Source organism: Anomaloglossus baeobatrachus, chromosome 4 (assembly GCF_048569485.1).
Source record: "Anomaloglossus baeobatrachus isolate aAnoBae1 chromosome 4, aAnoBae1.hap1, whole genome shotgun sequence".
Lineage (NCBI taxonomy): Eukaryota > Metazoa > Chordata > Amphibia > Anura > Aromobatidae > Anomaloglossus > Anomaloglossus baeobatrachus.
This window is the reverse complement of record NC_134356.1, coordinates 442,686,928-442,831,106: the sequence shown is the minus strand read 5'-3', so window position 1 is coordinate 442,831,106 and position 144,179 is coordinate 442,686,928. Positions and strand designations below refer to the sequence as shown.

At 48.6% G+C, this 144,179-nt stretch overlaps 2 protein-coding genes across 4 annotated transcripts; one reads left to right on the top strand and one right to left on the bottom strand.

The window, feature by feature from the left end:
* The first annotated feature begins 43,347 nt into the window (after positions 1 to 43,347).
* PKM (pyruvate kinase M1/2) lies at positions 43,348 to 84,070 on the top strand. Of its 3 annotated transcripts, none has more exons than XM_075345535.1 (11): positions 43,348 to 43,435; positions 56,505 to 56,667; positions 56,870 to 56,961; positions 57,988 to 58,119; positions 62,784 to 62,970; positions 70,918 to 71,188; positions 71,574 to 71,724; positions 71,814 to 71,966; positions 77,947 to 78,113; positions 80,675 to 80,856; positions 83,554 to 84,070. In XM_075345535.1, the coding sequence occupies exons 2-11, from the start codon at positions 56,511 to 56,513 to the stop codon at positions 83,658 to 83,660; spliced, it is 1,599 nt and encodes a 532-aa protein (XP_075201650.1). In that variant the 5' UTR covers positions 43,348 to 43,435; positions 56,505 to 56,510; the 3' UTR covers positions 83,661 to 84,070. The 3 variants fall into 3 exon arrangements, with proteins under 3 accessions (XP_075201650.1, XP_075201651.1, XP_075201652.1); XM_075345536.1 differs by lacking the exon at positions 77,947 to 78,113 and adding an exon at positions 77,514 to 77,680; XM_075345537.1 differs by lacking the exon at positions 43,348 to 43,435 and adding an exon at positions 52,954 to 53,040.
* Positions 84,071 to 97,974: 13,904 nt separating this feature from the next.
* On the bottom strand, positions 97,975 to 111,576 carry SENP8 (SUMO peptidase family member, NEDD8 specific). Its single transcript, XM_075342665.1, has 2 exons — positions 111,478 to 111,576; positions 97,975 to 100,200 (listed from the first exon to the last, which is right to left on the bottom strand). Exon 2 carries the CDS (start codon positions 100,197 to 100,199, stop codon positions 99,555 to 99,557), a length of 645 nt encoding a protein of 214 aa, XP_075198780.1. The 5' UTR covers position 100,200; positions 111,478 to 111,576; the 3' UTR covers positions 97,975 to 99,554.
* Between the last annotated feature and the right edge of the window lie 32,603 nt (positions 111,577 to 144,179).

The following is a 144,179-nucleotide window of genomic DNA, read 5'->3' as shown; positions in this document are numbered from 1 at the left end:
AAGGCCTTGATGGCCCGCTCCTTTAGTACTGTAAAGTCTACTTCGGCGTGCTCCAAAGTCCATAATCGCAGCTGTTTGCAATCTTTGGCAGTCCCCAGTCCCTGCAGGAACTGCTCCAGTAGCATCTTGTTGCTGTCGGACACACTAATGGTGTCCACCCGCCTCAGCGTCCGGAAGGCCGTCTGCAAGCGCAAGGCATAGCCTCTTATACTGTCCGCGGGTCTCTGCCGACATTAGTAGAACTGCATCCGCAACTCAGCCTCGGTGCGGGTTTCGAAGGCGGACTGGAGTTTCTCGAAGATAGTGGTCACCGAGGTCCGGTCCATGTCTGCTCAGGTCTCCGTCTCGGCCGCGCCGGTCAGCTGCCCTAGCACTACTGTCGCATGCTGTCTGCCAGTCATGGCATACAAGTCAAGGATAGTGTTTATCTTTTTACGGAACACCTGCAAGGCATCAGGCTTCCCGTCGTACTGGGATAGCCAGGTAGCACCGGGCACGTAGGGCAAGGAGATCGGCATTACCTGAGAGACCGCTGGACCCGCGGCCTCCCCTGCTCTTGCGACCGGAGCGAGGGCCGCCACGTTGCCGTCTTCGGGCGCCGCTGCTCCTGCAGCTGACACCCCTTCACCGTCTCCGATAGGTACTGTTACGAACTGGCGCCGCCATAGCCGCAAGCAGCCTGCTGCGGTTCCTGTTGCGCCCAGGCGCCGGCTGCCGTTCTTGGCCGTGCCTCGGGTCGTCCAGTTGGCTGTTCCTTCCACCACGTCTAAGTGTGGAGAGGCGGCTAGTGCGCATGCGTGCGTCGATTTACCCCAGCCAGAGTCTAAGCCCGGTGTTTTGCCTAGTGAGCATGCTCAGCCTGTTTGTGTTATGTCTGAGACTAAGTCCTCAGTTCAGGCTACTGAGCATGCTCCCACAATTAACCCTAACAGCCTCTTTGCACAGGTACTTGGACTTCGTGCTGTGTCTAAGTTCTGGGATGTGCCTACTGAGCATGCTCAAACTGATAGTCTGCTTTCTAAGCCTGTGGCTCAGGCTACTGAGCATGCTCAGGCACTTAGTGCATCAGAGGCTAGGTCCGGTAAGGACCTCACTGAGCATGTCCGTGAGGTGGCAGGCCCTGATAGGGCAGAGGGTGTCAGGTGTCCTGATGACGTGGCAACCCCGGACTGGCTCGCAGAGGCCCGCCCCTATGATCTGGCACCTCAGTATTGGTAGTCAGACGATGACTGGTGAAGTGTTTGGGACGTGGCTGCCATGAGGTCATCAATGACGTGGCGGTTCCGGATAGGTCGCATGTGACGTCACTGATGACATGGCACTCTGCTATTGGACCTTGGTTCCACCCTGGGTTTGGGGCGGACCCAGGTTATAAAAGGGGCTGGAGACAACATGGAGGTGCGCAGTCTTCACTTTTGCTCAGTCAGAGCACACCTCCATGTTAGAGCCTCATTGCGGCATAAGCCTATGTTGGGAAGCGGTAGGTAGGGTTAGGCGAACGGTGCCTGTCACGCCAAGATTCGTGGCTCGGCACATCAGGGTCAGGCGCCGTGCTTCCCTCCTGCCGTTCCAGTCTTGCTATAGCAGCCCAGTGGCGTTAACTGGGCTGCGGCTGCTGTGCTTCCTGTCCAATTGTGCCCCCTACGCACACGGACAACGCACCTGCTGCGCCACCTGTCCGATTGTGCCCCCTACGCACACGGACAACGCACCTGCTGCGCCACCTGTCCGATTGTGCCCCCTACGCACACGGACAACGCACCTGCTGCGCCACCTGTCCGGTTGTGCCCCCTACGCGCACGGACGGCGTACTCCAGGACCCCTGTGGAGTTAACAGGGTGTTCCTTATTTTCCTCGGCTTCCCGGTCAACGCTACTGGTGTACCTATCTGGCCTGACGTGTCCTACACACACGTGGCCAGTCGAGAGGTGGCCAGAAACGCTAATCGGAGGACCGCTCGGCCTGACGTGTCCTACACACGTGGCCGACAGGGCGCTTTCGTGGCGGTCTTCCGGTCAACGCTACCTGGTTACCACCCGGCCTGACGTGTTTCCTGCACACGTGGTTGGTGTAGTGCTAGGTGCACCAAAACGCTAATCGGGTTGTCGTCCGGTCTGACGTGTCCCAACACACGTGACCGGTTCCCAGAGTTCCTGGGTTATCTCAGAGCCATCCAGCTCTATAGTCTCCGCCTAACCCTCAGGTGCCAGCAGCTCCTTTGTCATCTGGAGCACGGTGGGCCCCGACTGGCGATTAGGATATATACCCCCTGGTCCTAATCTGCCGGTCCCCCCATCACAGGTACGGACATCTTCCCTCCGTCCCCCCTTGGTCTTTTCAGGGCACTTCAGTTGCTTTCTGCACCTCTCTGCTCTCAGGGGGCGGGGCTTCACTTTCACGCCCTTTCGCTTGGAAAAGACGGCTTGGGCGGGAAACTTCGCGCCACAGGAAGGCGACAAGATGGCGGATTCTGCAATTTTTCAACGGGGACTCCGCTGACGATAACTTCAAGGCGCACTTCCACAGGTAAGTGGATGGTTCAATCCTGTTCGTGACACCAGAAGAGTCGATGTGTACCGCCCCGCGGGCACGGCCGGCTGCCGAGCCGCTCGGATCCGTGCTCGTCGGTGGGTGGCTCGGGCTCTCCACGGACCCGGGGGTCATGTTGCTCTGAAAAGGGGGTTTTGGCGCTACACACAGAGACTTTGGTGGGGAGATCCACGGCCGGAGCCGCGGTGGTTTGTAGGAGATTTAAGTTCATGACGCCACCTACGGGTTGTGATGAATAGATGGACATCACCGCTGCCGTTGACTAGGCCTCCCGGGGATGGTGTTGCGCAGCCTGGTGTTGACCCCCTCCGTGGGTAGGGGAGTGATGGTCCCGGGAGCCCGAGGGAGGTGCTGAGGCGGGGAGAATGGATGGTGCTGGCGTGTCGGTGTGGTGCGTTGCGGTGCGCGGCCCGAAGGCACTAGTGTACTCACTATGATACAACACACTGGAGTCTCTGGTAAACCAAACGGGATGATGGACAGTGCCCGCAGCCGGCTGCAGCTTCCCCTTAACAGGTTGGTGTTTTCCGCCTTTCTCCTGCACCTCCTTAGTATAGATGTTATGACTCCTATGCCTAAGCAACGGTAGCCCGCTCCCTGGCTTGCTGGGTGTCGGGAGAGCCCTGTTTGCCCGCAGACGCTGGCCCCTTGGGTCTCTATGCCTTGGCGGTGGCTTTACCCTAATGGTTGGGCTGTTGTCTTCAGTCGGGTCTTGTGTGGGAAAGGTAATAAAGTCCAGTCCTCAGTCCTCAATCAGTTGATTCGACTTAGCCTAGTTGTTTCGCCGAACTCGTTTTTTTTTTCCTGTGCTGGTTCAGCGAACCCCAAAATCCATGGGTTTTTTCATCACTAATTGTTACAAAAAACCTGAAACACCTGCCTGACATGTTCCTGGTGTTGCTCCTGTTAACGTGAGTAAATTGAAATGTCATCCAGATAGAGCACCACAAATCTACCCACCATGGCATTTATGAAACTCTAAAAATCGCTATTGAGTTAGTCAACCTGAACAGTATTACCAGATTTTCAAAATGAACTTCAGGTGTATTAAAAGAAGTTCTGTCGAACACGTATGAGGTTATCTGCCTACCCCAAATCAAATGTAGAAAACCATTTAGCGCAGCTAACTGATTAAACATGTAACGATGCAATAGCGGTTGGTATAACATGCTTGGCCAATAGGGTATGATGCAGTGGCCGGTTTAGCAGACTTGGCCAATAGTGTACGATGCAGCAGCGGTCAGTATAGCAAACTTGGTGATGGGACCCGATGCCACAGCAGCAGCCGGGACTTTGAAAAAAACAAGTATAATTAACACAACAGCACATAAGTGAGGAACCTGCACAACGCGCCTCTAGGAATAGACCATATTGCCCAAGGACCTCCCTTAAGGGGAATGTGCCAAAGCTGATGCTTCTCAGCCTATGGCTGAAAGGCACTTTCGGGTTAGGGCGTACTGGTCCTTTAAGAAAAGGTGTGTGCACATGCCCTAAGAGCACTCCCAGGAGGCTTGTGTGGCATGCACTGACCCCAGGAGACAGTGGTAGAGACCAGGAACCGCTGAGCTGCTATGAGGGTGAGTGCGCTGGCATTCCCACCATGAGAGGGGGTAGGACAGTGCGGGCAGCCGGTAAGGCTTTTATAGTACCCCCCCCCCCTTACACCCCTCCCTTTTCAGGAATCTCTTAAGGAGAAAAGGGCATCAATATTCTCATTGGGCTCCCATGCCCTCTCCTCAGGACCAAAACCCTTCCAGTCTACTACCAAGAGGGTTTTTACCTCGAACCTTTTTTACAGCAAGGATGGATTTTACTTCAAAGACACGTTCGTTACTGATTGGTGGAGGCAAGGTACCTGGATGCCTGATGTAGCAACAGGTTTGAAGAGAGACACATGGAATGAGGTTGGAATATGTAAGGAGGCTGGGAGCTTCAACTTGTAGGACACATCATTAATCTGCCCCTCGAAGGGACCAATAAAATGAGGACCCAACTTGTAAGATGGTAGCTTGAAGTGGATGTATCTAGAAGAGAGACATAGCTTGTCTCCAGGCTGAAATGAAGGGGTCTCAAGGCATTTCTTGTCAGCATGCCTCTTCACATGGATGGAGAACTGCTCCAGCTAAAGGCCCTGTCACATATAGAGATAAATCTACGGCAGATCTGTGGTTGCAGTGAAATTGTGGACAATCAGTGCCAGGTTTGTGACTGTGTACAAATGGAACAATATGTCCATGATTTCACTGCAACCACAGATCTGCCAAAGATTTATCTCTGTGTGTGACGGGGCCTTAAGGGGTACCTTGCACGTTGCGACATCGCTACTGCGATATCGTCGGGGTCAAATCGAAAGTGACGCACATCCGGCGCCGGTAACGACGTCGCAACGTGTAAAGCCTAGATGCGCAGATAAACGATCGCAAAAGTGTCAAAAATCGGTGATCTGCGCAGCGTCAGTCATTTTCATAATGTCGCACCAATAGGAGATACGATGTTGTTCCTCGTTCCTGCGGCAGCACACATCGCTGTATGTGAAGCCGCAGGAACGAGGAACATCTCCTTACCTGCCTCCACCGGCTATGCGTAAGGAAGGAGGTGGGCGGGATGTTTACGTCCCGCTCATCTACGCCCCTCCGCTTCTATTGGCCGCCTGCCGTCGCTGTGACGCCGCACGACCCGCCCCCTTAGGAAGGAGGCGGGTTGCTGGCCAGAGCGACGTCGCAGGGCAGGTAAGTGCGTGTGAATCTGCCGTAGCGATAATGTTCGCTACGGCAGCTATCACAAGATATCGCATGTGCGACGGGGGCGGGTACTATCGCGCTCGGCATCGCTAGCCGATGCTAGCAATGTCGCAACGTGCAAAGTACCCCTAAGACTTGGTTTCTGCCCAGATCTCAGAAAAACCCTTTACGAGAACATTGGCCAACGGGGTTGCAGGAGGAGATCCCCACTATGTTAAATGGAGTTTTAGCAGAAGATACACTTACGTGGTTTTTGTAAGACAGTTACGCCCATGGAAGAAGCTTAACCCAATCGCTGTGATGCTCGTTGATTATGTGCCACAAGAAGTTTGACAGGATCTGATTAACCCTCTCCTTGGCCATTAGACTGTAGATGATAGGCCGACTAGAAGTCCAAGGTGACATCCAGCAGCTTACAGGTAGCCTCCAGAACTGAGATGTGAACTGGATGCCACTGTCGGCACAATATGGAGAGGAAGGTTGTGCAGGCATAAGAAGTGCTGGATGAAGTGCTCGCCGAGCTCAGGCGGAGAAGGCAGAATAAACAAGGGAGTGAAATGGGCCAATTTAGAAAATCTGTCCACTACAACGCAGACAACAGTGCAGCCAGAGGACTTCGGCAGGTCAGCGATAGAGTCCATCGATATATGCTGCCAAGGAGCAGATGGCACCGGTAGGGGCAATATTTGTCCAGCAGGAAACTTCTTAGGGGTCTTGTGAGTGACAGGCCAAAACAAACTGCACCACATCTTGACACAGAGTAGACCACCAGTAATACTGATAGATCTGCTGGATAGACTTCTTCTGTCCAGCGTGATCAGCCAACTTGGAGGAATGACCCCACTGAAGAATGTGTTTCCTGTCTGCTTCAGCAACGAACGTCTTTACGGGAGGACACATCTACTGGAGCCACAGGGAGCATCTTGGAAGGCTTGATAATGTGTTGAGGTTCTTCCTCTTGATTGGCTGACAGAAAATACCTTGACAGTGCATCTGCCTTTAAGTTCCTCTCAGCTGGACGGAGGTGCAGAACGAAAATCAAAGTGGGCGAAGAAGAGCGACCAACGGGCGTGGCGCAGATTTAGCCTTTGAGCAATCTGCAGGTAGGCCAAGTTTTTGTGGTCAGTGTAAATGATGACTGGATGCATCGCTCCCTTCAATAGGTATCTTATAATTAATAGAGCTGTAGGGGGAAAAAACGCAATAGGGTCTTACCCGGTATGAGGGCAGAGAGACAGAAAGAGGTACACTCACCTGGTAGGGTTGTGCAAGTCACAACTCCTTATGATCGCATGTGAGTGCCTTTTTGTGGTTTAGCAGCGGCCCCGGAATGCAGTATATAATATATAGGTCAGGTAAAGAGAAAACCGGTTTAAATGCCACGCTAAAAACCACTGATGCTGTAGATGAAAAAATTTCCTTTATTTCCTAATTCTACGCGTTTCAGAGACATCTCCGTCTCCTTCCTCAGGAAAAGAAATCATCTGATGATTTCTTTTCCTGAGGAAGGAGACGGAGATGTCTCTGAAACGCGTAGAATTATGAAATAAAGGAAATCTTTTTCATCTACAGCATCAGTGGTTTTTAGCGCGGCATTTAAACCGGTTTTCTCTTTACCTGACCTATATTCAATAGGTATTGTCACTCCTCCAGGGCCATCTTAATTGCCAAGTGTTCTCGGTTGTCAATCGAGTAGTTGTGCTCAGAAAGAGAGCAGGCCCTGGAAAAGAAACTGCAGGTTACCAACTTACAGGTAGCAAATTTCTGCATGAGATCCACATCAGCCCCGGAGGACGAAGCATCTACGTCCAGGAAAAACTGACTATTAATCTCTGGTCTATGTGTGACACCCCTGACCTTATCAGGGTGTCACAGGGAACTTTCTCTTATGGTGCAGAACTCATCCTCCATGGTTCTGGGATCCTAACTCTGGTATTGTTCCCATCAGCACTCAAATCCTAACCACACCTCACACCACACCCTGTGAGGCACACCAGTGGGTGGTCTAGCTGGAAAAGGGCCACCCGCCTAGGGGTCAGGCAGACTGGTGGGAGGGACATAGTTAGTTCAGAAGTAGCCCTCAGAGAGTGAGGAGCTGAGGGAGTTGGAGCTCCCTGAGAGACTTTGGTTAGGTCGCAGACGGTGGTTTGGGACCGGAGGACTATGAGACCCGGTCACAGGGTATTGGAGAAGGGTGCCCAGACTTAGTTTTGGAGAACGGTCGGCACCGTAAAGTCTAGTAACAGGACTGGTACCGAGCACGGCAGGGTACAGAACCCTAGATCAAGGAGTAGCTTCACACAATCTGGTAATTCACCTGTGGAGGATAGTCTCTTTATGAACTTTCCCCAAGAGCTCAGAGATTGAAGGCACCAACACATCGAGGGGGATAGGGCTTTCCAGCTTATAAGGCCTACAGAAATCCCAAGTGTCAGCCATCGAGAGCATAGCTCCACTATTTTAATATAGGGAGCGGGACCCTGACAGCTTCAGACCGAAGGATCATTTCCGAACTTCTACAATTGTGCATGGAGGCAGGCTCCAGACCACTAACAATACCAGTAGGGATGGATTCCCGGACAAGCTCCCCAGAGTGGCAGCGGCACCCAGAGACTTGATTTACTTCTGTGTCAGAGTCTGCTTAATGGTTGCACCAATATCTGCACAGTCTGAGTGAGTACACTGCTCTCCCTGCATCCTGCCTGCCCACACAGCCCTCACCATGCTACCCTCCACCCATTCTCTAGAGTCCAGGGGTCTCCCCTACCTGTGGACGGAACACCATCTCCCCCGGGTACTCCCATTGGCAGCGGCGGTACTCCCCTTACCGCAAACCACGGGTGGCGTCACGAACTCTCCCTTGTAAATATCCCCCCCCCCTTATTATTTCAAAGTGGCTGCAAGTCCCCAGGTCTGGAGACACTCAAGCCACAGTAATCCCGGATACGAGCAGTTTGACTGCTGCAGGGGCGGCATATATGCAGAGCTGGAGCCAAAGAAAAGGCGTGCTCGAGCACAACAAATGCATTCTCCGCTTCTGGAGTCCACATCTTAGGATTCGCCCCCTTGCGGATCAGTGCTGTGATGGGAAGAATCCAAGAGGAAAATTGCAGGATGAAATGGTGGTAGTAGTTGGCAAATCCTTGGAACCGCTGGAACGTCTTTACTCGGTTTGGACAGGGCCACTTCAATACCGTCAATACCTTGTCTGGGTCCATCTTCAGGCTTGTGTCCAGGATTATGTATTCTAGGAAAAAACAGGGAAGAGCATTCAAAGTGGCACTTTTCAAATTTAGCATACAGATGGTTCTCTCTTAGTCTCTACAGTCCCTGGTATACATTCCTCCTGTGTGTAGGTAGATCAGGAAAGAACAGCTGGATGTCATCTAGATACACCACCATGCACAAATAAATAGAGCAGGTCTCGAAATAGATCGTCAACAAATGCCTGGAAGACCGTCGTTGCATTGCTTAGACCAAATGGCATTACCCGAAACTCATAGTGGCTGTTGTGGGTATTAAAGTCCGTCTTCCATTTGTCACCCGACTATATACAGATGAGGTTGCTCTGTCTGAACTGTGGGCTCTGCTCTTTGGTGGGGCACCGCGGGCTCTGCTCCGTCCTTGGACACCGGGCTCTCTGCGCTGCTCTGCACTTGGGCTTCAAAGAAATGAAGGCCGGAGTCGGTGCCTGAGCTAATGAGAGCTTGAGCTGAGATCTCTATCTGCCCATGCTCCAACTCTGGGCCCCATTATTTGAAGTACACACCGCCATCGGCCACACAGATGCTTGCCGTCGCCCGCACAAATGCCCGCTGCCACTGCTGCCAGCACAGATGCCCGCCATCGGCCACACAGATGCCCGCCGCCAGCCGCATAGATGTCCACCGCCACTGGCTGCACACATGCCCGCAGCCGCAGTCCGTACAGATCTCAGCCACCAGCTGCCCATATCCCCACCCCACAGTGACCCGCAGCCCCGGCACAGAGCTGTGCCCACAGCACAGCACACAACATTGCCCCTACTTCCTGTAACTCCTCTCCACCAGCCTCTGGTAAGCTATATTCATATTTTAAGACGCACCCTTGATTTTCCTCCCAAAGTTTTGGAGGAAAAGTGCGTCATATAACCTGAAAAATACGAGAAGTAATTTTATTATACTGGTTAATATGAAATACAAAATAAAAGCAATAGTATAATATTGCGTATACTTTTGTATATTCAACATACAAAGGTTAAGTATTTACATCAGCAAGGAGCTTTTGAACATCATCTGTCTGGAACATCAGTCAGAGAAGCATGACAATGACAGGGAACTCCTGGAAGTAACCGGGCATGCCACGGATACCAAAAAGCTTCTTGGTGATGTAAGTACTTAACCTTTGTATGTTGAATATACAAAAGTGTACGCAATATTATACTATTCCTTTTATTTTATATTTCATATAAACCTTTATAATAAAATTACTTAATTGCCTTCTTTAAAGTAGTATCTGAACCTTAGTACTAAAAATTTGTCAAAACATTTGGCGTAGTCGGCAGGATACACAGAAGGATCAGAAGTTCTATTCGGTACAGTGTGATATTGCGTAAAACATGCCTCTTGTTAAGAAAAAAAAAGTGGTTGTGTGTGAATGCATTGAGATTCCAGGTTGGGAACAGACTCCCTATGATATTTTGGCAACCAAGTGGTCGCGCAGTGTTGGTTTGAGTAAACCATGGTAAAAATGTTTGAAAAATGCTATACCTGTTGATGTGGTTGAATGCTTGCAAAAAGTGGAAAAAGGTAAAGAATTGGGTGCTGTTTAGGCATGGATGGATCCTGTTGTCAGCATATAGAAAACAGCATGAGGAAAAGATATGTATGTTAACAAAAGTTCAGGAATTGGAGAGACAGTTGTGCGAGGCACAGAATGCATTAGTTACAGCACAGTGACAGAATAAGTTATCAGTGGATAAATGTGATGGATATCAGCATGATGCAGAAAAGGCTGCTGTGCATGAATCATATATATAAAGCTCAGCGTATATGTGTATGTGTGAGTGTATGTGTGTATGTGTGTATGTCCGCTAAAGGAATTCGCACCGTTGCATGTACAATCACGAAATTTTGCACAGACACTCCATGTGACTCAGGGAACGTCATAGACTATGTTTGGGCGGGAAAATTTAACCCCGTCCTTTCCAGTTACTCTACAAAAATCCTGCAGCTATTAAACTGAATGGAACTGGGAGCTCCAGGCTATAAATAGCAACTGTCAGTGATTGCTATAGGAACAAAATAAACTGTTAGTATACGAAGCTAATGTGTGAGGTAAAAAGATGTCGGTGGTGAGATGGATAGAGAAAGACAGAGACACACGGGGAAAGAGACAGACAGGGAAAGAGACAGACGGGGAAAGAGACAGACGGGCAAAGAGACAGACGCCCAAAGAGACAGAGCGGGAAAGAGACAGAGCGGGAAAGAGACAGAGCGGGAAAGAGACAGAGCGGGAAAGAGACAGAGCGGGAAAGAGACAGCGCGGGAAAGAGACAGCGCGGGAAAGAGACAGCGTGGGAAAGAGACAGCCCTGGAAAGAGACAGTCGGGCAAAGAGACAGCCGGGCAAAGAGACAGCCGAGCAAAGAGACAGCCGAGCAAAGAGACAGACGCCCAAAGAGACAGAGCGGGAAAGAGACAGAGCGGGAAAGAGACAGAGCGGGAAAGAGACAGAGCGGGAAAGAGACAGCGCGGGAAAGAGACAGCCCTGGAAAGAGACAGCCCTGGAAAGAGACAGCCCTGGAAAGAGACAGTCGGGCAAAGAGACAGCCGGGCAAAGAGACAGACGCCCAAAGAGACAGAGCGGGAAAGAGACAGAGCGGGAAAGAGACAGAGCGGGAAAGAGACAGCCCTGGAAAGAGACAGCCCTGGAAAGAGACAGTCGGGCAAAGAGACAGCTGGGCAAAGAGACAGCCGGGCAAAGAGACAGACCTGGAAAGAGACAGCCCTGGAAAGAGACAGTCCTAGAAAGAGACAGACCTGGAAAGAGACAGACCTGGAAAGAGACAGACCTGGAAAGAGACAGATGGGCAAAGAGACAGACTGGCAAAGAGACAGACTGGCAAAGAGACAGACAGGCAAAGAGACAGATGGGCAAAGAGACAGTCCAGGAAAGAGACAGATCGGGAAAGAGACAGACCAGGAAAGAGACAGACCGGGAAAGAGACAGACCGGGAAATAGAAAGACCAACCGAAAGAGACAGATCTGGAAAGAGACAGATCTGGAAAGAGACAGAGCGGGAAAGAGACAGAGCGGGAAAGAGACAGCGGGAAAGAGACAGAGCGGGAAAGAGACAGAGCGGGATAGAGACAGAGCGGGAAAGAGACAGAGCGGGAAAGAGACAGAGCGGGAAAGAGACAGAGCGGGAAAGAGACAGAGCGGGAAAGAGACAGAGCGGGAAAGAAACAGAGCGGGAAAGAGACAGCCGGGCAAAAAGACAGCCCGGCAAAGAGACAGCCCGGCAAAGAGATAGACCGGGAAAGAGACAAGCCGGGAAAGAGACAGAACGGGAAAGAGACAGCCAGACAAAGAGACAGACGGGCAAAGAGACAGACGGGCAAAGAGACAGAGAGAGAGACAGACAGATACAGAGATTGAGACAGATAGGCTGATGCAAATACAGACAGAGAGATAGAAACAGACAGACAAGGAAAGAGACAGACAGCGAGACGGACAGACAGCGACACACAGACAGAGACTTGGAGAGAGACAGAGAGACAGTTACTATCCCGGGCAACGCCCGGGTACTACAGCTAGTAGCAGTATAAATACAGAAACAAGAGAGGGAAGGTTAATAAAAAGAAAGTAGCTTTGTCCATAGCCAAAGTACGGATAAAGAGGAACCCAGATCAGTGGAATGGTGACGTACATACAGAACTCAACTGGCTCTGAAACCGTCACCAACCCAAAAAAGGAGGATGAACATTTCAGTGGGGAGAAGGAAATTGATCCTCCTCTTAACCCAGTAAAAGTTCATCCTATATACCGGATACCGGAGACGGGTTGTAGAAACAGCTACAGGTAAACAGAACAAGAATATGGTAGAGGATTGCAGTCAACAGACGCTTTTCGGTATCCATGAGATGCCCGGTCACTTCCAGGAGTTTCTATGTCGTTGTCATGCTTCTCTGACTGATGTTCTAGACAGATGATGTTCAAAACTTCTTGGTGATGTAAGTACTTAACCTTTGTATGTTGGATATACAAAAGTGTACACAATATCATACTATTACTTTTATTGTATATTTCATATTAACCTTTATAATAAAATGACTTAATTGCCTTCTTTAAAGTTGAATCTGAATCTTAGTGTTAAAAACTTAACTGCACCCTCAACTATAAACCAAGGAAGCCCCCCCCAAAAAAAAAAAAAAAAAAACCCCATAAATGAAGTGCACACAGGTAGAGGGTGATACACAGGGCTAGGAACGTTTAAACACAGTCATCGGAGGAAAACGAAGGAAACCCAAAAGAATAATATGTAGAAACCCTCCAAATCCTAAATGAAACTTAGTAGGAGAAAACTGGGAAGGAAATCACAAACAAACTCCAGGGAAAAATAGCAATAACTCAGAAAGAACCCTTAACTGATGAACTGGGACTCCAGACATCCATTCATCCAGGAATATAGCCAGCACTAACAGCTTGGGCATAAAGAGCATAAATAGCCCCTCCCAAGATGTGACAAGGCAAACAAAACAAGAAAGGGCAGACACATGAACAGAAAAGAAACAGGAAGGCAAAACAAAGGCTAGAAAAGAGAAGAGACTCATCAGTAGTGGGACTGATACAAAACAGGCTGTGGTCCAACAGACAGAAAAACCGACAACACCAGCAGAGGTCACCAGATTGAGCTGTGGAGTCGAGCCATGGCAATTTTTCACTAGTTTTAGCTAATTTACTTAGTGCCATTAGATTTTTAATAAAAATTCCTAATCTAAAAAACTACTTTAGTGAGGTTTTAGCAAATTACAGATTCTCTGGTATGGTATACCAACAATTATTTTTATATATTCCTTATTTGTAAGTTTCCTCAATTGTAAGTAGTCAAAACGTTATTCTGCCACTTGGGATCAGTGCTATTAGACTATAGCGAAATAGTTACCCTGAGTATGCTTCAAATTTAATTGAAAAGCTGATTTTATGACTTTTCTTGAGTAGCTTTTTTCTTTGAATTTGTTTCTTATAATTTTAGACTGTTGCATATAGTCTTCTGTTTTTGTCCACTTTTTGCATATGCAACTAAAATGGATGAAGCACACATTGTTTATTAATTTTTTAAATAGGGACTATTATATTGTAGATAGCTTTTGATCTCTCCTAAGGGAATTACATATTTTGATAATTCTGCATTATATTCAAATATTACTCACAAACATGACTTAAAGGACTCTCACAACTTTGACCTTTTTAAATTGTTAATATGGACATACAGGCAATAGAATGCTGAAAAATTCCTACCTCTATATCTCATATGAGATGACTTGTTGTTGAGATATCATTTTTTATCCCTTTATGTAAATGAGCTATTCCAGGCTATGGGGCGAATGCTGCCTGGAAGATAACTCCGCCTGCAGAGCTTATTTTAAATAAAAGGGGTGTTACCAGTGTGATGTGTGATGGCCGCTCTCTGCTCTCACTGCAGAGCAGTATGTGATTATAACTGACGCTTCTGCAGGTTCCTCTCAGCTTCAGCCTCCATCTCACAGACAGATAGGGTTGCAATATTGTTGCAATAAAGTAAAGCTCAGTAAGCTGCAAAAGATATATTTGCAAAAAGTCAAATTTAATTTCTTCTTTTCTGTGTTAGTTACTTGTCTCAAACTGGTAACACCCTTTTATTTAAAATAGGCTCTGGAGAGGGAGTTATCTTCCAGGCAGAATGCGTCCCATAGCCTGGAAGAGCTCATTTATATAAAGTGATAAAAGATGATTTTTCCATCTGATATGAGATGGAAATTTATGGTATGACATGGTATGAAATTTTTCAGCATTTTATAACCTATATGCCCATATTGATAGGTTAGATAGGCCAAATGTGCTGATAGTGTCCCTTTAAATGCTACTGAATTCTTTTTTCTATCAAGTCAGACAAATACTCTGCCTGCTTCCTTGCAATTTATGCTGCAGTATGACAATTTTTTTATCCAACTATGACCTTTCTGTAGTTGTCTTAGGGTACCGTCTCACTAAACGACGTACCAGCGATTCCGACCACAACATGACCTGGTCAGGATCGCTGGTGCGTCGATACATGGTCGCTGGTGAGCTGTCAATCAGGCAGATCTCACCAGCGACCAGTGAGCAGCCACCAGCCAGCAGCAACTCATGGAAACGATGCTGCGCTTGGTTACTAAGGTAAATACCGGGTAACTAAGCAAAATGCTTTACCCGATATTTTCCCTAGTTACCAGCGCACACCGCTTAGCGCTGGCTCCCTGCACTCGTAGCCAGGGTACACATTGGGTTACTAAGCAAAGCTTTTCGCTTAGTTACCCGATGTGTACTCTGGCTACGTGTGCAGGGAGCAGGGAGCCAGCACTGGCAGCCTGAGAGTGGTGTACGCTGGTAACCAAGGTAAATATCGGGTAACCAAGCAAAGCGCTTCGCTTATTTACCCGATGTGTACCTTGGTTATCAGCGTCCGCAGCTTACAGAGAGCCGGCTCCCTGCTCCCTACACATTCAGATCGTTGCTCTCTCACTGTCAAACAGCGATGTGTGCTTCACAGAGGGAGAGCAACGAGCAAAAAATGAACCAGCACTGTGTGTAACGATCAGCGATTTCACAGCAGGGGCCAGATCGCTGCTTAGTGTCACATACAGCAAGATTGCTGATGTCACTGGTGCGTCACAAAACCTGTGACTCAGCAGCGATCTCGCTAGTGATCTCGTTATGTGAGAAGTAACCCTTACTATGCTGCTAGTCGTGTTTCCCACTTTTTGATAGTCATGAACTGGAACTGCTTTCTATGTAAATATCTTAGCGGCTTCTGTAGCTTCACCACAACATTATAATGGGCTATATGTTTCTATAAATTTATACCATTCACAATTAATTGTCAAGATTTATGGGGCATCGCCATATCTAAGGGGTACTTTGTATGCTGCGACATCGCTAGCCGATGGTAGCGATGCTGAGCGAGATAGTACCCGCCCCCGTCGCACATGCGATATCTTGTGATAGCTGCCGTAGCGAACATTATCGCTACAGCAGCTTCACATGCACTTACCTGTCCTGCGACGTCGCTCTGTAAGCTGCGGACGCTGGTAACCAATGTCCATATCGGGTAAATAAACGAAGCGCTTTGCTTGGTTACCCGATATTTACCTTGGTTACCAGCGTACACCTCCTTCCTTCCTCATTGCAGGCGGGACGCAGGTAAGGAGATGTTCCTCGCTCCTGCGTCTTTACACACAGCGATGTGTGCTGCTGCAGGAACGAGGAACAACATCGTACTTGTCGTTGCAGCGAAATTATGGAAATGACCGACACTAAACAGATCACCGATTTTCGACGCTTTTGCGATCGTTTATCGGTGCTTCTAGGCTTTACACGTTGCGACGTCATTACCGGCGCCGGATGTGCGTCACTTTCGATTTGACCCCGACGAGATCACAGTAGCGATGTCGCAACGTGCAAAGTACCTCTAAGAGTGGGGATCACAGATTACGTCTGCTGAGCAATAGTAGCTTGAAACTCTTTGATTTGAGAACACACCATTCAGGTGCAGCGACTATGGTGGAATTTTGCACAAACTACTAAAGAGGCTTTTTTTCTTTAGTTTATTTGATTACGTTCTTTTTATCCTACACAACACCATTTCTGCTGTGGCACTGTGCTTTCAGGCACACATCCATCTTACCCCAACAAGATTGTACTGTTGGTATTTCTAATGCTGTGACAGAAATCAATAGATAGTGGTTTTATTGATATTCACTGTCATGTGTAAATTTAAACAAACAGGCCCCAATTCATCAAACAAATGCGGCGTAAAACACTTTGTAAAGTCGCAAAAATTATGGAGTGTAACGACTACCTCTTGTTAATTGCAGTACCACAATTGGTACTTGATTTGGACCAAGTTATTCTAATTTGTCTATGGTCCTTTTTGAATTGCTATCCATTTATATCCATTTTATATTTAATTAAAATAATTTTAAATGTTATGGTCGCTATCTAGATAATCTGTTCTTTATCTGGAGCGGGACTGTGCACAAGGCACAAGAATTTATTGACAGCCTAAATGCTGATGAATGGGGTCTAAACTATATCATGAATGCATCCACACTAGGAATTACATTTCTAGATTTATTTGTCTCATTAGAATGGACAGATAAATACAAAAGCTAATTTTACATTTTTAAAGAATCAGGATCATTATGCACTAGAGCTACTCCTATGGATTTCTGTGCTGGTAAAGGGTGGCATCATAATGACATACAGAGGAACTAAGATAGCCATGAGTATGGGTATTTTAAATTATTGTGGGATTTCCTGCATGTTGGAGATCCTCGGCACAGAGGTTAAGAAACAGAGGCGTAACTAACTAACTATACATGTTAAGTGCAGAATTTAAAGAGTTGCACCCAGGCCCTCAAGCCTAGGAGGAGCCATAACGTCACTTTGGTCTTTTTGAGAAACCAATAGTTTTAAAAACCTGTTGGAGATTTTGTATGAGCCCCATGGCAAAGATTTGGTTATATTGTATTCCCTTTTTGATAGCCCAGGACATAAAGATACTTCTACAATTTTTCCTATCTATTTTTATGCTAATTTTTTCATTTTATGTATTTCTTGCTACTCCAAAGGGTTTCATTTTATTGGCTCATTTGGCTTTTCCATACATTTAAAAGGGTTGTCCAGTCTTGGGGTGCAAGTCTGCAGCCACTCTATGTGACAGTAAATATTCCAGATTTGCAATCAGAGTAGAATCTATTTTTCGCTCATAAAAATTACAAGATTTTCCTACCTAATTAATATAAAAATACACAGCACTTCGATGACACATGGATTGTATCCGTTTGGAGGTTTGGATTTTTTTTCGACCAACCAAATTACTTAAATGAGGGTGTGACAATGGGGGGAAAAAAGCCATGTGGACAACAATATACACTATAATGGGTACGTGTTCTATCAGTGAAAAAAACAGCATATATCAGAGAATCAAACATATGAAAAGCGCCTTAAGATTATTCATTGTATAGTGAAATCTTCTGGAGACAATCACTCAAAACTGCATTGAAAAGTGGTCTTCTGAGCAGTACTCATAATATATGGCAAAACTGAAAATCTGTCCCAGGGAATTGGACTTGGAAGGAGAGTGGTCTTTTGCAGAGGTTTCACTGTTCAGGACCGGACTGGGGCTAAAATTCAGCCCTGGCATTTGGAAGTGCATAGGCCCACTTGGTGAATGTGTAATATCTTTGTGCACTTGTAGATTGTGTAACACTAATGTGACACCCTGGCAAAACCAGGTAGTCACACAAATTAGGCCCCGCACAACACCTTCCCTCACAGGGTAAACCTTGCCAACGAAATCCTAGTCACCCCCCCAGGGTAGGCTAGGCACACCAGTGGGCGGGACCAGGCGGATGAAGAACACCCACCTAGGGGTCTAGAGAACTTGGGGCGGGAAAAGAGTAAGTTAAGTTAAGCCGAAGTCGAAGTCGAAGTCTAAGTTGGAGTGGAGAGGAGCAGGAGGACAGAGTGCAGTCTAGAGCAGAGGCGCCGGGGTTGTTGGAGCCCCGATGTATTGGCTAGGTGGCAGACGGTGGTCCGTGTCTGACTGGAGATGGGAAGACGGCAGCCGGAGATCCGAGGTGGACCGGGGCAGGGTTGGAGCCCGCCGGTAACGACACCGGAGACTCGACCCGGAAACCGTGCACAGAGGGGGTACTTGGACCCTGAAGCCAGGACCGGAACCAACGGCCTAGCTAATTAACCAATTGATGGCAGGATTACAGGTCCTGTCCCAACCAAAGTCCCAAAAGCAGAAAACCACCCACAGAGAGGGATAGGGCATCCGCCAGGGCCCAGTAGATCCCACGGGTCAGCGTCAGCGGGAGAGGCTCCCAACCGAGCTACCGGGAGCGGACTCCCGTGTTCCACGCCGAGAAGTCCACCATATCACAAAACAGTGCAGAGGAAAGTGACAGACCATCACACCGGGTGAGGGACCATAGTACACACGGCCGCGGCGGCCGGCCACCGGCACCTTGGTTAACCATTGGACTTGTCTCATTTATTTAATCATGAGTAAACTGAGACTCCCTGGTCTGACCAGGTGCGCCGGCCCCTGCCATCACCGTCCCTTGCACCGAGTCACCGGCCCCGGGGCAACCCACGGAGAGGTTAACAACCAGCTGCCATCCCATCACCCCCGGGTGCCCCACAGCAGCAGCGGTGGTGCCACACTTCACCACACACCATGGGTGGCGTCACAGACTGACTACGGCAAATCCCGTACAAATGTGTCCCCTTTCATTTGGAGTGTCCGTGTCACCCCCGGGTCCGGAGAGTCTCTCGAGCCACACTGCGGATCCGGATCCGAGCAGCCCGGCTGCTACTGACGTGGGGGCGGCACACCCCAAAACCTGGCGTCACAAACAGGATTGCAACCCGTCCACCTACCTGGTGGAAGTGCGCCTTGTACTGGACTGTCAGTGGTGCTCCGCTGCAAACATTCTGAAAAGCCGCCATTTTGTCGGGATTTTTTTGTGCAAAAAACGACAACCCAGCATCTTCTTCCCCGAGAAAGGGAGCACGGTCGGAAGGAAGTGATTCCTGAGGCCGAAAACGAAACTAAATGCCACGAAAAGAGACTGCTCGCAAAAGACCAAGGGGGGCTCACGGAGAAGCTGCGGCATGTGACCCAAGGAGATGGGAGGCAGGGACACCAGGACTCTGCCATCTTTTGTTCCTGGACACCATCGTGGAAGGATGTCTGACCGGTCCGGCAACCCAACTATGGAGGAACCTGCTCCCGGGACGTCTGACTGGGTGGAAGCCCAGACTGCGAGGATGTGCCGCAAGATTCAAGCCCAGGCCAATTATCTGCTGGCGAGATGGACGTCCAAGATGAGGGATCTGGCTGCAGCCGTTCGGGCGCGCAAAGAGGAGATGGCCTCGGAGGAGCGGGTAAGCGACCCACGCCCCTATGTTCCACCGGAACTGGCCCACTGGGCTGAGGAGCTCAGTCTGCCTTCGTCCGCCACGTCGCCTCCCTCGCTGCCCGCACTTGCAGTTAGTGCCCCAATCGGTCCGCTTCCCCCAGCTACGGCAGCGGAACCCGTCGCATCTACCCAAGAGGACCTGTCAACGGGGACCTCGGGCCAAGAGCATACCACCGCTCCGGCACCCGTACCGGTCACGAGCAAGCCCAAAGCTCGGAAGACATCTCCTCTGGCCCCAAGCCCGGCCACGCCAAAGATGACGTCACCCCTGGCCACGAGGATGGCCGCACGCATACCGATACCGGCCCCGGCAGTCCGCCCGGCCGCATCAGAGGCAGAGCCGACCCGGAAGTCAGTCACGGTCGTGATTCCCAGCATCAACCCATACCCAGTCCCGGTTGTGGAGCAGCTGGGGTGTACCTGTTGGGGAGCGCAGCAGGCTATGGAGCGGAGCCCTCAGCCGAGAATGGAGCCGCTTGTGGCCGGCAGTGAGAGCATCTGCATGAGCCGAGCTCCCGAGCAGGGGGAGGAGCCTGAAGACCGCACTCCGTACTGGGAGCGGCAGCAGAAACAACTCAAAAAGGAGATTGCTGCCCAAGAGAAGAGAAAAGCGGAGGTGCTGTCCCAGACATACCTAGAGAAAGATCACCTCCGGCAATCCACCTTCCGGGTGTGGGGTCCGACCTATCGTGGGCAGGTCCGCCACTTTAACCTCGAGCGGGGGTCGGGGTTCATCTATGAGCCGGGCATGGATGACGAGATTTTTGTGTCCCGGAGGGATGTAGCCCCTCACCTGCCCACAGGACACCCAGATCGACACCTAGAGCCTGAAGAGCTGGTCTCCTACACCCGACACTACGGAGAGAGGGGGTGGTTCACCCTAAATATAAAGAAATGGGTGAACATAGAAGGGCAGCTGTGCCTCTACCCTCCTTCACCATCTCCAGCAGCAGAGGATGAATAGGTAGCGGATTCCCGGCTACCCCAGTTATGTGTCCCCGTTGGGACAGTTCTACAGTTCTTCAGTTTTAAACATGGACCAAGGCTGAGAACTGGCAGGCCAACCTATTGGGCTTTGTAAATAAACCCTAAAAACCACCTTCCTTTTGCACCGACCTGGTCTCCGGAGAGGCTGATTGGAGGAAGGGCCTGCGGTGGAGTAGGCCGACGCCCAGTCATCATTGCAACCGGTAACTACCCTCCAGACCAGGGGTCCCCGGACCGTGAAACCCGTAACAAGGACTGTATAATCTGTATTATCCTGTCATTTATCATTTTGGTCCTGAGGAAGGGGTCTATGTACCCTGAAATGTGTAGACCTGTTTTTAACCCTTGAATAAAGGCATGGATTAAACTTCTGGCTTTCTGGTGATAAGCGCGGCATCAGATCCGTTGTCCTCCACCTACATTGTTCCTGATTCCGCGGGGCTGCGGCTATTCCCCTTTGACCACGTCTGCACAGGTGTTGTGACTCTCACAACCCTGACAGGTGAGTGTACCTATACAATCGTTATACCCTATTGCATCGGATAAGACCCTATTGCGCTATCTGTTCCAGAGTCTCTCCTTCTTTTATGCCTTCAAGACAGCCTTTTCTAAAGCTCCTGCTCTCTGTCAACCCAATATTGAGCTGCCTTTTATGGTCAAAGTTGACGCTTCTGCTGTAGGAATGGCGGCCATTCTTTCACAGAAAAAGAATGGTTACCTTCATCCCTGTGGTTTTTGTTCTCAAATGTTCTCTCAAGCCAAATGTATCTATGATATTGATACAAGTAAAATATATCTTTGTACCGTGTTAGCCAGTAGAGATAAAAAAAATTGTTTAAAAGAACAGAGAGTCCACACAAAATCTGAAGAGTCACATATTGATCAGTCCTGTTGTGTATAAATATGTGACTCTTCAGATTTTGTGTTATACCATGCCTGATGAAGAGACCTGAGTAGTCTCGAAAGCTTGCAATTATTACCATCTTTTCAGTTAGCCATTAAAAGGTATCAACCACTGAGGACTCTCTGTTCTTCTATGATATTGGTGACTGTGAGCTTTTGGCAGTTAAGAGAGCCTTTGAGAAATGGAGACACTGGTTGAGGGGGGCTAGGCACAAGTCTTTACCGATTATAAAAGAGTACTATATACTGATGCTGTTAAGTGTCTAAACACCAGGCAGGCTCGGTGGGATCTTTTCTTTGCTTGGTTTGATTTCTTGGTGACTTATCTCCCAGGATTTAAGAATATTAAAGTAGATGTTTTGTTTTGTAGTTTTGTTCCAGAGTTGAGAGACGAAAATCCTATTAAAAATCTTAGTGATGGGGTCGTGGTTGGTGCTCTGGGGATTAATATCAGACAGTGCATTCCAGATGCGCAGGACAGTGCGCCAGAGGGTTTTCTTGTAAATAAACTTTATGTTGCACCATCTTTGAATCTACTTGAGGAGGTGCATGATTCAGTTTTGGCTGGTCATCCTGGTTCTTCTGTCACTTGGAGATCTCTTTCTAGGTGGTAGAATGTTTGTAAGGATCTGGATGAGTATGTTCAGAATGCAGGGTCTGTGCCAGGGCTAAAGCCTCTCGTCAGGCACCAGTTGGTTATCTCCTTCCTAACAAGATTCCGTCACAGCCTTAATCTCACTTGTCCATGGATTTTGTCACTGATTTACCCAGTTCTTGCAGTAATATTGTTGTGGTGGTGGATCATTTCAGCAAGATGGTTCATTTGGTCCCATTTCCTAATTTGCCTACTATTAAGAGTTTTGCTACATTGTTCATTTGTCAAATTGTTAGACTACATAGTGTTCCCAAAAATATTAATTCCGATAGAGGGGTAAAGTTCTTGGCTAGCTTGTGGCGTAGTTTTTGCTCCAGACTAGGTACAAAGTTGTTATTTTCCTCAGGATACCATCACAAGACTAATTGATAGACAGAGGCTGAACTAAGAGATAGTGCCTTCTTTTTGTTGTGAGGATTTTCCTCCAATGTTTGGGAATATTTCTGGGTTGTAGTCCTCCATGCTAGAGGAGGAGAAAATGTCTTCCTGTGGGATAAAAGTCTGGAAGTAGGTTGAAAAGGGTCTTTTGGTTACTAGTGATCGGATCAAAAAGAGGTAAACCGCAGAGGCAAAATGGCTCCTGTCCTTAGGGTGTAGGAGTTTGTGTGGTTACCCTCGAAACTTTTACTGCTCAAAATGACTTCTAGGAAATTTGCAGGTCCTTACAGGATTACTGACGTTTTGAATCCAGTAAGAGTTAAGCTTCAACTTCCCGTAGCTTAGAAAATCAACAACTAATTCCATACTGAAGAGATTTGTGGGGACATCTGGTCCTTGTGACATTATCGAGGTACGAAGTGGAGTGAGTTCTGGGATCCAGCCAGATCAGTGGCTGTCTGAAGTATCTGGTTAATTGTGTTATTATCATGAGGATAATTCCTGGGTCAATTTGGAGGACTGTTCACTAGATAAGAGAGTTCCATCATTGTCGTCAGAGATTTCTGGGGGTCCAGTGGTCCCACGTAGAAGTCATTTAGGTTTGGGAGGGTTTCCACGTATTCTGATATTCTTTTTGGTTTATTTTATTCCATCATTTCTATATGACTGTGCTTGTACGTTCCTAGTCTTGTGTCTCACCCTCTGCTTGTGTGCACTTAATTTATGTTTGTTGTTTTTGTGTTACACTTGGTTTATAGCTTAGGGTGTCGTTAAGGACACTCGAGGTCAGCCGTCGACAAGTGGAGGCGGCATTACATGATCCAGGTCTAGGGCAAGTACCAGTCTGTTTTAGGACTTGTGGATTTCTGGTTTTACATCTCTCATGATTTGTTCATCCCCATGAGAGTGTTAGGGTTCAGTTGTAACAGCAGCTTCACATTGGAATTTGCCCGACAAATGAGCATCTCACTTCTTTTAATTTCTTCAGGGTTTACAAACCCTGAAGGAGTTAAAAGAAGTAACATAAGACAGAACAAGTGAACAGGAAGGATCCAACGTGGAGTATTTAGTCCCATGTAACTATGAGATAATACTTAACATTTAAGGCCATGCGCCCACGGGAGCTTTTTGCTGCGGAATTTGCCGCGGAAAACCTGCGGATTTTTCTGGATTTTCCAGATAAATCCGCAGGTTCTAGCATGTACAGGCACTCCCCATGTTACCCTATGGGACATGGGGAGTGTCTGTGTCCACGCTGCGGAAAGTGCAGCTGCGGAATCTCCTGCGGAGATCCCTCAGCCGCACCTAACTGCATGTCAATTATTCATGCGGATTTACTTGCGGAGATCCCGGCCCTCCGCTATGGAGATAGAGGCCGGGACGTCCGCAGGTAAATCGCGTGAAACTCCGCATGTTTCCCGCAGCTATTCCGCTGGAAACTCGCAGCTAAAAATAGCTGCGGCTGTCGGCGGGCGGCTGCGGGAAACAGGTGGCCATACCTGCGAATATATCCGCAGGTACGAGCGTCCCGTGGGCACATGGCCTAATACTCTATATTGAAAAATTCAAGAGCTAATACTAGCATTAAGACACATATGGGCACATAAATAGCGGATTGGACTTATAGACATTGTTTATTTCAGGCTTGTCCGTTGTGCTCATGGATTTCTCCAGAATTTCTGAATCTTTTGATGTTATGTGCTGTAGCTGGTAGGATTTATGTTGAATATTTTTCTAAAATTGTTTTGCAATTTTGATTTGTTTCTGAGAGACTGCCTCAATATCATGTTCTTTTTATACAGTCATGTGAGTCAATTGAAATCTCACCCTCTCACTGTTTAACATTAGTTCCACTTACTTTTCCAACTTTTTTGTAACCATTTCAACTTGTTCTGAGCTCTATAAACAAAAAACAAAAAAGTGAGCCGGAGTATGAGATGGTATACATGAAGCTTGTAAGCTCATGTTCACACTGGCCATAAGACAAAGAAAAGCCAAGGGAAAAATTCTGAACATATACCCTGCTGTAACTAAATAAAAGCATACTGCATATAAACATAGGGTACTTAGTAAACACTGTTTTTGATAAAAAAAACATAAAGGCTTTATGCTTTTTATGATCAAAAACAGTGTTTACTAAGTACCTTTTGTTTATATGCACTATGCTTTTCTTTAGTTACAGCAGGGTATATGTTTATAATTTTTCCCTTGGTTTTTCCTTGTTCTAAGCTGTATTGCGGATGAAATGGAAAAATTTGTAACTTTCACCTTCTGATAAGTGAGATATGTTCTATTGTGAATAAACTATGGCTATAAGAGATTTCCAAATCGTTGCACTCTTGTCTTTTTTACATTTTATACAGCGGCCAACTGGAGGTGGGAGATAGGACACCTCCTGCAGCTGTACCCTGCGCTCCCTAGCAAGCTCTATGCGGGTTCTTTCACCCCGTCGCCGAGCAGGATACCTCGAACTCTTGCTTCACCTGAACTCACCCTTACTAGTGAGTTGGGCGGCCATAGCACATGTCCCCTTGATGCACTAATCAACATGAAAGGAAGATAGACAGGGGAAAAAGGATACTAATACAAACTTCATGGCTGCAGCCAGACTGGGCGGTTGAACACCAGTCAGAACCCCAGCAGCTCCTTACACCCAGATGGCCTGAACAGAATGCAATTCTATCACCAGCCAAGGTTGATGGGAAATGAGACTATTTGAAGGTGGTCACAGTGCATCTGTACTGCTAGAAAGCTGCAGGCAACAAAACTGACATGAACCCTTAATACACCAAAGGAAAGGAAAATATGTTTAATATTAAGAGTTTCAGGGCACTGTGATACTCCAGACCAGAACCTATCACAAGACTCCAAATGCTGAGAGACCACAGTGACTAAAAAACAGCTGTTTCATCTAGTCTCACGCTGAAAACACAGGGTTGTTATCAGTAGCGTAGCTAGCGGGGATGCAGAGGGGGTGGTTGCCCCAGGCCCCGTGCTCAGAGGGGGCCCACTAGGAGCTTACGATCTATGAGTGCTGCAGGGGCAGAGCAAAAATCTCTTGTCCAGATGACGAAAATACATTCCAGTGGTACTGCCAGGACCTGCGAAGATGTCGTGCCCATGTGACCGAGTGGGAGGAGCCACAGTTGCCGGTCAGAAACCAAACATCGGGAGATACTGATTCTCCTGAAGGAGATGGGAGGTGTCAGTAGTAATGAGGTAAGAGGGATTGCAGGGTGAGCGGCATATGAGGGCTGCAGACTGTGACAGAATAGTGTGAAGGGGTGCAGGGTAATTGAGAGAGGGGTAAGTTGGGGTACAGGCTGGGTGACACATAGGGATGCAGGCAGGGTGGCTCCAGGTTTTTGTGGGCCCCGGGTGAAGGAGTCTCAGTGGGCCCCATCCACATGTAGACACACACATACAGATACGTACACATACAGGCATACGTACATATATATACACCGTATTTTTCGGATTATAAGACGCACTTTTCCTACCAAACATTTGGGAGAAAAATGAGGGGTGTGTCTTAACATCGGAATGTAGGTTACCAGGGGTAGTGGAGAGGGGTCACAGGAGGCAGGGGCAATGCTGTGTGGTGTTCTGCCAGCGCTGCTCTGTGTCAGGCAGCACAGCTCTGCTCTGTGCAGCTCGCTCTGTATTGTGCGTCTCGCTCTGCAGCGCGGCTCTGCTCTGTGCGTCAGGCAGCGTGGCTCTGCTCTGTGCGCTGCTGTTCTGCTCGCCGCGGCTCTGCTGTGTGCGGGGCTGCTCTGTTTGGCGCGGGGCTGTTCTGTGCGGCGGGCGGTAGGGCACCTGCCATTCTAAAGATGTTGGCGGTGAGGGCTTCTTCAAATAATGGCGCCTAGAGTCGGCTTATGCGCAGATGGAGCTCTCAGATCAAGCTCTCATCTGCACATGCGTGGACTCCGACTGCCATTATTTCAAGAAGCCCTCACCACCAACATCTTTAGAATGCCTTACTGCTCGCCGCACAGAGCAGCCCCCCACACAGAGCAGCCCAGCACAGAGCAGCCATGCAGTGATTATCTGGGCCCCCCTCTGTACCACTCACAGCATCACCGTACTCCACTACCATCCCTGCCTCCTGTAACCCCCACTCCTCTGCCAGCCTCCTTTCCTTGGTAAGGACCCAATATAAATGAAAAATATGGTATTTAAAGAGAAATTAAGAAAAATACATATAAAGACATAAATCCATACACAGTCATACACACGGACATACATAGATATACATCATACATGCACACACATCATATACACACACACACACACACAGACGCATTACAGATATTATTAATTTTGTGAAGTTGGCAACAGCCTCTCTCACCTCCCCCACTTGTCTCCATCCAGCTCCTCCTGGGCATGTGTCTGTGTTGCACTGCATGATGGTCGTCAATAACAGACAAGGCCGCACACAGTGCACATAGACTGCTGTATATACATCACACGAAGGGCTAAGGCTACAGAATATACATCACAGGAGGGGCTGGGGGCTACAGTATATAAATGACAGGAGGGACTGGGGGCATATATGTGAAGCCCCGCGAACGCTGTGTCGGTGCATTACCTTCAGGGACTCCACGCAGCTGGATCTGGTCACAGGTAGGAAATCTTCTATTTGTCGTGACGCCACTCTCAGATTTGCGGTCAGTGGGGACCGCCACTGCAGGTTAAGGGATGCCTGGGGCTGATGGTGGGTGCAGCCAGTTGTAGTAGCCTCCTGAGAGTGAGGCAAGCCCCAGGGCCCTGTGAAGATGTGTAGAACTACAAGGCGCAGAATGACTCCACACAAGCAGGATGTCTTTCAGGGTTTTTACTCACAGTTGATGGCAGGGTGAGTGACCCGGGCGTAGCTGGGATGAACCAAGTGGGAACCAGGTGTCCTTCAGGCTGACTTGTGAGGGTGACTACCAACTCGCCTTCCTTAGCCCTTTTTGGTTTGGGGCAACCCCGACTTTGAGTCCCTATGGGGGTCACCCAGGGAAGTTGCTGAAGCCTCACTCCCCTTCAGTTGCCGTTTGCTTGTCGCCTGGACCAGATCACTCCAGCTGCTTGCCTCCTGCGAACTATGGGCCCTAACTGTGGCTACGTGGCTGCGGCTTTTGTGGTGTTGTGGCGTGGGCTTTGAGAGCCCCACACCGGCAGGTTTAGCAAGGAAAGGTGGATCTATCCCCGCATCGGGATCTGCCGCCCGTTTGGGCCTGGTACTCTCTAGCAGTCTCCTTACTTCCCACTCCGTTGCTCTCTCTCTAGCTGAAGATGGATTTCGGATAGCACTCCTAGTTGACCGTTCTCCCCCGTCGGTAGCCACTGCGCGGGCGCTGTCAGACTGCACAGCCCCAGGGATCTGCTCCTCACTCGAGCTCCCTGAACTCTACACTGAGCCGGCTCACTGCCCCTCCTCTCCTGTTCTCGCCTACGCCACCTAGCAACCAGACTCTCTTACCACACCCCTTGAGAGGAGATGGAGGCTTTTGGCCCCCTCCACTATTCCAGTGGAGGTGAAGGCTTTGCCCCCTCCTGGGATCCCCAGGGGTCCTCTCAAAGGTACATGTGTGAGACCTGATCACTATGCGCCTGTGTACCACACCCCGGTCAGCCTTCTGGATTACCTGTATTGTACTGTCCCCAGCATGGGTGCAGTACTCAGTGGTGCCTGACCAGGTCAGGGGCGCCACATTCCCCCATAGTTATCACCAGCACGTCCTCGGGCTGCAAGACAACATTTTAAAATGCATAAAACAGTAAAACATTGTAAAACATTTTAAAACCACCAGGTACCATACATCACCACCCTCCACCCACAAGTCCGTTAACCCACCCAAAACCCTCTCACGTTGGCCGCGCCTTCAGCCACTTCTGGCAGGATGTAGAGGCGGCTTTCATGGTCTGGTGGTTTCAGGGTATACCTGGCCTGGTGGAGCCGCGCCTTCAGCCTCTTCTGGCAGGATGTAGAGGCGGCCTCCACAGTTGGTGCTGACCAGGTACCCTCTTTGTGGTGGAGAGCCAGGCCCCATAAACAGGCATGCTCTCTGGTTGCAGGTGAGCCAAGGCCCTATATACGGACGTGCTCCCTGGTTGCAGACGAGCCAAGCCCCTAAACAGGCTGGCTCTGGTGGTGGTACCCTCTGGTGTAACTATTTACACTGCGAGAGTTTGTGGCTATAGCCAGTTCATAGCCTTAAGGTTTATTTCTCACATCAGTTTATGTGGGCACATGCTTAAACAGTAACGTTGCAAACCAAACTTTTCAAACTTGTCAAACTGGTAACTTCTGTGCTTCTTTCTTTACTTTACATGGATTCCTCCTCACCAGGGCTTGGGCCTGTAGGGCTGCGGCACCTGTTGCTTCCTTGACCTCTTTCTTCGTCTGTGGTAGTCTCATCAGTGGGTTCTTTATCTGTTCTTTCTCTATCTCTGTCTTTCCTTTCTTCTTCTGTGTCTGTTACTCTTTCTTTAGGACATGGTGTAACATCAAGCGCATACCAGCCTCTTTCTCCTTGATGCATGGTGAATTGCACTGAATCTCCCATTCTTAAGTTCCTTCCAGGATGTCCTCTGGGCAAATGAGCTCTAACGTCTCTTCTGTTGACAAAAATGCCTTCCTTCATACCAGGTGCTACTATGAAGCCGTATCCTGATTTTAGGCTGAAATCTTCTACTACTCCTCGACAAAGGGGTCCTCTGACCTGGGCTTTGGCCCTTCTCAGGAACCGTTTCTCCTGTAGGTCTCTGGCCGTTATTTCATCTTTCTGCTCTGGAGACTGCGGTGCAGGGAAAGACTGGGTTCTGCTACGGCGCCGTGTCTTGCGGGCTTGATTCTGCTGGGCTGTTACTTCAATGCCTGCAGGCCCCCAGGTGAGGTTTCTGGGCAGATCTTCTTCAGCAGACGGTGTCAGGTCTTCTTCATCCCAGCGGGAATATGGCAACATCTCCGGCTCTGGGCATGGATCCACTGCTGGTGACTCCTGAGTCAGCTCCTCAGCTTCCTGGCCTCCTCTCCCCCTTAGTTCTTCTGAGCACTCCTTTGGTGGCAGCGCTGGGGATGAGTGTTCATCAGCTGGCCCGGGCGGTGGACTTTTTGGCGTGGATATCTCCAGAGTCTTCTGAGGGGTATGCGGAGGGAGCAGATACCGGTCCACCACCTCCTTTGGGAACTGGGCCTCTAGGTCAGCCTTCAGCTTCTGGTATTCGGGGTCCTCCCCCAGCGTAGACTGCCTAGCAGGGACTTCCTTGGACTGGGGAGCGGTGTCTGCTCTGGCCTTGCAGGCCGGGGTAAATGGTGATACAATCTTATCTTGGCGGGCCGCGCCTGGCATGGCGGCGGCCTGGATCAGCGTCGCTGTTGCAGCTGGCGTCTTAGCGGGCATCGCTACTATGGCCGGTTCTTGGCGGGCCGGGCAGGGCATCGCTGCGGCGGCCTGGATCGGCGTCGCTGTCGCGGCCTGGATTGGCGTCGCAGCTGCGATGGGATCTGTGCAGGCTGGGCGTCGCTGCAGCGATCTGGGCTTGGCGGGCCGCACCGGACGTGGCTGCGGCCTAGTTCAGCACCTCACTTGCGGCGCGGACGAGCGTTGCTGCTGCGGTGGGGTCTCGGCGGGCCGGGCCTAGCATGGCGGCGGCCTGGGTCAGCGTCACACCTGCGGCGCGGATGAGGGTCGCGGTGGCAGCCGGATCTTTGCGGGCCGGACTGGGCGTTACTGCAGGGACCGGGTCTTGGTGGGCCGAGCAGGGCATCGCTGCGGCGGCCTGGGCTTGGCGGGCCGCACCTGGCGTGGCTGCGGCCCGGTTCAGTGTCGCCGCGCCGGGCGCCTCTTCAGGGACCGCGGGCGTGGCAGCAGGGGTCGGGGCATCCGGGCTGGCAGGGGCAACACTGGACTCACCCATCGGCAGCAGCATCGGGGTCTGAGTCGTCACCACCCGGTCTGGCACTCGGCGCGTGGCCCTCTCCTCGTAGGCCTGAACTGCCGCGGTCATCCACAGAAACTCCGTCCGTCCCTCTCTGATCAGCCTTCCGACCCTGGTTTCCAGTTGATCGCAGAACTCGGCGAGCTCCCGACACCACCAGGCAGCGGAGCCTGGCTCTGGGTCTCTGCACTCAGACGCCATTTTCTCTAGCAACAAGCTGCTGGCTTCTCTTCTGCTCCGCCGTCTCTGGACGCCTCCGCTCTCTTCACTAGCGAGGTCAGAACCCTGCAGGGGATCTCTGGGTAGCCACACCTCTTCGTGGGCGGTAACTTCTCCCAGCGCGGGCTGCTGTTGTTTTTCAGCGCGCTTTTCATGGTGGCAATATGGCGGCGCTTCCAATTTTTCAAGCGGACCGCCCAGGCACATGGTCACCTGTCTGAACAGGTCTAGTCCTTATCCTGTTCGTGACGCCAGATGGGAAGCCCCGCGAACGCTGTGTCGGTGCATTACCTTCAGGGACTCCACGCAGCTGGATCTGGTCACAGGTAGGAAATCTTCTATTTGTCGTGACGCCACTCTCAGATTTGCGGTCAGTGGGGACCGCCACTGCAGGTTAAGGGATGCCTGGGGCTGATGGTGGGTGCAGCCAGTTGTAGTAGCCTCCTGAGAGTGAGGCAAGCCCCAGGGCCCTGTGAAGATGTGTAGAACTACAAGGCGCAGAATGACTCCACACAAGCAGGATGTCTTTCAGGGTTTTTACTCACAGTTGATGGCAGGGTGAGTGACCCGGGCGTAGCTGGGATGAACCAAGTGGGAACCAGGTGTCCTTCAGGCTGACTTGTGAGGGTGACTACCAACTCGCCTTCCTTAGCCCTTTTTGGTTTGGGGCAACCCCGACTTTGAGTCCCTATGGGGGTCACCCAGGGAAGTTGCTGAAGCCTCACTCCCCTTCAGTTGCCGTTTGCTTGTCGCCTGGACCAGATCACTCCAGCTGCTTGCCTCCTGCGAACTATGGGCCCTAACTGTGGCTACGTGGCTGCGGCTTTTGTGGTGTTGTGGCGTGGGCTTTGAGAGCCCCACACCGGCAGGTTTAGCAAGGAAAGGTGGATCTATCCCCGCATCGGGATCTGCCGCCCGTTTGGGCCTGGTACTCTCTAGCAGTCTCCTTACTTCCCACTCCGTTGCTCTCTCTCTAGCTGAAGATGGATTTCGGATAGCACTCCTAGTTGACCGTTCTCCCCCGTCGGTAGCCACTGCGCGGGCGCTGTCAGACTGCACAGCCCCAGGGATCTGCTCCTCACTCGAGCTCCCTGAACTCTACACTGAGCCGGCTCACTGCCCCTCCTCTCCTGTTCTCGCCTACGCCACCTAGCAACCAGACTCTCTTACCACACCCCTTGAGAGGAGATGGAGGCTTTTGGCCCCCTCCACTATTCCAGTGGAGGTGAAGGCTTTGCCCCCTCCTGGGATCCCCAGGGGTCCTCTCAAAGGTACATGTGTGAGACCTGATCACTATGCGCCTGTGTACCACACCCCGGTCAGCCTTCTGGATTACCTGTATTGTACTGTCCCCAGCATGGGTGCAGTACTCAGTGGTGCCTGACCAGGTCAGGGGCGCCACATATACATTACTGGGGAGCATACATGTTACTCAGGTGCATACATATTCCTGGGGGGCATAGATGTTACTGGGGTAGCATACAACGCTGGGGGGCATGTGTCGCAGGCGGAAGAGGGGACGCTGCGCTCACCCACTGCTCGGGTCCGGCTGCTGCTGCTGCTCGGTGGTGGCTCGAGCGGTGGGCCGGATCCCGGGGACTCGAGCGGCGCTCCTCGCCCGTGAGTGAAAAGGGGAATGATTTTGGGGATTTATTGTCCGTACGCCACCCACGGTTGTGGTGAGGTTGTGACACCACCGCTGCTCTGGACGGGGATCCCGGGAGCGATGACAGGGAGCAGCTTGGATGTTGTTTTCCCCTCCGTGGGTAGGGGGGTTGGTTGTCCCGAGGCCCAGTGAGGGGAGGATGGCAGGTGGGTTACAGGACCTGGTGAGGTGCAGGGTCGCGGGGGCAGCGCGGTGCCGCATGGCACAGTGGTACTCACTCAGCCAATGATGAACACAAAGTCTCCGGTAAAACAAACGGCTGGATGGACGGGTCCCACAGACGGCTGCGGTGGTTCTTCTCCTGGTAGGTTGGCGGTGACTGCCTTTCCCTGCACCTGTGTTGTGTTCTCGGTTCTGGTGGCTTGCCACTGGTAACCCGCTCCCCAGCTTGGATGGATGCTGAGGGAGCCCCTTTTGCCCGCAGGCTCTGGCCCTGGGAACTGTAGCCTTGGCGGTGACTGTATTTCCCTTCACGGTTTGAGCTGTTGCCTTCAATCGGGTCTTGACTGCTGGGAAACCCCAGAGGTTCCCTTCACTAACGGATTTGACCGGTTTTACGGCGACTCCAAGCCTGGTCGGGGTCCGTAGGCCCTGCCGAATGGTGCTGGCTTCTCTTCGCTCCCCGATCCGGTACCGGCGGGCCCCCGCCCGTCCCCGGTCCTTACGGTTCACGTCAATCTGCCTCGCCTGCAGATGGTCACCACCGTCTGCCAACCTTGCTGTATGTGCCTGGGCCACGCACCCGGACACGGTCAGTCTCCTCTACTACCACTTCCCTTTTCCACTCCTAAAACTGATCTAACTGCCTTTTCCTGCCTCCAGGACTGTGAACTCCTCGGTGGGTGGGGCCAACCGCCTGGCTCCACCCCCTGGTGTGGACATCAGCCCCTGGAGGGAGGCAACAAGGATTTTTGTCTGACTTCGTTGGCCTAGCCGGGGTGTGGGGTGTGTTGTTGCAGTACCTGTGACGACCTGGCTTGTCCAGGGCGCCACATTCCCCCTTAGTAAAATGCAGACCGTCCGAGGGCTGCCCGTCCATCACCGGTTTTATTTTTGTTAACTGCAAAAGATAAAAAACGGTAAAAAACACATGTAAAAACATCACAAACATTTTATAACGGTACGGCTTACGCTCTTCTCCCACCCAAACAACCTGGCCCTGATGCTGCCCCTAAGAAGCAGGCAGCACCCCTTGACCCCAGTCCAGCACCAAGTTGCCCGAGCGGGTTCTGTCTCTTTCAAGGGACCCGTGTCCATGGGAACCCCTGAACCCCCGGAGGATCGCCACCGGTTACAGTAGTGGCGGGCCTGGGCCATCCCTTTCCTCCAGGCCCATCCTCCAAACCTGCCTCTCCGGAGGCGGTAACGGTTTTAGCCAAATAATATTTACATTCCACAAGTTTGTGGTTGCCCTGCAAGTTCTCGGGCTTGCCGTAAGAAGTCTCTTACGCAACGGTTGCAAAAGGTCCCTACGGGGACTAGTTGCCGGCAACGGCCGGTTCAATCAAGGTTCCAATCAGGTAAACTTCGGTTGATCCATCTTATCATTCAAACTTTCTTAACTTTTCTGGTGGTCCCAACGGGGACAACTGCCGGCAACGGTGGACCGCTGACTCACTTCTATTCCACGGTGTCGGCCAGGGGAGGGGGTTGGGCTGATACACGGGCCTCCTGACTGCCCCTCAGCTTCGCATCCAGGGCAAACCACCCCCTCTCCCCGCAGTACCTAGTGTATTGGACCAAATCCCCCGGCATCAGGTTGCGGCCCAGGTGGTCCTCCGGCAGGTGGGCATTGACGTCCGTCGGGCTATAAAGACTTCGGCCTCCAGGCCCGGTTCATACAGTTAGGTCCAGAAATATTTGGACAGTGACACAATTTTCGCGAGTTGGGCTCTGCATGCCACCACATTGGATTTGAAATGAAACCTCTACAACAGAATTCAAGTGCAGATTGTAACGTTTAATTTGAAGGTTTGAACAAAAATATCTGATAGAAATTGTAGGAATTGTACACATTTCTTTACAAACACTCCACATTTTAGGAGGTCAAAAGTAATTGGACAAATAAACCAAACCCAAAAAAAAATTTTTTAGTTTCAATATTTTGTTGCAAATCCTTTGGAGGCAATCACTGCCTTAAGTCTGGAACCCATGGACATCACGAAACGCTTGGTTTCCTCCTTCTGAATGCTTTTCCAGGCCTTTACAGCCGCAGCCTTCAGGTCTTGCTTGTTTGTGGGTCGTTCCGTCTTAAGTCTGGATTTGAGCAAGTGAAATGCATGCTCAATTGGGTTAAGATCTGGTGATTGACTTGGCCATTGCAGAATGTTCCACTTTTTTGCACTCATGAACTCCTGGGTAGCTTTGGCTGTATGCTTGGGGTCATTGTCCATCTGTACTATGAAGCGCCGTCCGATCAACTTTGCGGCATTTGGCTGAATCTGGGCTGAAAGTATATCCCGGTACACTTCAGAATTCATCCGGCTACTCTTGTCTGCTGTTATGTCATCAATAAACACAAGTGACCCAGTGCCATTGAAAGCCATGCATGCCCATGCCATCACGTTGCCTCCACCATGTTTTACAGAGGATGTGGTGTGCCTTGGATCATGTGCCGTTCCCTTTCTTCTCCAAACTTTTTTCTTCCCATCATTCTGGTACAGGTTGATCTTTGTCTCATCTGTCCATAGAATACTTTTTCAGAACTGAGCTGGCTTCATGAGGTGTTTTTCAGCAAATTTAACTCTGGCCTGTCTATTTTTGGAATTGATGAATGGTTTGCATCTAGACGTGAACCCTTTGTATTTACTTTCATGGAGTCTTCTCTTTACTGTTGACTTAGAGACAGATACATCTACTTCACTGAGAGTGTTCTGGACTTCAGTTGATGTTGTGAACGGGTTCTTCTTCACCAAAGAAAGTATGCGGCGATCATCCACCACTGTTGTCATCCGTGGACGCCCAGGCCTTTTTGAGTTCCCAAGCTCACCAGTCAATTCCTTTTTTCTCAGAATGTACCCGACTGTTGATTTTGCTACTCCAAGCATGTCTGCTATCTCTCTGATGGATTTTTTCTTTTTTTTCAGCCTCAGGATGTTCTGCTTCACCTCAATTGAGAGTTCCTTAGACCGCATGTTGTCTGGTCACAGCAACAGCTTCCAAATGCAAAACCACACACCTGTAATCAACCCCAGACCTTTTAACTACTTCATTGATTACAGGTTAACGAGGGAGACGCCTTCAGAGTTAATTGCAGCCCTTAGAGTCCCTTGTCCAATTACTTTTGGTCCCTTGAAAAAGAGGAGGCTATGCATTACAGAGCTATGATTCCTAAACCCTTTCTCCGATTTGGATGTGAAAACTCTCATATTGCAGCTGGGAGTGTGCACTTTCAGCCCATATTATATATATAATTGTATTTCTGAACATGTTTTTGTAAACAGCTAAAATAACAAAACTTGTGTCACTGTCCAAATATTTCTGGACCTAACTGTATATAAATCCGTACCCCCGACGGACGTCAAACCTCCTCACCTGCCCCTCATAGGTTGGGCCCCGTACACGGAAGGTGGCCTGGCGGAGGCTTTCTTTCTCTCGAATCGTGCGGGCGATCAGCTCCGCCTTCCTCCTCTCCCTTTCTGCAATTTCCTGGCCCAGCGAGGTCGGTTCCCTGTCCCAGTAAGGGGCTACTGTGGGCCCCCGCGCACGGATCGGGCCCCGCGAAACCTCCTTCAAGCTGGCCACCGCCAGTGTTCTGGGCGGCAGGTCTCGCGGTGTCATGGCCTGGGGTGCTGCCCTACAGCGGCGACCCGGCGCAGCCTCAGCCGAGGCATGGGGAACGGGTACAGGGGTCCTCTCCCGCTGAGCCTCCGCCTCCTCTTGCACGAGACAGGCTGCCAGGGGCGGTGCGGGGCCAGGTACGGTCACAGGTGCCTCCGGTAAATCTTCGCTCACGGTCTTAGCCCTTGGCTTCTTCCACGGAAGCGATTCCGGGCGGTCACGGACTTCTATTGCAGACCGGTCCGCCGGGGCGGATTGGCGGGGTACCGCTACCGGTTGTGATGGTAGCGGGCCTAGTGGTGGGGCAGCGGCAGCCAACACGGGTAGCGGGGGAGGTAGCAGGGCGAGCGGGCGTTGACCGGGCCCCTCGGCCGCGATAACCAACCCACTAGGGGTGCAGGGGCGTGGGTCACTTACCCGCCTTTCCAGAACTCCCTCCTGCTCGCGTCTCCGTATGGCTGCCACCACCTCCGCCATGTCGGCCTCCCACTCCTCCAAGAGGAGCTGCACCCGTATCTGCAGCCGTTGTTGTAGCTGGGCGGTCCGGACCTCCACCCACGCCGCGGTCCCGGGCGCGGGGGCTACAGTGCTGCGGGACGGTTGGTACATAGCTGCGGCGGCCTCTTCCAGGAACCACAAGATGGCCGCAGGATCCTGGCGTCCCTGCTTTTATAGCTGCGGGCTACATGCGGCCAGACGCCATCCGTCCCCCTTAGTCTTTTTCCGGCTCCTCCTTTACAGGGGCGGGGTTTCGGCTTTCGCGTCTCCACTGCTCGAGGAGACGCTCGAGCGGGGATTTTTCGCGCCCAAAATGGCGTCTTCTCAAATTTTTCGGCCGGACACCTCCGGCGGTCACAAGGCGCACCTCTACCAGACGGCAGAGCGGTAAGATCCTGTTCGTGACGCCAAGTTGTCGCGGGCGGAGGAGGGGACCCTGCGCTCACCCACTGCTCGGGTCCCGCTGCTGCTGCTCGGTGGTGGCTCGAGCGGTGGGCCGGATCCTGGGGACTCGAGCAGCGCTCCTCGCCCGTGAGTGAAAAGGGGAATGATTTTGGGGATTTATTGTCTGTGACGCCACCCACGGTTGTGGTGAGGTTGTGACACCACCGCTGCTCTGGACGGGGATCCCGGGAGCGATGACAGGGAGCAGCTTGGATGTTGTTTTTCCCCTCCATGGGTAGGGGGGTTGGTTGTCCCGGGGCCCGGTGAGGGGAGGATGGCAGGTGGGTTACGGGACCTGGTGAGGTGCAGGGTCGCGGGGGCAGCGCGGTGCTGCACGGCACAGTGGTACTCACTCAGCCAATGATGAACACAAAGTCTCCGGTAAAACAAACGGCTGGATGGACGGGTCCCACAGACGGCTGCGGTGGTTCTTCTCCCGGTAGGTTGGCGGTGACTGCCTTTCCCTGCACCTGTGTTGTGTTCTCGGTTCTGGTGGCTTCCTACCGGTAACCCGCTCCCCAGCTTGGATGGATGCTGAGGGAGCCCCTTTTGCCCGCAGGCTCTGGCCCTGGGAACTGTAGCCTTGGCGGTGACTGTATTTCCCTTCACGGTTTGAGCTGTTGCCTTCAATCGGGTCTTGACTGCTGGGAAACCCCGGAGGTTCCCTTCGCTAACGGATTTGACCGGTTTTACGGCGACTCCAAGCCTGGTCGGGGTCTGTAGGCCCTGCCGAATGGTTCTGGCTTCTCTTCGCTCCCCGATCCGGTACCGGCGGGCCACCGCCCGTCCCCGGTCCTTACGGTTCACGTCAATCTGCCTCGCCTGCAGACGGTCACCACCGTCTGCCAACCTTGCTGTATGTGCCCGGGCCACGCACCCGGACACGGTCATTCTCCTCTACTACCACTTCCCTTTTCCACTCCTAAAACTGATCTAACTGCCTTTTCCTGCCTCCAGGACTGTGAACTCCTCGGTGGGTGGGGCCAACTGCCTGGCTTCACCCCCTGGTGTGGACATCAGCCCCTGGAGGGAGGCAACAAGGATTTTTGTCTGACTTTGGTGTGCCTAGCCGGGGTGTGGGGTGTGTTGTTGCAGTACCTGTGACGACCTCGCTTGTCCTGGGCGCCACACATGCACATTACTGGGGTGGGTAGTATACGACTCTGAGGTGGCAGTGCATATGGCTTTGTGGGGCCAGCGCATACGGCTCTGGGGTAGCAGCACATACTGCTCTGGGGTGGCAGTGCATACGGCTCTGTATGGCCAGTGCATATGGCTCTGGGCTAGTAGCACATACGGCTCTGAGGTGGCAGCGCATACGGCTTTGGCAGTCCCATACAGCTCAAGAGGGGACACCTACTGCCCGAGGGGGCACATACAGCCCAGGAGGGGGGCCCCATACAGATTGGGGGTGAAACCTACAGCTCAGGTGAAGGGGGGTATACAGTGTGGGAGGACATATGCTGAGCTCAGTGTACTGGGGGATGCAGGCTGAAGCTGCGCTGCGGCTCCTCTTCATATGTGAGACTGGAGCACACTGCGCGGTAGCTCCGCCCACAGATGAACTTCAATGCAGGAGGTGCAATGAGCATTCAACAGTGACTGCTGTGTGCCAGTGTGGATTAAAGGGCTAGCAACCGCACTATCCAGGATGCAGGATAGTGCAGCTGCCAACCCAAGCACTGCAGTGCCTGGAACTCAGCCCAGGGCCCACAGGACTGAAGACGGTGAGTAGACTCCCCAGTTGTCCAGGGCTCCAGTATTTGCCCGGGTCTGACAGATGCTGTCGCCGGCCCTGGATGCAGGGTGTGTGGAATATGGGGGTTCAGGGTGTTTGAGAGAGGTGTAAGTTGGGATACAGGCTGTGTGAGATATGGGGTGCAGGGTCTGTGGGATATGGGGATGCAGTGTGTGTGATATGGGGGTACAGACTGGGGTGAAGGGTTTGTGGGATATGGGGTGCAGGCTGTGTGGGATGTTGGGGTCCAGGGTGTGTAAGATAGAGCACCACAAAGGAGGTAAAGATGAGGGACAAGGTAAGTGCTCCAGCATGGAGCTGTAGATGCGAGGAACTTTTACTGTAAAGTGTGGCAGGGGGAATAGGAGCATTCACACAGTATACAGAGTGACAGCACATTATGGGAGGCAGTAAGGGCAGTGTGAGGGCACAGTATGAGAGGAGCAGTATATGAGGGACAGTGTGAGGGCATAGTATGAGAGGAGTGTGACGACATGGACTCTCATGGGTTAAACATGGACTCTTATGGGTTAAAGTTTCTTAAAATTCAGCCAGACAGGATATAAGATTGTTTATAGACGGGGGATAAGTCCCTCATTGTTTCTACAAGACTCTTGTTGACTCATGTAATTGTGTTGGCCACTGAAAGCCAGACGTATTGTTTCTCCAGACTCTTTCAGTAATCATTGTATTGTAGTTGTGTATTGCTAATGTGATTACCTTAGTAGCTATTGTCGAGTCTGTGACTTGCAGACTTCATGTAGATGTCCTCAGTCTTTCTGTAGACATCATTTAAATGAACATTGTCCATGCGACAATGAGATTCATCCAATGGGAGAAGCGATCTTGTCCAACCAATCCGATGAGGACACAGTGTATCCAAGTGGAAGGCTGTGGCTATAAGAGAGGACTTCTTTAAGCCACCAGGGTGATGAAGGTTGATGGATGCTGATGGATCCAGTCTAAGCTCTCAGGAGCTGACTAGAGGATCAGGATATCTTATGGCTTCAATCTAGGGGCTCCGGTTCCGGTTGGAGACCATATCCACAGCCCAGGGATTTCGACTCCGGCTGCCAGGATTGTAACATCATTCCAGGACTACCTAAGGAGGACACTCAGGTTGGGACAGTTCAGTCACCTGGCAGACTTTGCAGACCTCACACAGCTTCCTAAATCTGGCGCTATTCCTTTCTCGGTGGGTGCCCGCCAAAAGCGGGGTGCTGCTGGATTGGAGTAAGTGGCCCTGGAAGCTCTGAGGCATGGACATTCTAAATCCCTGGTGAGCCAGCGGAAGGGTGAGACTCTGTTGCCTGTTACATTTGTGTGTTTTGCTGGTTATGTGTTATGTGCCGTTAATTATTTGGGGATCCAATAAAGTCTAATTATTGTGGTTCCCTCACCCTGTGTTGTCTGAGTAGTGTTACGCCCATGGTTAAGGAGGCCGGCGTTCAGTTGGGATGAGCCCTGAGCCACGCTGTCTTTCTTAAGGCGGCGGGTTTTAGTGGACGAGAGCACCCACTGACACCCATGTCTCCACAAGGAGCAGTATATGAGGGACAATGTGAGGGCACAGTACGAGAGGAGCAGTATACGAGGGACAATGTGAGGGCACAGTATGAGAGGAGCAGTATATGAGGGACAATGTGAGGGCACAGTATGAGAGGAGCAGTATACGAGGGACAATGTGAGGGCACAGTATGAGAGGAGCAGTATATGAGGCACAATGTGAGGGCACAGTATGAGAGGAGCAGTATACGAGGGACAATGTGAAGGCACAGTATGAGAGGAGCAGTATACGAGGGACAGTGTGAGGGCACAGTGTGAAGGCTGTACGGTGTGAAAAGACAGCAAAGTATGGAGAGGGGGCAGTGGTGTGGCAAGGGGCATGGAAGGTGTGGACAATGTGGAGGCCATTGTTCATATCACAGGTGCATTATTGTGTATGAAAAGCGTATAGGACATGGTTAATGAGGGGGATGGTTTTATGGATACTTTTCATAAAGAAAGACAGTGTGGCGGCCATAATTCATGGTGGAGGGATGGTGCAGTGGTTGTAGTATATGAGAGGCACAATGTGGAGGCCATGTATCATTAGGGGGACATTGTGGGGGTCACTTTAGGGGCAGGAAGCATACTGGTGCAAATATTTTTCAGGTGCACAGTATAATGGTTATTTAGTGCACAGTATGTGCGGATATTTTTTATTCAGATGTAATAATGACACTCATATTTTTAAGGCATCATGTTGGGATATGTTGTGGAAAACCAGAGAAAATGGAAGTCTGCGGAAAGAAGCTGTGTACATCCAAAGTCATCGTCTTATCTGGATCAGATGAAGAAGAATGGGGTGAGACAAAACCAATCAGAGAAGAAGTCGCCAATATGGTACCTGGATATAAGGGAGCATTTATCCTGGACAATCCCTGCATTTAAAGGGAATCTGTCACCAGGTTTTGCTCGCCCCTCTGACAGCAGCATAATGTATTGACTGAGACCCTGATTCCAGCAATGTGTCACTTACTGAGCTGTTTGCTGTCATTTTGATAAAATCAATGTTTCCTCTGCTGCAGATCTAGCCGCTATACAGAACTCATGAATATGCTGGACTACCTGCAGCATGCCAAGTAGTCCTGTAATGATAATCTACTGCTGATTAATCAGTAATTTTATCAAAACTACACTGAGCAGGTCAGTAAGTGACATCACTGGAATCAGGATCTCTGCCCCTATGGTATGCTGGTGTCACATTAGATGCAAAAACCTGGTGACAGATTCCCTTTAAATGATAGTCAATGATATTGTTTGGTTATATGAAGCCGATCGGCAGCTCTTTAATGGCCTGTGACTGCAGACTTGTGAATCCTCATAACATGCACACAGTGCACTGTCAGGGTTTTCCAGTGCCGGTGTTGAGAGCGGCCGTCATGTGAGCACAAGAGTGCGATTGGCATACTTCTAGCCTCATCTGCATGAGGCTTTATGCTGGCGTCACACGCTACGATATATCGGGCGCTATGTCGTCGGGGTATATGCACCAACACAGAATGGTCATGCACCACTGCGCGTCAGTAGCGGTACCGCATATGCCCGGGGTATTTTAATTGCCGGTGATTCAATCCAGAGCGGGGTGCGCGCTATGTCGTCGGGGTCACGGAGTTTGTGACGCACATCCGGCATTGTCAGAGATATCGTACCGTGTGACACCTCGGAACGACTGTGAACGAGCAAAAATACTCACCTTATCGTTGCTCGTTGACGCGTCGTTCATTTTCAAAATGTCGGTCATCCTTCTGTGCTCCGTTTGTTCATCGTTCCCGGGGCAGCAAACATCGCTCCGTGTGACACCCCGGGAACGACGAACACAGCTAACCTGCGTCCCGCGGCACCCGCCGGCAATGAGGAAGGAAGGAGGTGGGCGGGATGTTTACGTCCCGCTCATCTCCGCCCCTCCGCTTCTATTGGCCGCCTGCCGTGTGACGTCACTGTGACGCCGAACATCCCTCCCCCTTCAGGAAGAGGATGTTCGGCACTCACAGTGACATCGCCCGGGAGGTAAGTACATGTGACAGGGGGTTAACGACTTTGTGCGCCACGGGCAACTAATTGCCCGTGACACACAAACGATGGGGGCGGGTACGATCACTCATGCGATCGCACGATAGATTGTCCCGTGTGACGCCGGCATTAGTCTGATTTATTGGTAGGGTACGTGATCAATTTAAGTGCTTAAACAGCATGAACGCCAACTACGGCCGCTACACTTAACCGTATCAGTCTGCCATGCATGATGCAATTTTTTTTTCCTCAGACCACTCGGTCCAAGGACAAAAGCGAACATGTGCACTGCCTCATTGGATAACACTGGTCCGAGTGCGATCCAGTATTTTGTTGGATCGCACTTGGACCAAAAATATGGTTGTCTACACAAGCTATTAGGCTGCGACACCATCGTTGTAAATATGGTTACCTGGTTAGGGGCCCACTCCGACGTTTCGCCCCTGAACCCCTAGCTACGCCTCTGGTTGTTATAGTTGACAGTAAAAGAGTTTTGGGTTTTTTTTTTTTTTAAAAAAAAATAATTATATGCTTAACTAATAAGCAGCCTTACAGCTGCACGTCAGTGCCACCATCCTGGCAGCCTCATATGCCCTATAGTAGCACTTATCACTGCCAATTACTCAGTGGTAATTGCTTTACGGCTCTTTCTTTCACAAGGCAGCTCTGTGCTGTGTGCGCCCTACGTGCCCCAGTAATCACACAGCGCCAGCGGCACTCTATCCTCGGAGAACTGCATGATGCGGTGAAACGTTATAGGCATGCGCAGTTTGCTTCTCCGAGCACGCACTCGACAGATGCTACCTTACTGTTCTCCTATTGGTTAGTAAAGAAAATGCGTCACCTTATCCATGATTCTTTTGATGATGTTTCCGCCTAGAAAAATAGTTCCACTTCGCTTATTATTTATTATTTGGTCATTAACGCTGATTGGTTTATTAGGAGAAGAACGAAAAAGAGCAATGGGCTGACTGGGATTTATCGGCAGGCTAAAGAGAGGGGGAAATTGTGTACGTTTAACGGGGCGCAAGGATCTGTGCGGCAGGTGTGGACCGTGCTTCGGCTCTGCAGGGATCACCTTGCTCCTGGGAAGCTGCCGGCTACTGTCAGTCTTGTCAGACGAACGACGTAGAGAGAGGAGCACGGAGCGAGCTGCGGTTACCCTGACACACCGGTAAGAGCTGAGCACCGCTATGTGGCAGGCCTATGGCAGTAACATCATTTATTAGTTAGAATGCACAAGTGCTGAGGAGCAATACTGCAGCAGGGCATGCGACATTACACATTGCACTATTACTGAGGAGCAATAATGCAGCAGGGCATGCGACATTACACATTGCACTATTACTGAGGAGCAATAATGCAGCAGGGCATGCGACATTACACATTGCACTATTACTGAGGAGCAATACTGCAGCAGGGCATGCGACATTACACATTGCACTATTACTGAGGAGCAATAATGCAGCAGTGTATGCGACACATTGCACTAGTACTGAGGAGCACATTATGCAGCCGGGCATGCGACCTGCACATTGCACGAGCGCATATTCGCCACTTAACCCCTACTTTCGAGTGTTCCTTATTATATAAACACATCTTTCCTCTCCGCTTGTGCTCTGCCCTCATATTATCCCCCAGTCCATAGAGCTGTGATGTGATTATGACCCTGTAAAGATGGCTGCTCCCCCTCAATACAGCGCTGCATCCGTTGTCACCATGGAGATGCAGGGAGGTGGTGTCAGGCCTTAGGCTTCAGGAGGTTGCCAAACTATTGGCTGCATAATAACTAATGCAGGGACCATTATTATAGGGAGTGGACCTGGCCCACAAGCCAATCAGCGTTCATCTTCTATTTATCAAACTGTACTATAAAGCTGAGAGGCAGATTGTGATTGGCTGATGTGCTCAGCTGTAATCCTTAGGAGGCATTATGCAGCATACATGCATAACGCTGTATATAAATCCATGCTGTATGTTTCATGTACATGTATTCCTCTAATAGAGCCTTAAAATGACAGGTATTGTGGAATCAACCCTTATGTATATGATGCGTGGAGCCATTTTTCTATCTTTTCCGCTTACATTTGGATCCTTTTACTGCATCTGTGATGCTTTTTGGCCGGCACTCCCCTTTATTAACTTCATAGCATAATCAGACTGACTGGGGACAGATCGGAACTTGCAGACAGAATACCACATGGAAAGGCTTGTTATGTGCTCATTTATGGGTCTTTTATCTTTATTAATTATAGTTCCTACATTTTCTGCAGAAGCAGAGAGATGAATAGATCGGACCCTGAACATAAGAGCTTACAATCTGCAGGAGATGACGGACATGATGCAATAGTTGCACAAAGCTATTTTTTTTTTCTTTCTACACATTTTTGTTATATTTAAGACCGAACACTAAAACCACATCTAATGCAGTAATCTCCCTGTAAGGGTTAATTTCTGAATTCCCATTATGTAATAGTACAAGGCTTTTTGGTATTTTTATGGCTGTGTCATTCTACAAGACCCATTTCTGAAGAGACTGCTGTGGTATTTTGGGATGTGGTATATATGGCGTGTCTAAATAAAGCATCCTTCAGGGAGATGCACTGTGAACCCGTCAAGGTCATTTGTGCAGTGAATCTCTATTGACGTCCCTGTATAGGGCAGGGAGGGACCAGATCAGTAGCATAAAGGCTGTGTAATGGGGCGATAGGGTGTGAGATGCCTCAGCATCCAGAGCTGCAGCATGTAGACCTTGGGCATCACCAGGGGCCCCCACATATGAAGGCATGATGCCCAAGACTCGGTGTGAGTGGCCTCATTTGTCATTGTGCCTCAGTACCCCACCTTCATAGTGCTCCTGTTCTGTGCCATGAATTATTCATAATCTATATTATAGTTAATCATCTTTAAGTGACAGAAACTTGGTTCTAACGAATAAAACCGCCATTGTTGGTTTAGGTCCCATCTAGACCATCCGAATTGCAAACAGACCTGCAAAATGCTCGTTCTTCAGGCACAATGATCTTTAAGCTTGATTAAAAATCTGTTCTTGGCAGCTGATCGTCGTGTGTGTGTGTATACGGGACGTACGCTGCCAATAACATTGTAATAGAAGCAATCGTGTTGGGTTATTCTCTGTACATGGATGTGTGATTGGACCGACAATGAAGGCCTATATATGACACCTGATGGGCTTGCATGTATCAGTCATTAAACAGACCCATTCGGCCAGTGTACATGGGCCCCTAGCTATAGTGTCAAGGATAAGGTCTTCAGTCCATGTCCTCAGTGGAGCTCACAGTATAAATTCCAAAGTAAATGGGTTTTCCAGGACTTTGATATTGGCGGCTAATCCTTAAAATAGGTTATTAATATCAAACTGGCATGGCCCAACACCGTCCCCCTCTGATCAGCTATTTGTAGCTCCTGCAATGGCTGTAGGGGCAGTGTACAGATTAAATTATAGTGGCTAAACTCCATAATTATATAGTTTACCCCCGCATTAGCCTTAATAGCAGCTATTCCTGTAAGCTGCTTACAGTCCAATAAAGTAGAAAAAAAGGACATCAATTTGAGAAACTTTATATAATCTTGATTTAATAAATTTGCATATCGTTCTTCAGTGGTGTTTTATAAAGCTGGTAAGTTTTTTTTTTTTTTTTTTCTTGTATCAATATATGGTAGTTTTGTATTATGTCTAAACAGAACTCGACAATAAAGAAATTTCCAGATACTTTTATTTATGGGCACATTGCTGTGCAGTGTACAGAGACAGGCCTCTGTATACCTTGTAGTGCCCATCCGCGGGTGCTGTAGTCCGAAACAAATGACAAAATGTCAGTGGAAACTGATCTGCAGTACCAGAAAGTGATTACTACACACTAGAATTGTGCACTTTGCTCAAGTCATCAATATCAAAGTCCCAGAGAACCGTTCCAGGCTATGTTCCCATATGAGAAAATGTGCATTAGCAATCCTATTTAGATTATTGCATTTTCACAGATATTTTTTGTTTTGAGAGCATAAAGCTTTTTTTTCCATTTAGATGCAGGTATTGTGGGCTTTTTTCACTCTCCCTTTTAAAGGGAACCTGTCATCAGAAATTTAGCTATAAAGCTAAACGTTCCCCCCTCTGCAGCTCCTGGGCTGCATTCTAGGAAGCTTCCTATAGTTTTTTTTGGCACCTTTTTATACTAAAATAAACACTTTGTAAACTGGTACCTTTTTCGTATGCAAATTTCTAAAATCTTCCATGGGGGCGGGCTGCCTGGGGTCCGTTGCTGTCATCCTGCAGATTTACGCCGCCCCCGAACGCTGAATTTCAAAAGCTCAGGACGCCGCCCCTGGGTGCCCGTTGTCCCGCGCATGCGCTGTTCCACTGTAGCGGTGCCGTGCACATGTGACCGCTAGTGACGCTTTGCGCGGGCAGGAGGTTATGGGCGGCGCTGTGAGTGTCATCAGTAAGTGCCGCCCATAACCTCGTGACCGCACTTTCCCCTATGACTCCAGCGTTATGCGCAAGCGCTCGCTGGCCTGATGCCCGGACGTCTCCTCCTTCCCATCTATTTCCTGCTGCTGAGCAGGATGGGAAGGAGGGGACGTCCGGGCATCAGGCCAGCGAGCGCTTGCGCATAACGCTGGAGTCATAGGGGAAAGTGCGGTCACGAGGTTATGGGCGGCACTTACTGATGACACTCACAGCGCCGCCCATAACCTCCTGCCCGCGCAAAGCGTCACTAGCGGTCACACGTGCACGCAGTGCACGGCACCGCTACAGTGGAACAGCGCATGCGCAGGACCACGGGCACCCAGGGGCGGCGTCCTGAGCTTTTGAAATTCAGCGTTCGGGGGCGGCGTAAATCTGCAGGATGACAGCAACGGACCCCAGGCAGCCCGCCCCCATGGAAGATTTTAGAAATTTGCATACGAAAAGGTACCAGTTTACAAAGTGTTTATTTTAGTATAAAAGGTGCCAAAAAAACTATAGGAAGCTTCCTAGAATGCAGCCCAGGAGCTGCAGAGGGGGGAACTTTTAGCTTTATAGCTAAATTTCTGATGACAGGTTCCCTTTAAAGACTGAAGGGGGAAAAAAGGAATTTAGGCTAGTTTCACACTTACGTTAATTACCTTCTGTCGCAATCCGCCCTTTTGGAAAACAGCGGAATCCGTTAACGGATTCCGCTTTTTCCCATAGACTTGTATGGATGACGGATTGTGACAGAAGTACCTACGTTACTTCCGCTGGCTGCTGGGCGGAAGGAACGCAGCATGTAACTTTTTTTTGAGCAGCGGAATCCTTAGGATTTTGCTGTGCATGCTCTCTCTGGCTCCCTGCACACGTAACCAGGGTACACATCGGGTTACTAAGCAAAGCGCTTTGCTTAGTTACCCGATATTTACCATGGCTACATGTGCAAGGAGCCAGCGCTAAGCGGTGTACGCTAGTAACCAAGGTAAATATCGGGTAACCAAAGTGCTTTGCTTAGTTACCCGATATTTACCCTGGCCACGTGTGCCGGAAGCCAGACACTTCCCCGCTCGGCTCCGCCCCCTCCCGCACTCCGCGTGTGTGTGTGTGTGTGTGTGTGTGTACACACACACACACACACACACACACACACACACACACACACACACACACACACACACACTTGTCCCCGACACTGACGTCCTCAGCGCCATGTCCCCGCTCGGCTCCGCCCCCCGCACACATTCTCGGTGGCCGAATGAGCAGGTGATCACCCGGCGGCTGGCTACTGTGAGCGATCAGCTGATCACCTTGCAGCCGGGTGATCAGCTAATCGTTCACAATAGTCTGCCGCCGGTAAGACTGTAAAGAGGAAAAAAAAAAGCAGATTCCGTTGTTTTGTACGATCCATTGTGCCATTATATGCAACACATCCGCTGCATCCGTCGCACAACGCAATGCAACGGATGCCGTTCAACACAAGTGTGAAACTAGCCTAAGGCTACATGCTCACGCTGCATCTTTTTGTGTTCATAAACTGCAGCCAAAACTGCACGTTGTCAGAGAGAGCCTGGACATGTCACAGAAAATGCTTCTAATTGTAGGTGCGTTTTTGGTGCGTTTTCACAAAATGTGTTTTCTCCTTCGCCCATGACAGCACCACCTGAGAGATAGGTTTCGCCCACATCAGGACAGGAAACCCACTGATAAAAAGGCGGCACCTCTCCTCCACATCAGTTTGGTTTCCTGTCCTGATGGGACAAACCCACGGATTCTCCCAGGTCCGACCCGGTGTGCAAGATTGGTACTTACCAAAAGTCGGCATTCGGGCCTGGAAGCACCTCCCCAGGGCTTTATGCTTATGCGGTGGTGGGGCGCGAGCCTGGAGCGGGAGCTCGGCTCTGCGTCGCCCCCCCCGTGGTGTCCGCACACGGAGCCTGTGAGCTGGGCGCCCTGCTGCTGCTGTACACGCCGAGGAAGAAGAGGATGTGACGCGACACCCGGAAATGCTTTCCCGCGCATGCGCGGGGTCGGCCAAGTTGGCGGCGCCCAGGAACGGAATTTGGGTGGCAAATTTGAAATTGTAAGAGATAAAGATGTGACGCTCGCGGGGATATGGTGAGTAAATCTCCTCCGTTAGGATGGCTTACAGCTCCCCATCAGGGAAGGATGTCCCAGACAGGCCGAAGGACTCTCAGGCTTCCCACCCTCAGCAGAGGGGGGATCGCCCCCCTGCCAGAGCAAGGAGGTCTCTGTTGAACAAATTTGCAGGGCCGCCACTTGGGCCTCTGCTTCTACATTTTTTCGTCACTATAGACTTGACTTGTCCTCCACGGCTGACCTGTCTTTCGGTAGACTGGTTCTGCAAGCGGTGGTCCCTCCCTAAGGTGATTGGTCTATAGAATCTCTCAGGTGGTGCTGTCATGGGCGAAGGGGAAAAATCTTAATTACTTACCGGTAATCGGATTTTCAGTTGCCCATGACAGCACCCTTAGATCCCCCCTTTATTCACTGGTTATGGGCACCCTTCGGGGAGTGTTACCGTTAGTGGTGTATTCCTGGGTGGTGGTATGATTAACATTTTCTGATTTTGTTTTGTTGGTCCTCTCTGGCTCTGTAAACCTACTGATGTGGAGGAGAGGTGCCGCCTTTTTGTCAGTGGGTTTCCGGTCCTGATGTGGGCGGAACCTATCTCTCAGGTGGTGCGGTCATGGGCTACTGAAAATCCCATTACCGGTAAGTAAGATTTTTTTGCTGCGTTTTTGTGACAAATGTTGACAAAAAAGCAGGAAGAATGAACATGTGCATTTTTTTTTTTTTTTTGTCACAAACCTTTGACAAACTGCAATGTGCGCATAGAAAATCTGACTTCTCATAGACTTTGCTGGGAAGTCAAATGTCAGAAAGTTCTGACAACAAAACTGCAGCAAAAAACGCAGCGTTCGCATGTAGCCTAATAACGCACAGTTCAACTGATACTGCATGGGAGTGATACGTCTCCCCCTATGCATGCACACAGAGAGACCCTTGAGTCATTGGCAGCAGGATAGGATAGTCCACCGGGGACCCCCCTGTCTGACTAGTCTCCCGTGTGGCTTGGTCCCCGGGAGCTATTAAACCATGAAGGTGGGAAAAATGAAGCGACCGCTGATTAGCCGCATCGATTGCGTGATTTCACATTGGTACACGTACCCGGGAGAGACCGTGCGGACACTGCTGGAATGGCGCCGGTAATGGCATGGAGTATATGTTTTATTATTTTAAAATGGGGGAAACCTAGGGATTAAGAAAGGGGTTTGTCTGACTATTAGTCAACCCCTTTGAAATGTATGTCAAAGCTGCCTTTAAATGCATCAATTGTTTTGCTCTTTTTAAAGGTGTTCTAGAGTTTGTTCTTCATGATCCCACTGCTCCTCTGCCTCCCAGCTCCCTGCTTTGCCACGGGTGGTGCACTCCTGAAGGTGGACGGTTCAGACCAGTGGGCATGGTTGCACCATATGTCTGAATTGAGCCTTCCCGGGCTGACTGCAGAGGCAGCTTTGTCTCTGCATTATGGGAGGGCGCAGGCATACTGAAGATGGTCAGATCCATCCAGCATCAAAGCATGCTCTAAACCAGGGGTCTCAAACACGCGGCCCGCGGGCCGCATGCGGCCCTTCAGGTGGCTTCTTGCGGCCCGCTGGCCCGTGGACCCGGCAAAGATGGCGACCGGTGCAGGGGCCGCAGCTGCCAGCTATCTATTTCAGTTTCCAGTTTTGCCTTTGCCGGGCACAGTAAAGTTCTCGCTGCAGAACACAATAACAGCCGCCTGCCAATCAGAGGCAAGCACCTGCTCCATATGACCTCAGATGATTACCTGTGATTGGCCAGTGGCTGTTGTGCAGTGAGAACTGCTCTGCATGCGCCGGCAGAAAGTTCAGCAGTGACAGGCAGGAGCTGTGATCATTATCGGGTCCACATGCCTGCGTGCTGCTGAGCCGACGGAGGATAGGTGAGCAGAATGTTTTTGTGTGTGTGTGTGTGTGTGTGTGTGTGTGTTTCTGCTGTTGGCTGAGGCTGCACAGGTGTGTGTGTGTGTGTGTGTGTGTGTGTGTGTGTCAGCTGAGGCTGCACAGGGTGTGTGTGTGTCAGCTGAGGCTGCACAGGGTGTGTGTGTGTGTGTGTGTGTGTGTGTGTTTACTACAAGAAGACATGCATGGGGCACATTAATACAAGAAAGGGACCTGCATGAAGCACATTGCTACAAGGGGGCAAGGATGCGCACATTTTTACAGAATGGGGAACAGGATGGGGCACATTACTACCAGGGCTGTGGAGTCGGAGTCGGAGTCGTGGAGTCGGAGTCGGAGTCGGAGCTCATTTTGGTGGAGTCGGAGTCGGAGTCGGTATAAAATGCACCGACTCCGACTCCTAAAATATATAATAAATTGGGGACAGGAGTGCAATGCAGAATGTGCTGAATATTTTACTAAATAACAACATTTAGTATAATGCTTATATTTAAGTGAAAAATTTATTGTAGTACAATGTGAACATCAGACATTTAATTGTTTTTATGATACAATAATCAAGATATTTGGATAGAACATAAAATATTTATTGGAATACAACTTTAGAACACAAAAAACTAATAAATTGTAAATATGTAATATATATAATATATATATATATATACAGTGTATATACACACACACAAGATATATATGTAATCTACTGTATATTACATAGTGTATTACATATTTACAATTTATTACAGTTTTTTGTGTTCTAAAGTTGTATTCCAATAAATATATTTTATGTTCTATCCAAATATCTTGATTATTGTATCATAAAAATTATTAAATGTCTGATGTTCACATACACATATTCATGTACTACAATAAATTTTTCACCTAACTATAAGCAATATATGTAGGAGTCGGAGTCGGAGCCGGAGCCGGAGTCGGAGCCGGAGTCGGAGTCGGAGCCGGAGTCGGAGTCGGTGCAAGAGAATTTGAGGAGTCGGAGTCGGAGTCGGAGTCGAAGGTTTGGCTTACCGACTCCACAGCCCTGATTACTACAAGATGTTGGCCAAAATTACTATGCGGTGCTTATTGTAAATAAAACTGTATTACTTACAAAAAAAATGTGTGATATATATATATATATATATATATATATATATATATATATATATATATATATATATATATAGTTTAGTACCACTACCAATGTCACTTTGTCCTGAAAAGAATGTGGCCCCTCAAATTATTTTTTTTCTGTGTGCGGCCCATACACCCAGCTGAGTTTGAGACCCCTGCTCTAAACCATATTAAGCAACTGGCCACTCAGACTGCAAGGTGGCCTGGTAACCAAGGCAACAAGCTGTACACTACAAAATGAAAAATCTTCATTCTTGAGAACGGAGGTAATTTTTAGTTGGAGGTAAATTGCAACGTTTTCTTGTATTCACACTGCGTATGGATGTAGGAGCGGTTTCTATGATTGATTTCAGAGCTTGTGAAGCTGAAGGTCGGTGCGTTCTTGCATCTGATCTTGGCTTTGCTCACAGGGCCCTGTGTCTTGTCGATTCCAGCCGCATGCTGATGCATAGTAATAGATATGCCCATGTTATCCCTTACTGTAATGATCTAGTTTCTGTAGGGTTAATTGATGAACAGGTCAGGCTCTCTTATACATGATTCATTCACTTGTTATTTCTTCATACTCTGTAGATCCTTATTGCTCAGACTTCCTGTATGGAGCAATATAACGGAATAGCTGAGTAATATCCTTCACTTGTGGTTCTGGAGGGACGTCCCCTACAATGTGGCACTTGTGCTGGAATGACTGGTATTAGCAGATTGGGATGTCCCTAGATGCAGCTTTCCCTTCAGTTCTGTCCCTGTAGGTTAGTGACGTAATGGAGACTATCATTACTGGAATCTGCACTACAATATATAGCAATGTTCCATTATAACCTTATATGATGGGTTATAGGGCTATACATTGTCAGCTTCACACTTTAGTTTCGTGTTTGCTATTTTCAGTAAATCCACATGATCTGATTTGGGCTGTTTAGGGGTCAGTATTGTAGTGCTTTGTATGAGTATGTACCATACAGAGGTAACTCTAGAACTGTGGGGTTCTGCCTGATTCTCTGCATGTGACGTGGTCGTGTGCAGCTGCACGTAGTCTGGGGTTTCCAGGCGGAGGGAGGGGTTTCATGGTGTCATGTCCTACAAGAGGGAGTGATAAAGCCGCATAGAGGATGCTGCCAGAGCAGGCTAGTGTCAATCCCTGAGAAGAGGAAGCTGCAGGCATTGCATCAGGTACACCATCACCTTCTGCGGGCAGCAGCAAAGCACGGTCTGCTGGCTCCGGAGGACGAGGCTGCTTGTGATATCTGAGAATGACGTATATATTCAGTCTCCATTATTAAATGAATGAAGGCATGTACAGTTCCCATGCCCGCAGTCTCGTGGAGCCACTGAAGCTGGCATGCCAGGACTTTGACTGTTTTCTGCATTCATTTTCCAGGAGTCATGAGTAATCCTGTTAGATGGAGTGATTCATTTTATGATGTTGGTTCTGTCTGCCTACATTTCAGTTTGCTTGTGGGGGGAATTTTATGTGTGGTATTTTTTTATTAGATTGGGTTTCAGAAAAAAGGGCATAGAGAAGTATAGATGGGGGCATTTTAAATACTGACTGTTCTGTGCATTCACTGGAGTCCTGCCTGGCTGGCAAGGGTTGGCACCACAGGACAGTGCCATAGTTCTGTGGATATGTATAGCACAAACCGTACAGGATGCTTCATGTAATAAAATATATTCAAGGTTACTTTCTGCATGTCGTATATGTCCGATGGCTGTCACATATTGCATTATAGTAGTCGCAGTGCTGAAAGGGAAACACAGTGAAACTTTAACCCCTTAGTGACCAGGTCTCAATGGGGCCTGTTTTTTTTTTTTTTTTTTTTTTTTTTGTTTACAAATACTGTATAGAAAAAAAACCCCTCTGTTTGGTTTTGTATATTTTATTTTTTATATTTCACACGAAATAACCTGGAGAAGGTCACTCGTCAGGCTGTTACTGCTGTGTGAGTACCTAAGATGTGTAGGACGTGTGTAATAAAATTTCCTTTGTATGGGAAGACGGGTGGAGAAGTGAACGTCGCATCCACGGCCTGCACCAGCGTCTGTATACAGTGGCCGGCACTTCTTCCTGGCTCTTTTCGTGTCATCGCTGCTGGAGTCTTCCTCTTCTGACTGGATGGGAATGTGACCACTGCAGCTGATCACTGGTTGTTATTGATCAGGAGCTGTCACCAGGTGAAAAGTGGCCCATTTTATTTTAGTCACTCTGCTCCGTTGAGAATTGTTTTCGTTTTACTTAAATCCACTATATGTTCCAGAGATATGGCCCTTCTTTATTTTTAGAACGACTTTTTATGATTTTTACAAGAGCGTATAGCTCACAAATTCTCTTTACCTTTTATGCCATGCCCCCTTGGCAAAGACCATAAAATGAACACTAAATAAAAATGTAGATATCTCCTAGAACCGTATGGCACATTTTAATAAAACAAACTCTAAAAGGTGCTTTACATGCTGCGACATCGCTAGCGATCTCGTTAGCGATGTGACACGCTAGATCGCAGATAAGATTTGCCGAGATCGCACATAGGTCATTTTTATAGCGCCGGTCACATGTGTGATCTCGGCAAATCGTATGTGCGATCTGGCGTGTTACATCGCTAACGAGATCGCAAGTGATGTTGCAGCGTGTAAAGCACCCTTAATACTCGGGGTGCAGTGTTGAGGAAAGGGCAAAATATGGCCACTTTTCACCTGATGACAGGTCCTGTTTAAACAAAAGAAAGGAACAGAAAGGGGGAAGCCAGCACTGCTTGAGAGTGGCATGCAAACAATTAAATGTGTAAATTCACAAATTATTCCAACTGTACTATGATGCAAAATGAGATTTTTAGCAAATAATTGATCAATTTTTGCCGCCACGGCAAATCTTCAATAGGGGGTCCTACTCTATATAGTTAATATTTCCATTGTGCCTTGCGGCCGCCTAAATGCATTAAAAGCAGAACCATATTGAAGCAACACATATACCTGTAACATTTCAGAAACCGCTTCCATGCTTTTAAGGAAAGGCAACTGTGAATGAGGACAATCCAGGTCCTAGCATGTACAGCGAATGCCACACACGCCGGGACAATGTCAGAACTGGCCCTAACAGCACCTGACCAGCAACCATGAATGCATGCGGAAAAGGTCCAAGTGTAAGGTGCTTAATTAACAAAGCCTGTGGACAAGGGAGAGGTGGTTGAATGTGAACAGCCACCAATATTTAATTTTGATAGAAACAGAAGGAATATGCACCCTATACTTGAACCTGTTCCACCTTTATTCATGGACCCTGGTCTGGCACTGTGAGGGCCAGTTCTGACATTGTTCTGGTGTGTATGGCATTCGCTGCACATGCTGGGACCTAGATTGCCCTCATTCGCAGTTGCCTTTCCTTGAAAACATGAGAGGTTTCTGAAATGTTACAGGTATACTTGTTGCTTCAATATGGTTCTGCTTTTAATGAATTTAGGAGGCAACATGGCACAATATAAATATTTAATTATAGAGTAGGGCCCCCCTATTGAGATTTTGCCGTGATGTGGCAGGGGTGGCTCAAAAAATTGATCAATTATTTGCTAAAAATATCATTTTGCATTATAGTACAGTTGGAATATGTGAATTTTCACTTTTAGGTCGGGGGCACACTGGAACTAATGCGATCTTCGCATGACACTCGGCTCTCGCTGGCAGCACAGCGGGAGCAGAGTGTCATACGAGTGTCACTGCGACTAAAGTCCGATCGGACCTCAGCTGCGGGGGGCGAGTCGGCGCTGCGGAGGGGAGGGAGGGATCCCTCTCGCCTTCATAGCCGGCTATTGCCATTCGCGCCCTGCACTCACGGTACACTTTTTTTTATTTTTTTTTTTCTCTCGCCCCATAGACTTGAATGGGTGCGAGAGAAAGAAACTCGGATTACAATCACAGCTATGATTATTTTCTCGGTCCCATTGAGGCCGAGAAAATAATCGCTCATGGGTGCTGGCACAATAGGGTAATATTGGTCTGAGTGGAATGCGATGTTTTGTCGCATTCCACTCGCTCAGATTTTCATGCCGTGTGTCTAAAGGCCACTTTACACACAGAGATAAATCTTTGGCAGATCTGTGGTTGCAGTGAAATCATGGACATGTTGTTCCATTTGTACACTGCCACAAACCTGGCACTGATTGTCCACAATTTCACTGCAACCACAGATCTGCCGCAGATTTATCTCTGTGTGTAAAGTGGCCTTTAGGCCTTAATTGTTTGCCTGCCATTCTCCAGCAGTGCTGGCTCCCCCTCTTTTTGATTCCTCTTTAAACAAAACCTCAATATTTAGCCACTGTTTTGTTCCTTAATCAAATATGCCATTTAATAGCCATATTCTCTCCATAGAAGTCTGCAGAAAAATATTCTGCATCAATGATTATACTGATAATACACGGAAAGTGTAGATGAGAAAAAATTGAAACAATTCAACAACGACCGGAACACTACAGTATTGACATGAAAAGTAACTACATTTCATTAGTTTCCAGCTTTGTGGTTCAATACAGTGTGAATGAGGCCATAGAAAAATGTTTTGTCATCTACCCATTCTTCCTTCTGTTGCTGCATAGATTGCTAATCTGTTATGTCGGTGACAATCTTTAGCTATTTTCTTTATGCAGGTCACCATGTCAAAATCCCATGCATCCGAGGCCGGCAGTGCCTTCATCCAGACACAACAGCTGCATGCCGCAATGGCCGACACCTTCTTGGAGCACATGTGCCGTCTGGACATTGACTCTGAGCCCATAGTAGCACGCAATACTGGTATTATCTGCACCATTGGTAAGTTATTGGTATCCCTTCAGGTAACGTTGTTTGTTTGTTACCTTGCTTTTCTTAAGGGGTGTCAAGATGAGGTTTCATTTATAGAATATGCACTCTGGTTGTGTTCTATACAAAGGTTTTACATTTACAATGCAAATAGAATTAAGCACAAAAACTTGTTCTGTGCTTCTTAAATTTTTTTTTTTTTTCATTCCTCTAGGCCCAGCATCTCGCTCAGTGGATATGCTTAAAGAAATGATAAAATCTGGAATGAACGTCGCTCGTCTGAACTTTTCCCATGGGACACATGAGGTTAGGCTTGTGTAGATCACCAGTACAGCAGAAGGTCACTGTCGAAATTCAATCTGGTCTTTGCAGCTGTTCGCTATAAAAATAGAATATTTGGAGAGGGTATAAAATCTGTACTTAAAGGGGTACTCCAAAAAATGTATTAAAAGTAAATAATTTAAATAAAGTACATTTAAATACTTTTTGAAATTTTACTAATTACCTTTTATTAAGCAAGAAATGTAGTTGTTAGTTAGTGCACCATCAAGACTTGAAATATGTCAGCTCTCAGCGCTTTCGCAGCCATCCCACATCTTGGGATGGGCTACATAAAGCCGTCTGCTGGTGACAGACATCGGGTAAAAGCAGCGTCATGTTAGCTATCGTGAACATGTACTCATCTGCCTCACAGGACAAGTGGAGGAGCAGAGTGCAGAATATAACCTGTCCAGCTGACTGAGGTTGAACAGTTCTCATCAGTGTGGCAGATGTATTGGAGAGCAGGAGGATGGCATAGAGCTACTGGAATAAACCATACATACTGTCTTCCGCCTGACTTGTGAGCAGAGGAATGCGCATTCACGATAGCTGACAGGACACTGCCCTCACCCGATGTCTGTCTCCAGCAGACGTCTTTTACGTAGCCCATCCTAAGACATGAGATGGTTGGGAAACTGCTGGGAGCTGATATATTTTAAATCCAGATTACCTACGTTTTTGAGTAATAAAGGTAGTTATTAAAACATGTAATATTTAAATGTACCTTATTTTAGTTATTACATTTCTCGGAGTACCTTTTTTTTTTTTTTTTTTTTTTATTATTAAATAAATGCCACACACCCGTTATGTGCAAACAGTTTTGTGTTGAATACTTGGCATAAGTAAGGGTTGGGTGTCTAGATATGCCATGTGCACAGAGGCAGCTGGCGTCTTTATCTAATTCTGTTCTTGTGTCCACAATAGCTTACTGTTAACTGCAGTAGTATAATATTCACATGTTTACTTATGAAATAAATGTTAAATTTTAGTTTTTTATTTTTTTCTACATAGTACCACGCAGACACCATCGTAAATGTTCGTGCGGCCACAGAGAGCTTTGCTTCTAACCCCATTCTATATAGGCCAGTGGCTGTTGCATTAGATACCAAGGGACCAGAAATTCGCACTGGGCTCATCAAAGGAGTAAGTATTCTCATTTCCACCCTTTTACTCAACTTGGTTTGTGTTCAGTTCCGAAATCCCTGCAAAGATTCACTCAAAATAATTATTTGGTATATGATAAATCTGAAGTCCCCATCCTGTGGCTTTGGGAGCCATGTGGCTGTCTGACAGCTTTATTCAATATCAGATCTAGAAAACCGCTATGAAGCCCACGTCTCCAAAAGGTAATTTTTGAGACTAACCCTACAGAGAGCAGATCTAGATGCTGATATACTGGGCATGGGGGTAATTGGATCACACTGTCAGTCGGTTGCTTAAAGCGTAACTGTCGTTTTAATTTCTACCCAGAAGAATTGGTGCTGTTTTGAATACAAAAGGTGATCACATCAAATATTGATTCCAAATTTTTGGTCATTCAATCTGCAATTTAATTGATAAAAATATTAACTTTTTTTTTTTTTTACAGCATTCTTACTTTGCAGCATTTTTCCACTTTTGCCTAAAATGTTGCACAATAGTGTATGGTTTTTGTTGTGTTTTTCCCTTCCTACACCTAAATGAGCACACTTGCATTTGACTATTTTTTTTTTTGTTTTCACTGCCATAGTGGTATTACTAATGCGTGTTCACTGCCCGTAGTAAAATACTTACCAGCCGCCATTATATTCTGTTCTTGGCGCCACTCTGGTCATCTTCTGCTAGTTGTGGCTTGCCGGATTACTCCAGCGATTGCAGGACGAAACGCAGGTCACTTCTCTATTGTAAATCTTCTGAAAGCCAGAACGAGGCTCTTAGACTTGCATTGAGAGTTGACTGTGGCCTCTGACTTCTGGCTACGGTCATAGATGGCAGAACAAGACTGGAGCAGAGCTGGGAATAGTGGAAGAGTTTAATATTTTAAAGAGTAGGAGGAAATTGCAGCACATCCATCTGGTAAAATGTAATCCTTATTAAATGTCCATTAAAACAGGATCCAAAGAGGGAAAATATTAAAACCTAGCACATGAAAGCTCCCTTAATCAATCATGGGATATATCCTATTTTACCGGATTGCTGTGCCACAATTTCCTCCTGCTTTTCGTTGTTCGTTGGCTGTGATCTGTCAGCTTGATCCAGGAAACTACCGTATCTTTCGGACTATAAGACGCACCCTTTTAGGTTTTTTTTTTTTTTTTTGTTTTTTGTTTTTTGTTTTTTTTAAGCAAAAAATGTGGTCGTGACACACTTATGGGGCTAGGATCTGCTGTTGACACTGTAATGGGGGTAATGTCCCCAAATTATCTACTAAGGTACCCAATCCTGGTAATGATCCTCCTGCCTCGTATATTCTCCCCATCCTTGTATATATGCCCCCCCATCCTGGTAAATACCCCATCCTGATATGTGCTCCCATCCTGGTATATGCCCTCATCCTGGTATATGGCCCGCATCCTGTGGCACACATAAAAAAAAAAAAGACATTTATACTCACCTTTCCTCACTCCACGCAGCATCGCTCGTCTTCCTGTCTGTGCTAGCAGTAGCTGTGGAGCTGTGCGCACCGCTCTCCACACACATCAGCGGGCAGGCAGACAGGAGGACATCGCAATGCTCCAGGGATCAGTGGCCGGTGAGTATACTTATTCACTGCCCCCTGCGTATCATTATCAGCCACACATGTTCACTCCAGGTTGTAGGAGCCAGGAATGATCACGTGGGCTGGCTGTTTAGTATGCGCGCCCCCCCTTCCCTGCCCATCATCCCGCCCACCTCTGAGCGCCAGCTTCAGGCCTGAGAGATGATGGGCGTCGGGATGCAGTGCATATGAAATGAAGCTAATGAGCGGGCCTACATGGTCACGGTAGGCGCTGCTACAGCTTGCTCCTGCTCCACCACCACCGCACCCCCTTCCCTGCATCCATCGGACTATAAGACGCACTCGCCACTTTCCCCCATAATTTTGGGGGGAAAAAAGTGCGTCTTATAATCCGAAAAAGATGGTACTCCGTGCAGCTATTCTGTAAATGCGGGGGCTCCTACTTACTCCCCTGTTTCTGCAAAAAATATTTTCAAGGGGCAGGGAACATGCATTAGTGATGCCATTCTGATGGTGACCTAAAACAAAACACACAAGTGGTGCTTTAAACTTTGTATCACTAGTCCATTCCACTGCAGTACTTGCTTGTTACAACAACCTATTGGCACTCTGCCTTTGCGTGGATGCTGCGGTCAATATAGACTGTTGAATCTAAGGGGGTTACTGCTGGGATTGGCATTCTCTCCAGTCCCAGTAGTTGCAGGTGGTTGTCAGCTGTATATCACAGCAGTGAAGCGGCTCCGCTCCCAGAGCTCTAACATGCACTCCCTCCTGACTGTTGGCATGCATGTACACCACCTGGCAGGAAGTGGATAACACTACTGATAAGTGAAGAACATTGATTCTTTTTACAGTGGTATCTGTTCAGGGACTGATATATTAAACAGTAAGGGAACAGTTCATCTTTAAGGTGTTGTGTTGGAAGCAGGAAAAGTGGGCAGTGTAAAGATTGCAATGACTAGTATCTAACCCAGGGGTCTCAAACACGTGGGCCGCATGCGGCCCCTCAGGGTAGTTCGTGCGGCCCCCAGGCCCGTGCCCCTGGTCACTATCGCGGCAGGTGCAGGGGCCGCAGCCACTGTCTGCACTTTGTCAGATGAATGTGTTGTGTGTTGCCGGTGCTGCGCTCTCGCTCCGGCAATACAATCATCTCACATAAATCACTGACCGTGACACTGCACCTGCCGCGATAGTGACCGGGGGCACGGGCCTGGGGGCCACACGAAGCAGAGATGAGGCAGCGGAGGGAGCGCGGGACAGATGAGAAGAATGGTGTGTGTGTGTGTGTGTGTGTGTGTGTGTGTGTGTCGGACGTTAACCCCTTAGCGACCTATGATGTACTGGGTACGTCATGGCTCCCTGGTACTTAAGGACCCATGACATACCCAGTATTTCATGGCGAAATCGCAGCCCCAGTGGCTGCGATCGCTGCAAATACCTTAGATTCGGGGAGGAGGGGACCTCAGGAGGGGTGGTGTCTCCTCTCTGGACCTACGGAGGCTGTGATTGGCTGAGCGGCGTTCGTCAGCCAATCACAGCCACTAATGTTTCAGCCATTGAAAATCGCTGAAACATTGAAATCCAGCCATGATCAGGGCAGCTGTAGCCCTGATCATTGGCTGGAGCTGGGTGACCTGTGTTTCACCCGCCCTAGCTCTGATTGGAGAGACCGGCCTTGTGACCGATCTCTCCAATCACTTTGGATCTGGAGCTGCAGACCACTACCCTCAGCTTCACTCTGGCGTCTGTGGAAGGTGAGGAGAGCTGCTGCTGACCCATTACTACAGGATGGGGACAAAGTGCACACATTACTATGAGATGGGGATAAGGCTGGGGACATTACTAGAGGATGGGGACATTACAAGGATGGGCACATTACTATATGATAGGGACTAGGATGGGCACATTACTATAGGATAGGGACTAGGATGGGCACATTACTATAGGATAGGGACTAGGATGGGCACATTACTATAGGATTGGGACAAGGTAGGCACAGTACTATAGGATGGGGGCATTACTACAGGATGGGGACAAGGTGGGCACATTACTGTAGGCTAGGGACATTACTACAAGGGGACAAGGATGGGAAACATTACTATAGAATAGGGATAATGCTGGGGACATTACTATAGGGTGGGGACAAGGTTGGCACATTACTATAGAATGGGGACAGTACTATAGGATGGGGACATTGCTACAAGGGGACAAGGATGGGGAACATTACTATAAGATGGGGGACAAGGATGGACACATTACTATAGATTGGGGACATTACTATAGGATGGGGACAAGGATGAACACATTACTATAACATGGGGACAAGGATGGGGAACATTACTTTAGGATGGGGACAAGGATGAGCACATTACTGTGGGATGGGGACTAGGATGGGGCACCAATACTACAAGGGGACAAGGATGGGCACATTACAACAATATGGGGAACATTACTAAAAGAAATTTAGACCAACATCTATGTACTGCTAATTGTAAGACCATTTGTTACAAGAAAGGGATAATATGTAAAAAAAAAAAAATAAATAAACAAGTGATAACAGAAAGTGGACGAGGAAAACGGGTTGTGCATGCCAATAAAAGAAGCATAAAATCTCCATTGAATTCTGAGTCCTTGGCGCGGATTTACAACCAGTTTTCCTCGTCCACTTTCTGTTATCAGCCAAATTTGGGACTGCTGCCGGACTTGGATTCTTACATGCGTGCATAGTGGTTGTGACTGGCACAACCATTATAGGTGAGTGTAACACTTTCTTTCACCCTCCCATCACCTGGGTAAGACCCTATTGCGCTTTCTCTTCCACAGCCCTTTTATATAATAAACAAGTGAAAATGTTCAAAATCAGTGATCCCAAGGTGTGTAAAAAATAAAATATATATGTGGTACCAATAAAAATGTCACTTTGTCCTGCAAAGAATGCGGCCCCCCAAATTATTTTTTTTTCCCTCTGTGCGGCCCATATACCCAGTTGAGTTTGAGACCCCTGATCTAACCTATTTGGTACAACTCAGGACAACTACTTAAATGGCAACAGTTTATGGGTTGAAATCGGATGGAAAGTAATTGTCTAACTGGATTTCTCTTTTTGCAGAGTGGCACTGCAGAGGTTGAATTGAAGAAGGGGGCAACCCTTAAAGTGACCCTTGATGATGCCTTCCAGGAAAAATGTGATGAAAATGTTTTATGGGTTGATTACAAGAATCTTACCAAAGTAGTGGAACCTGGAAGCAAGATTTATGTGGACGATGGACTGATATCCCTGCAAGTTAAAGAGCTTGGTCAGTAGATTTTTGTCCTTGAAATCAGTTGTGCAATATAGAAATGCTACCCTTAGCTTTGTTTTAAGATGCTTATGTCATGTAAAAATAATCAGTACCAAGAAAAATAACTCGAACTTTTTATACCCTTAAAGGGAACCTTCACTTGGAAAAAATGCGATTAACCTGCAGATAAGTGTGTATTCTGCAGGTTAATAGCATTTGGAACCTGCCCGGTGCCTGTGCATTGAACACTGCTGCTGGGAAGAAATGAACATTAATCCTTCCGACAACATTCGGGTTTCAGTTACAGGGACTATGCTGATTTGGGTTTAGTCACACTCTGTGTATAAAACGTGGCAGCTGTAAATGCACCACCCGCACTGACTGACAGCCGCTCAGCATTGGAGGAGGCTGTCAGTCAGTATGGGGGAGGGTGGTTACAACCGCTGCTCTTGATACAGAGCGCTGACTGAACCGGCACCGCCCCTTGACTGAAACCTGAACACTGCCTGGAGGATTAACGTTCATCTCCTCCTGGCAGCGGGGGTTCAAAGTGCAGGCACCGGGCGGGTTTCACACACCAAGAACAGCGTGATAAAAATGAATTACCGCTCATCCATAAAACCGTAAAAAATACGAACTAATATAATGTGATTGATTGCGTAAATTTGCACCCCCTAAATTAATACTTGAAATATCTTCTTAAATTTATGACCATATTCCTTTTAATCATGACACATCTAGGATTGGCAATCTTTGCCCACTCATCCTTGCATTAGCATACTCCAAATCTAATAGATTGCAGGGCAATTGCTGCAGCTCCATTAATGTTGCTGTAGGCCTCTTTGCAATCTCTCAGACCAATTTTTCTTTGTTGCTCCATTGGGAGACCCAGACAATTGGGTGTATAGCTTCTGCCTCCGGAGGCCACACAAAGTATTACACGTTAAAAAGTGTAACCCCTCCCCTCTGCCTATACACCCTCCCGTGGACCACGGGCTCCTCAGTTTTATGCTTTGTGTGGAAGGAGGCACACATCCACTCATGCATTCTCATACTTAGTTATGTCGGATGGAAGAAAAGAGGACCCCCACGGGGCCCCCGGCATGTTCCCTTCTCACCCCACTATGTCGGCGGTGTTGTTAAGGTTGAGGTACCCATTGCGGGTACGGAGGCTGGAGCCACATGCCGTCTCCTTCACCATCCCTTATGCGGCTCTGGGAGAAGTGGGATCCAGAGCGGTCATCCATTTGCTGGGACCGTGCTCCATCCGCAGCCCCTGATGGAACCTGCCGGACCGGAGCCTCTTCAACCTCAGGGACTGGGCCCTGCAACTTAAAGGTTCTCTGTGTCCCCATAGGGGACTGTGCAGGGAGCGCACCTTCTTCCCGGAAGCCGCGGTAGTTGTTGAAATTGAGGAGGCCGGTGGACTTCCGCGCCGACCGTGCCTGCTTGTCGGGCGCGGCCTCAAATTTAGTCCCCGGCTTCACCGCGGCCTAGTCGCGAAAATCCCGCCCCCGGGCCTGCCTGTCAGGGGTAAGGGCGGGATTACCGACATGACGTCGGATGTGAGGGCTGGAGCATCCTGCATGTCTTCCTCCCCCCTCACTGACCACTGTGGGGACCCCAGATTCCCGCTCTTTGCTGGCGCCGCCCTCGGCCTCACTCCTCCCCTGAGAGCTCCGGCGGCCATTTTCTGGCATTCTGCCGGTGGATGCTTCTCAGTGAAGCAGCTCTGCAGCTCCGGGGGATCCACGACAGGGAATCTGGAGGACACACTCCGCTCGTTAGCGGTCGGTAAGCCACACCGGTCACCCGGTGCTGGTCCCCCTAGGGTGCCGGAATAGATATATATAGATATATATATAGATATATATAATATATATTATATATATATATTATGTGTATGTGTGTGTGGTCAGGCTGTATACCCTTTTCCCATATACCCTCAGTGGTCACTCTCCTAGGAGACAACAGCATGTCGTCCACAAGGAGCAAAGCTACTAAGGCACAAGTTTTTTTTCGCGGCCTGTACCTCTTGTGGGGCTATGTTACCTGCGGGTTCCACCTACCCTCACTGTGAGCAATGCTCGACTCCTGCCTCGCTTGCTCAGCCGGAGCCTCGGGCACTGGTGGGCCCCTCGGCTCATGTAGACCCCCCCCCCCCCCGCTCCCCCTGAGCAGGCTGCAGGGACAGAGTCTCCGGTGTTGGCCTCTTTTTGCTGAGAAACTCTCTCAGTCACTTTCCCAATCCATTGCACTGTCTATGGACAAATGGTCTTCTAAACTCCTTGAGGCATTGCAGTCCAGACCGGACCTTCCACAGGCCCCGGCCCCTATTAGCTTGTCTCCTCCAGGCCCCTCTCGGTCCGCGCCGCAGCGCGCTCCCAGGTTGGCCCCTAGGTCTCAGGCGGAGGACTCCTGCCCGGACCGCAGTCCCAGACCGGCTAAGCGGTCTCGCTGGGACTCTTCCCCGACTTCCTCACGCTGCTCGGGATCCCAGCTTGAGGACTCTCAGGAAGACGAGGCGGACTTGGGAGCTCAGAGCTCTGACCCTGACTTCGCCCTTAACCTTGATACACCTGAGGGGGACGCCTTAGTAAATGATCTTATCTCGTCCATCAACCAGGTGTTGGATCTCTCACCTCCGCCTCCTCCTGTAGAGGAGTCGGCGTCTCAGCAGGAGAAACACCAGTTTCGGTTCCCCAAACGTACGCGCAATACGTTTTTTGATCACTCTAACTTCAGGGATGCTGTCCAGAAGCCCGGAGCGGTCCCGGACAAGCGCTTTGCTAAACGTCACACTGACACGCGTTACCCCTTTCCATCTGAAGTCGTTAAGGGTTGGGCTCACTCTCCCAAGGTGGATCCTCCAGTCTCCAGATTGGCTGCTAGGTCCGTTGTGTCTGTTGCAGATGGCTCATCCCTGAAGGATGCCACTGACAGAGCTCTTGGTGAAGTCCATCTATGAGGCCACGGGCGCGTCTTTCGCCCCAGCCTTTGCAGCCGTGTGGGCTCTCCAAGCAATCTCGGCTTGTCTGACTGAGATTAATGCTGTCACATGGAATTCTGCTCCGCATGTTTCGTCTTTGACCTCTCAGGCATCAGCCTTTTCGTCCTACGCCATGAACGCCGTCCTAGACTCCACTAGCCGTACGGCTGTAGCATCTGCTAACTCCGTGGCAGTCCGCAGGGCCATGTGGCTGCGCGAATGGAAAGCAGACTCGGCTTCCAAAAGGTTCTTAACTGGTTTGCCTTTTTCTGGCGACCGTTTGTTTGGCGAACGATTGGATGAGATTATTAAGGAATCCAAGGGAAAGGACTCCTCCTTACCCCAGTCCAAACCTAAGAGACCTCAGCACAGAAAAATCCAATCGAGGTTTCGGTCCTTTCGTCCCTCCGCCAAGCCCCAATCCTCTTCGTCCAACAGGCCGGAGAAAGGCCAGAGGAACTCCTATGCGTGGCGGTCCAAGTCACGCCCCCAAAAGGCCGCAGGAGGCACTGCCTCCAAGACTGCCTCTTCATGACTCTCGGCCTCCCCTAGCCGCATCCTCGGTCGGTGGCAGGCTCTCCCGCTTTGGCGACGCCTGGTGGCCACATGTTCAAGACCGATGGGTGAGAGACATTCTGTCTCATGGTTACAGGATAGAGTTCAGCTCTCGTCCTGCGGCTCGTTTCTTCAGAACCTCTCCGCCCCCCGCTCAGGCCGACGCACTTTTTCAGGCAGTGGACGCTCTAAAGATAGGAGTTGTGATCCCCGGTCCCCTTCAGAAACGTGGTCGCGGATTTTACTCCAACTTGTTTGTGGTGCCAAAAAAGGACGGGTCATTCCGTCCCGTTCTGGACCTCAAGCTACTCAACAGACATGTGAGAACCAGACGGTTTCGGATGGAATCTCTCCGCTCGGTCATCGCCTCGATGTCACAAGGAGACTTCCTAGCTTCGATCGATATCAAGGATGCTTATCTCCATGTACCGATCGCACCCGAACATCAACGTTTCCTGCGTTTCGCCATCGGGGACGAACACCTTCAGTTCGTGGCATTGCCTTTCGACCTGGCGACAGCCCCACGGGTTTTCACCAAAGTCATGGCATCCGTCGTGGCGGTCCTGCACTCTCAGGGCCACTCGGTGATCCCCTACTTGGACAATCTCCTAGTCAGGGCCCCTTCTCGGGTGGCGTGTCAACAAAGCCTTACCGTCGCTCTGGCGACTCTCCAGCAGTTCGGGTGGATCATCAACTTCCCGAAATCCAAGTTGACACCGACCCAATCACTGACTTACCTCAGGATGGAGTTTCATACCCAGCAAGCGTTAGTCAAGCTACCGAGCGACAAACAGCTTTCTCTGCAGGCAGGGGTGCAATCACTTCTTCGGAGTCAGTCACACCCCTTAAGGCGCCTCATGCACTTCCTGGGGAAGATGGTGGCAGCTATAGAGGCAGTGCCGTTCGCGCAATTCCATCTACGGCCCCTCCAATGGGACATTCTCCGCAAATGCACATCTGTCGCGGGGAAAATCCTTCCTACCCCCAACCTGGGCTGTGGTCACCACGGACGCGAGCCTGTCAGGTTGGGGAGCGTTTTTTCTCCACCACAGGGCTCAAGGAACCTGGACTCCGATAGAATCGTCCCTTCAGATCAATATCCTGGAGATAAGGGCAGTATATCTAGCCCTATTGGCTTTCCATCGGTGGCTGGAGGGCAGGCAGATCCGTATCCAGTCGGACAACGCCACTGCCGTCGCCTACATCAACCACCAAGGCGGCACTCGCAGTCGTCAAGCCTTCCAGGAAGTCCGACGGATTCTGCAGTGGGTGGAAGCCACAGGCTCCACCATCTCCACAGTTCACATCCCGGGCGTAGAAACCTGGGAAGCAGATTTTCTCAGTCGTCAGGGCATGGACGCGGGGGAATGGTCTCTGCGCCCAGACGTGTCTCGAGAGATCTGTCGCTGCTGGGGAACGCCGGACGTCAATCTCATGGCGTCACGGCACAACAAGGTCCCGGCCTTCATGGCACGGTCTCAGGATCACAGAGCTCTGGCGGCGGTGCGTTAGTCCAGGATTGGTCGCAGTTTCGACTGCCTTATGTGTTTCCCCCTCTGGCGATGCTGCCCAAAGTACTACGCAAGATCAGGTCCGACTGCCGTCGCGCCATTCTCGTCGCTCCAGACTGGCCGAGGCGGTCGTGGTATCCGGATCTGTGGCATCTCACGGTGGGTCAACCGTGGGCACTTCCAGACCGCCCAGACTTGCTGTCACAAGGCCCGTTTTTCCATCTGAATTCTGTGGCCCTCAACCTGACTGTGTGGCCATTGAGTCCTGGCTCCTAGCGTCTTCAGGGTTATCTCAGGATGTCATTGCCACCATGAGACAAGCCAGGAAGCCAACGTCCGCCAAGATCTATTACAGGTCTTGGCAAATCTTCCGATCATGGTGCGCTGTTAACGGTTTTCCTCCATGGCCGTTTGCCTTACCCACTTTTCTTTCATTCCTTCAATCTGGAATGGACAAGGGTTTGTCCCTCGGCTCTCTCAAGGGCCAAGTATCGGCGCTCTCCGTGCTTTTTTTCAAAAGCGTCTAGCCAGGCTTCCGCAGGTCCGCACGTTCCTGCAGGGGGGTTGCCACATGGTCCCACCTTACAAACGTCCGCTGGAACCCTGGGATCTTAACAGGGTTCTGTCGGCTCTTCAAAAACCACTTTTCGAGCCGCTGAGGGATGTCTCTCTCTCACGTCTTTCGCAGAAGGTGGCCTTCCTAGTGGCAGTCACATCACTTCGGAGAGTGTCTGAGCTTGCAGCGCTGTCATGCAAAGCCCCCTTCCTGTTTTTTCACCAGGATAAGGTGGTTCTGCGTCCTGTCCCGGAATTTCTCCCTAAGGTGGTATCCCCTTTTCATCTCAATCAGGATATCTCCTTGCCTTCCTTTTGCCCTAATCCAATTCACCAGTGTGAAAAGGATTTGCACTCTTTGGATCTAGTGAGAGCACTCCGGTTCTACGTGTCTCGCACGGCGCCCCTGCGCCGTTCAGATGCGCTCTTTGTCCTTGTCGCTGGCCAGCGTAAGGGCTCTCAGGCCTCCAAGTCAACCTTGGCTCGGTGGATCAAGGAACCGATTCTCGAGGCCTACCGTTCTTCCGGGCTTCCGCTCCCTTCAGGGCTGAAAGCCCATTCTACCAGAGCCGTGGGTGCGTCCTGGGCATTGCGGCACCGGGCTACGGCTCAGCAGGTGTGTCAGGCAGCTACGTGGTCTAGTCTGCACACTTTCACGAAACACTATCAAGTGCATACCTATGCTTCGGCAGACGCCAGTCTAGGTAGGCGAGTCCTTCAGGCGGCGGTTGCCCACCTGTAAGAGGGGGCCGTTTTCGGCTCTTTTTATCGAGGTATTCTTTTACCCACCCAGGGACTGCTCTTGGACGTCCCAATTGTCTGGGTCTCCCAATGGAGCGACAAAGAAAAAGGGAATTTTGTTTACTTACCGTAAATTCCTTTTCTTCTAGCTCCTATTGGGAGACCCAGCACCCGCCCCTGTGCCCTTCGGGCTAGTTGTTCTTTTGTGTACACATGTTGTTCATGTTGAATTGTTCTTTTGGTTCATGGTCTTCAGTTCTCCGAACATCCTTCGGATTGAATTTACCCTAGACCAATTTATAAGTTTTCTCCTTCCTGCTTTTGCACCAAAACTGAGGAGCCCGTGGTCCACGGGAGGGTGTATAGGCAGAGGGGAGGGGTTACACTTTTTAAAGTGTAATACTTTGTGTGGCCTCCGGAGGCAGAAGCTATACACCCAATTGTCTGGATCTCCCAATAGGAGCTAGAAGAAAAGGAATTTACGGTAAGTAAACAAAATTCCCTTTATTTTCTTTTCAGCATTTTTGATGGGCATTATAGGTAATGTCACTGTTGTGCCAAATTTAAGCCACTTCTTGATGACTTATACATACATAGTGCAGCAACACACTGCGATTAATGAATACATGAACTGCAATGTTGGTTTAAATATTAAAAACATAAGGTACCTGGTGTTGATTTTTGATCAAAGAGCACAAAAGCCATCCAACCACTTTAATGTGTACCTTTTTAGTGTTTAAGGTTCAGCCATATTGTCCTACCTCTCCATGTGCCAAAATAGGCTCCCCTGAATGGGGAGTGAAAAGTGAACCAGGCATAGCTGGCAATTAACACCTTGTGTAGGAAAGATGGGTTAATAAGGCTATGTGCCCACGGGAGCTTGCACCTGCGGATATATCAGCAGGTATGTCCGCAGGTTTCCCGCACTGCTTGCCGGAATCCGCAGCTATTTTTAGCTGCGGAAATTCCTGCGGATTACTTGCGGAAGTCCCGGCCTCTATCTCCATAGCCGCAACATATGCCGCAGTCGCACATTCTGCAGCATGGACACAGACACTCCCCATGTCCCATAGGATAACATGAGGAGTGTCTGTACTTGATAAAACCTGCGGATTTATCTAGCAAATCCAGATAAATCCGCAGGTTTTCCGCGGGTACAGAGTCCCGTGGGCACAGCCTAAGAGTGCAATTTTTTTTTTCTTTGTAGTACATATTGGAGAATGTAGCCCCATTATCAAGATGTCTTAAGATGGGAGTACCTCCTGGGATTTTATTCTCCCCATTAAATAACCATTCATGATTGTGGGAGTTGGGAGGGATGGGGGGTGGAAGAGCCGCTATCTAGTATGACCAGCTTTACCAGTGAAGTCCCTCTTAACATTTACGTAGGTGTTATTCTTGTGTGTCAAACTCCGTTCTCTTAAATATCCTGTATTTAGTAGAGTCTCGAGCTGTGCCAACCTGTAGCTGTGTATATGTTTTAAGAAGGAAAAATCATAAAACATATCTGATCTTCTGCATTTTCACATACCTGTGAAAAGGATGGGGAGCAATAGTGTGTATGCTTGCTCAGTCTTGCCAAGATTTATAAAGATTGATCTCCTTTTTTAGGTCCTGACTTTTGTCTGACTGAGGTAGAGAACGGAGGATCTCTGGGGAGCAAAAAAGGAGTCAACCTACCTGGAGCTGCTGTAGACTTGCCAGCTGTGTCCACCAAAGACATCCAGGACCTTCAGTTTGGAGTTCAACAGGGCGTAGACATGGTCTTTGCATCATTTATCCGCAAGGCATCTGATGTGCATGCTGTTCGAGAAGTTTTGGGGGAGAAAGGAAAAAACATCAAAATTATAAGCAAGATAGAGAACCATGAAGGAGTACGAAGGTAGGTTTCACTGGTGGATGGAGCACAGCATAATCTGGGATGCTCACTGATCTAGAGAATGAAGGAGCAGAATAACACTGCTGTATCACTATATACTTTATATAGTGGTACCACCGTTTTAGCTGCATGGTCGGGCCCCATCCTGCAGGTAAATGGTAAGTATGGGGAGCACTATACCAATGCTATGACCCCATTTATTCTCTGGCTCATTGGGGGTCCCAGAGGTTGGACCTCATCAATAATGGTGATGGAATATTCTAACAATATGTCAGTATTTTAAGTTAAGGAAACAGCATTTATTAAAACTCAAGTCAATGTTCTAAGGTTAAAAACGTGTAACTTTTTTTTTTTTTTTTTTTTTTTTTTTTTTGTTTTCCTCTTCTAGATTTGATGAAATATTAGAAGCTAGTGATGGCATCATGGTGGCACGTGGGGACCTTGGTATTGAGATCCCAGCAGAAAAAGTGTTCCTTGCACAAAAGATGATGATTGGTCGCTGCAATCGTGCTGGCAAACCCGTAATCTGTGCCACACAGGTAATCCCGTTATTTACAGTCATGTTACTGAAGGTCACATTCTTGGTATTAAACCGCCTCTGACAATTTGGCAATGTCATGCTTTGCAGATGCTGGAGAGCATGATCAAAAAACCTCGCCCAACTCGTGCTGAAGGCAGCGACGTTGCCAATGCAGTATTGGATGGGGCAGACTGTATCATGCTTTCTGGGGAAACCGCTAAGGGAGACTATCCACTGGAGGCCGTGCGCATGCAGCACGCTGTGAGTATTCTTGTGGATTAAATGCAAAAATTGAATGATACACTATGCTTAGCTAAACTAGTGTAGTTACAAAGCGCATATACACACTTATACACAGGAAATATTTTACAATAGTTTTTTTTTTTAACACTTCAAATGTATGTTATTTATGTATAACTAGAAGAAACTTTATGTATTTATATTCATACAGTACTGCTTTTTGTATGTTTTTAGATTCAGTATGTATGTGTGTATTGACTTGTACCAAAAACAAAAAAGTGTGCAGTGATTGCTGTATTATATTTTAGATGTGGTTGGTTTGGCATGCGCTGCTCTACTTTGCTTGCTTAATACCTTTGCGCAGTTAGTATTTAGGTAGCTAATTGCGCGCGCTGGCAGGTTCCACCGCCTTTATTTTACTTTCATCCCCTCTTGACTTTCTCACATTTCTCCTCTGACTTAACTTTATGCCGATGCACCAGATGCTTCAAAGCTTCTCAGCACTGACATGTATTGGCTGGGACAAGAAAGGATATCCCCTCCACCTTCTCCCCCCCCCCCCCCCCCCCACCCCTCCCCCTTGCACTATTGCTGCTCAGTAAGACTGTCCTGGATGTGCCTGGTACAGAGGTGGCTCTTTGGGCGCATTTTTATAGCCACTGTGGGAGTGTGCTGACAGAGGCCACCAGCCAGATTACCCATGCATCACTGTATTCACAAAGGTTTGCACTCTCCCGCTTTTATCACTTATTGGTATACACACAAACTTTCTTTTCTTCCATAAAGATCTTGTAGTATTTGGTTTTATTAATTTGTGATACTTGGACTGGAAAGGGCATCAATGTTAATCTCATCTACTCCACTTTTATATATTTATATCCATGCAATTCCTTAGCTGGACTATAGCGCTATGTTGAATATCTAAATCACAAAAGAAACATTGAATACAGAAATTTCCTACATTTTCAAAAAGAGGCAATATCATTCTGCAAAACATAAATTTAATTTATGGCCTGCATGTACTGAATATTTTACCAGTTAGATTTTCTTTATGCCACAATGCAGCAAATAAAATTATTATATCATGTGTCCCCTACACAATTTTAAAGGCAACCTGTCAGGTCCCCTATATCCTCCAACCCAGCAGCATTTATACCTATATGCCTGAATTCCCTCCCTAACCAGCCCTGTACATGCTATTCACTAATGTGAAGGTTTAAAAACACAACTTAAACCTCGCTGTCCCTATACTAAATTAGGTCAGTGACTAACTTCCCCCAGACTAGTAGGCCCTCTTTCCATGCTATTACGCCCCTGTGGGCATAACATGATTTCCACGAGGTGGCGTCACTGGCAGCTAATGAAAATCTAGTGCATGGCTCATCTTGGCCATTTTAGTGCGCCTCAGAAGCAGAGTGGACATTTCCAGTCTTCATTAGGTGTCCTGCACATGACCGGAAGTTCAGAAGACTGCTCACGTACACGTCTTCTGAACGTCCAGTCATGCACAGTGCGCCTAATGAAGCCGAGAAGCGTACACCCAGCTTCTGGGGCGCACTGATGCTGGCCAAATGAGCCGCCCGCATGAGCGAGATTTCCATTAGCTCGTGGTGACTCCACCTCGTGGAAATCATGTCATGCCCACAGGGGCGTAATAACAGAGGGTCAACTAGTCTGGGGAGACAATGCCTCTTCAACTGGTCAAAGGTTAGTATTATTTAGTATAGGGAAAGCGAGGTTTAGAAGTTGTTGTGTTTTTTTGTTTTTATTTTTGTTAAACCTTTTACATTAGCGAATAGCGTTATATAGGGCTGGTTAGGGAGGGAATTAGGGCATGCAGGTATGAATGTTGCTGGCTTGGAGGGCATAGGGGACCTGACAGGTTCCCTTTATAAATTCCCCATATAACATAATTTGATGAACTGCGCATTTACATTGTGATGTGTGGACAGTAACGTGTTCCAAACTGGGAAATGCTCAAATTGCACTAGAAGAGCTGTATTGCAGATTGCTTGCAGTTTTCAGTTGCAGCTTGTCAGTTGATGGCATTTGTAGATGCACCTTCAAATGTGAAATGTTTTTGCATTCTTATTTTTTTCACTGACCCCCATCAATTGCACAGCATGCACATGCAGATTTGGATGAAATGCATCGCACATGCACAGTATTTGTGCTTTGACCAGGTACGGTTGTGTGCACAATCATCCTCCATGCCTCTCCTGTTATATTTTTTTTCGCTATGATGGAGAAATGTGCTGCATGGTGTACCTAATCTGTGTATGTCTCACACTAGCCTACTACAACTTCCTACCGATTTCATATGTGCATGTACTTCCAGCAGATGTTGGACCCCCACTCTTCTGTTGATGATCAAAAAAGATAGAGAATCAATATTGAAGTCTAGGGACAAAAAAATAAAGGGGTTGTCCCATGGACAAAGTCCATTTTAATAAATAGATCTTGGAATAATAAGTTCCACAACTTTTTGTGTTTTTTTTTTTTTTTTTTTTTATTTTTTTTCCTTTTATACTGTGTCTGACCGTGCAGGAACATGGTTTATTTCTGCAATCTCCTGGCCAATGGAGCATGCAAAAGAGAGTATACAGACAGGACAGCATTAAATCACAGCTAATTTATTTCTGTGAGGAAAAGAATTTCTTTGCCTGTTTTTGAACAGCGATTTGAGGAAATTCCTCACGGGCCATGGCTTCCTGTCTACTCCTTCCTACAGTTAAAGGTAAATCTTTCCATGAACAAAGTACATTTCAATCAGATCATGTAACAAAATGAAGTTCCACAATTAGATGTAGAACATATTTCTGTGAGGTAAAACATTGCCTTGCCGGTTTTCCAACAGGCAGGGAAATGTTTTGCCTCACAAAGTTTCTTGTAATGCCATGATACCTGTATATTCTTTTGCTTCCTCCCCTCCCAGGAGCTGTGATATGATCAGACCATGTCCCCGTACGACTGTACACGGCACGACGACACGGCAATTACACAGTACATAGCAGAGACACATGTACAAGATTATCTCAGCACAGGAACCTTTTTTTTTTTTTTAAACACATCCAATTGTGGAACTTTTTTATTTTTAATATTTATTGATTTAAAATGGACTTTTAGTGGGAGAACCCTTTTTAAGGTAATTAAGATTTTATTACATTCATAGGATCCCAAATTTTCATGAACCATTATCCTAAAATAACCAGTGGATGTGTATTGTTTTTCGTCACACCAATGTTTTCAGCCATTTTGCAATATATATCATAGTTGCTGTTTTGGCAGTCTAAATGACTTTTAAAGGAAACCTGTCACCAGATTTGGCAACTATAAGCTTCGGTCACCACCACCAGCCCTTCCATACAGCATTCCAGACTACTGTATATAAGAGCCCAGGCTGTGCTGTATAACGTAAAAATCACTTTTCTAACATGCACCTAGGGATCAGTCCAGTACGATGGGTGTTGCTGCTCTCTGGTCCGGCACCTCCTCTATCATGCCCGGCGCCTCCTCTCTGCTGCAATCACCGTCCTCCTTCTGAGTCCCATGTTCATGACATGTTCTACGTCATGCACACTAGCTGGCATTGCGGTTCTGCGCTGGCACACTTTGATCTGCCCTGCTGAGGGCAGATCAAAGTACTGTAATGCACAGGTATGAGAAAAGGTTGAAGACCGCCCACACATACGCACTACAATACTTTGATCTGCCCTGAGCAGGGCAGATAAAGTGTGCCAGCGCAGAACCGCAATGCCAGCTAGTGTGCATGACGTAGAACGGGTCATGCACACTGGCCTCAGAAGAAGTAGGGCGGAAATTGCAGCAGAGAGGAGGTGCTGGATTGGAGAGCAACGACATCAATCAGACCAAACAGACCACCTAGGTGAGTATTATAAAAGTGTTTTTTACATTATACAGCACGGCCTGGGCTCTTATATACAGCATTCCAGAATGCTGTATATAAGATCTCAGTGGTGGTGGCCACAGCTTAGTCTCCAAATCTGGTGATCGGTTCTCTTTAAAATTCTTTATGAAAGAGGCAGCCAGAATTGTATCCTTTTTTGGTTGTGTGAAAGCAAGTAAGGGATATTATGCTGTCCCTTTTTGTTTAAAAAAACAAAAACAAAACTTTTGTGTTTATTGGCACAGAATGTTGGCCCTATTTAGTTAAAAATAATCTAAAAATAACCCCCCCCCCCCCCCCCCCCCCAGCCCTCCCGATTCTGTAAATATAAGGAATACCTTATAGTTAATCTGGGGCCTCCTGCACAGAAGTATGTACACTTTGTAAAATCTGGTGCTCAATACAGGACTACTATTATCTATTAAGGTTAATTTCATAGCCAACAAAACAGCATTTCTAGGGGCAGATGATGTCAAGTATACACAATCATAGGGCGGTATATACAGTCTGTTTGGTATGTTGCTTCTAGAATTTTTGGAGTTATATTAACGGTGAAGTGCAATATGTTTTTCATCAGAAGGTCCACATTTATACACTCCTTAACGTTGAAATTGCAAGATTAAGTAGCAAAAGGGGTAGTATTGTGGAAATCACAGGATCTAAACACGTTGTTGATATGCAAATGATGGGAAAAAAAATGGAAAACTTTTTTGAAAACGTCTTGATGTCCGTATTGAGTATGAGCGCTATGCACAGGAATGTGAGATGGGACATTTATACCACGCAGGCTGCTCACAATAGCAACATACAGACTAACCTTCTCGTGGAAAAAAATTGCTATGTGAAGAAATGGCCATTTCAAAACCAAATCCATGGAACGCTGAGCTGCTAGTATAATTTAAATGAAGAGGAGTGGTCTGGCTACTGTGCATTATGCTTCCCCATGCCATAAACTTGTGAGTATGAATCATGTGATGTTCCCTTGTAAAGACTTCTTCACGAGGAAAGTGAAAGAGCTGTTTTTCAACACACGAGACTGAATGTGAGCGACCTGCATGACCTAAAAACGCTACGATGGCCTGTAGTCTCCGATCTGGGATGTCAGGGGTCAGGAATAGCAAAAGAAGCTGCCAGCAGCAGATCTTGATGATTTTGTGCACAAGTGCATTCATTGTAGCAGAACAGTTCTCAGGCAACTATTAACAACCTCATTGATACATGCTCATCTTGGTGTGCTATTTCTTTTTCGGTGCTCATACATGATACTGAGCAAAAAAACGATGAAAAAATGGCAACATTTTCCAGTCATTCATGTCTATGTATCTTGTGATGTCCATAGTACCACTACTTTTTTATTTTTTTTCCTTCTTTGTGTTGCAATTTCAATGTTGAGGAGTGTATATCTGAGGTGTGATATCCCACATTTGTATTGGGTTTATAGGTGTGATGATTGATCTTTACCATTGTTCTGTCCCTCTTCTGATTCATACTTTCTTAGTTTTCTTTCTTTAACCCTAGTCTTTCTGTCTCTTCCACTCTAACCTTGTGACTTTTGACTCAGAGAATCACTCTGCTTTTATTTTCTTTCTTTTGGTTTGTATCCCTTCTCTCCTCTCCTCCTCCTTTTTCCTCTTCCTTTTCTCCTTCCCTCCGGCTCACAGATTGCTCTGGAGGCCGAGGCTGCTACTTTCCACCGCCAGCTGTTTGAGGAACTTTCCCGTCTCACCATTAGCTCAAGGCACCCTGCGGAAGCCATGGCTGTAGGCGCAGTGGGGGCATCTTTTAAGTGTTTAGCAAGAGCGCTCATAGTTCTAACAGAGTCTGGCAGGTAGGGCTCATCTGTAGCAAAATCCTTTTTGCTGGTAACGCTGCGAACACTTGCGCTATTCCAATCCACAGAAGAGGCAGGTCAATAGTATGGATGTGGTCTGAATGGGGTCAGGTGACGTAGGTTCTGTTGTTGTAAGAAATCAAGTCTGATTGATGTGAATGTCTCCCCTCCTGTTCCCCCTTCCTTCTTGCTCATTCATTGACGACACCTTCCCCCATTGCATGAATTTGGCAATGGCGGCTCCCCCGTCCAATTGCTGTTAGATCGCTCGTGAAGCGGAGGCAGCCATTTACCACAGACAGCTGTTTGAAGAGCTGAGACGCGTGTCACCGTTGACCCAGGATCCAACAGAAGCAACTGCTGTTGGAGCAGTGGAGGCATCCTTCAAATGCAGTAGTGGAGCAATCATCGTCCTTACCAAATCTGGCAGGTAGGAGTGGGGAGGGGACTACTAAGGGTCAAGGTCCTACAGGTAAAGTTGCTAAAAAAATGAACAATTGTTGTAGTGACAATGTATTAGTACTTTTAAAAATTATTTGCTACATTAGAACTGTTTTTGTTTCCACCTTGTACAGCAGATTTGTTATTTTTTGTCCATATGGGAACGGCTTGTGTATTGCTAGAAGCAAAAAATATGTATATATGTTATGAGAAAAAAAAATATAAATAATAAATATGGTAAAAGCCACACATGCTGATATAGGCCACGTCCATATGGGAACAGCTTGTGTATCGCTAAAAGAAAAATAATATATATATATATATATATATATATATATATATATATATATATATATATATATATATATATATATATATATATATATATATATATATATATATATATATATATATATATATATATATATATTATTGGATAAGCATTAGATTAGCAAAGTGCATGACCCCATTAAATGGATAAGGAGATATATTGCCTTTTTTCTATTTAGCAGTACAGACAGCTGAAGTTGCTACTCCTATTTCAGGTGACATTTTCCCATGTGGCTCCTTCGCTCTGTGACCTTTCTTTGGTTATTAATAGCAGTTGACTTTCTACAGTGGGGTCATAGAAATGGTCATTTCCTTGTATCCAGGCATTGCACATTATCCATATGAGCTTCACAGAAATGTAAAAACAAAAACTAACCCATTTTATTGCTGCTTTATACAATATGCAAAGATTCTCTCCTAGCTGTATGCCGTTCAGATCTACCTAGAGGAAAAAAAAAATGTTTTAACCCTTTCAGCCCCCGGGCATTTTGTTTTTCCGTGTTTTTTTTATTTTATTTTATTTTACTAGTCCCCCTAGGGGGCTATAGCGATCAGCAATCTGATCGCTCTGCCATATCTCCAGATCACATCTACAGAGTTGAGATCTGCAGATACACTGCTTTTACTTTCAATGCCGGTTGTATTCCGGCATTGAGAGTAAATGACTCCTGTTAGCTACAGGCATCATCACATGACCCTGTGCTGCTATGGCAACCACCGGAAGTCACGTGATCATGTCACGTGACTTACAATGGGGGCGGGGTAAGTCAGAATAATGGTGGCGCGCATATACATCTCGCTGCCAGATTAAATGGGAACTTTAAAAAAAACTTTGCATAACTTAATATAACAAGTGAATGTAAGAATGTTTGTAATATATCTTGGCAGATAAATCTGCACTATACTCCATTTAACAAGCACGGCTTCTGCCACCTGGGCTTGTCAGCCACTTAAAAAAAAAAAAAAGAGCAGGATCTAGGTACAAAATTAAAGGGGTACTCTAAGGAAATAAAAAATACAGAAACTTTAGTCTCATATACATAATACTATTTTCAATTGTCACGTGCTATTTAGAATTAATCATTCTGATTGAGCTGCAGATCCTGAGTGTTGCCCTTACCTTCTGGTACGCTGAAGCATAGATCATGGGGCTTTTTCTGCCAGTTCCCTGACCTACGTCAAGGAGCGTAGAGGGAAGCTGTGAAGAATCGGGAGTCGGGCAGAGCATAAATGAGGCGTGATGTTAAGAACGGAGACACCCAACATTGGGATTGGTCAGGGGGGCCATGCCATCTTATCTGTGAATGGAGGGAGGGAAGGGGGTAGTATCAGGGACTGGTTTGCTTTAGGATCCAGAAACATGCCACACTCATTGATCTGGAAGGTAGCATTCCAGAGGGGGGGCACTCGGGATCTGCACTTCTGCTACAGTGAATAGTTCTAAATGGTACATAAAGTGACAAGTGAAAACTGTACTATGGCTATGAGCCCTTATAACTTTTAAAGTGGTTGATGTAAATACAATTTTATCTTCCTTTTGAAAACCTCTGTAGTAGTATTATGTAATGGAAGGATCTGCAACCTGTAGCATTTCAGCTGCTGTGAAACTAGAACTCCTCACATGAACCTGAAAGCTGGTGGAATACTGGAAGTTATAGTTTTACGATAGCTGGAGTGCTGCAGGTTTGTGTACATTAAAGGGAATCTGTCAGCAGGTTATTGCTATGTAATCTGAGAACAGCATGCTGTAGGGATTAAAAAACAAATCATCAGGCTCCATGCTGTTCTTTACTTAAACTAAAGGCTTTATCACTTGGTGATTATCATTACTATGACTAGCTGACTTGTGCCATGTTATCTGACATACCCCCCTCCTGTACATTCACAGTGATGGGGTCAATCTCTATAGAGAGCCTAGTGTGGTGGGAGCAGCTGCCTGGGCTCGGCTACAAGACTAAACCTAAAAATGCACATTGTGTCAGAACGACTGCAACCAGTAATCTAAGTGATACATTATTGGATTCAAGGTCTCTTTGCCTATATCAGCTGCTGTCAGGTGAGGTAGCAAAAACCTGCTGACAGATTCATTTTAAGTCTGCTTCAAATTTCTATAAAATCTACATCATATACACTGCAAATGTGTGTTGTAAATGGTTGAATAATGGTTAAGTGCAAAATGTGTATCCTTCCCTGGAATCACTGTACGTTGTCTGTTTGCAGGTCTGCACACCTGGTATCTCGGTATCGCCCACGCGCTCCAATTATAGCCGTGACCCGTAATGGACAAACTGCTCGGCAAGCACATCTCTACCGTGGTATCTTCCCTGTACTGTATAAAGAGCCAGTAGACCAGGCCTGGGCACAAGATGTTGATCGTAGAGTCAACTTTGCTATGGAAATAGGTAACACTGCAGAAAGGACCAGACCCTGTGATGCATGTGTATAAATGTCGTGTTGCATGACTGCAGGCATTTTCATGATTGCTGCCTTTTTCAAATGTCCACTGATCATTCTGGTCTCCAAAGGCCAAAAAAAATAATTTCAATGGGGTCCTGGGTAAGATGCCATGGAGGCTCCATTTATAAAGCCAAAAATTGCTTTCCGATCTGGGCTGTTACATAAAGTTGTGCTTTTGAACGCAGAAAATAAGTTTAGATACTGACCAGCCATAACATTAAAACTAGTGCAGTGTGTCGTGACTGGCAATTTTTAACAGATTGAAAATATACTGCTATACTGGAGAGCTCTAGCACATCACAATATGGTACTCGTAAGTCAATGTTACTTCAGGGATATAAATCTGTCTCATATGCTTTTGTAAATCATTTTCACTTGCTTGAAAGAATCAATAGCAAAATGATGTGAACAGATAAGTGCGCCTTCCTTATCCTTCGGGAGGCTTCTTTCCTTCATTTTGCTAATGACAATCTCTACGGCTCAGTTGTTCCTGCAACCCATTGAAGTTGTGCAGGTAGTCCAGCGCCTACAACAAGGTTCTAGCACATTCTCAAGAACATGGACCATATACTAGGACATGAGCCATTACACAAGAAAAACTATACAGAGCCACAGATCGGCATCAGTCTATCAGCAGGACTGGGATCTGCTTCTTGTATGAAAGGAGCTGCAGCACTGCCCCAGCCCTGCAGTATCGTGTCCAGCAGGCTACTAGTGTGACTTGTGTAGTCAGATTCTGCCATTTTAGAGTGGCATGAAGGCTCCACATCCTGTACTGGGACTTAACAGCTCAGCACCATGCAGCTCTGTTGAGAAATGGCAAATACGTACTAGAATTTTCAGGTCTGCCATTGTCAACCTGTTTCCCTCAGATAAAAGTAGGTGCACACAATGCATGTGACGTCACGATGGCTGATGTTCCAAGCATTAAAACGTTCACCACAATAAGTTTGGCAGTGGCTCATGGGGGTTTGTGCAGCCCCAGACCATCAATGTGATAGCAAACAGTACCCTGGCCGATGTTTGACTCAGACAATTTTTTTATCCCGGTACCTTTTGTCAATCTTTACTGGTTTAATGGGTCTTGGTTTCTTCCTTGTGCAAGACAGTACCTGGTGTCTCATGGCCAGAGAGTGTAGGCAGTTCCTGATTGATTGTCATCGAGTGGCCCAAAGATTCCCAGGCTTGAATCTAAGGATCTCTGAGACATTTGATATCCATGCATCCAATGCTACCAAGTAGCACCACAGATTGTCCATAAGCTCTGTGGTCCAGTGTGCCCTGACCAAGGTTTGGGAAGAGATCACCCAAGACACAATGTACTGTATCAACAGGAGCATGCATAGAGATTATCAGGAAAGTATACAGGTATGTGGGGGGGCAGCACACACTACTGAGTCATGTTATGGCATGATGGAATTAACTCAGATTTGAACCAGCAGTAATTTATTTATTTTATTTTTACTTGATAGTTGGAATTATACTCACATTTGGTTCAGCAGTTTGGCTTCCCTTGACCAATGAGAAGTAACTGTTGTTTTCGGTGAATTACAAAATCTATATCTGGGGAGATTTCCAATCTGAATCTGTAATTCATTGAGATCGGATGTGATTTAAGCATTCCTTTTTAATTTTAAGCAGTGTATTGGGCAATAAGTGAACAGATCATTATAGAATTTCTGATGGCTTGACCGGGTGAGGGAACCTCAATATCAACTGGAATTGTAGGATGTTCCTGGTATTCAGTAGTTACTAACTAGCAAAAGTTCTCCAAGGAAAGCCGTGATGAACCTGCTATAGTGTCAAGAGAATTGATCACATTGGGCAGTAAATGCTAGCATGCCTGGACCGATATCGCACAAGAGCGAATTGCTGAAAAGCGTATTATTGGCTATGATAAACATGTCAGCACATAAGAGTGCATCATGGCTTGTTGAATGGCTGTAAGCATTCAGCTTTCTCTCACCATTCCCTGTCAATCACCAAAAGCAACTGAAATAGATTGGACTATGGCACAATACAAGAATGTGACTGATGAGGTTTTTTCACACACTGGTCAGCCACATTCATGTGTGTTGATTGCCAAGGGAGCAGATGGCACCAGGATTCACTGTGATAAGAAGGCAATGTGATGCTTTGGGGAACCTTGTCTGCTAGTATTAAGTGGAGTATATAAATATGAATTTCCATATTGTTTCCAACAAGTACACATTCATTGCAGCTGTATTCTTTTACTGGGATAATGCAGAGTTCAAGGTGTTGCATTGCTTTCTAAATTATCCAGTTCTGAAGGCGATTTAGCATCTTTGGGATTTGCAGGAAAATGAAATCCAATTTGCAGCAATGTTTTGCTACCAGATTCCATCAGACCCATTGAGAGATTTTGAGGAGTCTGTTTTAGCATTATGATGGGACCCGCACAATATTGGGTTTAATGTTGTGGCTTATCTGTGTAGATAACACAATTTGTGGGAATGTGCACAGTGCTAAAAGATTTATTGGGCATTTGTAGCTGACTTGGTGTATTAATTTGTATGATATGAACTGTGGGCAGTATATAGATTACAATGCTGCTGTTCTTTTGCTTCTTCTGTTAAATTTATTTAGAAGTACTCTAATCTTTATGTATTTTTTCTATATAGGCAAAGCCCGAGGTTTCTTCAAGACTGGTGACTGTGTCATCGTGCTGACTGGCTGGCAGCCAGGCTCTGGCTTCACCAACACCATGAGAGTGGTCCCAGTTCCTTAAACACTGCCATATTCCAACAGCTTTTGCTCACCCCCTCCTTTTTCTTCACTTAGAACGGTTTTGCCCATTACAGAAGTACACACTGGCAGCTGCAATTAGCCCATTTCTATATATGGGACAGAGTCATTACAGCGTGTGTACATAGCACTGTTCTGCTGCTCGTTACACTCCCTCTAGTAATAGTCAATTATTAGAAGTGCTGCACTCCATGGGAAACCTTAGTGCTATTTGTGCTCACACCCCTCTCCTAATGTCCCATACCATAGTGTGCTGTAAGAGTGTTTGTGTGTCACCCCCTGGGCCGCTGTGTAGCTTATGGTGTGGTAATGGAGATGTCAAAGTCCCATCTTGTCAACAACTTGCCAGCAGTGTGCTGAGTTTAGTGTTAAATAAAACCAAGCTCATAAGTGCCTCTTGTCGTTTGTTCATGATTTGGTATGTATACCGAACAAATATATAAGCAGTACCTTTTTGTTTTTGCTTCCATTTTTCATGAGCTGAACTATAAGATCTAAGACTTTCTATGTGCACAAAAGGCCTTTTTCTCTCAGATATCGTTCATACATTTTTCTAAATTGGTTACTGAGCTCTTCTTCTTTGCTGAGATCCATCTATCTCACAGATGGATTATCAACTGCACAACGCAATTGAAAAACAAGGATCTTAGTGCTGTGTGTGATTTTAGTTTTCCATAAACTGCACTGACTGACAACACAGTCGTGTGAACAGTGCCTGAGGCCTCCTTTCACATCTATTCAAAACACATAGGTGACATACCGGTGTCTGTTTTTTCCATCAGTGTGCCATCTATTTTTCCAGAATTAATAGAGAGATTATAATGCTTCTCATAACACTCTGCAATGTTAAACACATACAGTACCTCAACGCCATCCGCGTGCTGTTTTTCAGACCCATACACTTTTCTTAGCCCTTGTCATCTCTGCTGTAGGAATAATAAACCAGATTGGTCTCCATGTGGTTCCATTGGAAAACACTGATGTGAAGATCACTTATGTTATACGGGTACTTGTGATATCCATGGGGGAAAAAAAACCAAAACTGATTCCACACGTACCACAAATATGTACATGTGAAGGAGGCCTTAGTATGAGACTACCTGGGTTATCTATATACACAGATCTAAGAGCCTGCCCACCTAAGTTGACCAATGACAACATTGTGAAATTGTGTGAACACTGGCGACCACTTGAGGAGACACTGCCTCATTCATGAACGACCAGCTGGACAGCGTAATCTTACGCTAAGGTTAAGTTTTTGGATTTATTTATTTGGTTTTTTAACACGAACTACTGAGGTAGTCATTTTGACTACTTTGCACCATGTATTTCTATATCTGTGTCACGAGTCCAGTTGTTCTAGTGTTAAAGATCTTTTCCAAAAATGTGTGAAGAGTACAAAAAACAATTAACACTTCCTACTCCTTTCTATAGAGAAGTCTAAATCTTAGTTCACATGACTAGTTTTATGTACATACCCGCACACTCTTCCACTTTTGAAGGGGTTAAGTTGAATAAAGTGCATGTCTGTCCTTTTGAATGAATACCTCAAAAACAGTCTCTGCCTAGTCTAAAACTGTCAGCGATTGGTGTGGATATCCTTATCTCAGAACAAGGGGTGGGATATTAGGCAATAATGAACAGGAAGTTCTTGTAGTTGATGTGATAAAATCGAGGAACACGAACAAGCATGAGAATCTGAGTGACTTTGACAAACACAATTATTTTTTTTTTAGATCAGTTGGTCTGAGCATCTGGTATGGTGTGGGATAGAGAGGTTCTGATATGGTTTGGCAAGAACCTACCATAAATAGTCCAAGGAGTCCGTGACCCAGTCCCAAATACACACAAAGGAGCTACATAAGAATAGAATGGTCAAGAGTTCCGATGCTGCCCACTACCACAATCACCTACAATAGGCTTGAGCGCTTCAAAACTGGACTATGAAGCAAGACCGCACAGATTATGCCATTTTTACAGAGCCATGTGTCTCTGATCTGTACTTTATGATAGTACTTAATTTTTATTATTACTCCTACCAAGACATCTGCAAATCATTTTTTTTCTTTTTGTACCACCATGCTTCTACTACATCATTTAAAACTATACCCATAATTTATCCATACTCTCCTCCTTGAGCTATTTTCTTAACCTGTCATCCCCCCATACACATGATGGTTCCAATCAGCCAAGTATGGATGGGTTTAGCATATTGACAGAGAAGCAAATCACAGATTAACTTCTTTTTGCTGCAGCTTTCTTCGCAGAAGAAATGTGAGCGTAGAGATCCGAATTATGCTGATGGTCACATAATCGCTATTCTCTTGCTAGCGGGCAGTCATGGGGCTATATGCATGAAAACTGTGTACTTCTGGTCACAAGATTCTCCTGTGCTTCTATCAATAAAACATTGAAAGAAGAGAATCTAGTTTCCACAGCACTGCAAAGTGAATGCATACAGCCCAGGACTGCCCACTAACCCTGTGCATACAGAAGAATTATGACAGTGCGGGCATTGACTGCAGACTTTGTAGCCCAGAAAAATGTCTTAATTTATTCCCACCCTCCTGAATTTGATTGGGATGCTTCTATACCATTTTAGATGGTTAGCCAACTTTAATGTGTATGGGGTATGTACTTAAGAGTATTGGTTTTACACATTAACGTCTGAAAGGAAAGGTCTGCACAACCATCGGATAAAAAGCTTATTTGGCAATCCATAAACGCTAAATACATGGGAAAAAAAAACTTTAAAAAGAGTTTTGTTTCTGGCAAATCACACGCCCTTAAGCCTGCTTTACACCTTTCAATTTCGCATACGATATCGTATGCGATCGTACCTGCCCCCATCGTATGTGCGGCATGTTCAATTTGTTGACCGTGTCGCACAAACTATTCTTTCCCGTCACACGTACTTACCTTCCATACGACCTCGATGTGGGCGGCGAACATCCACTTCCTGGAGTGGGAGGGATGTTCGGCGTCACAGAAACATCACGCGGCAGCCGGCCAATAGAAGCGGAGGGGCGGAGATGAGTGGGACGTAAATATCCTGCCCACCTCCTTCCTTCAGCATTGCCGGCGGGAGCCGCGGGACATAGGTAAGCTGCTGTTCATCGTTCCCGGGGTGTCACACACTGCGATGTGTGCTGCATCTGGAACATTGAACAACCGGACGTTCAATTTTTAGTAATTGAACGTGTATGCGGTCAACGTTTTAACGTTCAATCGCACAGAGGTTTCACACGCTACAATGTAACTAACGATGCCGGATGTGCGTCACGATGTGACCCCGCCGACACATCGTTAGATAAATTGTAGCATGTAAAGCCCGCTTTAGTCATTAGCATGATAGCTTATGATTAAGTCGTCATGCTTATGACTAAGGGAGTTCATATTCCAGAAACTCATAATGATTTATTGCCTTTATTTCCCATGGATTTACCTGTTTTGTTTGTTTTTTTTTTTATGGATTGCTAAATACAGAAAAAAAGCGTCTGATGGTTGCGCCGACATTGCACTTCAAACTTCAATATTTTGGCTGCTTCTCATCCACATGATACGGCACTTACTGTCAGTATTGTCTCAGCTTTACATCAATGTAGAAGTGTGGTGAGCTTTTTTTTTTCCCCCCCACGTTGTAATTTTAGTAGTGTGACCTAGGACTTGGAAAAAGACCTTGGTCATGATTCATTGAAGCAATTTTCAGACTAGCAGTAAAATGCTTTGAAAAGTCACAAAATTTCGTCACAACTCGAGCTCCGTAAAAATGTGGTGACTTACAATTTACACACCAGTTTCTGACACCTACGCCAAAATGGGCAGTGTAGGGGTGCGAGTCCACGTGTAATATAATTCATAACTAGATGTCGCTTTGTACGAGAAATGTGACACTAATAAGATTCACAAAATTTTTGCCGATGCACACACTACTGGGCAGACCTGCACCTCTTCATGAATCAGGAGCATGAGATTTAGGGCTCATTCACATGACCGTTCCGTTTTTGCGATCCTCAAACGGTCCTGTTTTTTCACGGATGCATCCGTGTGACAACCGCATCCATCCCATTCCGTATATGGTCTGTATGTCATCTGTGTGAGTTAGGTTTTTTTTTTTTGTAGACTGCAAAAAAAAAACCCCACAAAAATATGGAAGGAGAGTTACATGCAGTCCAGGGTATCTGGCCAGATGCTGGTCCCCATATAGGGTCTATGGGGAACAGAATCTGGGGCAAAGGGGTAGGAGCAGGCGCTACATACTCACCAATCACCAGCACAACTGTCGGGGCTCGTGTGCCCGTTGTGTAATTGCATGCATTTACGCTGCGTATTGCACTGCAGCGTAAATGTGCAGGGGACGCATGCAATCTACGTAGATTGTGCATGAAAAATAAAAACAATGCTTTTATGAACGCAGCGATATGGGTGCTAAAATTTTGACCCAAATCCGTGCGTTCATAAAATGAGCATGTCAATTATTCCGTGCGCTATGGATGCAGCGCCCACTCTGCCTATGGTGGGGGCAGCACCCAGAGCGCATGAAATCTGCTTTCTTTATCGTTCCTATGGGAGACCCAGACATTGGGTGTATAGCTTCTGCCTCCGGAGGACACACAAAGTACTACACTAAAAAGTGTAGCTCCTCCCTCTGAGCCTATACACCCCCTGGAGAACCAGATCTAGCCAGTTCATTGCTTTGTGTTCAGGAGGCATACATCCACACATGCATTCTCATCTGATTTTTCATTTTTGGAAAGAGTTTGAAGAAAAGCGGGTCCAAGTCCAAGCGAGTGCAGTCCGATGTATGTCTCGCATCCATTCACTTGAATGGGTGCGAGGGATACGGCTCTCGCAGACAATCGCAGCATGCTGCCGCTTTTCTCGCATCCAGAATCTAGATGCGAAAGAAAAGCTGACCAACAGCTCAACCTCATTGCCTGACATTGGTCAGAGTGCAATGCGAGAATTTCTCGCATTGCACTCGTCCGATTTTCACGCTCGTGTGAGCGTACCCTCAAGCAGGATGTTGGTGGGAATGGCCACTGAGCTTAGAGTGTTACAGCGTGTCATCAGCAGAGACTGGAAGTGTCACACAAAGGCATAGAAGTGGACGTCCTTTTACCTCATCACACACTGATGATGGCTTCATTGAGAACAATGCCCTTTGGAAGTGGATGATGAACTCCAAGCATCCAAGTGTCACGTCAGACCATTCAAAACTGTTTACATCAGTGTGGTCTGGGTGCTAGAGGACCTGCAAGGGTACCTGACCACACCACCAGGCACAGGTGTCATCATCTTGCTGTACAAGGGACCAGTACACCTCACTGCTGTTCACTGATGAAAGTCGATTCACACTGAGCAAAAATGATGACCGCCAATAATGTTGGCGGCATTAAGGAGAGCGCTATACATCAGCTACAGTGGACACCAGACGAGCCTTTGCTAGTGGTGTTACAGTGTGGGCAGGTGTGTCTAGTCAGTACAGAAACTGCTCTACACTCTGTGACTGGTAGAGTATCAAGCTCTTAGTACTTGAATTACATCATTAACTCCTTCAACCCTCGGGCACTTTCCGTTTTTGCGTTTTTGTTTTTTGCTCCTTTTCTTCCGAGAGCCGTAACTTTTTTATTATTCCGTCAATCCTGCCATATGAGGACTTGTTTTTTGAGGGACGAGTTGTACTTTTAAATGAAACCATAGGTTTTACCATATATTGTACTGGAAAACAGCAAAAAAATTTCAAGTGTGGAAAAACTGCAAAAAAAGTGATCGCACAATAGTTTTTGGGATGTTTTATTCACCGTGTTCACTATATGATAAAACTGATGTATCTATGTGATGCCTCAGGTCGGTGCGAGTTTGTAGACACCAAACATGTATAGGTTTACTTGTATCCAAGGGGTTAAAAAAAATTCACAAGTTTGTCCAATAAAAGTGGCGCACGTTTTGCGCCATTTTCCGAAACACGTAGCGTTCTTATTTTTTGGGATCTATGGCTCAGTGATGGCTTATTTTTTGCGTCTCGAGCTGAAGTTTATAATGGTACCATTTTTGCGCAGATGCTAAGTTTTGATCGCCTGTTACTGCATTTTGCGTAAAACTTGCGGCGACCAAAAAACATATTTTTGGCGTTTGGAATTTTTTTGCCACTACGCCGTTTACCAATCAGATTAATTGATTTTATATTTTGATAGATCGGGCATTTCTGAACGCGGCGATACCAAATATGTGTATATTTATTTATTTTTTAACCCTAATTTTCAATGGGGGGAAAGGGGGGTGATTTGAACTTTTAGGTTTTGTTTTTTTTTTTTTTTTTTTTTAAAACTTTTTTTTTTTTTACTTTTTTTTTTTTTATTTTACAAGTCCCCCTAGGGGGCTATAGCGATCAGCAATCCGATCGCTATTGTCTATCTGCTGATCACAGCAATACAGCTGTAAACAGCAGATTCACTCACTTTGTTTTTCCCTCTGCTCTCGGCCGAGGGAAAACGAAAGTGAAAGATCATAGCAGCAGGCGTCATCACATGACCCTGTTCTACGATGGCAACCACCGATAGTCACGTGATAACACACGTGACTTCCGGTGGGGGCGGTGGTAAGTAAGAACCATGGCCGCGCGCATTTAAATCTTGCTGCCAGACTTTGGCAGCAAGATTTAAGGGGTTAATGGCCGCGGGTGGAAGCGATTCCACCCGCGGCTAGCAGGCACACGTCAGCTGTTGAAAACAGCTGATATGTGTGCCGATCCACGCCGCCTGCCCGCGGCAGGGGGCGGGGCTTAACGGGACACGATCCTGGACGGATAGATCCGTCCAAGGTCGTGAAGGGGTTAAAGGGAACCGTCATCAGATTTTTTTCCCTATTAAACTAAAAGAATCACCTTCTGTAGCTCCTGGGCTGCATTCTATGAAGGTGCACCTTGGCCCTGACTCCTCTTCCAGACCCCAAAAATAACTTTATAAAACCTGGCCGTTAGGTATGCTAAGTACCTGTGTTGGCCAGATGGGTAGGCTCATTTTTTGCTCCTGTCCCCCCTCCTGCCGCTGATCGCCATCCTCCTTTCTTGATTGACGTGATGACGCCTCCGTCATCATCCTCGTCGCATTTTCAAATCTCACGCCTGTGCATTTATGTCTGCTCTCGCAGGCGCAGTTCGCTCTGCCATATCACGGGCAGAGCAGAAAACATAGCTGCCCTCACTCGCGCCGGTGAGCTAAATGCACAAGCGCGGGATTATGGTCTGCGCTGTGCATGACCTCACCAGCGCCATCCTCGTACCCACCCATAATCTCACGCCTGCACATTTAGCTCACTGGTGCGAGCAAGGGCAGCTATGTTTTCTGCTCTGCCCGCGATATGGCAGAGCAAACTATGCCTGCGCGAGCCAACCTAACTGCACAGGCGCGAGATTTGAAAATGCGACGAGGATGATGACTGAGGCGTCATCACGTCAATCAAGAAACAAGGACAGTGATCTGCGGCAGGAGGTGGGACAGGAGCAGAAAATGAGCCCGCCCATCTGGCCAACACAAGTAATTAGCATACCTGGCATACCATAATGGCCAGGTTTTATAAAGTTATTTTTGGGGTCTGGAAGGGGAGTCAGGGCACAAGGTGCACCTTCATAGAATGCAGCCCAGGAGGTGCAGAAGGTGATGATTTTAGTTTAATAGGGAAAAATCTGGTGACAGGTTCCCCTTTAAGGCTGCGTGGCGCATGTGACCTTATCTTGCCGCGATGCCACTTAACTGTACTGCATTTCTGACGGATCCGGTATTGCAGCAGAATACCGCTGATGTGAAGCCGGCCTTATCCAGTCACTGTGCATGAACGTCACAGGTCTAATGTCATCTTCATGTGCTACAGGTAAAGAAGGGAATTTTGTTTACTTACCGTAAATTCCTTTTCTTCTAGCTCTAATTGGGAGACCCAGACAATTGGGTGTATAGGCTATGCCTCCGGAGGCCGCACAAAGTATTACACTCAAAAGTGTTAAGCCCCTCCCCTTCTGCCTATACACCCCCCGTGCTCCCACGGGCTCCTCAGTTTTGGTGCAAAAGCAAGAAGGAGGAAAAAGAATTATAAACTGGTTTAAAGTAACTTCAATCCGAAGGAATATCGGAGAACTGAAACCATTCAACATGAACAACATGTGTACACAAAAAAACAGGGGCGGGTGCTGGGTCTCCCAATTAGAGCTAGATGAAAAGGAATTTACGGTAAGTAAACAAAATTCCCTTCTTCTTTGTCGCTCTATTGGGAGACCCAGACAATTGGGACGTCCAAAAGCAGTCCCTGGGTGGGTAAAATAATACCTCGTAAGAGAGCCGTAAAACGGCCTCTTCCTACAGGTGGGCAACCGCCGCCTGAAGGACTCGTCTACCTAGGCTGGCATCCGCCGAAGCATAGGTATGCACCTGATAGTGCTTCGTGAAAGTGTGTAGGCTCGACCAGGTAGCCGCCTGACACACCTGCTGAGCCGTAGCCTGGTGCCTCAAAGCCCAGGACGCGCCCACTGCTCTGGTAGAATGGGCCTTCAGCCCTGAGGGAACCGGAAGCCCAGCCGAACGGTAAGCTTCGATAATTGGCTCCTTGATCCACCGAGCCAGGGTTGATTTGGAAGCCTGTGACCCTTTACGCTGGCCAGCGACAAGGACAAAGAGTGCATCCGAGCGGCGCAGGGGCGCCGTACGAGAAATGTAGAGTCTGAGTGCTCTCACCAGATCTAACAAGTGCAAATCCTTTTCACATTGGTGAACTGGATGAGGACAAAAAGAAGGTAAGGAGATATCCTGATTGAGATGAAAGGGGGATACCACCTTAGGGAGAAATTCCGGAACCGGACGCAGAACCACCTTGTCCTGGTGAAACACCAGGAAAGGGGATTTGCATGACAGCGCTGCTAGCTCAGACACTCTCCGAAGTGAAGTGACTGCTACTAGAAAAACCACTTTCTGCGAAAGGCGTGAGAGAGAAATATCCCTCATTGGCTCGAATGGTGGTTTCTGAAGAACCGTCAGCGCCCTGTTCAGATCCCAGGGTTCTAACGGCCGCTTGTAAGGAGGGACGATGTGACAAACCCCCTGCAGGAACGTGCGTACCTGTGGAAGTCTGGCTAGGCGCTTCTGGAAAAACACAGAGAGCGCTGAGACTTGTCCCTTAAGGGAGCCGAGCGACAAACCCTTTTCCAGTCCAGATTGAAGGAAGGACAGAAAAGTGGGCAAGGCAAAAGGCCAGGGAGAAATACCCTGAGCAGAGCACCACGACAGGAAAATTTTCCACGTCCTGTGGTAGATCTTGGCGGACGTTGGTTTCCTAGCTTGTCTCATAGTGGCAATGACGTCTTGAGAGAACCCTGAAGACGCTAGGATCCAGGACTCAATGGCCACACAGTCAGGTTGAGAGCCGCAGAATTCAGATGGAAAAACGGCCCTTGAGATAGCAAGTCTGGGCGGTCTGGTAGTGCCCACGGTTGGCCGACCGTGAGATGCCACAGATCCGGGTACCACGACCGCCTCGGCCAGTCTGGAGCGACGAGGATGACGCGGCGGCAGTCGGCCCTGATCTTGCGTAACACTCTGGGCAACAGTGCCAGCGGAGGAAACACATAAGGGAGCTGAAACTGCGACCAATCCTGAACTAAGGCGTCTGCCGCCAGAGCTCTGGGATCTTGAGACCGTGCCATGAACGCCGGTACCTTGTTGTTGTGCCGGGACGCCATGAGGTCGACGTCCGGCACCCCCCCAGCGGCAACAGATCTCCTGAAACACGTCCGGGTGAAGGGACCATTCCCCTGCGTCCATGCCCTGGCGACTGAGATAATCTGCTTCCCAGTTTTCCACGCCTGGAATGTGAACTGCGGAGATGGTGGAGGCCGTGGCTTCCACCCACAGCAGAATCCGCCGGACTTCCTGGAAGGCTTGCCGACTGCGTGTGCCGCCTTGGTGGTTGATGTATGCCACCGCTGTGGAATTGTCTGACTGAATTCTGATCTGCTTGCCTTCCAGCCACTGCTGGAACGCTTTCAGGGCAAGATACACTGCCCGTATTTCCAGAACATTGATCTGAAGCGAGGACTCTTGCTGGGTCCACGTACCCTGAGCCCTGTGGTGGAGAAAAACCGCTCCCCACCCTGACAGACTCGCGTCCGTCGTGACCACCTCCCAGGATGGGGGTAGGAAGGATTTCCCTTTCGATAATGAAGTGGGAAGAAGCCACCACCGAAGGGAAGCTTTGGTCGCCTGCGAGAGGGAGACGTTCCTGTCGAGGGACGTCGGCTTCCTGTCCCATTTGCGTAGGATGTCCCATTGAAGAGGACGCAGGTGAAACTGCGCGAAAGGAACTGCCTCCATTGCTGCCACCATCTTCCCCAGGAAGTGCATGAGGCGCCTCAAGGTGTGTGACCGACCTTGAAGGAGAGATTGTACCCCTGTCTGTAGTGACCGCTGCTTGATCAGCGGAAGCTTCACTATCGCTGAGAGGGTATGAAACTCCATGCCAAGGTATGTCAGCGATTGGGCCGGTGTCAGATTTGACTTTGGAAAATTGATGATCCACCCGAAACTCTGGAGAGTCTCCAGGGTAGCGTCGAGGCTGTGTTGGCATGCCTCTAGAGAGGGTGCCTTGATCAACAGATCGTCCAGGTACGGGATCACCGAGTGACCCTGAGAGTGGAGGACCGCTACGACAGTAGCCATAACCTTGGTGAAAACCCGTGGGGCTGTTGCCAGGCCGAACGGCAGTGCCACGAACTGCAGGTGTTCGTTCCTTATGGCGAAGCGCAAGAAGCGCTGGTGCTCTGGAGCAATCGGTACGTGGAGATAAGCATCTTTGATATCGATCGATGCAAGGAAATCTCCCTGGGACATTGAGGCGATGACGGAGCGGAGGGATTCCATCCGGAACCGCCTGGTCTTTACGTGTTTGTTGAGAAGTTTCAGGTCCAGGACAGGTCGGAAAGACCCGTCCTTCTTTGGGACCACAAACAAGTTGGAGTAAAAACCGTGGCCCTGTTGCTGAAGAGGAACAGGGACCACCACCCCTTCTGCCTTCAGAATGCCCAGCGCCTGCAGAAGAGCCTCGGCTCGCTCGGGAGGCGGGGATGACCTGAAGAATCGAGTCGGGGGACGAGAGGTGAACTCTATCTTGTAACCGTGAGACAGAATGTCTCTCACCCAACGGTCTTTTACCCGTGGCAGCCAGGTGTCGCAAAAGCGGGAGAGCCTGCCACCGACCGAGGATGCGGAGTGAGGATGCCGACAGTCATGAGGAAGCCGCTTTGGTAGCGGCACCTCCGGTGGTCTGTTTAGGACGTGACTTAGACCGCCATGCATCAGAGTTCCTTTGATCTTTCTGAGGCCTTTTGGACGAGGAGAATTGGGACCTGCCCGCGCCCCGAAAGGACCGAAACCTCGACTGCCCCTTCCTCTGTTGGGGTATGTTCGGTTTGGGCTGGGGTAAGGATGTATCCTTTCCCTTGGATTGTTTGATGATTTCATCCAAACGCTCGCCAAACAATCGTTCGCCAGAAATTGGCAAACTGGTTAAGCGCTTTTTGGAAACAGAATCTGCCTTCCATTCCCGTAGCCACAAGGCCCTGCGGAGTACCACCGAATTGGCGGCTGCAACCGCCGTACGGCTCGCAGAGTCCAGGACAGCATTAATAGCGTAAGACGCAAATGCCGACGTCTGAGTGGTTATGGACGCCACCTGTGGCGCGGACGTGCGTGTGGCTGCGTCAATTTGCGCTTGACCTGCTGAGATAGCTTGTAGCGCCCATACGGCTGCGAATGCTGGGGCAAAAGAAGCGCCGATAGCTTCATAGATGGATTTCAACCAGAGCTCCATCTGCCTGTCAGTGGCATCTTTGAGTGAAGCCCCATCTTCCACTGCAAGTATGGATCTAGCTGCCAGTCTGGAGATTGGAGGATCCACTTTGGGACACTGAGTCCAACCCTTGACCACGTCAGGGGGAAAGGGATAACGTGTATCCTTAAGGCGCTTAGAAAAACGCTTATCTGGACAAGCATGGTGATTCTGGACTGCCTCTCTGAAATCAGAGTGGTCCAGAAACATACTCGGTGTATGCTTGGGAAACCTGAAAACGGAATTTCTCCTGCTGGGAAGCCGACTCCTCCGCCGGAGGAGCTGAGGGAGAAATATCCAACATACGATTGATGGACGCAATAAGGTCGTTCACTATGGCGTCCCCGTCCGGAGTATCAAGATTGAGAGCGGCCTCAGGATCAGAATCCTGATCAGCTACTTCCGCGTCATCAACCAGCGATTCCCCTCGCTGAGACCCTGAACAATATGATGATGTCGAGGGAAAATCTAAGCGAGCTCGCTTAGTCGGTCTGGGGCTGGGGTCTGTGTCAGAACCCTCAGCTTGGGATCCATGAGATACCCCGGGAGGATATTGTTGGTCCAGCTGAGGTGGGCCAGGGAACAAAGAATCAACAGAGTCCCTGTGCTGAGATACCGGTCTGGACTGCAAGGCTTCCAGTATCTTAGCCATAGTCTCAGAGAGTTTTGCAAACTCCGTCCCTGTCACCTGAACAGTGTTAGCAGGTGGCTCCCCCTGGGCCCCCCCTAGCAGAGGCTCTGGCTGAGTAAATGCCACAGGGGCCGAACAGTGCACACAATGAGGGTCAGTGGAACCTGCCGGTAGCGGGGTCGTACATGCGGCGCAGGCAACATAATAAGCCTGTGTTTTGGCACCCCTGCCTTTCGTGGGCGCCATGCTATTATCTTCCCTGAGCAACACAATAGGGTATATAGCCAGAAATCAACTGTGCACTATACAGTGTAAAATAAACATATAATGTTACACTACTGCACAATGGGGATAGCACCACAGGTGCTGCTTACCACCCGCTTAAAGCGGTTGTGAGGCCACCAGAGTCCCTGCCTGGGTCTCCCAGATTTTGTCCCCCTCTGCAGCGTCCGAGGAGCTGACAGGAATGCGTCCTGAGGAGAGGAGGGAGCCGTGGGCGTGACCCAGAAAGAGCGGGAACTGGTGCCTGCACTGTGCACAGTGAGGGGAGTGGAGTATGCAAAGCATGCTCCAGCCCTCAGTGCTGCTCGTTCTGTGCAGCGTCCCGCCCTTCCCCTGCCTGTCAGGGCTATGGGCGGGAGGAAAGGAAACTAGGCCGCAAAAAGCCGGGGACTCTAGTAATAAACGCGGCCGCCGTAAAAGCGCGGCCGGCGTGGAAGTCCCCGGCGCACTACAAGTCCCAGCCGCGCCGCAGTGTTTCCATGGCAGTGGCGGTCAGTGCGGCAGTCCCTATACATAAACAGACTCAGCAACGCTGAGTGTGTAATGGCACATATTAACCCGGTCAGCGCCGCGGTCCCCGGTGCACTAGCACACCCAGCAAAGCTGGAGTGTTGCTGTGCGCGGTCCCCACGGGGACACAGAGTACCTCCAAGTAGCAGGGCCATGTCCCTGAACGATACCCGGCTCCTATCCAGCAGGCTCCACAGGAGTTGTGGATGAAGCACGGTCTCAGTGCCTGGAGACCGATAGGATCCCACTTCCACCAGAGCCCTGAGGGGGATGGGGAAGGAAAAACAGCATGTGGGCTCCAGCCTCCGTACCCGCAATGGATACCTCAACCTTACAACACCGCCGACAAGAGTGGGGTGAGAAGGGAGCATGCTGGGGGCCCTATATGGGCCCACTTTTCTTCCATCCGACATGGTCAGCAGCTGCTGCTGACCAATCTGTGGAGCTGTGCGTGCGTGTCTGACCTCCTTCGCACAAAGCAAAAAACTGAGGAGCCCGTGGGAGCACGGGGGGTGTATAGGCAGAAGGGGAGGGGCTTAACACTTTTGAGTGTAATACTTTGTGCGGCCTCCGGAGGCATAGCCTATACACCCAATTGTCTGGGTCTCCCAATAGAGCGACAAAGAAATATATCTTTGTACCGTGTTAGCCAGTAGAGATATAAAATTGTTGAGGACTTCAGTTCTTTTAAACAATTTTTTATTTTCATGTGCTAGAATACTCCAGCTCATTGAAGTCACATCATTAGGGAGCGGCCGCTGGTACATGAGTACTTCAAATGGAGTGGCCTGTACTTTCTACAGACCTGAATACCATAGAAACCTTATGGGATCAGCTGAGTCACCATGTATAATAGACTCATAACTTTGTACCCAGAACCTCAATGACCTGAGGGCCACCCTTCAAGAAGAGTGGGATGCCATGCCTCAGCAGATAATAACTCCACTTGTGCACAGCAGGAGACGTCATTGTCAAGCTGTAATTGATGTTCAAGACCACATGACAAGTTATTAAGACATTGACTTTTTTATTTTTTGCAGAGGGGGGGGTTGTATAACCACCATTGTTGGCTTTTGTTGCAGATGAGGAAATCACCATTGCATTCTTCTACTTAAAATGTTCTACTTTTATGATAAAATATCACTGTAGCGTGAACGTTTTACATAAATTTCACCCAAAAGCAAACATTGTGAGTAGTAAGTATATAACTGATTGCAGTCTTTCTTGTGAGCAATATAAGACGTGGACAGGATTACGTCTCCTTATATGACACTGCGACCTTGTGGGAACTTTATTGATTACAGCACCGAATATTTGCAAGAATTACAGGACAATTAACAATAGTGACCCAAGCTCACTTAAATATTATTAATTTATGGGAGGAAAAAAAAAGTTAACTGTCAAGCAAAAATGAGAATATGAATTGGTTTATATTTATATACAATGCATAACTTTCTCTGTATTGTGTATGTGAATAATTGCCAGCTAATCTGCACAGTGTGAACATGCATGTCATTTTTATTATTATAATACCCACTATGATAAATAAAACGTCATATTAGAACAATTTGCATGTAATTATTTAATAAAAATTTGTTTAGAACTAATATGAATTATTCATAAACAGCAGGAAAGGCAAAACCACATATAGTGAACTCAGCTATGAGTGTTATGTATTCTTGCCCTTAAAGGGAACCTGCCACCAGATTTGGCGACTATAAAATGCGGCCACTACCAGTAAGCCCTTATATTCAGTATTCCAGATTGCTGTATATAAGAGCCCAGGCCGCTGTGTAGAACGTAAAAAACACTTTTATAATACTCACCTAGGGGGCGGTTCGGTCTGATGGGTGTCAGTGCTCTCAGGTTCGGTGCCTCATCTCTACGGCGACTACCATCCTCCTTCTTGTGAGGTCCATGTGCACGACACGTTCTACGTCATCCATACTGACATTGAGGTTCTGTGCAGGAGCACTTTTATCTGCCCTGCTGAGGGGCAGATCAAAGTATTGTAGTGTGCATGCACGGGCTGTCTTCAACCTCTCCGCGCACTTGCACATTAGGCAAGACAGATCAAAGTGCGCCTGCGCAGGACCTCAATGTCAGCCTGTGTGGATGATGTAGACGCGTCATCCATACTGGGCTGGGAAGAAGGAGGATGTAGATCGCAGCAGAGAGGAGGCGCTGGATCAGAGACCAGCAACACCCATCGGATCGGACCACCCCCTAGGAGAGTATGATAAAAGTGGTTTTTTTACGTTCTACAGAGTGGCCTGGGTTCTTCTATACAGCATTCTGGAATTCTGTATATAAAAGCTCAGTGGTGGTGGCCGCAGCGTATAGTAGCCAAATCTGGTGACAGGTTCCCTTTAACCAGTAGCCTGGTTACTTTTCCTATTAGGACAATACCAGAAAGGTATCACTTATATATTGTCATATCCAAAGTATATAGGTCATCTATATCAATCTGCCAATACAATGCTGAAATGAGTTGTGATCTGACAGCTTGAAGCAATGTTTTACAGCACCAATACGTCTTACAACCTGAGAAGTGAATGTTGCACATGTCCAATGTAGACTTTCTTAATGTGCAGAAGTAGCTTTGGAATGGCTACTCAGTCCTCTGATGATTTCTTTCCACTCCGTGCGCTTCTGTGTGACATACTGAGGTGTTATGTTTTGCAGATTCAGATTAGTGCAACCCCGAAAATACTGCTCAGACAGAGCTTGTGCCACACATACCACATACATGCCACAATCGTAGCTGTTATGCTGGGTTGGGGCCTCTTCTTCCCGGTAATGTGGATTACCACCAAGAATGCTGCTTAGATTTCTAGCCATTAGTTGCGCGTGTGGGGTATTAGTCCCTGGTGAAGAGTCATAATGAAGAAATTCACGGACGGTACAGAAATAGGCAAGAAGGCTCCAGTGTGAACCCCCAGCTTGGGTTCCAGCATTATCATTAACAGGCAGCAAAATCAGGTCTTTTTTGGGTAGCTCCAATGGCTGTAGAAAGTCCGGAGCATCTTTCCCACAGCATTTTATAAACTGGCTCACGTCAGGACTGAGAAGGGCAACTCTTTCAGCTGTTGATGGGGCTAATGTGGATGCCAGGAATTCAAAAGTAAAGCCAATGATATTGTCATTCAACCAGTGAGGGGCATCCAGGAGTGCGACATCTGAAGAACGCAGAAGAGAATCCCCATAGCTCAGCACCACTCGATCCATTCTGAGGAATCACAAGAGCATATGCATTAATAGACATTGTGGACAGTAGTCAGGGAGTATTCAGTATTGTAGACATTTTCATAGATACAGTTTGCATTTACTTCTGAAAATATCGAAAATTTAAACAGAATTTTTATGCCCTAAAAGTAGATACAAAATAGTTAAACATTTCCCACATATCTACTTTACATAAGCACCATTTTTGGAAAAATTAAAATAAAATTGGTAGGAAGTTCATCAGCAATTTCTCATTTTTCCAACAAAATTTACAAAACCATTTTGTTTTAGGGACATCACATCACATATAAAGTGACTTTGAGAGGCCTATGTGACAGAAAATACCCAAATGTGACACAATTCTAAAAATTGCACCCCTCAAAATACTCAAAATCACACCCAGAAGTTAATTAAACCTTCACAGGAACTAAAGTAATGTGGAAGGAAAAGAAATGAAATTTTTTATTTTTTTCCCCCCACAAAAATGTTGCTTTAGCCCAAAATTTTTCTTTTTCATGAGGGTAACAGGAGAAAGTGCACTGTACAATTTGTTGTTCAATTTCTCCCAAGTACACAGATACCCCATATGCGGTGGAAAACTACTGTTTGGGCGCCCACCAGGGCTTGGAAGGGAAGGAGCACCATTCGACTTTTGGAGAGCAAAATTGTCTGCAATAGATAACGGATGCCATGTCGCATTTGCAGAGCCCCAGATGTGCCTAAACAGTGGAAACCCCAACAAGTAACCACATTTTGGAAACTACACCCCTCAAGGAATTTATATAGAGATGTGGTGAGCTCTTTGAACTCAGAAATTCTTCACAGAATTTTAAAAAGTTGAGTCCTGAAAATTAGACATTTTTCCCCATAAAAATATTGCTTTAGCCACACATTTTTCATTATCTCAACGGTTGTAGGAGAAACTGGACTGTACAATTTGTTTTGCAATTTCTCTGGAGTACACAGATACCCCATATGTGGGGGAAAAAGAGAATTTTGTTTACTTACCGTAAATTCTTTTTCTTATAGTTCCGACATGGGAGACCCAGACCATGGGTGTATAGCTTCTGCCTCCGGAGGACACACAAAGTACTACACTCAAACGTGTAGCTCCTCCCTCCGGGCTATATACACACCCTGGATGACAATCTAACCAGTTCAGTGCAAAAGCTGAAGGAGGACATCCACCCATAAGTAGAGATAGAGTAAAACTCGGAAAAACCGGAACCTCTGTCTACAACAACAGCCGGTGAAACACACGGAACAAGAACTGCCAACAGGCAACAGGGAGGGTGCTGGGTCTCCCATGTCGGAACTATAAGAAAAAGAATTTACGGTAAGTAAACAAAATTCTCTTTTTCTTCATCGTTCCTTATGGGAGACCCAGACCATGGGACGTCTCAAAGCAGTCCATGGGTGGGAAATAAACAAAACTGAGAAGTAGGCAAAACCTAACTTCACAAATGGGCGACAGCCGCCTGAAGGATGCGTCTGCCCAAGCTCGCATCTGCCGAAGCATGAGCATGCACTTGGTAGTGCTTCGAAAAGGTGTGCAGACTAGACCAAGAGGCAGCCTGACAAACCTGCTGGGCCGTAGCCTGGTGCCTGAAAGCCCAGGAGGCACCGACAGCTCTGGTCGAGTGCGCCTTAATCCCTGGCGGTGGGGGCACCTGAGAACACTGGTAGGCATCGGAGATGGCCGACCTAATCCAACGAGCTAGGGTCGGTTTAGAAGCCGAGAGACCCTTGCGCTGACCGGTGGTTAGCACAAAAAGTGAGGTGCACCGCCTAAAAGCGGCGGTGCGTGACACATAGATTCGGAGCGCTCGCACCAAATCCAAGGTATGCAACGCCTTCTCAAAGCGATGCACAGGGGCCGGACAAAGGGAAGGTAATGAAATGTCCTGGTTAAGGTGGAAAGAAGACACCACCTTAGGGAGAAAATCCGGAGTCGGACGGAGAACCACCTTGTCTTGGTGAAACACCAAAAAAGGTGACTCCGAAGAGAGCGCAGTCAAATCAGAGACTCTCCTGAGAGAAGTTATGGCTACTAGAAAAACCACTTTCTGTGAAAGTCTAAACAAAGGAACCTCCCTAAGAGGCTCAAAGGGGGGTTTCTGTAAGGCCGTGAGGACCAGATTAAGATCCAAGGGATCCAAAGGCCGCCGGTAAGGAGGAATGATGTGAGATGCGCCCTGCATGAAGGTGCGCACCTGAGCCAGTCGGGCGATACGCCGCTGGAATAATACCGACAGAGCCGACACCTGTCCCTTGAGGGAATTGAGGGACAGTCCTAGCTGCAGACCGGACTGTAGAAAGGACAGGATGGTCGGCAAGGAGAACGGCCAAGGAGCATGGCCGGAAGAGCGACACCAGGACAGGAAAATCTTCCAAGTCCTGTGGTAAATCTTGGCCGAGGAAGACTTCCGAGCATGAGTCATAGTGGAGATGACCTCAGAAGGAATGCCTGAAGCTGTCAGGATCCAGGACTCAAGAGCCACGCCGTCAATCTGAGAGCCGCAGAATTCTGGCAGAAAAACGGACCTTGAGAGAGAAGGTCTGGGCGGTCCGGGAGATGCCACGGCATTTCTACGGACAGACGGAGCAGATCTGGGTACCAAGCTCGCCTGGGCCAGTCCGGAGCGATGATTATGACCCGACGGCCCTCCATTCTGATCTTGCGCAGAACCCTGGGCAAGAGAGCTAGAGGGGGAAACACATAGGCCAGACGGAACTGGGACCAATCTTGAACCAGCGCGTCCGCTGCGAAGGACTGAGGATCGTGGGAGCGAGCCACGTAAACCGGGACCTTATTGTTGTGCCGGGATGCCATTAGATCCACTTCCGGAGTGCCCCACTTGCGGCAGATTGACCTGAACACTGCCGGATGCAGGGCCCACTCGCCGCTGTCCACGGTTTGACGGCTGAGATAATCGGCCTCCCAGTTTTCTACGCCTGGGATGTGGACTGCGGATATGGTGGACTTGGAGTCCTCCGTCCACTGAAGGATTCGTTGAACCTCCAACATCACCAGGCGGCTGCGAGTCCCGCCCTGGTGATTGATGTAGGCAACCGCTGTCGCGTTGTCCGACTGGACTCGAATGTGCTTGCCCGCCAACAGGTGGTGAAAGGCTACGAGAGCTAGAAGAACAGCCCTGATTTCCAGCACATTGATCAAGAGGGCTGATTCGGACGGAGTCCAAGTGCCCTGTGCTCGGTGGTGGAGAAATACTGCTCCCCAGCCGGACAGACTGGCATCCGTGGTGAGAATCACCCAGGACGGAGTTAGGAAGGAGCGTCCCTGAGACAGAGAGAGGGGCCGAAGCCACCACTGAAGAGAGCTCCTGGTCTGCGGCGACAGAGCCACTAGCCTGTGCAAGGAAGAGGTCCGCTTGTCCCAACAGCGGAGAATGTCCAGCTGCAGGGGACGCAGATGGAACTGGGCAAAGGGAACCGCTTCCATTGACGCCACCATCTGACCCAGCACCTGCATGAGGTGCCTGATGGAATGACGGCGGGGCTGCAACAGAGAGCGCACCGCCAGATGAAGGGACTGCTGTTTGACTAAGGGCAGCTTCACAAGTGCCGGCAGAGTCTCGAATTGCATCCCTAGGTACGTAAGTTCCTGGGTCGGGGTCAGAGTGGACTTGGGCAGATTGACAAGCCACCCGAATTGAACAAGCGTGGCGAGAGTGAGCGAGACACTCCGCTGGCAGTCTGCGGATGAGGCCTTGACTAGAAGGTCGTCCAGGTAGGGGATTACTGCCAACCCCTGGAGATGCAGGACCGCAACCACTGCTGCCATGACCTTGGTGAAAACACGAGGGGCCGTGGCTAACCCGAAGGGGAGAGCCACGAATTGGAAATGTTCCTCTCCTATTGCAAAGCGTAGCCAACGCTGGTGTGAAACCGCAATAGGCACATGCAGATAGGCATCTCTGATGTCGATGGATGCTAGAAAATCTCCTTGGGTCATTGAGGCAATGACCGATCTCAGAGATTCCATGCGAAAGCGCCGCACCTGAACATGCTTGTTGAGAAGCTTGAGATCCAGGATGGGCCGGAAGGAACCGTCCTTCTTGGGGACTAGGAAGAGGTTTGAGTAGAAGCCTCTGAACCGTTCCCGGGCGGGAACCGGAACAATTACTCCGTTGGCCTGCAAGGATGCCACGGCCTGTGAGAAGGCGGCGGCTTTGGAGCAGGGGGGAGCGGACAGAAAAAAATCTGTTTGGCGGGCTGGAAGAAAATTCTATCCTGTAGCCGTGGGAGATGATATCCCGCACCCACTGATCGGAGACGTGTTGAAACCACACGTCGCCAAAGTGGGAGAGCCTGCCACCGACCAAGGACGTTGCTGGCTCGGCCAGATAGTCAAGAGGAGGCTGCCTTGGTGGCAGCGGCTCCTCCGCTCTTCTGAGGACGCGGCTTCGCGCGCCAGTTTGGTTTACGATCCTTGGCTGAGGTAGTGGACGCAGCTGAGGGCTTAGAGGATGACCAGTTAGAGGAACGAAAGGAACGAAACCTCGACTGGTTCCTGCCCTGGACAGGTTTCCTGGTTTTAGTTTGTGGCAAGGAAGTACTCTTCCCGCCCGTAGCTTCCTTAATAATTTCATCCAGTTGTTCACCGAACAGCCGGGACCCAGCAAAGGGGAGCCCAGCAAGATACTTCTTAGAAGAAGCGTCTGCTTTCCACTCTCGAAGCCACAAGATCCTGCGGATCGCGAGAGAATTAGCGGAAGCCACCGCCGTGCGGTGAGAAGCCTCCAGAATGGCAGACATGGCGTAGGATGAAAAAGCCGAAGCCTGGGAAGTTAAGGCAACCATCTCGGGTATGGAGTCCCTGGCGAGGGAATGTATCTCCGCCAGAGAGGCAGAAACTGCCTTAAGAGCCCACACTGCTGCAAAAGACGGGGAGAACGAGGCTCCTGCCGCCTCATATACAGATTTGGCCAGAAGGTCAACCTGGCGGTCAGTGGGATCCTTAAGAGAGGTGCCATCGGCCACAGATACGACTGTCCGGGCTGAGATTCTAGACACCGGAGGGTCTACCTTTGGTGAGTGAGCCCACTCCTTAACCACTTCTGGTGGAAAGGGAAAATGGTCATCAGAACTACGCTTTGGAAAGCGTTTGTCAGGACAGGCCCTGGGCTTGGCAACAGTGGCCTGAAGACTGGAGTGGTTAAAAAACGTACTCCTAGCTCTCTTAGGAGAGGTAAACTGGTGTATTTCTACCAGAGAGGCTTGTTCCTCTGACACTGGTGGATTGAGGTTCAGTACGGAGTTAATGGATGCAATCAAGTCACTAACATCCGCATCACCCTCAGATAAGTCAATGGGGTACATAGAGGTAGCGTCTGAGCCCACAGTAAAAGAATCCTCCTCGCCCTGCACCTCAGCTCGTGAATCAGAGCCGTGGGACGAGGAATGAGAAGGGTCCCTGCGTCTCCGTTTAGGAGGACGGGGTCCTAAAACATGCTCTGAGAGCTCTGCAGAGCTCGGAGCAGCAGAGGCACCCTGAGAAGGGGGCTGATGCATGGTCAGCAGAGTCCGGGACAGCTGTCCCATGGAGTCGGCAAAAGACTGGGAAATAGCTCTGAAAAAAGATGCTACCCAAGCCGGGGGTTCTGCCACCGGGGCCGGAGCAGCCGTGGGGACCCCTGAAGAGGCTCCAGGCTGAGGCACCACCATGTTAGAGCAGGCATCACAATGTGGATATGTGCTCGGTTCAGACAGAATGAGCTTACATGCAGTGCATATAGAGTACAGCTTAGCAGACTTGCTCCTAGTGAGAGACATGCTGCTGAGGTGGAGGCTCTGCAGTAAAGAATACACTCCTTAAGAATGACCCCCTGAGAGTGTATAATAAAGCCCACAACCAGAGGTTGTGGCTTACCCGACCGCTTTTTGTGTGCCCATCGGATTCCACAGCTCGGACCCCCAGTGGATGCAGCAGCCAGCGCCGATCAGTGTGAGAACGCTGATAAAATGGCGCTGGAGTGAGGAGGGGGGGGCGGGGATTAGCCCAAGAGCGGGAATCCGGAGGGCCAAGGAGAGATACCGGGGAGGGAAACATCTCCTCAGAGAGGAGTGTCCTCCCCTCTGCTGAACGGCCGGTGGGCGGCGCCGCACTGTTCCCCTGCAAGACTGACATGCAGGGGGACTGAAACCGAAACTAGGCCGCAACTGAAGCCGGGGCCTAGATTTTTACATGCGGCCGACGAGCAGGCACCCTCGGCGCGGTTCTCAGGAAAAACCCAGAGAACCGGCCGAAAATCACAGCAGAGTTACAAAACACCCTCTCCCCTCAATACAAGTACAAGGGACCCCTGAATAACGTCTCAATACTTAGCTTTTGAGACGCAGGGCCAGGTCCCTGGGGGGGGTTAAACGCTCCGTCCGGCAGGATCCTGACAGGGCTGCGGATGGAGACCGGTCTTCTGCAAAGCAGAGATGACCGTGATGGCTCCCACTTCAAGCCAGAGCCTCAGAGGATGGTGAAGGAGCGCGGCATGAGAAGGCTCCAGCCTTGTAAAGTCAACCTTAACAGCACCGCCGACACAGTGGGGTGAGAAGGGACATGCCGGGAGTCCAGACTGGACCCGCTTTTCTTCCAAATCTTTGAAATCAAAAATCTTAAAAATTAAAAATCAGAGAATGCATTGTGTGTGTGACCTCCTGAACACAAAGCATTGAACTGATTAGATTGTCATCCAGGGGGTGTATATAGCCCGGAGGGAGGAGCTACACGTTTGAGTGTAGTACTTTGTGTGTCCTCCGGAGGCAGAAGCTATACACCCATGGTCTGGGTCTCCCATAAGGAACGATGAAGAAAACTACTTTTCGGGCTTGCGCAGAAGGGAAGGAGCGATATTTGAACTTTGAAGCACCATTTTGGCTGGAATAGATTGCAGACGCTAAGTCACACTTGAAGATCCCCTGACATGCCAAGACAGCAGAAACCCCAACAAGTGACCCCATTTTGGAAACTGCACCTCTCGAAGGATATAGTGAGTAATTGAATTGTATAACATTGGGCTGAGTAAATTAAAAATTCCCATTTTTTTCCAATAAAATGTTTCTTTGGACCAAAAATGTTAGTTAATTTTCATAATGGGAGGAATTACGTAAAAAAAAAAATTGTACAGTTCTGTTTCCCCTGAGTAAGGTAATACCCCATGTGGGGTTAAAAGCTACTTTTCAGGCACAGCACAGCACAGAGCTCAGAAAGAAAGGAGTGCCAGGTTGGAGTGCAGATTTTGCCGGAATGGCTTGAGCATGCCTTGTTACATTGGCAAAGCCCCCGACATGTGAGAAAAGCAGACCATCCATAAGTGACCCCAACTACACCCCGCAATTAATTCATCCAGGGGTTCACTTGAGCATGTTGCCATTACAGGTGTGTCACAGAATTTTATTCCACTGGCTGGTGAAGAAAAAGTCATTACAAATTTATTATTACAGAAATTCTGTTAGCTCCAGATTTTACATTTTCAAGTGGGGAAACGGTTAAAAATGGCAGCAAAATTTGTGACACATGACAAGACTCTGGAGGGAAGGAACGCCATTTGACTGTTAGGACCTCTGCAAACTATTCTAGGAAAATCTGTGACCTAAGTGCCAGAAGAACATAATTTCCCTGTATCCCCCAGTGACCCCATTTTGGAAAGTACACCTCTCTAGGAATTTATCTACAGGTGTAATGATTTTTACTCCATGGGTGTTTTGCAGAAACAAGCAGCAATGGATGTTACTGAGTGAAAATTGTAAATCTGCCATTGTAGTGCCCAGCTCGTGCTTCTGCAGACATGCACAGTCCTGTAAATTAAGCGGGCCTCCTCACTACAGTAATGCCAAACATGTAGGCTCTAAATGTGGTTTAAGCACACTGGGGCTCAGAAGGGATAGGGAGCGGGGCATTTGGATTTTGGGAGAACAGAATTTGCTGGATTTGGGGGGGGGACGGGAGGAGCCAAAGCATTTTTCCAGCACTTGTGTTACCATTAAATGTTGGATCACATTTATCCTGCGCTTTATGCTGAGCACTTACATCATGGTTTCCATCTAAATCACTGAATGGTGGAATTTAGATAACACCCCTGAGGGATCCATTCACTATAATGAAGAAAAAGAGTTTCTCTGGAGTAGGTCATCTCATTTCAGTGGTATCCTTTTCAGAAATGAACAAAACTGTGTGGCCAAACGCGCTTTTATGCACGCTTAAGATGAACACCTCCAGATTATAGGCCAGACAGTCCACAATCTCTCCATCTGCCTCATTATAATTATTGTTCCATCGGGTGTCCTGTCTGAATCACATATTTCAAAGATTTACACATAAACCCCGTTGTAAGGGCTCAGTGTAGAGCGCAGGATAAATGTGAGCTGCGACATTTGGGAGGCAAAATAAATTACCAGCAGGTCAAGAATTGGTTTAATTTATTTCCTATGCTGTTCGTTGTGCAGTATAAGTGATAAAATGGCTTTATTGTTAAGGTCAATGCGATTACAGAGATACCAGACTTATAACCATTTTTTATTTAGTTGCTATAAAAAAAAAGTTTTTAAAAAATTGTATGCAAATCAGGGGGCTTCGGTGCACTCCCGGCATGCCCATGTGTACAATGTACTGTTACACCCACTTAATTTACATACTAAGCACGATCATATTTTGATTGACAACACTCAAGCTGGTGTTTCTGATCTCAAGCAGTGGCTCTGCACCTTTGCATAGACACTGCAATTGTTCTGTTACTTCCAGCTTTCAGCGCTGGCTCCCATCTGCAGTACAGTACCAAGTGGCGGCTGAGGAAAGAAACCTGCCATGAGACCTGGTAATGACACTATGTAAACGTGACTTTATTGTTCGTGCAGAGCAGCTGATTGTCATATCTTGTTTGATAGCACTGAACTCAATCAACTGTAAGGCTATGTGCACACGCTGCGTTTTGACGCTGCATTTTTGTGCGTTTTCGGCCGCTAAAAACGCACAAAAACGCACCCGCGGCAAGAAAACACATGCGTTTTTTTGCCGCGATTTGGTGCGTTTTTGTGCGTCTTTGGCAGTCGAAAGCGCACAAAAACGCACCCGCGGCAAAAAAACGCATGTGTTTTTTGCCGCGATTTGGTGCGTTTTTGGCTGCGTTTGGCTGCGTTTTTTCAATGCATTGCATGGGGGAAAAACGCAGAAAAACGCAGGAAAGAATTGACATGTCCATTTTTTTTTTAAGCTCAAAAATGCAGCTTAAAAAAAAAGTTGTGTGCGGACAGCAAAAATGAAAACTCATAGACTTTGCTGGGGAAGCAAAGTCATGCAGTTTTGAGGCCAAAAACGCACCTGAAAAACACGCAAAAACGCAGCGACAAATGCACTGTGTGAACTTACCCTGATGGGACCTGTATATTCAGTGCATGACGTCTAACGGAAGCCGTACAGACAGCGTATGACGTGTAACAGGAGCCGTACATGCATCGTATGACATGTAACGGGAGCCGTACATGCAGCGTATGACGTGTGATGGGAGCCGTACATGCAGCGTATGACGTGTAACGAGAGCCGTACATATAGAGTATGACGTGTAACGGGAGCCGTACATGCAGAGTATGACGTGTAACGGGAGCCGTACATGCAGAGTATGACGTGTAACGGGAGCCGTACATGCAGAGTATGACGTGTAACGGGAGCCGTACATGCAGAGTATGACGTGTAACGGGAGCCGTACATGCAGCGTATGACGTGTAACGGGAGCCGTACATGCAGCGTATGACGTGTAACGGGAGCCGTACATGCAGCGTATGACGTGTAACGGGAGCCGTACATGCAGCGTATGACGTGTAACGGGAGCCGTACATGCAGCGTATGACGTGTAACGGGAGCCGTACATGCAGCGTATGACGTGTAACGGGAGCCGTACATGCAGCGTATGACGTGTAACGGGAGCCGTACATGCAGAGTATGACGTGTAACGGGAGCCGTACATGCAGAGTATGACGTGTAACGGGAGCCGTACATGCAGCGTATGACGTGTAACGGGAGCCGTACATGCAGAGTATGACGTGTAACGGGAGCTGTACATGCAGCATATGACGTGTAACGGGAGCCGTACATGCAGCGTATGACGTGTAACGGGAGCCGTACATGCAGCATATGACGTGTAACGGGAGCCGTACATGCAGCATATGACGTGTAACGGGAGCCGTACATGCAGCATATGACATGTAATGAGAGCCGTACATGCAGCATATGACATGTAATGAGAGCCGTACATGCAGCGTATGACGTGTAACGGGAGCCGTACATGCAGTGTATGACGTGTAATGAGAGCCGTACATGCAGCGTATGACGTGTAACGGGAGCTGTACATGCAGCATATGACGTGTAACGGGAGCCGTACATGCAGCATATGACGTGTAACGGGAGCCGTACATGCAGCATATGACGTGTAACGGGAGCCGTACATGCAGCATATGACATGTAATGAGAGCCGTACATGCAGCATATGACATGTAATGAGAGCCGTACATGCAGCGTATGACGTGTAACGGGAGCCGTACATGCAGTGTATGACGTGTAATGAGAGCCGTACATGCAGCGTATGACGTGTAACGGGAGCTGTACATGCAGCATATGACGTGTAACGGGAGCCGTACATGCAGCATATGACGTGTAACGGGAGCCGTACATGCAGCATATGACGTGTAACGGGAGCCGTACATGCAGCATATGACATGTAATGAGAGCCGTACATGCAGCATATGACATGTAATGAGAGCCGTACATGCAGCGTATGACGTGTAACGGGAGCCGTACATGCAGTGTATGACGTGTAATGAGAGCCGTACATGCAGCGTATGACGTGTAACGGGAGCTGTACATGCAGCATATGACGTGTAATGAGAGCCGTACATACAGCGTATGACGTGTAATCGGAGCCGTACATGCAGCGTATGACGTGTAATGAGAGTTATACATGCAGCGTATGACGTGTAATGAGAGTTATACATGCAGCGTATGACGTGTAATGGGTGTTGTATATACAGCGTATGACGTGTTATGGGACCTTTATAGGCCGTGTATGACACGTAATGAAACCTGTATATTCAGTGTATCACATGTAGTGGGAGCCGTATATACAGCATATGACATGTAATGAGAGTTGCATATACAGGCTATGACATGTAATGGGAGCCGTACATACAGCGTATTGTAATGGGACCTGGCTGCATATACAATGTATGACATGCACAATCTCTCCCCCGCTGCAGACACTCCAGCTTTACTCACTGTATTGCACGTAAGACGTCACAGGCATGCTCCACTGCAGATATTACTCCCAGCAGTGACAGAGTTAATTGTAGAATTCGTGCACCACATCACATCCGGGAGGAGGGCGCGCAGTGATGACGTCGTAGCCAGCTCTGCTGACACTAGAGTCTGTGTCGTAGCCGCCATTTTCGAGAAGCCTAATCTGTTTTCTTTGCGGTGTAAATGATGAGACGAAACGAACAGCTCTAGTGAGTGTGTCGTTTCAGAGAGTTCTGTGCTGAGAGACAAAACGTCACTGCCTTGGTCATGAGTAGTACTTCTGTGTAGCGTTATATAAAGCACGTCATGTGGCCAGATTATAGACTCGGACCAGACAGCTTGTTTGCTGCATTGGGTCATGTTTGCAGCATGCGGATTCCAGTGTATGTGCCGTAAATAGTGGTGTTTATCAGGCCCCAACCCTTGTGTGCCAGACAAAAGGGACATTGACTTTATGCTGCAAATTGTCCATTTACAGATATTTACTAGGCTACTTTCACACATCCGGTTTTTGCTCTGCGGCACAATATGGCGCTCTGCAGAAAAACTGCAACCTTTTTTTTGCCGCCGGTTGCGGGTTTTTTTTGCATAGACTTACATTAGTGCCGTATTGTGCCACAGGGGCTTGCGTTCGTTCCGGTTTTTTCCGCATGCGGCAGATTTAGCCGATGCCGCGGCCGGATGTATTGTTGCCTGCAACGTTTTTTGCTCCGGCAAAAAAAACCGCATCGTGCCGCATCCGGCCGCTGCTGCGCATTTTTCAATGCATGCCTATGGACGCCGGATGCGGCGCGATGCGGAAAAAAACGCATCCGGCCGCCGCATGCGGTTTCTTCCACTGCGCATGCTCAGTAGCGTGCCGCAACCGGAAAAACCGGACCGGCCGCATGTAAAAACTTATGCAAAGGATGCGGTGTTTTCGCCGCATCCGTTGCATAGGTTTCACAGCCGGATTGAGCCGCACGGCTCAAACTAAATGGTTACTCTTGTAGAAAGGGGACGTTGATCTGTGACATAATATCCTTTGAAGATCAAGTATATGAATGTAAAGTGGATATATTTATCTATAAACAGACGGTTCTTGACCATTTCTGCTGACAATGTATAATTTCTATGGTTATGTTCATACAGTGCTTTTTTATTGCATTTTTTTTTATTGCACTAAAAATGCTTTGTACTTTGTGTTGCATGCATTTGAATGGATAGCTACTGCTATAAAATGCTGTGTTTTTTTTCCCTAAACACAAAAAAAAAAAAACCGCTACATGTGAACAAGCCCTAAAGCTATAGTCCGGGCTGTTATGTTTAGTGATTTATTTATTTTTTCTTTTTAAACTGATAGATGGTTTGGAAATCTCTTAAACATGGCTCCCAACAAGCTAAATGCTAGATATTTGTTTAATTGCTACATTCTAAGATTTTGGAGCAGTATTAAAAAGTAGTAGCTACTATTTATTTCCTCTTTATGGCAACTTAAAAAATTGCTCAACTCTTTGAATCCCTTTCCTTCTTTAGTACTGCCGCCCTGGTGGTTTTGGCTAGTCCTGCAGCGGTGATGCCCTAACCATCATCCATGTGACCGCTGCAGCCTCAGAGGAGGTGGCACAAATTGGGGAGTGTAAGGCCCCTTTCACACATCAGTTTTTTGCCATCAGTCACAATCCGTCGAATTTTTAAAAAAACAGATCCGGCGACTGATGCCGCTGGATCCGTTTTTTTTTCTCATAGACTTGTATTAGCGATGGATTGCTACAGATAATAATAATAATACTTTTATTCATTTATATAGCGCTATTAATTCCACAGCACTTTACATACATTGGCAACACTGTCCCCATTGGGGCTCACAATCTAGAGTCCCTATCTGTATGTCTTTGGAGTGTGGGAGGAAACCGGAGGAAACCCATGCAAACACGGGGAGAACATACAAACTCCTTGCAGATGGTGTCCTTGGTGGGATTTGAACCCAGGACCCCGGCGCTGCAAGACTGCTCTGCTAACCACTGAGCCACCGTGCCGCCAGATGGCCTCATGTTTCATCCATCGTTCGATGGATCCATCGAAAATTGTTTGTCCGTCGGTTGGAGACAACGGACAAAGTAACGTTTGTTGTCTGTCGAAAAAACGGACGGCGACGGATCCGTCGCCGTCCGTCGTTTGGTGGGGTGGAAGCCTATGGGTGTAGGATCCATTGTCATCCATCAGATGATGGAATCCGGCGACCAATTCTGTTTTTTTAACTGCACATTCTCAGACGGGGTGTAAAAATACTGTATATATGATGCAACGGCTCCGTCGCATCAGTTTTTCCATAATCTGCGGCGGATCCAACGATCTGTCGAGTCAACTGATTGTGACTGGGGGCTAAAAAGTGATGTGTGAAAGGGGCCTAAGGCTACATGCGCACGCTGCATCTTTTTGTGTTCACAAACTGCAGCCAAAACTGCAGCCAAAATGCAGCCAAAACTGCACCTTGTCAGAGAGAGCCTGGAAATGTCACAAAAAACGCATGTAATTTTCGGTGCGTTTTTGGTGCGTTTTCGGTGCGTTTTTCACACCCTGCGGTTTTGCTGCGTTTTTGTGACAAATGTTGACAAAAACGCAGGAAGAATGAACATGTGCATTTTATTTGTCACAAACCTTTGACAAATAAAACGCTGACAAATAAACTGCAATGTGCGCATGACAAATCTGACTTCTCATAGACTTTGCTGGGAAGTCAAATGTCAGAAAGTTCTGACAACAAAACTGCAGCCAAAAAAGCAGCAAAAAAGCAGGAAAAAAAGCAGCGTGCGCATGTAGCCTTACATGAACGGACTTCAGCTCTGAAGTGCAGACTTGCTAAAAACCAGGAGTGGGTGATAGAAACACGTCACCACTGCTGTATTTATTATACTTTTCCTCTGACTGTTTCACTCCTGATTTTGCCTTACAAATACAGGGATAAAAAAAGTCACCAAATACTCAACGTGTATGTGGCCTAAGGCAGTGAATGACTAGGACCCTTTTACGTTTGTGCTGGCTAACCTAAGGGACAGAGTTTAGGCACTCCCTATTTACCATTAAAGAGGTTATCCACTACCCTAACTCATTTCATTTTTTATTGACCATTCATGCTATTTTGTGCCGCTAAATACATCTATACTCTTATTATAGGGATATAAACCTTTTATCACGCAGATCGCATCATTTGGTGCCTGCCAGAATCAGCTCTGATGTTTACATCCATCACTTTCCCTCTCCAGGCTTCTATGCTCTGTTACTACAAGTTTCATCATGCATTGCAGTGTTTTGTGATTACCACTTAGCTCACCCCCCTCCCTTCTGCACCCTGTGCTTCTTAAGATATTGTGAGATACCAAGTGCCAGAGCTGCCCAGGCTAGGTACCAGTCCATCTGACAGTTGCCAGAAGGCGAGTACCGCCCTGTCACTGTGTTTGCAATGCAAATTTTGGCACTTTTCAGCTGTCAACCTCAGTTATTAGATTAGCTAAACCCTTTACTAGTGCAGTGATGCGATCTGTATTTCAAAAGAAAAGGTGTCGGCCCCTGCTGTTACTGCTGAATGAAACTGTCATCTCAGGTTGCGAGTCAGACTAATTGTGATTAACTCAAAAACGTCTACACCCACCATCAGGAGCCTAGTGCCTACTTCCTTTCATTTGGTCTGATTTCTGTGTCGGAAAAGGAAGTATCAGACATAACAGAAGAGGAAGTAGAATCTGCATAACAATCCAGTACTATGTGATCCCTGCTGAGATGCGCTCATAGAAGCAATACATCCAATAGAAGTATATTACAAAATATATTGTTTTCAAGAGCTATGATATATGGCAAGAGGGTGAAAGAGCTGTTTTTGTTTTATTAAATGCGTAAAGAGGGAGCCACGGCACAACTCGGACAAGGTCAACAGCTCCGTGCACAATTCTGCACATTTACCATCTTTCATAAGTCAGTATTATGCATCAGTGTGTCATCAGTATTTGAATGCCAAAACCAGGAATGGAACTAAGGCTGCTTTCACACCTCCGGTTTCTGCAATGCGGCAAAATCCGGCACTTTGCAGGAAAATCTCAACCGTTTTTTTTTTTTGCTGCCGATTGCGTTTTTTCTGCATAGACTTTAATTAGTGCCGCATTGTGCCGCAAGGCCTTGCGTTCCATCCGGTTTTTGCCGCATGCGGCAGATTTAGCCGATGCGGCGGCCGGATGGAACGTTGCCTGGCAAGTTTTTTCGTGCAGCAAAAAAAAAAAACGCATCGCGCCGCATTCGGCACATTTTTCAATGCATGCCTATGGCGGCCGGATGCGGCAAAAACCGCATACGGCCGCCGCATGCGGTTTTTGCCACTGCGCATGCTCAGTAGCATGCCGCAAGCGTCAAAAACCGGTCGGGCCGCATGGGAAAAACTTATGCAAAGGATGCGGTGTTTTCACCGCATCCGTTGCATAGCTTGCACAGCCGGATTGAGCCGCACGGCTCAAACCGGATGTGTGAAAGCAGCCTTAGGCCCGTTTCACACGTCAGTGAAAAACACAGACGTTTTTCACTGGCGTGTAAAACACGCACATGTCCCTGCGTGTGCTGTGAATCACGGCACACGTGGGTTGTCTAAGTGCAATCCGGGCTCCGTTCTCCGTGGCCCGTGATTGCACTTAGAAATCAACTCACCTGTGCCCGCTCCCGCTCTCCGTGGTGCTGAATCCTCCCGCGGTGCAGCATCCGGCCGGCGCTGACCCCTGCAGCAGCTGCTTCCGGGTCGGCTGTGTCGTGCATCATTAAGATGCGCGACAGTAATCAGCCGGCTTACAAGCAGCAGGGAGAACGGGCTGCAGAGAGCGCGGCTGAAGCCGGGTGAGTTAAAATGTTTTTTATTTTAAATGCACGTTTTTTCTGGCACGTGTTTCACGGACCACACCACTGCGTGGTCCGTAGGACATCAGTGATGCCAGAAAAAAATGGACATGTCTCAGTGCGGCAATCACGCACACGCGGGTACACCGCACGGAGACACGTGCAGTGAAAAATCACTGATGTGTGAGCAGACCCATTCATTATAATGGGTCTGCGTATGTCAGTGATTCTGGTATGTTTAAAAAAAAGCACAAACGTACCAGAATCACTGACGTGTGAAAGGGGCCTTACAGAGAAGAACTATAATTGAAAGACTGACACCTGTTCTGTGTTTTGGAGATACACCTGGTTTTGGCATCCAAATACTGATGACACACTGATGCAAAATACTGACGTGAGAAAGAGGCCTTAGGCTATGTGCGCACGTTGCGTTCTGCTGTGACAAATATTCCACAGCGTTTTGTCACTGCATGTGCGTTTCAAAACACTGCTGAAAAGCTGCGTTTTGGAAGTATTTTGAATGTGGAATGGATGCATAATTCATGCGTTCTGGATGCTTGCTCTGCCATAGACAGAGTGGGAAAAGCATCCAAAACACACAAACGAAGTGACATGTTGCTTTTTAGAACACAGCGATTTGGATCAAAATTTCTGCATGCAAATCGCTGCGCTCTGAGGCTATGTGTCCACGTTGCTTTTTACCTGCTTTTTTGCTGCTTTTTCAACTGCAGCGTTTAATGGCAAAATAGATGTGCTCTGCTTTTCAAGCAAAGTCTATGGGAATTTGGGTTTCTTGTCCGCACTATGCAGTTCAAACTGCAGCCATTTTCTGGCAGAAATTTGGGCAAAAACTCTGCTTTGCAGTTCAAAACGCAAATGGCAAAAACAATTGACATGTCAATTGTTTTTGCCATTTGGGTTTTGCACTGCAAAGCTGAGTTTTTGTCCAAAGTTCTGCCACAAAAAGGCTGCAGTTTGAACTGCATAGTGCGGACAAGAAACCCAAATTCCCATAGACTTTGCTTGAAAAGCAGAGCACATCTATTTTGCCATTAAACGCTGCAGTTGAAAAAGCAGCAAAAAAGCAGGTAAAAAGCAACGTGGACACATAGCCTCAAACACAATGTGCGGATGGATTTTACACAGTCTTAATAGATTGTGCTGGGGACGCAGGACAAATGTGTTTACGCTGCAGTGCAATACACAGCGTGAAGGCATGAAAAACGCATACGTGCGCACACAGCATTATGTAGATTGATAGCACTTGCTTTGGATCACTGCCTGCCTTGAATTCGGAAAACTGCATATGCTGACACTGCAAGGGCTAAAAGCACACAAAGTGTGCAGGTGCCCTCGTCACCGTATTCTGTCTGCAGGGTTCACAGTGTGCAAATTTTATGATATTCTCCTCTACTGTCCTCCGCAGTCGCTAACTGCACTGGTCACCGATGCAGACAGAGAAGGAACGCACACACCAACGCTGCAGGAGCCCATTGACTGTGGGCACATAGTGTCAGAGCCTCTGTGAGAACCTTTGTGCAGCAAATGGTCACTGCAGACAAGAGATGGAGATGAGAACGTACCTGCACATACTGACAATGTGCTCTCAGCTCCTGCAGTGTCAGAGCAGCAAATTAACACCCCCTTTACCTGTCAGTATTGGCCACCCGCTACAGTGTTATCCTGTGTGCAGCAAATGGAGTGTGGAATCAGGCTACACCTGTACTGACACCTCCTGCCGTGTCAGTGTGAGCAGGGCTGTGGATTCACAGGTATTGCTGAAAAGCAGTCAATAGACATAAGGTGTGGAGGATTGTAATTGAGGGGGGCAAAACCCTAACTGAATGTATAAATGGTTTAATTCGGATTTTGGGGGTGACCTACTCCCTTTACACTTCACCCTTATATAGACAAGCCGGTTGCAGATGGCGAGTTTCACGATCTTAGAGGTCTAGGAAAGTAACATGTCATGTTTAGTAATCCGCATGTGGGTCAGGTTCAGGCCAGGGGTCATCACACAGATAATTGGATCAAGTGAAGTCAAGACAAAGCTGGGTCAAACACAGGTAAATCACAGGGAAAAACTGGAGCAAACACAAGGAAAGCACCAGGTCTGATCACCAAGCAACTACACACAGCTGGAACACTATTTTAAAGGACTGCTGTCAGCACAGAATGACTGTTCAATCCAAGTACAGGCGCTCGGTGCATCATGGCGGTGTTGAGGAGAGCCATAAGATGAAATACTTAATTAACCTCTTGACAAGGCATTGTGGGAAATATGTCGATTTGCCTTACATAATTCAGGTTTCAGATCATATACATGACACAGATATAAAGGTGGCTGTCATTGCCTGTTTCTCCACACCTTGCCTGGAATCCAAGGAATGTCCAGGTGTAAGAAGATACCATATAAGAGAAGACCAACCCAAAGATCAGATGACATTACAGACCAGACCATCCAGCATGGATCCACCAGATGACGTCCCTCCCATCACCATGGATCCATCCAATGATGTCATAGACCCGCCTACAATGATGCCTACCAATCAGCTCATGGACTAATACATTGTTTGACCCACTGACCAATGAACACATCCGGACATGCCCCTTTGCAAGGTTATATCAGAGCAAGCTCAGTTGTAATAAAGGCAGAGCATGGGCTGACTTCTGTCGAGGAAAGATGAATATCCGACTGTGTCTGATCTCATTTTTCAAGCATGCACTCGACCCACACCAATTAGACCAGGCAGTAGGCAACTAGTGATCTCTGGTTAAGAGTTCACCTTAACAGCGGGGTCAGTCATTTATATACACTTTCCCATATGCTTGTTTTCCCTCGATCTTCTCACTCCTCTCTTCTTTGTTCGGCAGGTCTGACTTCACAGAACTAGAGAAAGGTGGAAACAAACAGGTGGGAAAGTGTATTTTAATTATTAGCCCCGCCATGATGCACCGAGTGCCTGTACTTGGTTTGGACAGTCATTCTGAGCTCACAATAGCCCTATAGCAATGTGGGCTTGTTCTCTGCTGACCATTAGCAGCTAGGACCAACACTGCTGCTCATCTCTGCTGCCCGTGAAATGTGGTGTTCTACCTGAGGCAACCACAATGGTCATGACATGTTCAATATGATGCAACGTGCAGACGACTGCATTTACGGTCTGAGTGCAATGTGACAAAACATTGGATCGCACTCGGCCAATGTTATGCTAGGGGACCATACACAAGTTCGATTTTGTTTTTCCTTGGACTGAGTCTGTCTGATGAAAAAAAAAAAGAATAAATTGCTGCATGCCCGAGTGGCTCTGTAAATCGGATCACACTCAGCCATGCAAGTAACTGGCTTCATGAACACACAAAAAAAATAGGACCACACTCAGATGACGTTCGACTGCCATCAGATTGTTCACAGACTAACAGAATGGAGACTTTTTTTTCTGTACTTTCCACATCCAAGAAAATCAGATCACATTGTGATTGGCATACCATATTTTTTGGACTATAAGACACACTTTTTTCCCCCCAAATGTTGGGGGAAAGTGGGAGGTGCGTCTTATAGTCTGAATGTATGCATGGCTGCGGGGAATGAGGGTGCTGCGGTGGAGCAGGTCATCGGCGGCATGCGCAGACTGTAGCAGCGCCTGCCGTGACCACGTGGGCCCGCTCATTTCATATGCACGCCCATCATCTCTCAGCGCTGAAGCCGGCACTGACAGGTGGGCGGGATGATGGGCGGGGGGTGCACGCATAGTAAACAGCCGACCTGCGTGATCACCCCTTGTAACCACAACTTGGAGTGATCATGTGCGGCTTTATTCACTGCTCCCCCCGCATCATCATCAGTGCGGGGGCAGTGAATAAGTACGGTATACTCACCGGTCACTGATCCCTGCAGCATCGTGATGTCCTCCTGTCCGCCGGCCAGCTGATCTGTGTAGAGAACGGTCAGCACAGCGATGACGTCATCTCTGTGCTCACCGCTCTCCACACACATCAGCGGCCGGCAGACGGGAGGACATCGTAGTGCTGCAGGGGAATGGTGACGGCTCCACACAGGTCAGCGATGCTGCTACTGAAACAGAGGAGGACGAGCGATGCTACAAGGAGTGAGGAAAGGTAAGTATAAACGTTTATTTTTTCTGTGCCATAGGATACAGGTCATATAGCAGGATGGGAGTATATTGCAGAATGGGGGTATATTGCAGGGTGAGGGCATATACCAGAATGGGGGTATATAGTAGGATGGGGGTATATATCAGGATGGGGCTATACCAGGATGGGGGCTATACCAGGATAAGGGACATATATAAGGATAGGGATCATATAGAAGGCAGAAGGATCATTACCAGGATGGGATACCTTAGTAGAGAATTTGGGGACATTACCCCCATAACAGTGTCAGCAGTAGAACCTCGCCCCATAAGAGTGTGTCATGACCAAATTTTTTGCTTAAAATTTTATTTTTCTATTTTCCTCCTCTAAAACCAGTGTGCGTCTTATGGTCCAGTGCGTCTTATAGTCCGAAAAATACAGTAATTGATTTCATTTTCTCAGTAGAGAAAAAAATGGTTGTCTGTGCCTAACCTTAGTGGCAGTGTGGCTGAGACAACACAGCTGTTCACACTCTGATGGCCCGAAGTGATGTGGTCATGACATGATATACCGTATTTTCTTAAAATGAGACAGGATCTTGTATTATTTTTTGCTCCAAAAGATATGCTAGTGTGCCGACCCTGCAGCGGTCGAACCACTCGGATCCGGGGTCTGCTGTGGCTCGAGGTTCTCCGGACCTGGGGGCTTGTGGCCACTTCAAATAAAAAGGGGGTATTTACAGGGGATAAGCGTTTGTGACGCCACCCGTGGTTCGCGGTAAGGGGAGTACCGCCGCTGCCGATGGGAGTACCCGGGAGAGATGGAGTGGGGCAGCCAGATGACGTGTTCCCTCCATGGGTAGGGGAGGCTGTTGTGAATGTCAGTTATGCTGTTGCTGCTGTGAGGCTCCCTCTTGTGGCCAGGAATGGATTTGACAGAGACCAGGTGTTCTTGAGCAATGGGCGTTTCCATTGCTAACTCTCTGCCTATTTAAGCCTTGGCCTCCTGGCAGTCTGAGCTGGTTATCATTGTCCTGTAGCTCACCTGCCTTTTCATCTTGGTTCTGACCACATCGACCCCAGATAAGTGCTTGGTTCTTTCTTAGTTGTTGTGTTCTTTTTGTTCTTATCTGGGTTTGTCATTTACTGTGGTTATTGTCAGTTTATTTGCATGCAGGAATCTTCTCTCTCTGTTGCTTAGCTGGGAAGCTCCCTGCAGCTATTTTTGGAGTTTTGCTCCTATAAGTCCATGTGTGTGTTTATTCTTTAACTAGAAGGTGGCCCGATTCTAACGCATCGGGTATTCTAGAATTTATTGTGTAGTTGATGTATGATTTTTGTTATATATGTATAGATGTTGTTGTGTGTAGTTACCAGTGTTTGTGTAGGGGCTGTAAATGTTCTGGGTGTTGTCTGGGTGGGGGTGTGTGAGAGCGGTGTAGTTTGTGTGGAGCGCTGTGCGTGTGTTGCGTTGTTTGTGGAGCGCTGTGTGTCTGCAGTGTTGTCTGTGTGTGGTGCTGTGTGTGTTGCGCGGTTTGTGTGGGTGTGGGGTGCGTGTGTGTGTTTTGGGGGAGGTATGTTTTGTGCAGTGTGTGTGTGTTGCGCGGTATGTGCGTATATTTGTGTATGCTGCGGTGTTTGTGTGTTGGGTGTTGTGTGTGTGCGGCATTGTCTGTGTGTGTGTGGGTGTCTGTGTAGGGCGGTGTTTGTGGTTCCCAGTGTGTGTGTGGTGTGTTGTGCGGTGCGCATGTGGCAGTGTGTGTGTGTTTTGGGGGGAGGTGTGCACCCCCATCGTGCTCCATCCCCCATGCTGCGCACCCCCCATCGTGCTCTATCCCCCATGCTGTGCATCCCCATCGTGCTCCATCCCCCATGCTGCGCACCCCCATCGTGCTCCATCCCCCATGCTGCGCACCCCCATCGTGCTCCATCCCCCATGCTGCGCATCCACATCGTGCTCCATCCCCCATGCTGCGCATCCCCATCGTGCTCCATCCCTCATGCTGCGCACCCCCCATCGTGCTCCATCCCCCATGCTGCGCACCCCCATCGTGCTCCATCCCCCATGCTGCGCACCCCCATCGTGCTCCATCCCCCATGCTGCGCACCCCCATCGTGCTCCATCCCCCATGCTGCGCACCCCCCATCATGCTCCATCCCCCATGCTGCGCACCTCCCATCGTGCTCCATCCCCCATGCTGCGCACCCCCCATCGTGCTCCATCCCCCATGCTGCGCACTCCCCATCATGCTCCATCCCCCATGCTGCTCACCCTCCATCGTGCTCCATCCCCCATGCTGCGCACCCCCATCGTGCTCCATCCCCCATGCTGCGCACCCTCCATCGTGCTCCATCCCCCATGCTGCGCACTCCCTATCGTGCTCCATCCCCCATGCTGCGCACTACCCATCGTGCTCCATCCCCCATGCTGCGCACCACCCATCGTGCTTCATCCCCCATGCTGCGCACCCCCCCATCGTGCTCCATCCCCCATGCTGCGCACTCCCCATCGTGCTCCATCCCCATGCTGCGCACTCCCCATCGTGCTCCATCCCCCATGCTTCGCACTCCTCATCGTGCTCCATCCCCCATGTTGTGCACTCCCCATCGTGCTCCATCCCCCATGCTGCGCACCCCCCATCGTGCTCCATCCCCCATGCTGCGCACCCCCCATCGTGCTCCATCCCCCATGCTGCGCACCCTCCATCGTGCTCCATCCCCCATGCTGCGCACTCCCTATCGTGCTCCATCCCCCATGCTGCGCACTACCCATCGTGCTCCATCCCCCATGCTGCGCACCCCCCATCGTGCTCCATCCCCCATGCTGCGCACTCCCCATCGTGCTCCATCCCCAAGCTGCGCACTCCTCATCGTGCTCCATCCCCCATGTTGTGCACTCCCCATCGTGCTCCATCCCCCATGCTGCGCACTCCCCATCGTGCTCCATCCCCCATGCTTTGCACTCCCCATCGTGCTCCATCCCCCATGCTGCGCACCACCCATGCTGCGCACCCCCCATCGTGCTCCATCCCCTATGCTGCGCACCCCCCATCGTGCTCCATCCCCCATGCTGGGCACTCCCCATCGTGCTCCATCCCCCATGCTGCGCACCCCCCATCGTGCTCCATCCCCCATGCTGCGCACCCCCCATCGTGCTCCATCCCCCATGCTGCGCACTCCCCATCGTGCTCCATCCCCCATGCTGCACACTCCCCATCGTGCTCCATCCCCCATGCTGCGCACCCCCATCGTGCTCCATCCACCATGCTGCGCACTCCCCATCGTGCTTCATCCCCCATGCTGCACACCCCCCATCGTGCTTCATCCCCCATGCTGCACACCCCCCATCGTGCTTCATCCCCCATGCTGCGCACTCCCCATCGTGCTCCATCCCCCATGCTGCGCACTCCCCATCGTGCTCCATCCCCCATGCTGCGCACTCCCCATCGTGCTCCATCCCCTATGCTGCGCACTCCCCATCGTGCTCCACAGTCACACAACAGACAGTATACACGCACACATCTGATCGCATACACTCACACCCCACTTCTGCCTGTGCCCTCCGGTGGGCGGTCCCAGCAGCTGTGCTACACGCCGTGCTCCTCTGCCTTCTGCCGACACGCACACATCCGATCGCATACACGCGCACACCCGATCGCATACACGCTCACACCCGATCGCATACACGCGCGCACACATTGACGATATCGCACATACGCGCTCACACACTCACAACATCCGGAGATACCACATGCTTCCGGCCATGTGATCCTCCGGCAGGTCCTGGAAGGTCACTGCACGCACAGTATCGCCGCCGAGAAGCAAGCGATATCACTGGATGTTGTTGTGTGTGGATGCAATCTGATGTGTGTGTGAGAGTGAGTGAGTGTGATCTGATGTGTGTGTCTGTTCTTATGTGTGAGGGTGTGTGTGTGTGTGTTCCGCCGCTGCAGGACCATGATGCACTCACCTGCTCCCGCTCAGCTTCTGGTGAGTATGATCGGGGGTCTTCTTTCTTCTGTCTTCTCTCTTCTGCACGTGTACCGGGAGCCGGTGTATGCTGGTAACCATGCTACACAATATTACCCAATGTGTACCATGGTTACCAGCGTACCCCGCCCCCCGCACGCACGGGAGCCCACACCAGCATACGCCGGCAACCCCAGCAATGCGAGGGTATGTGTCGGCTGGGTTGCCGGCGTACGCTGGTGTGGGCTCCCGGGGGTACAGCACTCACCTGGGAGTCGGGGCTCCGTGTCGGTTCGGGGAATGCGTGCGGGGGGCGGGGCCAGGGCGGGCGTGCAATGCTTGAGGGGGGCGGGGCATGTCCGAGTTGCCAATGCGTGCAGGGGGCCGGGGCGAGAGGCCAATCCATGCGAGGGGGCGGAGCTGAGGCGAGCCGAGCGGCCAATGAGAAGCTTGTCGCGGTAACGACAGAATTTTGGAGCAAGACAGACAGGCAGACAGACAGAATAAGGCAATTATATATATATAGATTTGTAATTGTTCCTGTTTTTCTGTTCATTGGTTTGACAAGAGCGCCTGATATAGGACGGAGTACAGATCGTGCGATCTGAGGACCTTTTTGTACTATCAGGCATTTGGGTTTTTGTAGGGTTTTTCTCTGGCCACCATCAGCCCCTTTCCTATCCTTTCCTATTTAGTTAGTGGGGCTTCACCTTTGCTAATCCTCCATCTGTGTATTGTATTTTCCTATATCACCGTAGTCTTTGAATGTGGGGGCTTGCTATACATTTGGGGGTCTACTCTGAGGCAGAGAGTTATTCATCCTTCCTTGCTTTAGGATAGCTAGTTTCTCCGGCTGGGTTCGCGGTGCATAGGATGTTAGTTCACTCCTCAGCTACTTCTAGTGTTGGTGGTTAGTAAGGGGATGGCGGCCAGATTAGTTGCCAATGCTCTTGTCACCTTTTTGCCAATAATACATTGTGATCTTCCATGGTTCCGGATCATAACAGGAGGCCCTGTGACTCTGGTTGGTGGAGGTGATGCGGAGCGTGGTGCAGATGGGAAGCAGGGGGGAGGACAGCGTACTCACTCAGGTAATGTTGGCAGTGCTGCGACCGCAAAGCAGACTCCGACCAAAGGTTAACTAAGTCTCTGGGTGCCGCTGCCCTCTTGGGGGAGCTTGTCCAGGAGTCCACTCCCTTTGGTATTGCTGATGGTCTATACCTTGCCCCCATGCACTGTATTTTAGTGTTCGTTGTGACCCCTATGCTTGAAGCTGTCTGGGTCCCGCTCCCCACTGTTAAGTAGTAAAGATGTGCTCTCGATGTAAAGCCCTATCCCCCTCTTTGTGTTGATGCCTTCGATCTCTGAGCTCTTGGGGAAAGTCCATAAAGAAGCTATCCTCCACAGGTTAAATATCAGGTTGCATGAAGCTACTCCCTGATCTAGGGTCCAGTACCCTGCTGTCATGCTTGGTCCCGGTTCAGTTACTAAGTACTCCAGTGCCCGCCGTTCCCCAAAACTAAGCCTGGCACCTTTCTCCAGTACCCTGCGACCGGGTCTCCGACTCCTTTGGTCCCAGACCACCGTATGCAACCTAGCCAAAAGTCCCCAGGGAGCTCCAACTCCCAGCTCCTCACTCTTTGGGAGCTACTTATAATCTGCCTTTCAGCTCTGCTCTGCTCTCCACTTCCTCCCTCACTGACTTCCTCCCTCCCATCAGACTGTTTGACCACTAGGCGAGTGGCCCTGTTTCAGCTGGACCACCCACTGGCCTGAAAGGGTGTGGTGTGAAGTGTGACTAGGATTTGGATGCTGATGGAGCAATACCAACATTTGGGATCCCAGAACCATGGGAGGTTGAGTCCTGCACCAGAAGAAGAAAGAGGGTGCAGTACCCTGTGACGCCCTGACTAGTCCAGGGGTGTCACACTAGGCATTATTTTATATATAATCTTTTACATTTTTAAATTAACAAAAAAGGAAAATGTGCCAATGAAAAGGTTTGGGCACCCTGCATGGTTAGTACCTAGTAACACCCCCTTTGGGAATCATCACAGCTTGTAAACGCTTTCAGAACCCAGCCGAGAATCTTTAAATTCTTATTTGAGGGATTTTCATCCATTCTTCCTTGAAAAAGTCTTCCAGTTCTGTGAGTTTCCTGGGTTATCTTGCATGCACTGCTCTTTTGAGGTCTAGCCACAAATTTCCAATGATGTTCAGATCAGGGGAATTTGAGGGCCATTGTTAAACCTTCAGCTTGCGCCTGTTGAGGTAGTCTATTGGTTATAGGAGACATTACTCCTCCCTCTGACACGCCTCCTCTCCTGGGCTGCAGGCCTGTTGCCTAGGAGATGGAGGAGCGTCACTAGGCGGCGCCGGCGTCTTGTGGCCGCGCGGTGGAGCGGGTGCCAGAAGGTGAGTTGTTTTTTTTTTATTTTTAAGCTGTGTGCGGCTGTGCCAAGGTGTGGGGGGACAGAGCCAGCACGGGGGCAAACAAACAGAGCACGGGGGCAAACAAACAGAGCACGGGGGCAAACAAACAGAGCACGGGGCAAACAAACAGAGCACAGGGCAAACATGGCTGCAAGGATGGGGGAAACGTGCAAAGATGGAGAGAAATGTGCAAAGATGGGGGAAACATGCAAAGATGGGGAAACATGGCTGCAAGGATGGGGGTAAACATGACTGCAAGGATGGGGGGAAACATGACTGCAAGGATGGGGGAAACATGCAAGGATGGGGGGGGGGGGGGAAACATGCCAGGATGGGGTACATTTAGCAGGAAGGGGAACATGCCAGGAAGGGGTACATTTACCAGTATGGGGGATACATTTACCAGGATGGGGGGAAACATGAAAGGATGGGGGTACATGAACATGCCAGGATGGGGAACATTTAGCAGGAAGGGTGACATTTATCAGGATGGGGTACATTTACCAGGATGGGGTACGTTTACCAGGAAAGGATACATTTACCAGGATAAGGGAACATGCCTGGATGAGGTACATTTACCAGGATGGTGTAATTTAACAGCATGGGGGAACATGCCAGGATAGGATACATTTACAATGATGGAGTACATTTACCAGGATGGGGAATATGCTGGAATGGGGTACATTTACCAGGATGGGGTACATTTACCAGGATGGGGCCATGATGTGGACAAATATACCAGAATGTAGGAAATATATATCAGGATGGGGGACATGTTTACCAGGAAGTGGCCAGGAAGGGGGATAGAACTACACAATGAAAGGGTAGGGGAGCAACTCGTACGTCTTTATGGGATTTCAAGATGTTCAGACTTTGAAATGTAGATGTGGATTACAGGGTGAAATCTGATTGCATTCCATGCTAAAATCTCTGTCTAATATGCTGCAATTTATTTCCAGAAAGATCAATCCAACTGCTGTGTCTGGAAAGGGAAGGGGCTCATTTTCAATGTGTGGTAAAAATGCATGAGCGTGATGCATGCTTGCTTGCTGAAGAGAAGAGAAGACTGCAAAAGTAAGGTTACAATCAATTATTTACATAATCGGATTGGTTGGCACGTCGAAAAAAAAAATTAGTTTAGGGCTACAGTTTGAGCACTGGGCCTGGGAAAGGTTCGCCATGACTGCCATAGGGGATAGTTTTGCCACTGCCGCATCCTCTGTGCCATACATTTTTTATGTTTGGCAACCTTTTATAACTTAGGCTATCAAGTACCCCTTGCATGTACACTCCTCTGATGACTTTTCATCATTGAGAAAGAAATGCATCAGTGGGATACCACTTTTCATTTGGGGGCATCTAGCTTAGCCCCATGCTTGAGTACTGCCCTTGTAAGGGTGGGAGCACTCACACGGGGTATGAAAGGGCAGGTAGATTTTCCCTGGAATCTGTCCCTTCCCCTGGAGACTCTACATACCAGGATGGTCAGTCTACGAAACGAGTGAGATTGAAGCCGTTTTTCTTACTTGCACAGTTGAGCACTTGTACTTTATTTAGACATGTTTCTCTGTCATATCTTAAGGGACACATAATTTGTATTGGTTTTATACCTTGATTTCCTGGTTGTTAATTAAGGCATATTAAAGGTTATTAATCAACAAACCACCAGATCATATATTCATGCCACTTACATAAACTAGATCAACACAGACAATTGTCCCCCAATCAGGAAACAAAAAAGTGGTTCTTGTTAAAAAATCAATTTTATTACATTAATTAAAAAACACATATTGAACATTAAAAAACAGAATTATCCTGTAAGGGACACATGAAATAATAAAAAGTGCCCATTATATAAAAATGTTTTTTTTTTATATTTTAGTGGTCCTGTTGTGGATATATTTTATATACGCTGTTTTCCTTATTTTTCCACTGGTATTTTCCAATATCAGAAAAAAAAGGAGAGAGTATGACAGTGATGTAAACAAAAGCGCCGTGTATCATTAAAAAAGACACAAGAATTACTTAAATATCCCAATGTGAGGCAAATCCCGGGATATGAAGATGAATTATGACTTCCAGTCATAATCGCTCATCACTCCCTGGCAGTGCCCCCCTCCCTTCTTGTCCTCAATGTCCAGCATCTGTGAAGGTGTTACACCTCCATGGCCATCTCCTGTGATATGGAGATGAGATGATGTGGGAACAATGGACACAGGATGACTCCCTGCCGTGACCCTGTGGTAGGAGCTGCTATCTCATTAGCAAGCTTGGAAGTATCCAGACAGAACGACTCCAGTAAAAAATGGTTCATATCTCGCAAGCCATATTTCCGATAAATATGGCAACCATAAAAATGGTGTCTCCGCATGCGGACGATGCTGGCACACCCTTTTTATGGGAGCGGGAGCTTGGGAAATACCCCAGGCGTGATATCAGCCAATGGGGAACTAGTAGACAAGTCATGAAACCTCTCGTTCTGTAGCTAAATTCATAGCTGTCACAATGAGAGCGTCGGCGTCCGCCTACGACGCTCCCAGGCAAAGTTATGGCCCATATTCCATGTTGTGGATTGTCCATAACTCAAGCCAGGGGTGGAGCAGTGCTCCCTCTGAGGTCACGAAGGTAGGAGGGGACCTGGATTTGCCCAGGTTGATAACCCTACTTCGGCCATTTTCCAGCGTTCTTTCGCTGGGGGTCACGTGTAGGAAACATCTGTGGGAAGGATCCTAGAAACCTGGCCTACAGCGCCCCCCTGTGGCCAGACGCACAAGGTAACTGCTGGAACTGTGTATGCCTGTTTGTAACCCATGCTTTGCTTGTAACTGTACTCTGACATAACTGTATATTCTGTAGATTCCCTATTGTATATATTGTAGTTCTAGTGTGCTTTAGGCTGATTAAATTATATAATTAATCTTGGGCTGTTCTGTTATCTCGATCTTGAATCCCACGTCTGTGTGTTCGGCTAATAGTTACCGTGAAGCGGTTGGTGGCAGCGAGTTGTGCCAAGGATTATTGTGGGGAGGCCAGTGAGATTCGGGGAGGTTTTATATATTCCGCCCGCGGAGGTCGGGGGAATATATACCCTACTCTCACCGGGGACCCTTCAATAATCGGCATAAGTAGTATAGCGGCCTCCTTGCTTATTGTCGGGCAATTCCATAATTGGCCTGACTATAAGAGGGGCGCTAGAGAGCGCGTCACGTGCTCTGTCTGTCGGTCGGGAGGTATAAAGGAGGGGTGACCCCCACTTGTTACCCCCCGATTGTGACGTACTGGTAGCCAGCGCGGGGGATTTCTGAGTGACCCCCCCGGTGGTTTGTGACATATTGGTGGCAAGCGGTGGGATCGAGATAATAGTGTGTGTGAGTGTGAGACCCATACTCCCAGACACTAAAGACTGCCTGCAGCAGCTGTGGCTGCTGGGGTCTTCAGACCAGACCAACACTAGAGTGTCAGAGTGCAGATACTGTAAGGTGTGTGGAGGCATCAGGTGTCAGTTCTGTGTCAGTGACCAAAGTCTGCAACAATGGCTGAGAGCACCAGGAGCAAAGCCAAAGGAATGGCCGATGCTCAGGCCAGAGACGATGAGGAGGTTGTCCACGAGCCCTCCAGGAGCTCGACGCCAGAAAACCGTTCTGCAGAGGACAGCGCCCAACCTGGCAATTATGGACAAGATGAGGAGCAGCTCACCCAAGGGTCCTCAACGAGCCAGATGCCAGCCCTCCGCTCTGCAATGGACAGTGAAGCACCAGGCTCCGCAGCGGGCCGCAGATCACCACGTGCCATTCCACCGAGCCTGGGAGGCTCGGATAGCCTTCTTCAAATGGCTATGGCCCTTCTCCAGGCTGGAGACCGGGATACCTACGAGATACTCATGGCCGAGCGTGAGCGACAGGCAGCGCGTGACGCTGAGGCTGCGGAGCGGCAAGCAGTGCGTGAGGCTGCGGAGCGGCAAGCAGCACGTGAAGAGCGCCAGGCAGAGCGTGACTACCAGCTGCAGCTAGCTCAGCTCCGGCCCTCATCAGCCACACGTGACCTTCAAGACACCAAACTTCCAAAGGTCCGTGTTGAGGACTTCCCAGTGCTGGAGAAGGATGGAGACTTGGACTCTTTCTTGACTGCTTTTGAACGGACTTGCCTGCAGCACCATCTGGACAAGGACCAGTGGGCCAAATACCTGACCCCCCGTTTAAGGGGTAAGGCCCTGGATATCCTTGGGGACTTGCCTGCTGAGGCAGATCAGGGCTACGACACCATCAAGCGGGCCCTGATCCAACAGTACAACCTCACTCCAGAGTCCTACCGCAAGAAGTTCCGGAGCCTACAGAAGGGACCAAAGGACTCCTGGGCTGACCACCGGCGGGCACTTGCCCGAGCTGCCGACCACTGGACCCAAGGCCTGCAGCTTTCCACCGGACCGGAGATCCTGGACTTGTTCATCACGGAGCAACTCTTGTGGAACTGCCCTGAGGATCTCCGCCAGTTCATCCGAGACCAGAAGCCAAAGGGGTCCACGGCTACAGCTGCCCTGGCCGATGACTACACCAACAATCGGGCTCCTGAGGCCAGGAGAGCAGCCACCAGCAGCACCTGGAGAGGGGGTAAGATGAACTCTGCGACTGCCCCACCTGCCCCTAGACTGCAGGGGGTGTCCCCCTCAACTCCCCTCTCCAGGCCCGTGGCAGAACCAAGACGGTGCCACCAGTGCAACCTACCTGGACACTTCAAGGCCATGTGCCCTCAGCGTCCCAAGGCCCCGGCTCCGTCCCCGTCCCAAGGGCCGCCCAAGGTGTATTGTGTGGGTGGGGGTGGTGGTAGGTCCCTGGACAGCTTCCAACCTGTCACCGTCGGCCGGTCTGTGACCATGGGACTGCGAGACAGCGCCTCGGAGGTGACTCTGGTGCGGCCTGAGATGGTGTCCCCCCAAGACTTGATCCCTGGAAAAACCCTCGCTGTCTCCGGGATTGGAGGCATTGACCCGGCGCTGCCTGTTGCTGACATTTATGTGGACTGGGGCGCAGGGCGAGGGGTGAGGGAGGTGGGGGTAACTGATCGGATCCCCGCAAACGTGCTACTTGGGACAGATTTGGGGCAGATAACCTCCCAGTTTGGGCCCCAACCAAGGGCTGAACCTTCAGCCAGTACTGACATGCCTCCGGACAATGTTAATGTGTTATCTATGAATGATGTAAGGGAGGAGGGAGTGAACTCTGATATTTCTGCTTGCATAGACACCATAGACACACACACAGCTGCAGCTGTGACAGGGGAGGGGGTCAGAGAAAGGTGTGACAATGCCTCTACAAGTAATCAGCCTGTGAGCTGGGATCTGTTGCCCTCTGCAGGGATAAGCAGAGAGCAGGGTGCTGCAGGGGGAGGACCAGTGTGTGGGGTGGGGGCTACCACAGCAAATGTGGGGTCCCCAGAGATTTCACAGCGGGGTTCTGTTGCTGCAGGAGGGGAACAGGCAGGTGAGATTGGGGCCGGTCCAGGAGCGGAAGTGCTCCCAGGTAAGATCTCGGTGCATGGTTCCCCCACAACCGGGGTGTCAGGAAGCCAGGTCGGTCTGCCTGAACCGGCGACTTGGTCAGGAACGGAGGAGGAGCAGGCACGACCCACGGTCGCAGCGGCTGTGGCCGCTGTCACCCGCAGTGGGAGTGCTGGAAGCCAAGGGGCCTCCCGGAGGTCCGATAGCTCTTCCCCTTCTGACCAAGTGGCAGCCGAGTCAGGTGGAGGCCAGGACACAGGTCCCGGGGTACTGACCGAAGATGTGACAGTCTCGTCGATTCTGGCCACATCTAGTCAGGGGTTTCAGGCAGCGTTAGAAGCTGACGACAGCCTGAAAGCTCTTAAGGAGCAGGCGGCACAGCCTCCCTCGGACTCGGACCCGGAGCGAGTGGTCTGGGACCAAGGACGGCTGTACCGGGCCACGGTCCAGCAGGGTTCACCGGAGGCGTGGCCCAGGGACCGACAGTTGGTGGTACCCTATCCGTTCCGGACGGAGTTGTTGCGGATCGCACATGAGATTCCGATGGCCGGACACCTAGGGATCGCTAAGACCAAGGCCAGGTTAAACCAGCATTTCTACTGGCCAAAAATGGGGGCCGATGTGGCTGCCTACTGCCGTTCGTGTGAAACCTGTCAGAGAGTGGGGAAGGCGGGGCCACGCCCCAAAGCCCCACTGGTATCTCTGCCCATCATCGATGAGCCTTTCAGGAGGGTGGCTGTGGATCTGGTCGGCCCGCTGGCCATCCCCAGCAGCTCCGGGAAACGCTTCATACTGACGGTAGTGGACTATGCCACCCGGTACCCAGAAGCAGTGGCCTTGTCGTCCATTCGGGCTGACAAGGTGGCCACCGCATTGCTGGAGATTTTCTCCCGAGTGGGTTTTCCCCAGGAAATGCTCACTGACCGGGGGACCCAATTCATGTCCCAGCTGATGGAGGCCCTCTGTAAGCAAGTCCAGGTGCGACATCTGGTGGCCAGCCCGTACCATCCACAGACTAATGGCCTGTGCGAGCGGTTCAATGGCACCTTAAAGCAGATGCTTAAGATGTTGGTCGACTCTCATGGGCGTGACTGGGAGCGGTATCTCCCACACCTGTTATTTGCTTACCGGGAGGTTCCACAGGCCTCAACAGGATTCTCACCGTTTGAGCTCCTGTACGGGCGACGTGTGCGGGGCCCCCTGGCTCTGGTGAAAGAGGCTTGGGAAGGGGATTTGGCCACCCCTGGAGTGTCGGTTATCGAGTATGTCATGCGCTTCCGGGACAAAATGCAGGCCTTGACGCAACTGGTACACGACAATATGGCTCAAGCCCAGGCCGATCAGAAGCGTTGGTACGACCAGAACGCTTGTGAGAGGACCTACCAAGTGGGTCAAAAGGTGTGGGTACTGGTCCCCGTACCACAGGACAAGCTTCAGGCAGCCTGGGAAGGCCCATACCTCGTGTACCAGCAGCTCAACCCTGTGACGTACCTGGTCACCCTGGACCCTGCCCGTGGAAGGCGGAAGCCCTTCCATGTGAACATGATGAAGGCACATCATGAGCGGGAGGCATGTGCGCTCCCCGTGTGCAACCTGCCCGAGGAGGGAGAAGCGGAAACCCTCTTGGATATGCTAGCCCAGGTTAGGGCAGGCGGATCCATTGAGGATGTGGAGGTTGGCCACCAGCTCTTGGAAGACCAACGGTCCCAGCTGTGGGCCACCCTACACCCCTTCCGGGGGTTGTTTACCAACCAGCCCGGAAGGACTGACTTGGCTGTCCATCACGTGGACACTGGGGATCATCCCCCGATCCGGCGTTCAGCATATCGGGTCTCCCTGGAGGTGCAGCAACACATGCGCCAGGAGATTGACGAGATGCTGAAGCTGGGGGTGATCCAGGCATCCAACAGCGCTTGGGCCTCGCCTGTAGTCCTCGTCCCTAAGAAGGACAGAACCACTCGGTTCTGCGTGGACTACAGGGGGCTCAATGCTGTCACGGTCGCCGATGCGTACCCAATGCCACGCATCGATGACCTGCTCGATCAGTTGGCCGGGGCTCAGTACCTGACCATCATGGACCTGAGCCGGGGATATTGGCAGATCCCCCTGACTCGCAAGGCCAGGGAACGCTCTGCCTTTATTACCCCATTTGGACTATACGAGTCCACGGTGATGCCATTCGGGATGAGGAATGCCCCTGCCACTTTCCAGCGGATGGTCAACACCCTGCTCAAGGGACTTGAAGGGTACGCGGCCGCGTACCTGGATGACATTGCCGTCTTCAGTCCCACCTGGGAGGACCACCTAGAGCATCTAGCACAGGTGCTCAGGCGGATCCACCGGGCAGGTTTGACCATCAAGCCGGGAAAGTGTCAGCTGGCCATGAGCGAGGTCCAGTACCTCGGTCACCGGGTAGGCGGGAGAACACTGAAGCCCGAGCCTGAGAAAGTGGAGGCCATCGCATCCTGGCCCACCCCCAGGACCAAGAAGCAGGTGATGTCCTTCTTAGGGACCGCCGGGTACTATAGGAGGTTTGTTCCACGCTATAGTAGCCTGGCAAAGCCCTTGACGGACCTCACCAAGAAGAAGCTGCCCTCTGCAGTCGATTGGACAATGGACTGCGAGACAGCCTTCCAGGCCCTAAAGGACGCCCTGTCCAGCCCGCCCGTGCTACAGGCAGCCGACTTCACGCGGCCGTTTGTAGTACAGACCGACGCCAGTGACTTCGGCCTCGGTGCGGTGCTCAGCCAGGTGGACTCTGCGAGCCAAGAGCACCCAGTCTTGTACCTGAGCAGGAAGCTGTTACCAAGGGAAGTGGCCTATTCCACGATGGAGAAGGAGTGCCTGGCCATAGTGTGGGCCCTGCAGCGTCTGCAACCCTATCTATACGGGCGCCACTTCATCGTGGAGACGGACCACAATCCCCTCAGCTGGTTGCACACCGTCTCTGGGACGAATGGGCGATTGTTGCGATGGAGCCTTGCGCTCCAGCAATACAACTTCACCATTCGCCACAAAAGGGGCCGTGACCACGGTAACGCAGACGGGCTGTCCCGACAAGGAGAGGTCGCGGACGGGCGCACGGGGGAACACCGGAGTGTGCTGCCCCCTAGCGCCCTCAAAAGGGGGGAGGTGTGAGGCAAATCCCGGGATATGAAGATGAATTATGACTTCCAGTCATAATCGCTCATCACTCCCTGGCAGTGCCCCCCTCCCTTCTTGTCCTCAATGTCCAGCATCTGTGAAGGTGTTACACCTCCATGGCCATCTCCTGTGATATGGAGATGAGATGATGTGGGAACAATGGACACAGGATGACTCCCTGCCGTGACCCTGTGGTAGGAGCTGCTATCTCATTAGCAAGCTTGGAAGTATCCAGACAGAACGACTCCAGTAAAAAATGGTTCATATCTCGCAAGCCATATTTCCGATAAATATGGCAACCATAAAAATGGTGTCTCCGCATGCGGACGATGCTGGCACACCCTTTTTATGGGAGCGGGAGCTTGGGAAATACCCCAGGCGTGATATCAGCCAATGGGGAACTAGTAGACAAGTCATGAAACCTCTCGTTCTGTAGCTAAATTCATAGCTGTCACAATGAGAGCGTCGGCGTCCGCCTACGACGCTCCCAGGCAAAGTTATGGCCCATATTCCATGTTGTGGATTGTCCATAACTCAAGCCAGGGGTGGAGCAGTGCTCCCTCTGAGGTCACGAAGGTAGGAGGGGACCTGGATTTGCCCAGGTTGATAACCCTACTTCGGCCATTTTCCAGCGTTCTTTCGCTGGGGGTCACGTGTAGGAAACATCTGTGGGAAGGATCCTAGAAACCTGGCCTACAGCGCCCCCCTGTGGCCAGACGCACAAGGTAACTGCTGGAACTGTGTATGCCTGTTTGTAACCCATGCTTTGCTTGTAACTGTACTCTGACATAACTGTATATTCTGTAGATTCCCTATTGTATATATTGTAGTTCTAGTGTGCTTTAGGCTGATTAAATTATATAATTAATCTTGGGCTGTTCTGTTATCTCGATCTTGAATCCCACGTCTGTGTGTTCGGCTAATAGTTACCATGAAGCGGTTGGTGGCAGCGAGTTGTGCCAAGGATTATTGTGGGGAGGCCAGTGAGATTCGGGGAGGTTTTATATATTCCGCCCGCGGAGGTCGGGGGAATATATACCCTACTCTCACCGGGGACCCTTCAATAATCGGCATAAGTAGTATAGCGGCCTCCTTGCTTATTGTCGGGCAATTCCATAATTGGCCTGACTATAAGAGGGGCGCTAGAGAGCGCGTCACGTGCTCTGTCTGTCGGTCGGGAGGTATAAAGGAGGGGTGACCCCCACTTGTTACCCCCCGATTGTGACGTACTGGTAGCCAGCGCGGGGGATTTCTGAGTGACCCCCCCGGTGGTTTGTGACACCCAACAAGAACTTTTTTTTTTTATGGCTCTATAAACCATATTTCGGAAAAAAACAAAATGTGCCTGATCAAGAATGAGGGTCTTGAACTGGTTAAGTAAGAGCATTCTTAAATTATTTATTGTTTATTCATTTATATTCTTTGCAAAAATGGTAGCGTAAGGAGAACACTAGTGTGAACAGAGCCTCATCTATATTTTTCCATTGTACATGCGTGTGTCTGGTCCACTTGAGAGAGATAACACTTTGTACTGTCATTTTCTGGCTTTCTTTGCACATTCATACAGGCAGGGTCAGACTCTTGGCTCCTATTTCCATTGGGAGTCATTTTTTTCTTTGCCTTATTTGGCTTCTGGTTTACAGTTTCTCCAGATTGTGATTTGCTTCAGTAAATGTTGAAGATAAATAAATAAGGTTTATTATTATATAAATAATGTTCCTACACAATATGTATAACACCATAAGTAGATATCTTGTAGCGTTAAACCCGACATATAATGTTTTTCTGCCCTTGTTCTTCCCCTGAATGCTGGCTTCAATAGTTCAACTAAAATAGACCACAATCTGTACTAATTTAAAACAAAGCGCATTCCTCGCATGCTTCTGTTACTGTGTTCCAGGCTCGGAGAAGTTTAGTACGGCATCTGACAGAATGAGTACGTTCCACCCACTGTGGACAGCCACGTACAAGATGTCAGAGGTCTCTTCAAATCAGGGTTTGGCTGACATAAAAAGAAGGCCTTTGTTTATTAACCACCTTAAAGAAAAACTTTTGTTTTTCTTTTTATTTTATTTTTTTTTTTTTAATTTTAATCACAATAACATGTGCACAGCATAGATACCAATCACTATGTAGAAGGGCTCATGTGGACAACCATATTTTCAGTCCAAGGGTAGAGTCACACTGGCATATGACTCGCACTAGTGCATTTTGAGAAAATCTCGCATTGCATTCGGCCCCATTTAAGACAATACTGCAGCTCAGATCTGCGAGTTTTTCCTCAGCCCTACACAGACTGAGGGGGGGGGGGAATAAATAAATAAATCGCAGCTTGCTGCAATTCCCTGTGAGAGCCGTGTCACTGGCACCCATACAAGTCTATGGGTGCAAGAGAAACATTGGACTGTACTGATGACATTCAAGTGCAGTGCAACATACGCACAGGCTGACAATAGAGGAGATGGCAGGATTAATCCCTCCATCTCTTCCGCAGCTGTGATCCGATCTCAGGAACAGATCACAGTCACATCACATGGTTCACGTTGCAGGAGAGCCTGAGCAAAGGGTCATTAACATATTGCATCTGATGGTCTTGCATCAGAAGCTATACACAAGTGTGACTCTACCCCAAATGCGATCCTACAAAACATCGGATCACGCTCAGACCAATGTTTTCTTTTTTAAATTATTTATTTAGAAACCATCATGACAATAAAATACAAATCATTGGACCTAATGGCCCGTTTGCAATGACACTGTTGTGCCCAAAACAGTGTACAACAAGACTTGCATAAAACGAAAAAACACCCGTCTGTAATCCGACATACATCCCATTCTGAGCGCATGAATATTCAATGTTCCAGTAAGATTTTCTTGATATTTTACAAAATCAAAAGTAATATACTGTAGAGCAAAGATAAGCAGAAGATCAAGATGAGAAGAATATACGCAGGCAAGAAAGATAAAGAAAACACATATTATAGAGGAAGAAAGAAGGGGGGACAGAAGAAACAAAATGTATATGTAAAGAGGAAGGGGAAGGATTGGGCAGGGAACGGGAAGAGGAAGGGTAGGCGGGTAGCCATTCCGACCCACCATCAACAGGGGGATTACGGAGCTGCCAAATCGCTAATTCCCAAGTGGTCACCCAAAAGAAATCTATATTCCTCCGATTGTTGGAAATCCATCCATTCCCGCCAGGTGGACCAGAATTTCATGTAAGAGTCATGCATTGAGGAGGTCAGGTCCTCCATATTCATAAGGTCATTGACCTTGGTGATCCACTGTACCATTGGGGGGAGGCAGCTGGCTTCTCCATCTCTCTGGAATAGAAGATCTAGCTGCCATTAAATGGAATTTCCTCAGGGAGGTTTTAAATGTTTTTAATGGGGTCTCACAGTGATGCAACAGGAAGATAGCAGGTCCCATCTCCTCCGTGGTTCCAGTAACCAATCGGATAATATCGGACACTTTCCTCCAAAACGGCTGGATCGCCTCGCATTCCCAAAACACGTGAAACATAGTACCTTCTTCCCTTCCACACTTCCAGCAGGTGGGATCCACCGATAGAAATATAGCATGAACCTTAGACGGCACCCTGTACCATCTGGATAGTAATTTATAACTGGCCTCCTGGAACCTAGAGCTGATAGATGACCTATGTGCAAGTTGAAAAACACGGTCCCATTGGTCCGGGGTGAGAATGATGCCCAGGTCCTGTTCCCATTGTGGTGCAAATGGAGGAGGGGGTTGGTCTGAGGGGGAGGATAGAAGAGAGTACACCGCCGAGAGCGAGTGCCGTATCCGGCCTGTTCCCATGCAAGTAAGTTCAAATTGTGTCTTGGGCCGTTGGAAGTGGGTCTTAGTCGGGAGTTTTCTGAAAAAGTGTGACCATTGCAAGCTTCTCCACTGTCCAAGTGGGGCCGGGACTTGTCTCGCGGCCAACATGGCTGCCATGGGCCATGTTTCCTGATTTCCAAAGTCCTCCACCCGATCCACCCCATTGTGTACCCACAATTGAAATATGGGATCCGCTCTTCCTGGTTCGAAAGATGAATGACTCAGGATAGGCATCATTTGAGAATGTTGGGGGATCAATTCTGCGCGCACCGCACCTGTATTGCAGCATGTCACAGTTGGGCCAATCGTCGGATGCAATTTCAACCTTGCAGGAGCCTCAGAGATCACCCAGGGCAATTTATTGAGGGGTATCGGCGAAAAGGACTCCTCTATTTGTACCCATGCCTTCTGTGTACCATTCTTGCACCAATCAATCATTCTGGTAAGGTGTCCTGCTAAATGATAATGTTTCATATCCGGCAACCCAATCCCACCTCTGCGTTTGGCTCTAAATAGGATAGTTCTTTTTATGTGTACCGATTTGCCTGCCCATATAAAAGATGACTGAATCGACTCAAGCGTCTTGAAAAAGGCGGATGGAATTTTAAATGGAAGAGCATGTAAGACCAATGTTTTCTATAGGGCGTTGCACATGTCTGATTTTTTCCTTTGACGGAGTCTGTCTGAAGAAAAAAAAATTGCAGCATGCACAATTTGCCTCTGTAAATCAGATCGCAGTCGGCCATGCAAGACAGTGGGTCCATGGAAAATGGATCACACTCTGATGAAAAAACATTTTCATCTTCTCCACATCTGAGAAAATTAGATCACGCTGATCAGCTGAGAGTCGGATCAGAGTCGGATCAGCATAATCGAACCAATATTCTCGGATGACAGAAAATACGGTCATGTGCCCAAGCTGAACTGGCATTAGTTAGAATGAATCTTTTTCCATCAAATTACATATCGATCTTCTCAGCGCTTCCCGCTTTATACAATGCAGACAGGAATACATCTACAAAGTGACAGGTTCACTTTCATTGTAAACCTCCCCAACTTTGTGATAAAAATAAAAGCAACAAATATTGATCTTTGATCGCGCTACTCACCTCAGTTGCTGCGTGGAGGTGACAGGAGCGGCGGTGTCTTCTGCAGCTCCTGTCACCTCCATGCAGCACAGCTGGAAGCGACGCTGGAGGTCCGTGGATTACGCCGGACATGGAGGGCTTTTTGGAGCTTATTAAATTGGTAATGAGAGAATTTGTTTGTGTTTTTTATTTCTAATAAATGATTGTTTCATGTGTGTGTGTGTGTTTATTTACTGTAACTTACAGATTAATCATGAAGGGTGTCTCATAGACGCCTGACATGATTAATCTAGGATTTAGTGGCAGCTATGGGCTGCCATTAACTCCTTATTACCCCGATTTGCCAACGCACCAGGGTAAATCGGGAAGAGCCGGGTACAGTCCCAGAACTGTCGCATCTAATGTATGCGGCAATTCTGGGCGGCTGCTAACTGATATTGTTAGGCTGGGGGGCTCCCCATAACGTGGGGCTCCCCATCCTGAGAATACCAGCCTTCAGCCGTATGGCTTTATCTGGCTGGTATTAAAATTGGGGGGGACCGCACGCCGTTTTTTTAATTATTTATTTATTTCACTGCACAGTATAGACCCGCCCACCGGCTGCTGTGATTGGGTTCAGTGAAACACCTGTCACTCAGCGTGGAGGCGTGTCTCACTGCAACCAATCATAGGCGCCTGTGGGCGGGGAAAGCAGGGAATACGAGATTGTTTAGTGAGCTGCCGGCTTTTTCACAATAGTGAAAGCCGCCGCAGCAGTGAGAATGCCGTGCAGCGCCGCGCCGGTGATCGGGGATCGGTGAGTATGAGAGAGGAGGGGAAAATGACCGACAGACTGTGAGAGAGGGACAGATATAGTGACGGACCGACAGAGAAAGAATAGAGACCGAGAGGGAGAGACCGACTGACAGAGAATAGTGATTGACAGACATTGTGAGACATCGCTCGTTTCCAGTGTTTTAGGAAACATGCGAGAAATGTATTTAGAAAATCGGATGTCACTAGGATGGTGTGAGTGCCGTCCCGTGACATCCGATTTTTTACACGCTCCCATAGACTTGCATTGGAGAGACTCGCAGTAGAAACTCGCAAAAAAGCAGCATGCTGCGATTTTTTTTCTCAGTCCGATTTGGACTGAGAAAAAAATCGCAGATGAGAGCTGAATCATTCACTAACATGTGTCCGATTCCAATGCGAGATTTTCTCGCATTGCTCTACTGCGAGAAACTCGCAAGTGAGAAGCAGCCCTAATGCAGAGACTCCTAGGAAGGGTCGACGGAGTCAGCTGCTAGCCATTGGAGCCAGCTGAAGGCGAGAGGTAATCTGGCAGGGCCATTACCAAGAGGTCATGTCAGGGACAAAATCAGAAAGGAAGCGCGTGATCAAAATACAAATCAAGGCCAAAAAAACAGGGTATACAAAATAGCACACTGGAGAAAAGGATGAGTGACCAGATCTTAGGTGAACTAAATAACTGTCAGCTACAGACTCTTCTGAGGTGCATATAGTAAGGAGGCCTACTGATGGCTCCCAACAGAAAGCTCATTACATACCAGCTCACTGCTTCAAAAGTTGGACTGGAAATAGACAACTAGTCTCAGCAATCGAAAAGCTAACCTGCCACACTGTCAACGCGCAGCAGTGGTATTAGTGCAGCACCACCTACCGACCAGGGCAGAGGTTGAAATAATATGTTCAGATATAGATGTAACAAAAGATGGATGGAAAAAATGGAAAATGAATACAATGGAACGATATGATACGATACGATACACTTTATTGATCCCGTGGGAAATTATGGTATCAGAGCAGCACAACTTAAATCATAACATGAATTACATAATTGACAAGACAGTAGAGTTGACAGAAGAACATTATACATTAGATAAGGTCATACACAGCGGGTGAACTGAAAGTAGAAAAAATAAAGTAGACATTCACCTTGATGATTTAACACTAATGTTATTGTTGTACATTCCCATAGGAGTTGGCACAAATGATTTCCTATATTTTTCCTTCTTACACCTCAGAAGGATTAGCCGGTTACTGAAGGTGCTCTTCTGTCTCATGACCAGCTCATATAATGGATGTGCATTATTATTCATAATCGCCATACACTTTTTCAGAGTTCTTCTCTCCACTACCTCCTCAAAAGAGTCCAGATTGCAACCAACATCAGAGCTTGCCTTCTTGATAAGCTTATTCAGCTTACCGTGTTTTTCCAAAAATAAGACCTCCCCCAAAAATAAGCCCTAGCAGGGATTTTCAGCATTTTCGGAGAAAGGCTTAAATATAAGCCCTCCCCCGAAAATAAGCCCTAGTCCCAGATCAATAATGACGTGTCCGTGCAGCTAAAAAAGTTACAGATACTGCAGGACACTTCATTATTGACAGCAGCACCCAGCAATTACACTCACCAGACGCTGAGCAGCAGGACCTGCAGTGATCGCACACCCGCACACATCACAACACACACACACATACACACACACACACAAACATCGGATCACACGCAAACATCAATTCACACACACATCGGATCGCATACACACTCACCTCATCCAGCGACACCGATCTCTTCTCTCCGGAAGAATCCTGAGAGGCGAGGCAGTGCAGCGCGACGGACAGGACCTGCGGCCGGACACGCTCTCATCATTCCCTGCGGCCGTAAGTGCTGGATGTGATGTGTGTGTGTGATCTGCTGTGTGTGTCTGCAATCGGCTGTGTGTGTGTCTGCGATCGGCTGTGTTTTTCTGCGATCGGCTGTGTGTGCCTGTGATAGGATGTGTGTATCTGTGATCGGCTGTGTGTGCCTGTGATAGGATGTGTGTATCTGTGATCGGCTGTGTGTATCTGATCGGCTGTGTGTGCCTGTGATCGGCTGTGTGTGATCTGCTGTGTATATCTGTGATCTGCTGTGTGTGTATCTGCTGTGTGTGTGATCTGCTGTGTGTGTCTGGGATCTGCTGTGTGTGTCAGCTAGCAGCAGGGGAGGACGGCGTGCAGCACCGACCGGAGATCACAGGAGGACCTGGGAACCACGCAGACGTCCTGGACTGGTGAGTATGAGTCTCCTGGGAAGTGGGGGGGTCTGCTTTTTTGGAGGGTAAACTTACCCCCAACCGTGTTTCTCCAAGAATAAGACCTCCTCCAAAAATAAGGGCTTTTTTGGGGAGCAAAAAAAAAATATAATACAGTGTCTTATTTTTGGAAAAACATGGTATTAGCATCAGAGACCCGCTCACTACTACCCCAGCATATGAGTGCAAAAAAGATGGCACTTGCCACTACAGACTGGTAGAACATTTCTAACATTTTGCTGCACATATTAAAAGACCTCAGTTTCCTTAGGAAATACAATCTGCTCATCCCCTTCTTGTAGACCATCTCTGAGTGGCATCTCCAGTCCAGTTTGCTATCCAGGAACCTTGGTTAACGAGTAAAATCCGTTCTGGGAGTGTGCTTGTTAACCAAGTTACTAGTCTAGCAAGGCAAGATTTCCCATAGAAAATCATTGGAATGCAGACAATTCGTTCCCCAACTTGTTCAATGTCACATTCTACATATGCACAAACACAAACAAACACACACATATTATGTTCACCTTACGTTCCGTTCCCTCGCAGGCCTCCCGGTTCTTGTAGTTCGCCACTACAGGATGTGTATCGGGTAGCCATCATGACCAATGCCAGAACGTCCGCTGCCAGAGTGCTGACGTCAAAGGCAGAAGCCGCTTGCCTCTGATTGGTCAGCGCGCTGCCTTTGAGT

Coding starts and splice junctions, on each gene's coding strand:
- SENP8 (XM_075342665.1), bottom strand. CDS start 100,199: ATGGATCGAGTGGTGCTGAGCTATGGGGATTCTCTTCTGCGTTCTTCA.
- PKM (XM_075345535.1), top strand. CDS start 56,511: ATGTCAAAATCCCATGCATCCGAGGCCGGCAGTGCCTTCATCCAGACA. Junction 56,962..57,987: donor TTTCCCATGGGACACATGAG/GTTAGGCTTGTG, acceptor TTTTCTACATAG/TACCACGCAGACACCATCGT. Junction 78,114..80,674: donor GTCCTTACCAAATCTGGCAG/GTAGGAGTGGGG, acceptor GTCTGTTTGCAG/GTCTGCACACCTGGTATCTC.